Raw genomic sequence first — 107,646 nt, 5'->3', positions numbered from 1 at the left:
TGCTATTGACACCCCCCCTATTTCTCATTTCTGCCACGAATTTATTTATTTATTTATTTACTATTGAAGTTAAATTATTTATTTATTTATTCTTTCTCGAGATCTACTATATCTGTGACGCTCAATCTGTTTGTTAGCTGTCATTCTAGCCACGAATTATTTTATTTACTTTTTAAATTCTTTATAGAGTCAATTCCATTACCAAACACCCACTATCCACCGAGCCGATACCGGTCAACCTTAAAACACTGCTCTAAATTGGTAACGGAATTGCTGTAATTGATCACGATACATATGTATACATACATTTTCATTTTAATTAAATCAAAATTTTTATATTTTAAACAAACAAATATCAAGTGTTGAATTTAATTGTTGTTATTTAATTTTTCACGTAATAAATAAAAAAAATGAAAAGTTCATCAAAGTCAAAATCTTATCCGCCTACTATTTAATTTCAATTATGAACTTTTTCCTCACAATTTGCCACATAAAACTCCTAGGCTTTGTATTTAGAAAGATTTTTTTAAAAAAAAAAAACAATTTATAGTAAAACCTATCTCATTTTTTAGTATAAATTTGTACATACATATACAATAAATAATTTATAAATAAAAAACACACACGATATATAATTTAATTTAAATTCACATGCTCTTATAGTAATTATTTTTAAATTCAACTATAAATCAATCAATTACTTTAAAATTCAAGGATGCTCCTTGAAGATAATTAACCACTTTATGGTCTTTGATTAATCTAAAAAGAACCAACTAATTAAAGTTAAAAGTCATTATGTGCCAGATTAATTAGGCTCAAAATTATTATGTTCCACATGGCATGTTTTATTACCTGATTTTAATTAAATAATTAATTGGTCGTGAGATTTAAGAGTAGTGTTTATTATTATCTTTCAACGGCGGGAAGGACGGAATGGAAGCCATAGAGGAATGTGGGCCCCACGATTTAATTGGACCGTTTGGTTCGCCAACTCCTCACCTTCCCATCCGCTGATTCCGGATTTTGTCAACCGCTCATCACCCTCCCGGACACGTGTTCAAACCTTAAAACACCACTTTCTATTTTTTTTTTTTTTTTTTTTTAAATAACAAAGTGCGATGTTTGATGTTTTAGTTCCCGGTAATAATCCAATTAATTAAACATATTTATTATAGAATATTAAATGAAATTAATTGTGACTATAATTAAACAAAGCGTTTGCTCCTATAAAGTGAATTCTATGGCTAAATTCGACAAGATAGTTGATGTGACGTCGTTTTTGTAAGGCAAGCCAGGCTGGGACCTGTCTGGGGCTTAGCAAATCCGATCCGTTTAATGTCACAAAAATTGTACTATCAACATTAATTGACTGATTTTATTTTGTTTTATTTAAATTTTCCATCTCATTTCTTTTTTTTTTTTTTATATATTCTGTTTCAATTAATATCTTTCTTATGGGTCCCACAGTATAAACTGTTTATATTTATATATATATATATTTTAATTTATTGTAATTTTTTTCGCCACTATACTCTTTATTGAAATATTGTACGATTTGATTATATAATAATATTTGAGATTTTATGAGATCTGAATTTATAGTATAACAATTCACTTAAAATGTGATTATTCTATTAAACATAATAGACATAAGCTTGTAATTATATTTATATATGTAATTAGAAACTTAATATACCAAATTAAATTACGTAATTATGATTAAAGGGGTTGATAAATTGGGTACGTTAGTAAAATCAAATGCGCACGCTTCATATTTTGATATTCATGCTACTATCATGAGTTATTAAAGCGCATGCTTCAATAAGACATGCACCCAACAACCCCATGTCACGTTGTCATCGCTACATATACACCATGCCCACACACCATCATGTTATAACGTTTAATTTACTATTCTTCATATAACATGTAAATATAAATGCAGAGAATATATATGTGACTGAAAAACATATATATTAAAATATGATAAATTATTAAATTAATTCTCAAAGTTTGGTGGTTAAAATATAATTTTTTTATTAGAATTTAATCGCTCGATAGTTTCTATTTATTTAAAAACGTTTAATTTGTTTTAATTTATAAAATTTTTAAAAAATTGGTCATTTAAAATGTTTATAAAATATAAAAAATTAAATTATAATGAAAAGATATTTATTTTTATTAATAATTCTTTATTTTATTGCGACAACAACAAAAAATCATGGGTTTAGTCAAATTGAATTATTATCTAATTTACAATTCAAAAACTAAAAAATATTTGTAAAATATAATATTAAATATAATTTTTTTTTTCCACCAAATAAACGTAAAAACCGTGGTTTAAGGAATAATTTTAATTAATGAATTTTTCTTGAAATTCTCAATTCAACTTTTTTAATTTAATTAATTACTTTAATTAGTTATTTTTTAAAAACATTCTCAATACAATTTTTTAATTTAATCGTGCTTTGATCTTTAAAAGATAATAATTAATATAAAGTGTAAGTTGGATTTAATTTTTAGTTAAGGTCCTACCAATACCAAACATTATTATTATTATTATTATTATTATAAGCATATATATATATATATATTGACATCAAATCAACTATGAAAAAATTAATAAAAGGATCCCTATGTTATGGTCGCACCCCCTTTATTAAAGACACTTAACCACCTTAGTTAGTTGAAGTGTTTAGACTCTATTACCTAACTTTCATATCTAGATTGGATTAATAATTAATAATTAATAATTAATTATATGAGAATATAAAAAATATTAATATTTATAGATGAATCTGTCCGTACACTCTACCATACCGAAAAGAGGTGTCGTCGGGTTTATGCATCGCGGCATGCCCATAGGCCCCATATATATCTTTTACGCCATCAATAATGTAAAGATTCCATACTCGAGGTAGGGTGAAATTACTTTATATATTATAAATTGATTTTTATAAAAATATAAATTATTAAAAATCAAATAATAATAATTTAAAAATTGAATTATAGGATATACTGGTATTTATAAATTAATTTAACGATTTGACATAAATTATATTATCGTTATAAGAAAAAAAAAAAAAAAAAAAAAAAAAGGGGATAATTCTCCACCGTTTTTTTTAAAAAAATTTGGTTGGTCAAAATGGAATATAATATTTTGATTTATGTATGAGATTATAATTAACGGTAAAGATGTAAAGATGAGGAAAACAACGCGAGTCACGCGGGTGATTGATTGGTTGGTGGGCGATGTACACGTGAAAGACGCCTTCCACAAGTGCTTACTGTGGGTTCCACCGATGTACCCGTTATCACAGCCGTCGGTGGTCTTCATTTTTGCCCGTTCCGTCCCCCAACAACACCTTTCTCATTTATACTACCTGACAATTAACGGTAAACCACCGTTAACCCCACTGTCAAGATCTTTCTTTCCTGATTAGCCGAACACTTTCGAAACTACAAGATACTCCTTCCGTTAACGTCGGTGGGACAATTCCGTCAAACAAGATTGTGGGTTGTACGATTCTATACCCCTTTCATTCTTCGAGCAGAATATTCTACCAAGAAATCTCAGCTCACGCGCTCGTCATGCTTCGATTCTAAATACACTCCCATTAAAATTTAATTAAAAAAATTTCAGTACTAAGTTAATTTCCAAGTAATTTTAAAAGGTATTTATCAGTTAAAATAATAAATTTTTAATTAAATGATGTAAATATTAAATATTATTCGAAGTAAATCGGAATTATTTTACCCTTCACGCGCGTGCCTCCGCGACGTGTACTATTTTAACACGCGCCACGTTGTGGACACAGTAATAATCATTAACCTAACGGTAATATCCAATAGAGGGAAGTGACAGGGTGAAAAGAAGTAGTATTAGTCGGTTATGTTTGGCGCCATGTAATTTGATTTCGCGCCTTTGACTCTTTCCGGCCTATTATTCTCCACTTTTACTTTTTGGTCATTGCATACAATCTGACCGTCCACGTGTCCTTACCTCTAATCGATCTGTTAATTTTTTTACATTAATCAAATCTTTTCTTAATCACATTTAACCAATTAAGGCCATATCGCGTCTTTAACATAAATAATCTTAATTAATTACATGTGATTAGTTGATCAAAATATTTTAGCTGTAAGATCGTGGGGCCTACATGTTGTTAATCCAACGGTTGCCTTTGGCATTGTGTCGCATCTCCATACCTAATCTTTTATGCTCCCCTTCGTTGACCGTACTTTTCAAAGTGTGCATGACTTGTTTTTATGTTTTTAATGTTTTGTACCAAAATTACTAAAGTTGTACTGTATTTATATATACATATACACATATAAATATATATATATATATGTGAAAACTAAAGTTGACATATAGTTATATGTATAATTCTTAATGCGTCTGATAATTTACTTGAGCACTAGGGTGTGCGTGTGTATATTGTATATAGGTAGGTAGATAGATATAAGTACCAATGAGGAACTCTTAAGAATATATACTGGAGATCAATAAATTGAGATAAATAATTGGTCCGACTTTAATTAAACTAAATTGGACAAACCAATATTCTCTGACAAACAATCAATAATATGTACATGCATACACAAACATATATATATATATATATATATATGTATTATAATATAGTGAATGTTGAATTAATGATACACCTTCCCACAAACAATAAATATATAATTTGATACAAAACCCAAAACCCAAGCAACAAACAATAAGCCCGTAACATATATGATTTTAGTTTAGTTATGTTGTGCCTAAGGCTAACATTTTTTTTTTTTTTAAATGATTACGATCTACACCCCACAAAATATTAAGTAATTTGATAAATTCCCAAAACCATAAAAAAAAGTTTAGATTATCATTTGTTGTTCCATGCTAACATGGACTGGATCTCTTCTCCAAAATGGGCTAAGACCCATTTCTTATATTTGGGCCTTTAGAGACCAAACAATGGCTTCATTCAATTCTCTCAAATGGGGTTTGGAATTTTTAAATTAAATTTAAACTTGGTAGATAGGATTCAATCAATTGCAAACTTAGCTCTACGAGCTTAAGCAGAGGAAAATTAAGATGGAAATTTATGAAGAAAGAATTGCAAAAGAATATGGAGTTCAATTTGGAGCCTCTATTGGACCTACCAAATTCATTTCTAACTAACCCAAAAAATGAATTTGAACTGTGCCTACGGGTATTCCCTCACTTTCAAACTGGGAGAAGTTTCTCTTAAATGCTTTCGAAATGTGCTTTTGATGCCCTAATAGAAAGTCATTTTACTTCTCTCGGTAACCCTAGTCTCGATCTCTTTCTCCGACACCAACACCCTTCATAAAACCGATTTTTTTTTTTTAAAAAGAGAGAATGTGCGCATTTATCAATTAAATAATATACATACATCAATAATAAAATAACATAAATAATATCAAAATAAGAACGTACGCAAGACTACGGTTCAATTTAGACTTATGACCTCCTAACTATTAAGTCAAATAATATATGAATTGATTACCATTAACAAATTTATGGGGTTTTTACTATCATTCTTGTTGGATGGTTGATATTTTCTTCTATATATATATATTCTTACTAAAGTAGGTGGGCCAATTTTTTTTTTTTTTTTTTTTGTCTAATAAACTATGTATACTTTTTTTGTAATTCGATTTAATTTTAATTTAAAATTGGGTTTTTAAAAGAGATTAAAATTTTATTTTTATTAAACTAAATAATTCGGTGGTCTTTTTAAAATACAATTACTAAGGTAACAAAATTCTATGCTCATTTTAGATTATTATATACAAAAAAGAATTATCATATATATATATATATATATATATATATATATCATTGCTGATTTGCTGGTACCTTTCAATCTATCCTCTAAAGAAAAAAAGAAAAAAAAAGTAGGGCAAGAACTTGAAACCAGTAATCTTGTTTGGCTCCACCAATTCAATAATGTTATTCAAAAGTGGGTGGGAGTAATCGCCATTAATGTCCGATACCAAATTATCCCGATATATATACGTACAATTTTTCATCTCTTAGTTTTATAATTAAACAAAATCATGTGTGCGTATAATATATATATGTATCACGAAGGTATATAGAAAAAACAAGTACAAATTATCAAATTAATTTTCTAATTTTTGACCATTCTTAAATTCCTAATATATTTTTTTTTCCTTACAATTCGGTATATGAACTTATTTAAATGTTGGTTTTTTAACTAAGAAAAGTTAAAAGAATAATTATATTGTATTTAAATACATTTATATAATTAAATATGCTTTTTTTTTATACAAAAAATTATAAATAATCTATATTTATATATTTTAAAAGGCCAGTAGAAAAGAGAATAAGATGTTCCTTTTCAATTAATCTTCAAATTTTATGTTAGTACCGAAATTATTCAATTTGTTTTAATGTTAATTAATAATTAATAAAAATAATTTAAACTGCTACCATTAGATTAACCTCTAATGATTTACCCAAAAAAGAAAAAAATTAAATGCACGTAGGCTAAGATTGTAGGAATTTGATTTAATCATCCCCACATGCATTCAATTTTTATTTTTAGAGGTTTTCGAAAAAAAATAAGAAGTTTGCCACAAAAAAATATATTACCTCCTTATAAGCAAGAGGGATAGTGACCCTAGAACTAACATCATTATATTTGTGTGTGTGTGTGTATATATATATATATACAAATCACCCTTATCTCAGTATATATAAAAACTGGAGTTTGTATATATAGCTGTACACCCTATTGTTATAGCCTTCCAATGGCTCCCCTCTTGCGCAAGGCAAAGAGCCCACTTACAGTTTCATTAGCCACCTGCCTAGCTAACCATATTTATGATGATCCTTTATATATACACATATAGGATCATATTTTGTACATCGTTTGATTTTCTTAGTGGGTTTAAATCAAATGGTGGATTTTTGAGTCTTGACCCATCAGATATTATTCCAGGCATAAGCCCCATGATCAAGTGGCTACTGGAGTCACTCTGATTGGCAGCTTCCTCTTCATCTTCACCGTTGGAAAGTGGATAATATCATCCTTCTCTGCAACCCATCTGTATATACAGAACAAAAATGTACGTAGACATATACATATACACACTACACACACACACACACACAACATATATATGCGCATATGTATTACATATAGCTGCGCTTCATTTACCATGCCTATATGGTCTGATCATAGTTAAAAAAGTCAAAGAATTTTAATACGACGACGTTTGAACCCTATTCGACAATAGGGTTTGGATTCCTAGAATTCTATGATTTGAAAAGATAAAATTTACTTGAGATTACGTACCGTTGACGGAAATGAAACATGCCACACAAATTGTGGAACCCCATTTGACAAGACAAGAGCACAAGCACATGTCACAATTGCCACTGCTCGGTGGGCTAGGTTTTTGACAATGCCTACTTACCTATGCATACATGTGCAGCCAAGAAAAAAGATACATATGCACCCACACACACACATATATATATATATATATACACTACATACATGTATATATATATATCTATCTATGCATGCCTGCCACCACCTTTATGTCGATGACAACTACTCCGATCATTTACCTCCCTAGACGATATTAATAGCAGCCTTTGGCTGATGTATATCCAAAACCAATATAATTTCTTAATAAACATTTATCTTATATATTCATAATTGAATTACAGGACCATATATATATATATGTGTGTGTATGTGAGAGAGAGAGAGAGAGAGAGAGAGAGAGAGAGAGAGAGATTATTAATCACCTGTAAGTAGTGACAAAATGGTGAAGGAAGATTGAGATTTCAAGCTTTGATAGTTCTAAACCAGGGCATAGTCTCTGTCCTCCGCCAAATGGTGTAAACCTACTGTTGTTAACTGCACCTTCAATCTTCTGCACAAAAAGAAATTAAGCAGCTATCTCAATCAGTATATATATATATATATATATTTATATATCTGTGTATATATATGTACACTTACAGATATGATTATAGCATGTACAGAGGTAGCTACTGCTTTTTAGTTTATAAAAACATATAAGATTAGTTCTGATCATAATGAATTCCAAGCAAATTTACATATTTTTCTTTCAATCATTTAGTCTTTTACAGCTGAAAAAGAAAAATTTTTGTAAGTAGAAGATGCAAAGTAAAACTTACTTCCCATCTCCACGGATCAAACTTATATGGGTTCTCGTAGTTCTCTATATCCATGTGAATAGAAATAAAAGAAGCCAATACACACCATCCTCGCGGTATTAAGTACCCTAAAAATATAAAAATTAATTAATTAGAAAACATAATTTTTTATAACAATTGCTTTTTAAAAAACTATTTTTTCTTCAACCAGAACAAATCATCTAAACAGCAGTATTACTATATCACTCCCGATCACCTTTAACCTCAACATCTTTGAGAGCCTTTCTCCAAACCCCATTGATGATATTTGCCCTTCTAAGCGTTTCATTGATCACCTATACCCAAAATCAACAAAAACATGTAACTAAGCAAAACATAAATTGTGTGTGTATGATTGCATGTGTGTGCAGACACACACACACACACACACACACACACAAGCACATATCGATCTCCTACACATTTGAAGCTTACATTTTGAGTAAATGGCAACGACATATAGTCACTCCAACCATAATCATCAGAGGACTCGGCCTTCTGCGTCTTCAACTCCATATTTTCTTCCTGCATGCACATCACTCTGATCAATCAATCATTCATCATTATAAAACAATATTACCATCATAATGACGTCAAAGTCAACTCCTTATCTCTCTTATAAAAATACCCACAAATATTCCAGTGTATCAAACATTAGCTTACGTAAATAAATATCATTATTTTAAATTTAAAAGTTGACTAAAATATTTAACGAAAACTAGTTTAATTATTACCAATAATTTAATTTTATATTTAGTCACAAAAAATGATTTTATAAAAAATAATTAAGTACGGATTAATATGACAAGAAACATAAAAGATTTTTGCAGGAGAAATCTTTGACGCTGACATTGAATTCGCGACAACTTTAGTGACAGGCATCGCAACTTGCACGACCACGCAATTAATAAGTGGTCCTCATCTGACAGCCGTTCAATCCCAAATCGTACGGCTGATAGACGTCCATGCATCAACCACATAAACTGGGTCCCTCCGCGCGTACTTTCTGTCTCGCACGTGTTTCGACCGCGGGGAAGCGCGCGTGTGCCGATTGAAAATAACAAGTCAGACTACAAGTCAAACACTTCACTCGGGCCCCCCACGAAGAGGCGTGGTCCAAAATCAAAACTAAATCCGAATCATGGAAGAAACATCTAATCTTCAACACTAAATCAAGGTACGTACCGTGAGTTGCGCTATCGCGACGGGGCAGTCACTCAGGAATTTGACTGCTAGTGTCATTGCCATTGGCACAGTCTCCTCTCCGGGAATCATCATCTCTATGATGCTATCAGTGATGAAATCCAACGGCAGGGATTGCTTCTCGTTTCCTTCACCGTTTTCGCGCAACAGCAAGTCTAATACATCCTCGACCCGACCTTTTTCTTGTGATTTCTCCATTGCCAACTTTCTCTCCTCAACAATCCTTCTCACCATCTTCAGCAATCTTTCTTTAGCCTGCATGAACTCTTAAAAGTCAATATATATATATATATATATATATACATCCCGTGCCAAACCCTAACAACCCCTTGCATTATCTATATACATATCTACCTTTAAAGATTTATATAGTCTTGTTCCTGGGAACTTGATAGGCAAACAAATCAACCCTTTAATGAATTCTCCAAATTCTCTCATGAGAAAGTCTAAATCTTCACCGGGTCCGATGCTCATCAATACTTTAACCAAGATTTTAAACGTAATCTGATGAGATACCCATGACGCAATATTAGTTTACAAATACAGGAACATTATATGCATGGGTTTATGTAAATGTATTTCATCAGTTGACCTTTCTGGTTTCCTGTTGTACGTAAACCAAAGACATGTCCCGCCAAGAATCCAAAGCGAGCTTGACAGAGTCTTCAATAGCGTCAGTGATCTGGGATTTGAGCTGAGGAGATCTCAAGAATCCACCGATGAGTGCATGGAGTTTCTTCTGAAGATTTCCATTCATTTGCAATATGGAATATTTTCCAAGCAGCTCTGTAATGGATTTTGGGTAAGCTGGTATAAAAGTGCTGCCGTGGTTTTGTAAAATCACCTTGTTCACATCGGGATCTGTGGAAACTATTATTGGGGTTCCCAATATATGCGTCTTGAACACTTTTCCAAACCTGTATACGCCAAAAAAAACTGATAAAATTTTCCATGAAAATAGCAACATATCAAAATTTATGAAATCCTCAAATTTTAAATTACAGAAATGAAATAAAAACTTGAAAAGAAGAAAAGAAAGAAAGAAAGAAAAGAGAGGTTTTGCATTTATTAGTACTTGTGGTCTTTTTAACAGTTTTCATGAATGGAAGAAAGGAAAAGTAGATTGTCGAGAATAGAAAATATGAAATGGTAATTTCACAGGAAAGCTGAAATCTAAGAAGACTAGGCTGTGGTTACTGTCTGTGTAAGAAATAGTAGGAGTTTCAGTCCCTAGAAGGTCTACTTTCTGCAGGCTGTAAGTATAGGTCATTTACTCTAATATATACTGGCTTTTCCAATTCCTTAATTTCTTTCATACTTGTTTTTGTATAGTCACCATCTTGCTTTGGATTATGAGCAAGGTTTTTGTCACAAATGGATGTAACGAATTAAAGAAAATTCCAAAATAACCTAAAGAGTTAACTTTCTCAAATTTACATTTTGATTTAGCGTTTGTAATTCAAGATTATAATAAGTGTTTAGATCAATAATGTAATATTTTCATTGTAAAGTTATAATATCTTTGAGTGTTCAAATTTTATCACCAGTACCGTATAAAATACTCTTATTAGGTTGATATATTTTTCATGGAATGTACAAAAAATTTAATTGTAATATACAAAAAACTAACCTAAAAAATACTCTAATGGCTAATAAAAAATTTAATTACAGTTATAAATTATTTTTTTGGACTTTTTAAGTATTTAATGTAAATCACAATTACAATCACCTACAAATTTAATCTATACTTAAAAATTTAATTTTTATCTAATACACAATAAATACTCTCTTAACTATTCGGGTTACTAATAATAATATTCTCTAAACTATTCGGGTTTAGTCGAGTGATTAGCTATACAAAAATGATTCCGAGTTTGAGTCTCGTCTAAATGCAAAAAAGTTTATAAACCAAAAAATGAATTTTCTTATCAAGAGGGTTCTTCTTTAAAGAATCCTTGCATATAATATGATATGAGATAAATGGCCATTTGCAAATTTATGGGCATATATATCTATGATTAGTTAGGGTAAGGTAAATATAGAAGGAGAAATTATTAGTTTGTACATGATCTTTAGAATTAATTATGGGGGTTAATATATTGATATATAGATAGTATAAAATCAATGAAATCCTTTACATGATTTAATCTTAATTAACATTTATTCAGAATCTTTAATTAATGAAAATAATTAACTTCTGTTAATTATTATTTGGGTAAATCAAATTTTTACTTCTTTTAAGTATTTTTTTTATCCATAAACCCACCCATACAATATAATTAATAATAATAATAATAGAAAATTTTGAAATATTATTTTTAATAACTAAATAAACTATTTGTTTTATATTTTTTATAATTTTACAAATATATATATATAAATCTTTTATCCTTTTTTTTTATATAATAAAACTATGCAAAAATATATAAATTCAGAAAATAAATTTTAGAAATTACTTTTCATGTAGCAATCAAAACCATAAATTTTTTCTGTTGAATGTCAATGATCTCTTTGTCATTTTATATGACATGTACAATTATTAATTAATCCTAATTAATTAATTAATTAAAGGTACTGATAATTCAATTCAATTCAATTAATTAATTCAAAGCTCACCACTTAGTTAGGAGCCAAATTATACAATTAAATATGACAAAATATATAGTAAAGTTTATCCTACTTACAGACTAACTAAATCCCAGTATCATCATATATGTATATGCCATGATCAAACAAAAAAAATTACAGTAAAACTAAAGGACATCAATGTTCATAAAATTTAGGGTTTTCTCCAATCTAGTTTAGAATTAATCTTGATTACGACTTATGGTATTTATATATATATACATAAAATACATATGTCTCTCTGCATACAAAAGGGTGTTGTTTGGGGGGTGTCCTAATTATGTTGAAGAAATGATTACCCGCCCGTGACAGGAAAACATTCAAGAGGCAGGAAATTAATCTATACTTACATACATACATATACATATATATATATATATCAATACACATGAATATGGTTATAAATGTAGAAGAATTAGAATAAGATGTTACCGAGATTTGCGTTTGTCCATGAAGGAGACAGGCTGAGAAGTATAACCAGAAGCAATGAAGTCGAGAGTTTCTCCGACGAAAGGCCAACCAAGGTTCCCTTCTGGAAGTACTCCACTAACACCACTCTTCATTTCCGTCGTCGTGTTCCTCCTCCTCCCATGGCGACGATCTCTGTCGAACCAGATAAACCATACCCCAACAAAAAGCAGAAAAATCCAACACGCAGAAATCCAGAACTTCATTGCTGCACTTGTTCTATCCTCTCTCTCTCTCTCTCTCTCTCTCTGTGTGGGTATCAAACCCTACCTTTTATCTTCAACGGAGAAGGGGGCATGAAGATCTCGATTGAGATTGTGAGGATCTGGGCCTTGCTATCTATCCTAACATATATGTATATATATATATAATCATTAAAATAAGCCGGCCATATCGGGTTCATCAATTGCTCCACGTTTCCTTTTTTTGTCTTCACTTCTATGTAAGATTAGCTTTTCTTACCCATACATCTCCTTGCCCGTTTCTTTTCTTATATACACATATATATATATATATATATTTATTCATTAGTAAATTTATAAAAAAATAATAAATATATCTTACTTAAAAGTGCATACATAAATAAAAAATAAAAGGAAATTACGATATTCGATTAGGGTTATGTTTCAATTTTAATGTTACATTATAAAATAAAGGCTCAATATAAAAATATTTTCATATCAATTTTTTTATACCTCATTTTTTTAACAATCTTAAATTATTATACACCAATTTATCTGGTGATTTGATTTCATTGTAATTTAATTTATATGTATGTATATATATTTTGTGATATAACTCTTAATTAAATTTTTGTAATGTTATCAAATTTACATTTTTAAAGTTTTTATTTACTTATGTATAATATCAGAATACCTTCGTTTTTGTACTCAAAAGCTCGAATGTGTATTTATATATACCTATATATCTACATTATCTAAAAATCTAATAATGTTAGGTTAAAATAACAAGTAAATAACAAAAAAAAAAAAAACAGCCTGCAAGAATGAAATTACAATAAAGTTAAGAGTACGAGATTAATAGTTAAATTGTATTTTAAGCATAATATATATTTAATAAAAAAATTTGTTGAATGATGAATTGATTTGATATATGTATGTAAGTAAAAATAAATAATAAATTTTATGTAGGGCAGTTTGATAGAAAAGAAAGGCGTGCAGAGAGGGGCATGTGATAGAAGCCCAGTGGGCCGCCAAAACACCTGTCAGCCTCCTTTTGCCAACAAAACCACCTCATCGTCTTGTCTTCGTCACTCTCTCTCCTCTGCTTCCCTCACCGTCTTTTGAGGTAACTCACTGCTCTCCCCTCACTTCTTCCCACTCCCTTACTAATCAGTAACTAATACTACTCATTATAATCATCTCTCTGTGCATCATCAAATAGATGCTTGCCATTTTGCTTCTGCTTTTCTCTGCATGTGAACTGTGTTGCCTCTGCAATACATCAATATTTTCTTTTGATCATTTCCACTTTAAAACCACTGTATACATATATGTGTGATTGTGTGTGTGTGTGTGTGTATATACACACTACCCATGATGGTTCAGTGGATTCCAAGGATCATGACTACACACTGCTTGCAGGGTATATATAAATTTGTTTGAAAGGAAATGGAAGGTGCTCTTAGGTTTTAACTTTCAAAAATGTAAATTCCAATGAGAAATAATAAAACGGGAAGGAGACATTATAAATTCAATATAGAAAAAATATACCACAAAAAGTATTTCTACACATGAAGTGAATTGTGGACTACAAGAACTCTACCATTGCAAGAAATGTAATAATGCCTGCACCTTTGGAGACAACTTCAGAGCTCAATGGTACAGTATTTCTCACGGCCAGGCAGGATCAACTTTCATGAAAATTTACAATGAAATTAAGTTAGATGACATGAATAAGAGGCTTCATTCACCAGCAACAACGTTAATCTGATCTGCTGAACTAAGTAATAATTTATCTAAGTTTGAAAAAAGATAAAAGACTTCAATTTCTACTTGCACAAGCAATAGCTTCTTCCTCCACATTGCTATAAAATGAACTTAGTTTTGTTATGGCAAGTGCCTCTCCGAAGAGTGAAGCTCGTGTGGATTTTAGTATCTGGACTTCCACGTAATCACCCACTACAGGATTCCGTTTATTGTTAACATTGTCATTGCGATCTAGCAGTGGAAGATTGACAAATGAAACTCTATGTCCTCGATCACTCTTGCCAATTAGCTCTGTCTGCGGAGCTCTCTTGTTGGGTCCTTCAACCAATACGAGCTGGATGGTTCCTACCTGGGAGTCAAAACACTGACCAGTACTCTCGCGAAAAGCCTCAATGAGTTCTGCCAACCGCCTCTGCTTGACATCATCAGGAACATCATCAACATAGTTTCTATGAGCATGTGTTTTCTCTCTCATGCTGTAAGCAAACATGTATGCCATATCGTAACCAACTGACTTAATGAGGCTTAGAGTGTCTTCATGTTCCTCTTCAGTTTCTCCACAGAAACCTGCAATGAAAAATCTTAAATAATAAGGTACCCTGGCAATCATTGTTCAACATGGATAAGCTCTCTTAACAAACGGAGAAAAGGGTCAAACTCAAGCCAGACATGTTAAAAATCAGTTCTTGAACATGTGATAAGCATCATTTGGCAAAATCTTCCCCCCCATAAAGTATAACTTGTCAAGTTCTTTAAACATCTTACCGCATATAAAATCACTGCTTATGCCCACATCCGGAATAATGCGGCGTATCTTCTGAATAAGATCTAGGTATGCCTCCCTAGTATATCCTCTACGCATTCTTTCAAGTACAGTGCTACTACCAGTTTGAGCAGGCAAATGGATATATTTGCAGATATTGTGTCTGTCTCGCATTAAATATAGCAACTCATCTGGGAAATCTTTAGGGTGAGGGGATGTGTATCTGAATCTCATTTCAGGAAACTCTGTGGAAAGTCTATCCAAGAGATCAGAAAAACGTAAACCCATGTTTTTCACCTTGCACGTGCTGGAAAAGCCATCACTTAATCTCCAATTAGCTCCAGGCTCAATATCTTTTTCAGTTCCAGATGCATCATTATAACTGTTTACATTTTGGCCAAGAAGAGTTACCTCCTTCACACCTTCTTTCCACAACTCCCCAACCTCCTTCACTATTGATTCAACAGGACGTGACCGCTCTCTTCCTCTTGTAAACGGAACAATACAGAACGAACACATATTATTGCAACCCCTCATCACTGAGACAAAAGCAGTAACAGAATTTTTGGAGATTCGAACCGGACTAATATCAGCATAAGTCTCTTCAAATGAAAGAAGTGTATTGATTCCTTTCTGACCATAATCTACCTCTTCCAGCAATCGAGGCAAGTCCCTGTAAGCATCCGGGCCACATACTACATCAACCATCTTATCTGCATCCAGTATCCTCTCCTTCAATCTCTCAGCCATGCATCCCAGCACAACTACTTTTGGAGGGCGAAGGGATTGTGACCTTCCAATTACAACATTGCTCTTCCAGTGCCTCTTTAGAAACCAAAAGTAGTTAAGTCTCTGCCACACTTTTTGTTCTGCATTGTCCCTAATTGCACAAGTATTTATAAAAATGACTTCTGCACTCTCAGGAACATCCACAACTTCATTGTATCCAGCATTCTTCATGATAGCCAAGACAATCTCCATATCATTGATATTCATTTGGCATCCATAAGTCTCATGGTAAATTCGACCTTTTGAAGGAACATCATCAGAAACTGGCACAAGGGTAACGCTAGAAAGGTAGAAAAAAAAATTAGGCATAGTTCTCCCTCACAAAATATAGCAATTCTCCATACATTATCATAGACGCAATATAAACATTGAGTTTGGTTATATTTCAAGTCCATACGATAGGAGACGAAATAAATAGAAATCTAAACGGAAATAAAATTCTAATTCCCACTCAATTCAATATTTAGTTCAAGTTAAGTGTTTCTCTAATTCTTTCCTTGATATGTGAGAATACGAGTACATAAACTGAAAACACGAGTTAAATTAATTTAATTATACATCAAATAGATAAATTATGACTAACTTTTACATACTAAATAACTATGATTTAGGAATTGAATGAGAATAGAGTAGTCTTGGACCAAATACGAGGTAAACTTTCTATGTAAAACTTCCAATCCAGAAGGCAAAGAAAAAATGTAAGAACATACCATCTATTCTTCTACCCACTAACTCCTGTGGTATACTGATGTTATCGCATAACTCCCCATTCAACTAGAATAACTACCTATTTTCCTTATCATAAAACATATAGCTAAATCATGAGTAAAATTATAAAAAAATTTAGGCTAACTTCGAATCAAATCAAGAATTCTTATGGAATTTTATGAAAATAGATCCACAAGAAACTTAAAGTAAATTTGAATGGTGCATTATAAATTCCATTAGTTTAATAATTTTGTGATGCCTAGTCCTAATTTCCCTTAGAATTTAGTATAAATTGAATTTTTATCATTTTCCAAAAAACTTTCATCCTTTCCACCCAAAGATGTAAGTGCGAAATTCCAATAATTCTGTACAAATTCGTTGCAAATGTAGCCTTAAGCTCGAACAGAATTCTAAAATGGGAAGCATAACAAAAGCTCGTTCCCAAAAGCTCTAGTCCAATTATTTATAGTAACTTCTAAGCAGACATACAGTTGCCACAAACAATAAATCGCAAGCTCAAAATACGAAAACTTAACAAGAACATGGCCAATTTGGCTATACCAATACTCCTTCTCCAGAAAATTATCCATTTATGAATCTGTAGAACATACTTACTCGGGCTGTGTTTGAGGGACTGCGAGAGAAGATCGAGGCATGAAGTGATGGAGGCCTGGCCCCTCGTTCTTGTCCGATAAGGGATGCTGAGAGTGAGAGAAGGTTCTAGATTGATCGAGAGAGAATATCTTCTTGAATGGTCTTTGCGCTAATTGATGATGGCAGCTACGAGAATGAGAAGACTGCGGCTGCTTCGAAGAGAGGAATCTAAGACTGAAACAGCATCGTTTAGGGATTCTGATAAGAAGAGCACAGTGAATGGAGGAGAGAGACGTGAGAGAAGAGGACGCCATTGAAAGAGAAATAGCGAGCTTGCTTCCCTTCTGCGTTCTCCGCTCCTGGTTCTGTTCCCTTATGTTGAGCGCTCTGCTTCGCGAGAGCCAGAGATGGGGTTACTGATTAGGCAGAGTTTTCGGAATTTGGGAATTTAGGAGGGGTCGATCTAGAATTCCAAATTCTTAAAACGCATAGTTTTTGGCTCAGTCACTCACTTTTTTGTTTTTTTATATATAAATATACACATCCAGTTTTATATACATTTTATAACATATAATAAATTTGATGTACTGTTAAATAGTTAAATTCAAGATTCATAAAACTCGCCTCTCAGTTGGCTCCCCTTGCTTGCTTGTGCGATCTTCTAACAACCAGCTATCAGAAAATGCAACAGAAAATTGGAAAAACTGTGATGGAGAAATGGAGAGCTTCATCTCATATTCTTAGCTACGCCACAAAACCGCGTTTCCATCTCTGGTTAATGTCTAATTCTGAGAATTCAATTTCTCGATCGGGTTCAGGTGTTTCTTTTTCTCCACCTCTGACTTTTTTGTTTGACTTGTGTGTGTGGATGCGAGTGAATATTGTCGTGCAGGAGGGTTTGATGTGATAAAGTTAAGCAGGCAATGGAGATCATAAATTTGAGTGTTTCTATCTGATAGTTCGATACAATTTCCTGTTTAGTTTGTGAGAAAACGCTATCAATTTTATCTTAGCGCAAGAAGAGAGCTGAAATCGGTTGTAAGATATAAGTTTATGTGCATTCTTAATATCTGATGCTTACTTCACCCAAGAAAATGAGTATCTATATCTCTAACTGCTATCTTTTTGTTTTGTGGATTTCTGCGCTTTTCTGTTCAGTCGTAAAAGTGGTTCTCCTCTTTGATAAAAGGAAACGAATTATAATGAAATTTTGACAGTACTTTCTTATATTTAATCAAAATCTCTGGTTTTAATATCTGGTTTTTGGCATTACTCAGAGCGGGACTGCAAAACTCTCCAACCATGTACTGAACATCAAAATCGAATTCTTCGTACATCTTCTCATCATCGTAAAGATCATACCGGTCATGGTAAAACATTTGCAAAGCAGCAGTACAGATATTTTAGTTCAGTAGCTACGGAAATTCAGCGCAAACCTTCATTTTCTACTTTAAATTCTGATGATATTAGCTATTTTAAGGAAATATTAGGAGAGAAAAACGTAATTCAGGATGAAGATAGGCTTCAGGCTGCAAATACGGATTGGATGCAGAAGTACCGGGGCTCAAGTAAACTTCTACTCCAACCGAGGAGCACTGAGGAGGTCTACTTATTCTTTTCCCGGAATTTCTGCTCTTCTTTTTTTTGTTTATCTATTGCATTCTACGTGAGTTTCAATTTATTCTTGCAAACATGAGATGGATGGGATTCTGAGCTTGATGATGCATGCATGTTTGGTGTCAAAGGTCTACATCCTTAGACTTTGATGATTAAAAACCGAAGCTTGTGCTAGTAGTTGCTCATGTAGATTCACAAGGTTTCACATGTATCTATAAAAGTTGAAACTAATTCCTTTTATTTCACTTGGCAAATCACCTTGAAGGTGTAAAGTCGTGCATGATAAAGTTGACCTTGGTGTTGAGGTTTCTTAGGAAGTTCCAAGTTCAGATAATTTGTTATAGCACCTCTCTTTTTCCCCATAAATCACCTGAACCATCAATGATGTGATTACTTCAACAATCACCAGAGTCTTGGTGACAGAATGCCCACATGGATATTTTCCCTGTCTTCAATATTTGTGCAATGTTAAAAACAAATGAGATGTTTCACCTGAAATTCCTTACCATTTTTTCGATCACAGTTCTTGGGTCTATGATGGACAGCTTGCATATCAAACAATCACAATCATGCTGTTTCATGTTGGTAATATATTACGTCGTCAATTCACTAGGTTAAACTGTTTGCCTTACTGCCTGTCAACTAAATGCGCTTCTTATCTCTGTGACTAGATCATCGTGGTCTCTTTTTCCCCAATAACATTTAACATGCACTGCCTATTACTGAGTCTACTGTTTGCATTCTTGTCCATTTTCTTTTGCAGGTCTCTCAGATTCTTAAATACTGCAACTCTAGATGCTTGGCTGCCGTTCCTCAAGGTGGAAATACTGGTCTTGTAGGTGGAAGTGTTCCTGTTTTTGATGAGGTAAGATGGCTATTATGCCAAAATGACTCAGTTATTATTGACTCAAGGACGAAAAATTTATTGTGGACTTAGGACGGATAAGATATGGGTGAATTTCATTTAAAGTGCTAGAACCAAGAAAATTAGAAAGAAGTTGATGTGTGCTCTACTTGGGGATATGCTTTAGCCTGATTCAAATGGCAGAAGGATATCTATGTTGACTTGTAACTTGGCCGATTTTAATCAATTTATCTCTAGTTACAAACATGTTGGATACGAGCCGATTTAGGTTTACTAATTTTGCTACGATATAGCCATTGGAAGTTAAAACAGATGTTAATTAGAATCTTAGAGGTCAGACCTATTAAATAATGAATTATAACAAGTTTTTCAAAAGTTGAAGCTGATAAAAAAAGGACCAAATCCTGCTTTGACTTGTAATCAGTCTCCTAAAAAACTTAAGCCAATAAAACATGATCTAATCTATTATTTGTAAATACCCTCCAATACCATATTAAATAACCAATTTGCTTAAAAGTTTCAGTTGATAAGAAATGGTTCGATATATTATTTAAGACATGTCTTAGCCTTAGGAGGTTGTGAATGGAATTTCTGTCCAAACTCAACTCTTCTGCACCTCAAATTCTTGGAGCTTTTTTCTAAAGTTGGCCAATTTCATCACTTGTTAATACGTGTTGAATAGTTGAACCATACAGCTCTATGTATGTGTCACTGATGGACACATGACACAATCTCACCTACATGAACAAGCATGAAAAAACCAGGGGAAGTGATAATGCTAACAAACATTTAGTAGTTCAGTCTTAGCTGGATTTTGTTTATGAGAGTTAGAATACAATATCAATAATTGATTAGCCTGCATTTCTCATTAGTGTACTTTAGGACAATTAGTGACCAAGTTATGAGGATCACAAGGTCAAACCATGGAGTTGTCCTCCTTTTATAATTATTACGAACTTTTCCTTTATTCACTGCTAGATCTTCAAATTGTGCAAATCGGCCCATCAAGTCCTCTTCCGTTTTGCATGATCTCATTACTTGTTATTGAGCCTTCGTTCCTTCCTTGAGGTTGAATTCATGTGTTAACCTCACGTACAAGAGGATGAGTTAGAATATAATATGTATAACCTAAGCCTTTTCTATTAGTTAAACTTTTAGAACAATTACTCATCCAGCTCAACTATTTCATACTAATCATGCCTGATTTTCTTCAATTTTGGCTGGAGGTACTTTAATTTAAGCATGATTGTCTCCAACCCTGAATTTAATTGACTGAATTTTTGTTAACTTAATATAATTTGCTTTGCTAGATATGAAAAATGATAAATCTGGTCATAAATGTGCAGGTCATTATTAGCATTGGTTTGATGAATAAAATCATAGCTTTTGATCAGGTGTGTGTTTTCGTATCAATTTGAGCTTTCTTTGTTGGGTATCCTATTTATTTGTTTCTAGATGCTATCGGCTAAAGCATTTAACTGTTGCTTGACCTGTGTTTTTAAAAACTTAAGCTGTTCTCAGAAGAATTAAAAAAGAGATATTTTTCTCTTTTATTGTTAGATCATTGTCATAGCACTCTATTGCTTTTGCTGATAACTGTTGTATTATAAATTTCTTTTAAAGGGCTCCTTCAGTTCGTAACTTTTCTTGAAAGTTCTATATTAGAAATGGCATTCCCTTAAGCTAATATTCCTAATGTGAATATAAAAATATTTGCAACAGCTAACTGGATATACTATTATGTATGTCTTCCAGGTCAGTGGTATCTTAGTATGTGAAGCGGGATGCATATTGGAAAATCTGGTGTCTTTCCTGGACAACCAAGGGTACTTGTCTAGATAAGAAAATATTTTGTCTAATAACCTAGTTTATCTTTTCGACCATGTTCATGTGGTCATTGAAAAATTTAATTGTTGTATATAGAAATAATTGTGCTTTCATTCAGATTTATTATGCCACTGGACTTAGGTGCTAAAGGAAGCTGCCAAATTGGTGGAAATGTTTCAACTAATGCTGGTGGTTTGCGCCTTGTTCGATATGGTTCACTCCATGGCTCTGTACTTGGTAAGGACTGTCTTATCCATACTTCAAACTTTCTCCTTGGTTGTAAATGCCAGTATTATGCAGTCAGTACTGAAGATGCTATTCTTCTTCTTTTTCTTTGGATCATACAGGTATTGAAGCTGTTTTAGCAACCGGTCAAGTGCTGGACATGCTTGGCACTTTACGCAAAGATAATACTGGGTATGACTTGAAGCATTTATTTATAGGTACATGACAAATATTTTACACCATATAGATGTTTCTGTTTCTCATTGTAGTTCTCCAATACAATGTAGTTTCATGCATTTCTACTGTCACCTTTGCAGGAAGTGAAGGATCCTTGGGAATTGTAACCAAAGTTTCAATACTTACCCCTCCTAAGCTATCCTCAGTGAATTTAGCATTCCTTGCATGCAAAGATTATAACAGCTGCCAGGCATGATTTGTTTCCTCACTCTAATGTTCCTTCAGATGGCTTACAATTTATGCTAAATGGATCCTACAATATGATTACCAATATCATTGTTAAGCTGTTTAAGCCATTTACAAGGAGCCGCCTTCATCCCTCTCTCTCTCACTCTCTCTCTCTCTCTCTTTTTCAAACCATGTACGTGGGTAGCAGTATACCTTAGACCTTTTGTATAATTAAAAAAAAAAAGCAGATTATTGCTTCTCTGTGTAGTTGTACATTTACCCAAATTAGTTGTATATAAGTTCCTAGTTGCACTAGTAGATAACTTATGCAGAAGTATATTTATTTCATAGAAATGCGATGCAGTTTCTTGCTCACTTCATATTTCATGCTTCTGATGGGAAGCAAAAGTTTTTCTCCTAACATGTTCTCTTTTCTGTTTAGCAGAAACTTCTATTTGAAGCAAAGAGAAAACTCGGGGAGATTCTATCTGCTTTTGAATTTTTAGATGACATGTCAATGAGTTTGGTAAGTTTAAACAGACCACTTCTTTTCATTTAGGCCAGACATTATTCTCTGGTAATTTTAACATCTCAAACTTTAGTTTTTACTTCTACTGCTGTTCATGAAAACTTAATAGTTCCGGGTAAATGAGTGGCTCAATCATCAGATTGGCTTCTTTCTTAAGTTGGACTTGTCTTTTACTTGGAAACTTTTCGGTCATGGTTAGGATCATTTTTACTACATGCATTCAAGATCATCTCTTTTTGGATAAAGTATTAAAATAATTTCTTCATAATGTTGTCCTGTAAAATGTTCTTATTTGTAAGCTTTATGGATTATGGTATAGTTGCTTCGTCATGTACTTCATACTTGATTGCTTCTCGTAAGTTTAGTATTCATGCATCAGGTTCTCGATCGCTTAGAAGGTGCTCGGAATCCATTACCTTCCTCCACGGACAAGTTTTATGTTCTGATTGAGACAACAGGCAGTAATGAATCTTATGACAGGTATATTCTAGAAATTTATGCTGCAACAGAAATGCTTATCTTTGCTGTTTTAAATCATTGTTCTTATTTTGTATATGGGGAAATTTTAGATTTCAAGATCCCTGGCCTCCCAGATGCTCTTATTGCTGTATATCTTGGCTTGGACTTAACTGATCTTATTCACTTTGACTTTGTAAAGATTCAAAAATACTTTGGATTTCTACAGGGAGAAGCTTGAGGCCTTCCTACTTCGCTCCCTAGAAAGTGGCTTGATTTCAGATGGAGTAATTGCACAAGACTTGAACCAAGCATCCTCATTTTGGCGGATACGTGAGGTTTCCCATTTTGATTTAAGACATTTTAATTATGTATCTGCTGTTGGTCATTTTTCCCAAGGATAACTTGCAATTGATTGAAAGAAAATGTTTATTCATCTTTTCCCCATTTTATGTTGGCGTGAATAAAGTTTAGTGCATCTTTTAACTGGTGCAGGGTGTACCAGAAGCATTACAAAAGGCAGGTGCTGTTTACAAATATGACTTGTCTTTACCAGTCGAAAAAATATACGATCTTGTTGAGGACATGCGAGAAAGACTGGGTAAGCAACGTCTGGCTATTGTAATTTCTTTCTAGCCTCAAGGATAATGTTGAGGGATCCTATATATGGGCATTAGGTGCATATGTTATGAGGGGAAAGCTTTCAAGTATCCCTTCTAGAGCTGACATTGTTGCTTCTTTCTCCAAAATACTAGTTTCATGCTTGCAATCTGAAATTGTTTCATTTTTAGATTCCAAAATATGATTGTGCAATTTGTGACATTGTGTCATTGAAATTCGTAGGTGATTCGGTAAAAGTGGTTGGATACGGGCACCTTGGAGATGGGAATTTACATCTTAATATTTCTGCTCCGCAGTATGATAAAGCGGTAATTTCCAAATATACATTTTGAAGAGTAATTTACAAGTTTATTGACCTCGGTTGGTGTTGCAGCTTTTATCCCAAATTGAACCCTATGTTTATGAATGGACATCCAAGCACCGAGGCAGTATCAGCGCAGAACATGGCATAGGACTGATGAAAGCTAATAAAATCTTCTATAGCAAGTCACCTGACACTGTGAGTGTCTCAGGACTTCAGAATATTGTTTTTATTTGATTTGGTTGGTTTCCTAGAAGGAATTTTTGCGTTTGTATAAAATGTCTAAAATAGGAAAGCTCTCTGGACAGGTGCAAGTAATGGCTTCAATCAAGAAGCTGCTGGACCCCAATGGGATACTCAACCCTTATAAAGTTATTCCACATTCCCTCTGCTAGTGTAAATACAGGTAAGGAATTAGATCCTGAAATTTAATAGCGACTTTTATTACTATTTTGTAATTTCGTATGAAATATTTTTGAAGAAAGATAACTTGTGATTTATTTGAGTTGAGGGACAAAAAAACTAGCCAATCAGTTGTAACGCGGTATTTTTGTAAAGTGGAGCATTATATCTAAATATTATGTGGAGTACTTATTATAATCAATAAATAAGTGTTAATAAGAATTATGTTAATACCACTGTTTTTTGAATTTTACATTTCACAATTTGAACTTATTACTCAATTCAATTCAGTAACGAAATGATTTGGATCTTCTAACTGCATCACAATCAATTTGAATTGTAAGAGAATCTTAAAATCGATATTGAATCATGTGACTTAATTCAACTGTTACAATTCACTTGAATGCAGTTCAAACAATATTTAATCAAATATTTTGATGAGTTATTTGTATTTTCTTTGAAAACTATATATAAATGATAGTAAATTTTGATTAATGGACTATGTTTTGAATCTTACAATTTGATTCCATTTGTTTTGCGATTATCAATTAAAAAAATTATGATTTCAGTATCAATTTGAATCTTGATTCAAATACTATGTCTCCAACTGGTGAGATAATATTTTCCCAAGTACAGATGCTACTTTGCTAATTGCATATTTGAGATGTTATCTGGACAACTTCTCCCTTCCCTCTCAGCCCTCTTTCTAGCTGTCCATGTACTTTGATTTTCTTTTTCGTATGAACTTTTTCAAAAAAATTCTTTTCTATGTAAATTAGCATGTTGTGAAAGTGCTTTCGAGCCTCCGTTCAGGATGAAGGCACACTAGCTACAATTGGAGTAGCGTACCCCGTACAATTGTATTCATGCTTAAACAGATAGATGGTGAAGGATACCCAAGCCTCTCTCTGGTCCTTGTCCTTGTTTGTTGTTTTAACTCTCTTGTCTGTGGTCAACATGCACCTGATAGTTGATTATCATGATTCTCACGAGCATTTATGTGAGAATTGCATAAAATTAGTAAAGAATATTTGCTTTCCGCTATATTAGACTTCACTTTGGACGAAATCACTCGTAAGAGCATCGAATTGAAAAGCACTCTTAGAACAAGTGTTGGTTTTATGCCGTGGACACTTCCCTCATGTGAACTATCTCAGTATCCTTTTAGTGCAGGACATAGTTTATTTTTTAGCAAAAACATAGTGGCAGGGCTTTATTGATTTGCACTAGATAGGAAAATTTCTTCTAAAGCATTTCACTGCAAAAGGGTCGCTCCCCTTTTGTGGAAAGCGATGATGAGGTACTTGATCAAAAGTAATTTCCAACTGTCATTAGCAGTGAAAAGAATGTGATTTTTTTTTTTTTAACAATGATATTGTAATTTCATGTTTTGTTTTGGGAATGGGTTGGAACAAAACTGAGATGCTTCTAAGAGAGAATACCCCTGTTTTGGCAACAAGGATAATATTATTATTGCAATGGGATTGTTCCATTACCCAAAGATTGGAATATGCTAATCCTCATTAGTGAGGATTAGAGGGATTGAATAGCTGTAGGGCATATACCTGCCTAAAGAAGATGGAGAAAGAGAAACTGAAAAGCAAAGGTATTGATTAGTTAGACGGTGGACTGGTCTCCAACAGTGTTGAATTTTGTAGATAAGAAGGAACTTAGCATCAAAAATTAAAATCTTTTTGTATGAAGTGTGGAGCAAGCAGAAAGGTGCCTTCACCTTTCTCCATTATCAATTTTTTTTTTTTTTTAATATTAGTATACATTATCTTCTGATGGATGCCTTCTTTGTCAAAAAATTAACACCAAAATTGACTTAATCCTCATAATTTAATTAGATATTTGATAATTAAAAAGAAAGATAAATCAAATATTACAATTAACTACTATCAATTTATAATGTAATCACAAAAATAGCCTACTCTGCGTTTAGGTGTATGTAATATTTGAGTGGCTTCTTGTTAATAATTGTGAATTAGTGTTACGAAAATCTCACTTTATAATGACAATGGGCGAACTAACTAAAACAATGTAATAAATAGCAAGCTGGATGTTCCATAATCCGCTGTCGAAATTGAAAATCGTAATTATTTTTATATTTATGTGGATTAAAATATAAGATGTTCTAGTGTAATAATAAATTATATTTACTAAAAGTTGATAAAAGCATGATGCTTTTGATTCAACTCGTTGAGGTTTTCTCGGAGGCAAAAGAGTTGTTTTTGTCATTTAAGAAAAATGTGACCTCTTTTTATGTACAGATTTTTTTTTTTTATAAAAAAAATATTCAATTATGATAATTTTAATAGACAATATAAACAATTTTCTCTATTTTATTTCCTATAAAGTTTAGAATTATAATAACTTAAGATTAAAATTTATATATTTTGAAAATAATTATGTTTTATTTAAGTCATATAAATAATTAGGGAGAAAAATAATGAAATAAACACTTTTTGATTCTTAATTCCTAATTATAGGTAAAAGATATATTATTTGTCATTTTTTATGTTTACCCAAACAAACCATGAACAATTTTATTATTTTTTTTCAAATTTTTTTATTAATTTGGAGACTAAATTTGTAATGAAAAAAATTCATAGCTGAATTAACAATATAGCTCATAATTTAATAACTGAACTGATAATTTATCCTTATATTTATGATGTAATTATGAAATAATAATTTAATTTTAATAATATTTCATTGGCATATGTAGTATCTAACGACTATTTTATTAAAAAAAAATAGCACATGATTCATCTTAATTAATAGTTTCTACAAATCTAATTTATTTAAATTAGAATATGAAATTTTAAGCTGGAAATCTGTAGGAAACAAAAATTTAAACGTATTTTGTTCAAAAGAAAACTAGTTTGGGGAATTTATTAACGAGTGCCGCAAGAATACGACGTCGTTAAGGAAGCGGCCTTGTCAGTATAAAAATCCGCCTTGGCAATTGACAAGAAAAATGAGACCCTCCATAACTAATCCCCGATTAAATTACAGTGAAGAAGGATATTACACACATCTATTTACCTCTTAAACCGTCGCTTCCTCTCTTTGTCACTTTCATCAACCTCCTCATTTCACTCCTCTCTCTCTCTCTCTCTCTCTCTCGAAACCTTTCGGCTTCATCTTTTATTGTTTAAAGCGAAAGCATGACCAGCTCCTCCGCTGCCGCTCGCAAGGTTTGCTCTCGATTATCTTCTTTCCGTTACGTAGCCTTGGCTGTTCGTGTTCTGTGCGCGTACAACGCGTGTGTCGTCTGAGTTTTTTACTTTTGTTAATGGATTATCTGTTTCAATAGTATTGAATTTTGGTGTTTTCTAGACACTGAGTAAGATCGCTTGCAATCGGCTCCAGAAAGAGCTTGTAGAGTGGCAGGTCAACCCTCCCGCTGGTTTCAAACACAAGGTCACTGATAATCTCCAGCGGTACCTATTTCTATCTCTCTTTTCTCCTTAGGGTTTTTCTTTACGGTTAATATTGTTGGTCCTTCGTTTGGTTCCCGAGATAACTTAAGGACTGAAACGCCAAAACAAAGACAGATTTCGGGTCGTCTGTTCACGATGCCTAGGATTTAGGGAAAGGAATGTTTATAGAATACTGTCTTTGACTAACTGGAGTACTGCAGCTAGGCGGATTGGTAGTTGGGGCTGTTCTTTGATAAGTTCGAGTCTAGATTTAAGGAATTGAAAATTTATGGCTTCTCCGTTGATTTTTATGTTCGGAGTATGTTTATGTGATCGGATTCTTTCTTACATGCACCAATGTTTTATATCTCAATTGGTTTGGCTAATTGCATGTGTATGCATATATTTATAAAAGGTGGGTGATTGAAGTAAATGGAGCTCCAGGGACACTCTATGCTAATGAAACTTACCAACTTCAGGTCGATTTTCCTGAGCATTACCCTATGGAAGCCCCACAGGTTTATGTAAAATTATTGGACTCTGTATTACAACTTTCCCTTTTATGATTTGATTACTGATACATGTTTTTTGACACTCATGGTGCGGAATAGGTTATATTTCTTCATCCAGCTCCATTGCATCCGCATATTTATAGCAATGGTCATATTTGTTTAGGTAAATCACATGTTATCTTTCGCCCTGTCTATCTAAGCTTATTTGAGGATTGTTATCATAACCCGGTTTTTTGGAACTTTGCCACTAGATACTTGATAATTATGTTTTTGTGTCATGGTATTATCTCTTTATCTTATTGATTGTTGTTCATTCATATTTGGAAGTGGTGACCTTGCCCCTGGATCTTTCTGGCTACCAATCATTGGCTCTAATTTTCCATCTAGTCTCTTAAGAAATTTCTTTTTCAATACGGGAATGGGACACTCTTGGTCTTCACGATTGCATAATTTTTCACCTTGTTCTCTTGTCCTCCTTAATATATCATGTCCATGTCACTTAATCCAGATTTGGAGGACATGGAAATAGATTAAGGTCAAACTTTAACCTTTTAATTTTCTTGGCTGGTAGATAAATAAGAAGTTATGCAAATAACTAGCAAAACAATTTTTCTGTGGCTTTGATCCACTTGTGGAAAAATTCTCTTATTTGGTTTTTCATGATCTTTAATTGATAGGCAAGCTGATTGACTGGATCCTGAAGTGGCCAACAAATCATGGATAACTAAATGCTTAGGAAATTAAATTGCCCAGACGTTGTTCCTCACCAACGTGCTTATGACTTGTTTTTCTTTTGGAGGGGGTGGCAAAACTGCTCCTAAAGAAAGCATGAAGTTTGCTGGCACCCAGCAATCTTTCTAACAACCCATAAATTCTTCATTTTGATGGCAGGATGTCTCTCATGGCATCCCACGTAACTGCACATCCACTCCCTTGCGTGCATGTCCTTTAGAAAAGAAAAAATTGTATGGGCAAGTATTAGCCAAATGAAAATGCTTCTATCTCGCACCAAATAGGCCTGTATTTAATTGGCTCCCTAATTGCATTTAATGGCAGGCTGACTAGAATAAATTCTCTTTTACTTTTGTAGTCGTTCTTTTTGGATCATTACCTTATTTCCTTATTTTCAATTTCTTTATTGTTCTAGTTTGTAGGTTTGTTATTTTTGTTATGCTGTTTTCTCTCTTTATCTATAGTTTCATATATCTCTTTTGTGCTTTTTGTCTAAAATGGTTAGAACTCAGCTATTCTCTTTACTCTTTTTATCTTCTCTTTGATTTCCCTGCTCTATCTAGAATGCTTCTTTGGAAATTGATCTGAATTGTAGACTACGGGATTACATAGCTCCTTCTTCTTCCCTTTGCATTCTCCATTTTATGGTCTCTTTAGATTTTCCTGTATGGCCCCTTTATTTGGTTTGATTATGTAGACATGAGATTATATACCTTGTTGACCTTTACGACTCCGTTCCATTCCTTTGTATGAGATCCCAATTAGGGTGCACCAAGGAACAACTACAGCTAGTTTGGAAGTTCTCTCTTTATGGAATAGAAGTCCCATGTTGCCAATTTCTAACTGTATAGTAGAGACACATTAGGTGGGTGATCATGAAGATTTAGTGGAGGCTCAACAGACATAAGATCGTCAAGATGTGTGTGAACACCAATAGAGTGTAGCAAGGATCTTTGGCTTCACTTTGAAAACTCAAGTCCATGTGATGCAAACTTGTGAAGAAGCATGTCTTTAATTAAAAGATGATGCTGCCAGCTTCTTTTGGGGTGACAGCCACCCCCTATTTGGAGTAAATGAATGGATTTCAGAATGACCTAGTTTAATTTATTTTTTTTCAGTTTCCTCGAAAAGAAAACTATGTAAATAAGTCAAATTTGTTATCAAGTCTGGAACATTTGACATTTGTTGTAGCTTAATATGGTGGTCCATCCAGATTATTCAGCCCATAATATTTTGATAACATGTTAAATTAAATCGTTGCCATATTAACAGTCCTCTAGCTGATAATTGATCACAATTAGTTGAGAATTGGCCAGTTACTTACAGGATATACAAGATACTATCCTTATGGAGTTTGCTATTATGAGCACTGACTTCTCTTGATTAAAAGTAGTTAACTTTGTTAAATTGCTATTGAGGTGACAAGTTCTGCAATAGGTGATTAAGTTGGTGACTTTTTATGACAACTACTTTGTGTTTTATTATTCTATTGAGTAGATGATGAGGCAATTATTCATCGTATCTGAAGTAGAATCTAAAAATTTCAGTTTCCTGACAGTTTGAAGAATATGATGAAGATTCAACATGTGTTATGTCTCTTTGGGGGAGGATTATTAGAAAAATACGTTTGAACTTTCACTACAGAGCTCATGTGTAAAATGTTTGGTCCTGCTTGGTTGGATGTATTGAAGATATGCAACTAAAGTTTAGTGGTGATTTCCGGTTTAGTGAGACTAGTGAACAACAATGACTTTTCAGTTCAGTGAGGTAGGCAGATGATAAGGCTTTGGGAAACAAACATGAAGTTGAGATCCGTGTTTCATTATTTTGTAACTTCATTATTGACATTATTTACATTTAGGCCTGGGAGTCACTATCTGCAAACTTGCATGTGTGTGTGCACACAAATGCACAGAAGTAGGTTTCTGTTTCCTCCTGAAGTAATTTTATTGGGATGGTTTTATGACTAGTGACCCTATGTCTTTATTTTTGATGCTACATATATTATATTTTCTCTTACACGCAGTTTATTTCTTTTCTGCTGGTTTGCTATAAGCCTTCAATTATATATCTTGCATCCAGACTTCCATGAAGTCATCTAATATGTTTATATCCTGTCTAGATATCTTATACGATTCATGGTCCCCTGCAATGACTGTTAGTTCGATCTGTATCAGTATTCTGTCCATGCTATCAAGCTCAACTGCGAAGGTTTCAGTCCATATTTTGATGAATCTTTCAATACCTTTTCTGTTTCAAGCTTTATTTATATACACTTAATCATTGAAAGAATACGTATTTTTCTGTATAAACTATTTTCATGATCACTGTTGATATGACTAAATACTGTTGATGATAAGATTATAAATTAGAGGAAACTGAAACATAGTTTGATGCATCTTGACCCTTGCTTTCAGCAACGACCTGAAGACAATGACCGCTATGTAAAGAACTGTAGAAATGGGAGATCCCCTAAGGAGACCCGATGGTGGTTCCATGATGACAAAGTTTGATAATCCAAGTATCTTCCTGCAAGTAGTTGAAGTAAATTAGAATAGGGGGTTTCCATTTCAGAAGAGATGGAGAGGAAAAAGAAGCATGGTTTATGAGGAGAATTAACTTGCAAATGGCAATGACTGTTATTTGTAAAGGAAGAGATATACTTTATGTAAGAAACAAACTCACTCTGGTCTTGGTGGTTAACCCACGAGACTTAACTTCTGCTGCCTACAAAGAATGAAGTTCTTGAATATTTGTCTCTCCCCTTTTTTTTTTTTTTTTTTTTTTTTTTTCCGTTTTTTCATACAAAACTTCTAAAGACATTCTGGTTTTGATTGGAAGCTCTGAGGATCAGCGAATCAGTGAGTTACTCTTTTTTTATTTGGTTTGGTCCTTGTAATTCTTGTATTATTGAGAAAAAAAAAAAAAAAAAAAAGGGTGTCATATATAATTTGTGCCTGGCGAAGCAGCAGGGCGATGGGACCCAAACTGCGTATCTTTAAGGGGTGGCCGTTAGTCCGGCCATGACTTTCTTTGGCCCAAACTGGGTAATCTGGACCTCTCCATGCTCAACAATGCATCTGCCCAGTGTTACTCTTGTCTGCAATTTTGCATGTTTATGTTTTTCGCTTGTCCGAGCTTAATGTTGTGGAAAATTTGAGCTCAAAATGTTAATGACAGGTCAATCATGGCAACATCAAAGAATTTTTTTAAAATAATTGAGAGCAGGAGAAAAGGATGATTTCTTCATAGATAACAAGTGATTTCGAATTTTAAATGGAAACATTTTGAAAAAAAATGTCCTAATATACGTAATTTAAATTGTATATTTATTGTTTGTTATTCATGTTTAATTATAGTACTTAACTGGAGGACAAAGAGACAACCATTTCCCCTCTTACATAGAAAAAACTCTTGGAAGAAATATATATATATATATTGGAAATATAAATTTAAAAGAGGGAGGAGATATAAAACGGCGTCGTTGAACGTCTTGAGTGGACATCGAACAGTGACCTTGTCAGCACGAAAAATCGGTTAGACAATTGACGAGGATGAGATCCCCATAAATAATGCTGACTAAATAATATTGCACAGTAAAAAAGGATATGGTGGGGAACACAAAGTAGTCATCTCCTCATAAACCGTCGTTGCTTCTCTCTGTCTCCTTCGTCAACCTCCTCCTTTTACTCTCTCCCTCCTTCCGTCCCCCTCTCTCTCAAATTTTCTTCTTCATTTTCTGATTGTTTGTAGCGAAAGCATGACCAGCCCTTCCGCCTCCGCCTCTACTCGCAAGGTATGCTCTCAGTTCGTTTCCCTGCGTTATATAGACCTGCCTCTCTGTGGTGTTCTTTGCGTAACATACGCCTCTGTTATTTCAGTTTCTCCACGTTGATGGATTCTGTGTTTTAAGAGTATTTAAATTGGGTGGTTTTTCAGGCACTGAGTAAGATCGCTTGCAATCGACTCCAGAAAGAGCTCCTTGAGTGGCAAGTCAACCCTCCCGCTGGCTTCAAACAAAAAGTTACCGATAATCTCCAGCGGTACCTCTTCTTCTCGCTTTCGTTCTCTCTGTTTAGGGATTTTCTTTTGTTTTCTTGATTATCGGCCTTACATTGAGAAGACTGACAGAAACGAGAAAACTGTGAAGATTTCGGATCTTCTGCTTACGACTTGGATTTCTTGACCAGCAGTTGTTTTTTTTTTCCCCCCTTTTTTGTTGTCTTTACTAAGCGGTGGAACTGGCGAATTGAGTTGAGACAGCTCCTTGTTATGCTTTGGTTTAGATTTAGGAAACTGATACTCTCCTTTTTTTCATCGTTGCTTTTTTTGTTTCGAATGCGTTTATTTTGATCGGAATCTCACTTAGATGTTTAAGTCTTTTCGCATCAATTGTTTTGGTTAATTTATACTGCGTTGATGGAAGGTGGATTATTGAAGTAAATGGAGCTGCAGGAACACTGTATGCTAATGAAACCTACCAACTTCAAGTTGATTTTCCTGAGCATTATCCTATGGAAGCCCCACAGGTTTGCTATAAAATCATCAGAGACTATAATTATCTTTCTAATCTTCCTTTTAAGATTTGCATACTGATATATGATTTCTGACAATTTTTGGTGGGGGAAACAGGTTATATTTCTTCATCCAGCTCCACTGCATCCTCATATCTATAGCAATGGTCATATTTGTTTAGGTAACCACATTTTATGTTTCATCCTGTATTATCTAATTTTTTATGTACTTACAATTAGCATATTTGAGCATGGCCGAATTAGCATACCTACTTTGCTTGAAAAATTGGTATGAGATATCTGATAACTAAATACATCATAATATTATTGTGGTTGCTAGATTCTATTCACTCGTTTTTGAAAGTGATGGCCTTGGCCTCCAGTATTTCCCCATTACCGTTGTTACCTCAGATTTTTCTCTTTAATGTGAGGTCAGCAGTTGCTGTCTTTCTTTCAGATTTTTCTCCTCTTGTCCTCTTTTTATTAAGCAATATACCACATATTGTCTTTTCTTACTGGATGAAATTTCATCCTTTCGAATTGGCAACTATACAGATCATGGAGTTGTTAACTAGCAATTCGATATCTGAGACTCTATTGCCTGTCAGAAAAATGCTTTTCTTTGTTTCTGATAATATTTTTGAGGCTTGAAATGAAGGCCAGTTGAGTTGATTCTTTTCACTTTTTCTGAAGTGCAAACTATGCAAACATTTTCACCATGAACTTATTACCAAGTCCAGAAAATACTTGTCCCTGTTATCATCATCAGAACTACTTACCATATTAGCAGTTCTCTAACCGTTAAATAAGGTGAGAACTGAACTAGTTATTAATTGGATAAGACACAGGATATTAATTGAAGGTTGTTAAGTTTCCATTGAGATTACAAGGCTTACAGCAATGGTGCATTAAATTTGCAACTGTTTCTGAAAACTTGGTTGTGTTGAATTGTTCTATTAAATGGTCATAGGAAGATTTCAATTTTTTTTATTCCTAGTGAAATTTAGGGCTGAAATATTTTAATATCCCGGAAGTTTGAAGAATATCTTTGCCTGGAAGGTTTAATGGCTATAGTGCCTTTTGGCTAAGAACTATTAGAAAAATGTTTGTTTTTGTACTTTAAATGGTTATTTGTGAATGTTTGGTATGGTTTGGTGCAATGGGTTGAAGACATGTAACTACAGGTTAGTATCGGTTCCAATTTAATGAGCTTACTGAATAACGACAAAATTTTAGTTCAGTGAGATAGTAGAATGAGAAGACTTCAGAAAATGAGCATTGAATTACTAAGCCTGTGTTTTATTGTCTTCTAACTTACTTTTCAAAAGGTTAACCTAGGAAATTATGTTATTTATCTTTTGTTTCGAGAATGGCAAATATATGTGCATGTATGCATAAATATACAGAAAAGTGAAAAAGAAAGAGCACAAGTATACACAGAAGTAAAAAAGAAAGACTGCCAGCTTCTGATTTCCATCATCTGGAGTTCTTGTTATGGTGTTATGACTTTTAACCTATCTAGCTTACCTTTGGAAGCTATTTAATTTATTTATTTATGCAACTGAGGTTACACGACTTATATATTTTTCTGTTATGCACTTTATATGCCTTTGGTTGTTGTAGTATAAGACTTCAATTATATATCTTGCGTCCAGATTTACATCTAATATGCCCCTTATCCCATCTAGATATCTTGTATGATTCATGGTCTCCGGCAATGACTGTTAGTTCTATCTGCATCAGCATTCTCTCCATGCTATCAAGCTCAAGTGCCAAGGTTTGGGTCCACAACTAACTCTATTATGTTGATTATTAATTGTTGCACCTCTAATGTGCCTTTGGATAAATATTGATCATAAGATCGTAAATAAGAGGAGAGAGAACCTGAACCTTTCTGTAACCTCAGGCATAATCTGTTGCATCTGATCTTACTTGCAGAAACGCCCTGAAGACAATGACCGTTATGTGAGGAACTGTAGAAATGGAAGATCTCCTAAGGAGACCCGTTGGTGGTTCCATGACGACAAAGTTTAATAACCCAAGCACCTCATGTCGTCATTAGTTCAAATAATTAGATTAGACAGCGTGATATTTTAGAGGGAATGGAAACAAGAACAAGAAAAAGCATTCTGAAATTCGTGTGTGGAGAATGCTTGGTAACTCAGATGGTAAGAACTGTTAATCGTGAAGGAAGAGAGATTTTCTGTAAGAAACAAAATTCAATTGGTCTTTTGTGGTTTATCCCAAATGAGACTGTCTCCGCCGCACTGTAAGCACAGAGAATGAAGTCTCTGAATCTCTATTTTTCCAGTGTTGTTTTTTACAAACATTTTGAGTTCTGATTTTGATTGTTAGCTGAGTGTCAATTCAGAAACAGTACTGTACTATTGGGGAAAGAAAGGTTGTTCCATGTGCTGGCTGGAACTTAAATTTGATCTGGGGGTAGGGTCCAGAAATTTTAGAGGACCTCTTCTGTCTTGCCTTTTTCTTTTTTTTTTTTTTTCCTCTCTCGGGTTGGGGTTGGGACCGCATAATATATATCTATATATATATATATATACATATATTTGGGTAAAGTGGGGCATTACATATTGACTGGACTACGGAGTTGCCCATGCTCAATAATGCATGTGTCGCAGGAGCCAGGCTAGCCTTGTCTACAAAAAAAAAAACATCCAATATTCTTTTTTCTTTTAAAAGAAATTAAATTTCATCATATTATTTTCATTTCAATTTTCTCAATTCAATTTTAAAAAATAAAAATTGAAAAACAATATCATGCATGGAAACCCATTTGCATTTTTCTTTTCTCTTTTGTTTTTGTATAACGAGGAATTTTTTTTTTTTTCTTTCTTTATTACCCTTTTCTAACTTCTATAAATGAAAAAAATAAAAACTATTACAACTAGAAATATTAAATAGAAACTAGTCGTGGTCGCCTCGTCCCAGTTTTGATCTACCACATATACAATTATATATGTGTACATATAGAAATGTAGAACTATAAAAAAAAAAAAAATAATATAGCAAACGAATAATTCACTTCCTAGTCAAAATAAAAAATGAATATTGTGTAAATCTTCAACCCCCTCCACAAGCCATCCGTGTGAAATTTTGCCACCTGGCCGGACATCTAACTTTCCATCCTTGACTTTCGCATTGCAAACTTTTTGTCTTCATCCATTTGTCCGATACATTGTATCTTCTTATCATCACTGTCCTGGAGTTGAAGCTATCAAGGCCAAGAGACACAATGGCCGAGTTAACTCACCGAAGAATCAAGACCAACGGGATCTACATACACGTAGCAGAGCAAGGGACAGGACCTCAGCTCGTTTTATTGCTCCATGGTTTCCCGGAGCTCTGGTATTCATGGCGCCATCAGATCAGCTTCTTAGCTAACCATGGCTACCATGTCGTTGCTCCTGATATGAGAGGCTATGGCGACTCGGATGCTCCACTCTGTCCCAGCTCTTATACTTCGCTTCACCTTGTTGGTGACCTTATCGGCCTGCTTGACCATTTTGGCCAACAGAAGGTCCTTCTCTAAATCTTTCCTTATATACACAACAGTATATAGATACCCACATACATATGTATATATATATATATAAATCTGGGTATATATTCTGATGTGTGTCGTAGGCTTTTGTGGTTGGACATGACTGGGGAGCAATTGTGGGTTGGCATCTAAGCTTGTTCAGGCCTGACAGAGTGAAGGGAGTCATCTCATTGTCTGTTCCATACTTTGAGAGAAACCCAGATGTTAAATTTGTCGAAAATTTCAGACAAGCTTATGGAGATGGCTTCTATATCTGTCAGTTTCAGGTACATCTCCCTCGCTTGTGAGTCTATACGTGTGTGTGTATATATATATATATATATATATATGCGTGTATATTGTTGCGCAATGTGACCAATTTAACCAGGAAAACGAAGTACGAAAATAAATGATGAATTCCAATTTTATTTAACCTTCATTTATTCTTATCTAAAAGTTAGATGGACTACAATTATCTTCTAAGAACCAACTTTTTAATCACTATAAGAAAAAAATCAGTTACCCATTAAAAATTGTCAGACATTCTAAAAGTAACAAATATATCAGCTATACTGGTACAATTACATACAAAAAGAAAAAGGAAGAGGAAGACCATAGAATTACAATGTGATATCTCGCTTGCTTGGTCATATGTGAAAATGTAATATTTCTTGGTATTTAATTTGAAGTTGGTGTGTTTGAGCAGGAAGCGGGAAGAGCAGAGAAGGCATTTGCAAAGTATGATTGTTTGACAGTGCTGAAGAAGTTCTTGCTGATAAACAAGACAGATCTTCTGATAGCTCCGCCGGGCATGGAGATCATTGATTACTTGGAGATGCCATCTTTACCATCTTGGATCAAAGAGGAAGAAATCCAGTTTTATACTGATAAGTTTAAGGAATCTGGATTTACTGGTCCTCTCAATTACTATCGAGCCTTCGATTTGTAAGTTTAAATTTTAATTTCTTTTTCTAAAAATTTCTCTTTAGTTTTTAACCAATGAGATCGTCCCTCTTTTTTCTTGCCTCATAAATGCATCTATCTGTTCTTGTATGTGCTCAATCTTAGAGATATCAAGTGATTATTCACGTATATGCTCGGCCTCGAGGGTATTTTTCTGTTGTTTTATGTTTGTTGTCTCTATATTTTTACATGTATTACAGGAATTGGGAACTTCTTGCACCATGGCAAGGGTCAAAAATTTCAGTTCCAGCAAAGCTAATACTTGGTGACAAAGACATAAACATTGAAGCTACAAGAAGATATACCACAGGGGATGTATTGAAGAACCTTGTGCCCGAACTGGAAGTGGTTTTTCTAGACGGACACCATTTTATCCAACAAGAGAAACCTCAACAAGTCTCCCATGAAATTCTCTCATTCCTCAACAAAATTCCTTAGAAGGAGAGAGTACTCTTTCCATGTCATTCAAAGTCTCATATTATGTTTGGTTTGGCTTGAGTCCAACCTTTGTATCTTTATTTTTGATTTGGGACAAAATTTAATTCCTAAAAGTACTGAGATCTTTATAGTTTTTAAATATATTTTCTTAAGATTATAATGCATTATCTTCTTAGTTATTAATCATTACTAGTCAATCAGTATAATATTCAAAACTGATAGTAACATATAAAAATAATTACAACATATAATCAAATTTAATAAATGTATTTACTACAAAATTATCAGTATTTGGAATCCTTTCCCAATAAATTTCACCATTTGAAGTGAAAATCTCTTAATAATTAATTAATTAATCAATTTGTTCCATGCAAAAACTTTATCTTTCTATTCTAACCTCATCTTATTTCTAAGGGCAAAAATCCAAAGGAGAAAAGAAAAAGGAGAGAGATAGAGAGAGAGAGAGAGAGAACTTAATCCTTCCTTCTTGTCATTCTTAGCAAGTTCAGGACATTCTCATACACGATAAATGTTATTGAGGCAGCAGGAACATTTTTCAAGAGGCTGGGAGTGACTCCCTTGTAAAACCCTCTAAGACCCTCAAACCTGCAAGCCTCCCAATATAAAATGAATGTAAGAAAAGAAGATAACACAAAGCCACTCGAAAAGAGGAAAAAGAAATTTGTACTAAATCCAGATTATAACTAATCAAATACTCAAGATTACTAGCAAGATTCTTGCATTCGGTTTTAGCAATTTGTTTGCAACTCATGTATTATTAGAAGGCCAAATATATAGTATTTACTGAAGCGCCTGTCAATTTCTTTGTACATCAAAATCATAAAGAAATATCTTATAAGATTGAGTATACAGTGGAGTACTCTATTTTATAATAATTTGATCACACTTTAAAATGACCAATCAAATCCATGGAATGAGCTTTCTATCAAACTATTAAGGGAAATGGAATACTATATGAGCCGTAACCTATTTAACAATTCTGCAAATCCTGTTTGTGATGACCACAACATGCTCACTTAACTTAAATTGCAGGGTATCTGAAATGCCAAAGCATAAATGAAGTAGCAACATGGGGGCTAAAAAATTCTCACCTTGCAGTTTCCTTAATAACATGCCAGCTATCCATATACCTTGGAGTTCCATTCTTATTGGGTCGTTGCTGAGGAGGAAAAAGGATGTATCAGCCAATTCTAGTTGTTAATAAGAAGACAACTGCATTCTGTAGCTAAATTTTCAATTAAGGCTAAAAGTAATAGAGCATCTATACCTGCAATCGTGCTCGTATAACCTGGAGAAAGAAGAGAAGAAAAGAAAAAAGAAAAGCAGATAAGATGCAATTATCAGCTAACAGATAAAATGACATTACATAAGACCCACTTTTACTAGAACCAGCCAAAATGACTTGATAAACGAGACACATGCCTGAACTGGATATGTAAAAAGAATGGCAGCAACTTTAGAAGAACCGCCAAGTATCGCATAATCAATTGAAGTCTGTACAAAATGCTAAAGTATCAGAAATCTTTCACCATCATCTCATCTTAGACAGATCATATCACAAAACAGGTACTGAGAGAGAAGCAGATGATATCTAGCAAGGCCTCTCAGAGAAATGTAAAGAGAAGACAAGTATAAACAGCAGTAGACTAATGGTTAGCACCATTTGTAGCATCACATCTTCCAACTTCCAAGTGCTCGAGAGGAGGCCACTTTTAAAATGTACTATCTTAGTCACTCATTTAGTTCACTGTATACTGTAAGTACTTACCAATAAATCGTGTTGATCCCCAGAATTTCTTTTCATTTCTTTCAAACCAACAAAAACTGTACGAAGTTCCTCATATGCTGTGAACTGAATAGCACCATGAGAAACCTGCTGAAGTAACAAAAATTATTAGGTATGTGTCCTGAAACTGTCTCGAAACATTGACACAAATTTTTCCAGTTAGGGATTTTCATCCTGGCTACAAATTTATTTCACCAAAAAAAAAATTATGCCTGCAGTCATTCAATATGACCCACCAATACAGCACAACTTGTCCGTCCATATTTCATGGTTATGTCAACCAACTAATGTAGGATAAATAAGGTTGATTTTGTGCAATTAAAGATTTTGGAATAAGAAACCTAAACATCACACCTAGGATTTCTTACACATCTTATCTACCAAGTCTTAATAAGGGTTTGATTACATAACACAACTAGGAAATTGAGAAAGTTCTATAAATACTATTTAACTTGAATGTGTCTTCTCAAGATGTTGCAAATCATATTTGTAGTGTTAAATAAGTTTTTCCTATACTAGATTAGGGAATACCAAAACTAAATTAGGAATTTCAACTTTTAATAAAATATGAATACTAATATTAAACAGGTTAAGAGCATTAGTTCTTATATAAATAAGAAATATTAAAACAAATAGGAAATCTAAATACAAAAAGGAATAAAATCCTAAAGTTACCAAAATTATAATAATAGACTCCTAAACAGTATAATGATTTTATATAACTTCTAATCTATCTAGGCAAAATCCATTCTGCATCACCAACACTCTGAATTCTTTCATGGACATGGCTACACACAAAAACACATTATGCAAGCATGAGAGCTAGATCCCAAAGCTCTCCAAACTACGTCGGCAAAAGAAAAATTAGAGCTCTAACTAAACAATTGGCATAGGCAGAACTCCAACAGCATACTACCCTTGTGAATTAACTATGCCATGACATCTTATGTCAAAGACTGAAGTTATAACAAAGTAAAAATGTCTATTTCACAAAGAACAAAAGATAGATGGAAAAAGAATCAAACTAAACAATGAGCTTACATGGCAAAACCCCACTACACAATGATTCAAGAGAATAGAAGAAGAATAGGTTTTCATTTAATAAAAATCTATTTTCATGCAGCGGAGAACAATTGAGAAATACATCTTAGAAGCAACCAGAGAAATTAAGAAAAAGTAAGCAGAAATCAATAACTCTCGTTGCTGCGTGACCCATAAATATGTAAAAAGACTTACCAGCAGAAGACTGGGGACAATCCCCCTATAGAGGGCCCTCCATCCTTCCTCTCTCATTATGGTTCTTAAGGCATCTAATGTTGATGGCATGTGAAACAGATTGCAAAAAAAACAGTTAAAATTTTAGTGTTAAAATTAAGCACCAAAACAAATGGTTATTTGGTAAGAATGCAAAAAAGTAAGGAAAAACTTGAAAAACGAGATTGAATTATTCTAATTCCAAGTTGAAATGCTGAAAATCATATCCTTATTTCATGTGCCTCTGAAGAACAAAAAGTGAAAAATGTTTCACCATGACAAGTGTAAATTCAGTAGCTCTTGACAGGCAAATAATGTGAAAAGGCAACAGCTCCCGACAAGCAACCTACTTAAAGTGACTACACCATCACCAAATTCAAATATCAAGAAAACCATTCAAATAAAGAAGAGACTGCCTAAAAAATTAGAGCGTCATCTTTTCCTAGATCAGCAAGTGAACATAATTTGATTGCTAAAAATTAGTGTCAAAAGTCAATATGACTGCCAAAAAAAAAACCATCTTAAAGGTCTTAATCTCAGGTCATATTATTAGCAAGTTAGTAAAAAGATGAATAGCAGACCATAAAACCCAGAGTACTGTCGAGTTTGGTGAAGAGGATTCTGAAGCTGCAACCTAGTCTTCACAAGCCAAATAGGATTCGTGCACAAACAAACCTGAATTCAACAAGGTTGCAAGTAATAGTGAGATTAAAACATAAACTTACATCCCAAAAAGGCAATAGGGAATCAGGATTACTACTGTTACTGTCCCAAGAATCAAGATTAAACTCGACCAACACATAGCATAACTGCCAATTATTCATTGTCAGGCAAAGACATGGCAGTGACAGTTTGACAGAATTTCCAGACAACGCCCGTGATATTCAGGCAATGACAATGCACAATCTGGAGAGTTGCCGAACATTTTACATTCTGTTTTGTTGTTACAACAGCACTATCTTTGTTTACTTAGTTATCATCACTAATCTTTTCCTATGATCCAATAGTCTTGGAAGTTTAAACCTCTACGTTACTTTATAGGTAATTTGATATCTGTTATGTAAATGTCGCAACCAAAAAAATACCAGCCATGTTACAGGCATAAAAATGATGGTACACACCAAACCTCCAGCTTCTGCTGCAGAAGCAAGATGAAGACCAGCACTCAGCTTATCATCTCTGCCTCTGGCATACCTTTGCTTTGCTCTACCATAACTGCATGTCAAATATGCTTCAATAATTTTGGTTAACAAATTAACATAAGCTGTCAAAGAACAAGCAAACCAAACTGAAAGGTGATGAAGAAAAACAGCATTATGATGAAAAGAATAGTTTTTGAAAAAAGAAAAGGAAAAGGCATCTGATATTGACATAAGTAAATCAAATGGATGACAAACATGGCAGCATATAACTAAATTTGCAGAATTCTTAGATTGCTACTCACAAGAAGAAGTATAAACCCCATGAAACAGTAGAACCAAGAACTGCAGGATAGAAGCCTGCATAAAGTCCTCTCAGGCCCTGCAGGAAGGAAATGGAAAGCTTTCTTTAAAAACAGAAATCTAGCAATCAGCAATTCTTTTCAGCCTCTTTTTTTTCCCTAGAAAAGAGATCTAATGATATCTTAGTCTATTACATGTACCATGGATAACAACTCAGGTGAAATATTGAAAGGAGAGAAGTTTTATCTTTCAAAAGAAAACAAAGCTTCTCAGCCTGAAAATTAGCATGTTCCTTTTTCAATCACAACGTCCACCTTTAGCCATTTCCGATCAATTAAAATTGATTATGAAATGAATCTACTTCCAATTTTTTAGCCGTTAAACCCTCGATCCCCAAAGTTCCACCATTTTACAGTTTGAAGCCTAAACTATCAATACTGCTGTTCTCAATTCCAAAACCTATTAGCCTATGGAGAAGATAATTCGATCTCAAGAAGGAAAAGAAAAAAGAAGAAAAGATATTTAAACTTATGTAGGATCAGTTCCTCCAAAAATAAAAAAAAACATATGGGATCGGCAAAACGTTGAATGCCGCAAAAGCGTCAGGCACATACGCTACTAACAGAAAGGTTTCATAAATTAAAAGAATAATCAGTTGCTGAGACTGACAGTTGAAGTTCTGGAAAAACTTACCTCGAAACGAGCAATGGTTAGAACAGCGTGGACAGTGTTCTTATAAGTTGGAAGATTCGAAGCTCTACCATCATGAACTGCTCAACTGACTAAATCAAATAAGCAAAAGAACGACAGAGAAACTTTGAAAAGTACAAACACACAGATAGGTGAGTGTGTTTGTATACCTTGAAATCTGGTACGGACGACATCGAGAGGGTGCATGGCGGCGACGGTGGCGAAACCCGCGACGGCACCTGCTGCGGCGTTTTCCCATTGCCAATGCGACTGCGACATTTAGAGTTGATGAGCTGAATTTGCAGTGATTTTGAGGAGGAAGGAGCGAGGAGAAATGATTTCTCATTTGTTGAAAAAAATGAAAAACAGTAGCGTAACGATGCAGCTCTGCAAGACAATGGTGGCAAAAAACTGATTAATTTATTTGAAGGTATGAAAGTTCCATGGAACAAGAAATAGCGGCGGCCGAAAGGGAAAGCCTTGGACGACACCTTTGCTAGGGGAAGTTAAAGGCCCATCTTCAGGGCTCAAGGCCCATACCGCGCCTCCATTAGGAATTGGATGGTGCCATGGTGAAAAAATTGGTCAGAACTAGATCGAACCAAATTAAACCAGATCAAAAACAGATGAAGATGAACATTTTTTTATTTACTAATTAAAAAATTAGTAAAATATTAGATTGATATATAATAGAAGGAAGATGTTAAATTTCAGAATTTAGTTATGTATTCTAGCATCCTGTTTGGATCGTGATAAATGATAAAATTTTAATGTATGAAATTTTACGGGTACGAAAAAATTATATATATATATTTATATTTTCAATTGTAGCAAACGGTATTTGATCGATAAATTTGGGATGAATTTTAAAATCATTGAATCGATGGTATGTTACCGACATGTTATTTTTTTTTTACTCTTATATTCCTATATAATTTATTTAATTTCATTTTTATTTTCATAAATTATTATTTATTTTATTAAATATAAAATTTTAATTTAATTATATGTAATAATTATTTATTTAAATACAAATATAATTTTATTAGAAACTAATTTATTTATTTTTTTCATTACATATTTTTTATATTTTATTTACTATTACATATAATAATTAAAAATAAATTAATAATTTAACTAAAAATATAACCATATTATCATATCATTCAAATAAAAATATGTTATTAATATACAATTATTCAAATATAAAAAATTTTTATCACTCTCATTCTTTGTCATTGTTATCTAACAATTGTCATTGTTATTATCATACATTAATTAACTATCATTAAAATTTATACAAATATAATATAAATGTTTATTATCGTATCAATTATAAGTTGTAAACTATATCCTTCATATACCTATTTTGTGTTCATAATTTTCGATCTTCATCAATCTCATATTTTGTTAATTACAGATTTATATTCATCCTAGTCGAAGTGGATGGAGCTAAGATTAGCAAATCACCCACTAGAAAGACCATTACCATACATAAGAAAATAAATCCAGAGACAAGTGCTTTGAATACATTATACAGTTTATATTGGAGAAGAATGAATTCAAGTTAATCATCAATCATTCCTTACAAGCCTTAAAGGCAGCATCTTGGAACTTCACATTCGGTGAGTACAAAAGAATTTTGTGACATTGGGAATCAAGTCTTCTGAGTTGTTAAAGGTACAATTTATAGGATTCTTTATAAAATGAATCCATTGAAATTTAGTTCTACAACATGTGTACGATGCTCGTTGCAGCCATCAAGAAATTAAAGACATAATCCATTAAGAAACAAAAAAGTGAGCTTTTATCTCAAATATGTAAGCAAATCAGTTTTATCAAAGAATGTTCTGCATTATGAAGGGAAAACTACATTGATCTCCAGGACTTGCAGGTAGATCCACATGATACTAATATCGGCTACTGTTGGATCTCATCAGCCATTTAATTGAAGCTTGGAACTTTCTACTTCTTTTTCATTTTCCTGTCTGAGAAAGTCTCAGAAACAAAAGCCAAATGATACTATATCTCGAAAATGCAGAGCAACAGTAAAGGAATACGATATCACATACATTATCGCCCTAATTCCATTTTGTGCACCAAAGATGCTCACTGGAACAAGCATGTATACATACACAAGAGGGTTGGAGGAATGATAAATTATAGAGCATATATAAGCAGTAAGTTGCATCTGGTTACAAGTCCTAGTCATTTTTGTATCAGACGGTATTGCACCCCATGAGTAAAACATACATTATCTTCTTTCTAACTTTTTTTTTATTGCTTGAATGGTATTCTAAATCATATCCTAAATAATATTGCAACCCATAAAAAGAAGTTGGGAAGATTTGGGTTGAAACACAACAATAATCTGCCTAAGAATCATAAAAGACAAGAGATCGTTGCTTTCTGATGGCAGAAAGAACATGATAAGAGACAATTTCAATTCAATGGGGTAGAGAATTATTCATCAAGAACGTTGCAGAAGCCCTAATTCCTATTTCCTCTACTCTAAAAAATACAATATTTTTTCCATCACCAGCCAGTACTTCCTTCTCACCACATCACAGAAATGCTTTCATCTACAAATTGCATTGCTCTGAGGCAGAAACCCAGATTGATTTCCCTTCATTTATAGTCTAATATAGAAGGTTTGCTTATATTTATATGAATTGCAGATTTACAGTCTGCTAAATAGGCATGCTAATTATCAAAATTATCCTTGAATTAACACCAAGACTAAGCGCAATCAAGAAGTAACAAATACGTATGTTGATCAAACTGTTCATTACTCACTTTCTGTTCTTCTCAAATGATTCAAAAACCAGCGCTTGAAACAGGCTTAAGCGACTCAGAGCAATAGAAAATTCACCATCTTTGATGTGAAATTCATTTGGACAGCTATAAAGAAAATCAATGGCGGGGTATATATGCAGATTAAAACTAACTGGGCCGACACCCCACAGACAGAAAAAGTAGAACTTGAACTACCTCACTCCATGGAGACCTTGGCGCCAACCTCCTTCATCTTCGAGATAATTTTCTCTGCCTCCTCCTTGGTGACTCCTTTCTTCAACAGAGTTGGCGCCTTCTCTACTAAATCCTTCGCCTCCTTCAGTCCCAAATCAGTAAACCCTCTCACTTCCTTTATCACCTTAATCTTCGCCGCTGCTTCGAACCCTTCGAGCTTGATATCGAAAACCGTCTTCTCCTCCTTCTTCTCTTCACCCTTTCCGGGGCCACCACCGCCGGCCCCTTTTCCGGAGCTCTTCGCTGGGAACCCCATCCCTGGCATCATCACCGCCATCGTCGGCATCTCCGTGATGTCCAGCTTCTGGCGCAGGATCTCCGTGAGGTCCATGGCTTCGAGCAAAGTGAGCGCCGTCATTTCATCGACGATTGCGGAGACTCTCTCCGAGGGAACTGGTCTTGATTCCTGCGCTGCAGATGACGTGTAATGAGATGATTGGACGGACGCGAGCCGATTAGGAATTCCCGGCGACCCAGGGTTTCGATAACTGGAATTAAAACTCCGTGATAAATGTGAGGAAATGAATCGTAAAAACCTCATTGTCGTGCAGTCAAGAGCTTTGTATTGTTGCTGCTGTGGATGTCATAGGAGCTTTTCGCGAGGTTTCAAATGACTCTGCATCCATGGCTTCGAAGAAGAAAATAGAACCATAAACCCTACGGAGAGAGCAGAATGGGCCAAACCGGGCCAAGATCCGAGCTTTCAACAAACCCACCTAGTACTCCATCAGACCCATTTAACCCACTAAATGGGGAAAATTGGAAAAGTAAAAAGGACATTTACTTCCGTAAATGGTTAAAATATTTAACAAAGCAAATATAATATCAAACCCAAATTTCATGTCTGGAAACTTGTGCAAAGAGGGAAACCAGGCTACTTACTGAAAGAGACAGACTAAGGCCTGGGGAAGAAAAACCAGAAGAAAACTTAAGATGGATCGGAAAGAAAAAGTAGTCAGCCGGAGGGTGACCAGATCACAAACAAAGGTCTACAATACCTTTATTGCCACCATAAACTCCCACCACAAAGAAGTAACCTTCTCTCTGTATACATTCATCATTTCTTTTATTCTTTAAATTTTTTATTTGTGTTACCCTGAGAAAGTGATTGTAGAACAACAGCTTTTGCCTAACTTGACTTATTATTGAGCAGGGTTTCATTTATTTTACTCAGTTTTTACATTGTAGTTTAAAGCAGAGACTTTTGGTCTCTTTTCTTTGGTGGGTAGAAGGAAAAGGAGAGATTTTATTTTTCTTACACACTTTTTACGGTAAAGTACAGATTTTTAGGGTGAGGCGTGCTAAGTATTTTACCTTGTTTTTTTTGTTTGCATAGAAGATAAAAGACCTAAAATGCGCTTTGTCTGAAGGATTTAGTTAGAACACAGGGGGTGTCTCTTAAATTTTTCTTTGGGATAATTGATTACCAGTTTCTATTACTTCAGATTGTAGTAGAACTCATAGTTCCTTTTCTGTTAAAAGATGAGAATGTATTGTTTTTATGATCACTTGGTAGAACATAAATAATAGATGAGATCATAATAATAGTCTTTAAATAATAACTCAAGTATACTTTTTCACTTATTTCTAATAGGAAAAAATATGTTTGAGAGGGAAAATTCTAATATGTCTCCAAGGCATGCTACGACCAAGAATGAATAAGTAACATTTATTAATTGATTATAATATATTTTATTCTTCAATTAAGATCTTCCTTATTTTGATCTAAATGTTGGAAATGATTATGGCTTGGAGGCTTATACTTCAATTTCACTGTATTTTACTTTGATCTTTAATCATTACTTTCAAGAGTAAACATGAAGTTAAACCCAAGATGACTGTTAACTCTATAAGGTTAACATAAAAACTTGTTGAATCTATTCGGCCGTCCTGTTTTAGCTTTTGACACAGAGAGTTTAAGACTCTATTACCAATCTTTAGGGTCAGTTTACAAGTTACCATTTTGATAAAATTCTTAATAGAAGTTCAATAATTAATTAAAATCCTTGCTTAAACTGTGTTCCTTTTCCTATTTTATTTTGCTTTAGCATGCAACATTAACTGTCATACATTCAATTTTCTAGAAGTTTTGAGCAGTTTTTTTTCCCTACCATCTGTTCCATCAATTATTTGAATTTATAATATAGAGTCTGAGCTTTATATTAGTTTTTCATGTATCATGTCTTGAAACTCTGTTGATTGTGCAGGTGGTTTCTGAGGCACCATCTAATTCTCCATTTACTCCGCATACCACGAGCAATCTTACTTGTGCCACTGCCAGCGAGTCAAGGATGTTTGGAGGATCAGAAAAGAATAGTCAGACAAAACTAGTTTACTCTGCTAATATATCTATCCCAACAATCCACAAAATGCATGGTCTTGGAAATTTTTCTTCAGAGCAAACTCATATGCCAGAATCAAGGATTCTTTCAGCTATTGGTTCTTCTGCACAGATAAAAGCTGAAGCTGCTCGTCCCTTGTCATGGGTAAAAAATCTTTTATACATATATATATATATATATATCTCTGGTTATTTGGAGATATAAGTAATTAGCTTCCAATTTTCAACAAAAGGACTTTTAATTAATTTACCATTTTTCTATATATCCTTTAGTATCTCGTAAATTAATGAAAACTTGTGTATATGCTACAACTAGTTCTTGCCTTGGAGTTCCTTTTACAGGTATGCAGATCAACCCCAATGAACTCTCCATCAACTCCTTGTGGACAAGGATATCAGGTTTCAGAAACATATTCATCACGAACAAAGAGGCAGAGGATCAAACATTATGAGAGTTCTAGCACCCCATGGGCAGAGGAGAACAGAATTGTCCCTGCAACAAGGCCTTTTAGTAGCTCGCATTTGAAGTTCCATGAACGAAATCAATCTTCTGAATTACACCCTTCAAATGTGTCAACATTACTGAATGGGGATCTCAAGGATGGTAGCCAAACTGCTCTATTAGTAGGTAGGCTAGTTTCCAGTAAGAAGAGAAATGAAGCTTCTGAACAACCCTCATCAAGTGTCCAACCCACTATACCGAAAGGACACCTCAAGAATGGTGGAAAAACTGCTGGTGTATTAGCTGGCCAAATTTCCAACAATCAGATACTTGTGAAGGACGCAATAGCAGAATCAACTCTCGTTCAGAAACAGTCAGAAGAAAATACCAACAATTTGGATTCAGAGATTAGAGAACTAGGTCCATCTCTTAGTTTAAACCTATCAGAGATGGCAAACATGTGGCATGATGATCATTCGAATCAAGATGAAGCAGAAGTTCTGAGCTCTAATTCTTCTCTGGTTACAGTTCATGGATATAGAGTGAAGGAAACAGCAGCACCTATCCTTCACAAAATTTTCGGTAAGTATGGAGATATTGCTGTGAATTGCTTAATGGAGAGAGTAGAAATTCGATCATATTTTCTGGAGAAGGTCTGCGACGTTGTTCAAATGCTAGAAAATTCAAAACTCGAGGAACTTACACAACTTGAAATAACAGACATGCTTGATCTTGTCGATGATCTTATGAGAGGACGTCTGGATGTTGCGTGGCTTCAACAGAGGTTAAAAAAGATATCTGAGGCCAAACAGATTCTCAAGCATTCCTCCACTTTGAAGGAGACTAAGGCAAAGAATAGTCACTGTGCTGAGGAGAGTAAGAAAAGATTGGAAAATTTTCAAGCTGTGAAACTGAAAATTCAAGAGAAGATCTGCTTGATAGAGGACCATCTGAATGCAACACAAGAAGAGTCTAGAAAGATTGAACGAACAATCTCTGAGGCCATAGCTAAGGTAAAATGCTTCCACAAATCACTAGTGAATGACCTACTTTGATATCTTCTTTCACCAGCAAGTCGGAGAGACAACGACATGCCCAACTAATTTCACTTTCTAATATAACTGGAATGATTGTCCTTTTGTTACTAAAGAAATGCTTTTGTTAAGTATTCTGGATAGTTTGTGCAGTTTATGCCCTCAGACTGGATATCCTGTGTAGAATTTGTGTTCTGTCCTTATCATTATGCGATGAATAGCTTTTGGGGTTTTACCTAACATTTCGAATTGAAATATTTCAATGCCTAGGAGTGTCAGGTCGAAGAATAATTAAATCTCTTTTAACAGCATTTTCTTCTTTTATGTTCAGCAGGGAAAAACGAATATGAAATAAAGTTTATCAACTTGAGTTCCTATCCTGCCTCAAAGACAAGATTCTTTTCTAAGTTTCAAGATTATTTCATGTTACTATCCTGCAACGCGTATTAACATATAATCTGACAATGTTGATTTTGGTGATAGATTAAAAAAGGTTCTATCAGATTTAATGTGAAAAAATCAAGCATGTTCAGATTATTTAAAAACAAAGGTCTGAAAAGTGTTTGACAAGTTGGAGTATAGGATTTTCCTTTTGAAAGGAGACGAGAAAGACAATAAGGAAATAGAACAGGAAACCAGAGACATAACACATAGATTACTGCATATTGGGATTTTAGTAAGAGACAATCCTTCTTAAGAGTTTATCTTCCTGCAGTTCTTTCTGATCTCTCCTCTTGAGCCTGTCAATGGAGAGATATTTCCCATCTTAATCATAGACTTGGCAAATTGCACGAAGAAAAGCTCCTGGTTTTCAGCATATTGCTTCACTAACTCCATAGCTTGCTGGTTCTTTGTCAACAGAACTTGATCAGAGTTCAACAGTCCCTTATAAGCCAGCAAGTTCTTGAAGTAGCTGTTGTCAAACTTTGTTGGGCTAACGAAATCCAAGAAGAACAGGTTCTGGTCACCTCCGGATCTTGGGCAACGCCGACGCAACTGAGCAGCAAATGATTGGTCAATCGTGTAGTCAGGTCTTCCATTGCCTGTTTGGTTGTAGAGCCTCTGCCTGAAGCTGGTGCATCTAGCATTTCCGATTGTGTGACTCCCTAAATTTAGAAATTTTTAGCCATGGCTTTAAGTATAATAGGTTTCCAGACACACTTTAAATCAATTTAATTCATTTGAGTTACCAGAAAGAGCAACAAGATCAACAATGTTAAGTCCTTGACGCTTGAACTTGGTTAGAATGGTTTCAAAGGTGTTGTTTGGAGCAGGAATATCATTGTTGGAGCCACTCAAGCTTGCACCTCTCGAGTCCCTTCTTCCTAATGGGACTTCCCAGCTAGGTCCACCAGTCTGCCGACACAACAAAGATAATCAGCCATGGGAACTTTAGACAAGACCTACATTAATCGACAAAAACAAGAAATCATGCCTACAAGACTGCAAAAAGAAAATCCAACACTTACAAGAACTGTAGAATGTCTAGCAGCTAAAGTCAAAATGTCAGCACAAGATACAGTATGAGGACACTCCTTCTCTAGAGCATCCTTGATCTCGTCAAGAACTTCAAATCCACGAGCAGAATTCCGATTTGGGTTTGAGATTTTCTCAGTGATTATGCTGCCACTACCGTCTAACAACACCGACGCATCACAGCCCTGCAGGATTAACAACATGGTTCAATGAAACTGCAGAAGTAAACTACAAATATCTCACGAGGGATTAGGAAACCGGACCTTAACAAAACAGTCATGGAAATGTAGCCTGAGTAACGAAGCTGCCATGCGAGCTTCTTTCGCGACAGCTTTGGCTACTATGGACTTGACAATCTCCTGAGCTTTTGGGCATGAATGGTCATAAAACTGAGGATAAAGGTAGCCCCCAATGGTCTTACTAGAGAAGCAAAGTGGGAAAAATGCAAGAAGAGAAATGAGTAGAAGAAAGTTCTTAGACTTAGCCATTTTCTTCTTTGCTTTTCAAGACTATCCAAGAACAGTTAGAAATATGAAGAGAGAACTTTTGAAATCCGGGTGAATATGATGGGATGCAAGATGGGGTTATGGGGTATTTATAGAAGGGACTTTCTTGAATGGTCTAAAGAGAAAAGAAAAAGGAGAAAAAATGGAGTAGAGAAAGATGGAGTTGGTAACTAACTAGTTTGCATTTACAGCAAGAGAAGAAAATCAAGGCTGGAGTTGGTAGCAATTGCATGCTTAAGCTGACTTATTCAACATCATATTTTCAGTAGTAAGCTCTAATAAACCTTGTCATATTACTTGGAACAACAATCAAGTTCCTTAAGCTTTGATCATCCTTCCTCAATGGATTTACTTCTACTAGTTACTCATAATATATTAATCCAGTTCAGTACTTTGAAAGCTTAAAAGCAAAATCTTTGCTTGTGATCATTATTCTTTTTTTTCTTTGCACTTTGGAGAATTTGCTTGAGTTCTTAAAAGATTAAATTTAATTTTATCGTATAACAAATCATTACTTAACTGAATGATTGATACAGTTCTTCTTTTATAATAGATTGTGAGTTCTTAGTCAATTTGTACTTTCATGTGTAGTTTCGATTATAAACTATTTTGTTATATTATAATTGATGTATGTATATCATTTAATTAATTAATATATAAATTTAAAAAAAAAAAAAAAAAAAAACTGTTTGAGTAAGTTAATCTAAAAACTCAAGAATACTTAAATTAAAAGAATCTCCTGTTTAAATATTGATGGTGATTAAGAAAAAGAAAATTCATTTCAACTTCCCTAAGAAAAACCTTTTGAAAAGACATAATTTATGATATTACATTGGCGTCAACAAGAGTTACTAACTGAACCAATAATTTATATGCAGAAATTCTCAATTATTGATCTGGTCAACCAGCTAAGATTTTAATTAAAGAGAAAATTACAATTATCCTCTGGTTTTAAATTAATAATTTTGTACATTATTATCTTCTAATTATTTTAATGTTCATCTTCTACATGTTTATGGTTAAAAATTTAGATAATTTGAATTTTAATTAAATAAAAAATCACATGAAAATAAATTATATTTTACCCAAAATAATAAAAGAAGATGAAGACAGAAGGAGCAGATTCACCTGCTCTCTTGAAAAATTTGAAAAGAATCAATTTTATTGACAAAAAATTCCTTCCAAACATAGTGTCTGCGGCTTCGTAAAGTTTATTATACGCACACACATGCAAAAGTGTTTGAAAATTTCATAAACTCACAAAATTAAATAGCTTAAGTAAAATCTAACGGTTGAAACTTCATCTAATGATTTTTAAACTAACGGCTGAGATTTGTTAAATTGTGTTGGTATAGATAATTATAAAACTGTTATAGCTCTCAATTTGATTTTGACGTCGATCAAAGTTATGCCTACAGCTAATATACTATTCTTTCTTTTGTATTTTTTGTAGTCATTTTAATTTCGTAGTAATTAAGTGGTTCCCGTATTGACGTCATATATTTTATTTAAATAATACCAAATTAAAATTTATTTATTTTATGAATATATTATAATTAAAATTGACTATTTTATAAAGTTTAATTCAGCGAGATTAATAATTTAAATTATTATTGAATTGCTGTAACAAGGAATTTTATGTCTGAATTCTGATATGTTAGAATTCAATTCAATACGGTTTCTTTTGTTAAAGTACATATATGAGTCGAATTATATTTTGTTTGGTTGGAAAAGAGGAGGTCGGGTTCAGATTTGACATTCAACAACACGTCCAAATTCAGCTCATGTATATATATATATATATTTTTTATATTTTATTATTATAAACATACGTATATTTATAAAAAAAAACAAATAAAATACATTATACTAATAAACACAATTTATTCAGATTGATAAATATAATTTGATTTATTATTATATATCAATAAATATGTTTTAATTAATAAAATAAAATTATATTTATATAAATATAATAAAATGATTGACTTGAATTTGAGTCGAACTATTTATAAACCGATACATTAATTTTACATGTTGGAAATAGAATTGATTTTTTATAATTTTTCTTAGGGGGTTGGATCCTTGAACGTTTAGGCAATATGATAAAAAAAAAAAAAAAACATAAATTTAATCTCTCAATACACATTAGATTATATTTTTTTTTTAATTTTAATTTTAATTTTTCCTCACAAAATAACATTTTCACAACATTCAAGCAAACACAACTCTGTGCTTGTTGTTTCCTTTTTTTTCGAAATTTCAGTTATCTTAAATCTACCCTTCCTTAGATCCCACTTTTCTTAAACTTTTCAAACTACCTAACACAAAAAGAGTAAAACAAAAAACCAAAAAGTCTTTTCCACATTTTACATGTAAATGGAGATGGACCTAAACTTACTCAAGGTATAATTACATACGTGTGAGTAACTCAACACATATTATATATATATATATATACCACCTTGCTGCCGTATATTTGTCCGGGCATGAATGAGAACTAATCCAAGAAGGGAGGGGGGGGCAAGAGAATATTAGGTTAATAATCTGAACCCTCCAATCATATTTTAGAATTTGCTGGTATGGTTGGAGAACTACTCCCTTTTAGTTCCCTCAATTCCCAATTCTTCAAACTTAATCCTACTTTTGTTTTCCCCCATTTTCGTTTCTGTTTGTTATATTCATTGCTTTTTTTTTTTTTTTTTTACTTGGGTGAGTGAGCATTTTTCTTCAAAAGGTTTCCATAAAAATGAAATTTTAAAAGGCAGTGTGATGTGATCTGATTTGACTTGGACGACCACCTTTCTTTAAAATAAATAATGATTGAAAATTTAAAGAGGTTAATTTGATGGGAAGCAAGTATGATTTGTACCTCCATTCAATTTATTTTAATTTTTTTATGGTTCTATTCTGTAGTTTGAATTTATTTTAAGTCGGTCCCAGAAATTTATTTTTCATTATTTTATATGAATGTTTAGGTTTTAGATTTTTATTTTGTTAATTTTGATTAATTTAGTGTTAAACTTAGAAAAAATTTGTATTTAAAAGCTCAAACGCTTGCATACATCATTTAAAGATCACTAAAAATAAGAGTGTTCAAATATATGTTTAATTTACAAGATAATAAAATATATTCCTGAATTTTGTTGGAGACTAAACGTTTTTCTGAAAACCGTGTTGATGACTCTTGCTCAAACCATTGATCTCGCACAGGTCGCCGCCGAATGCGCTTTTGTTACAAAAGCTTAAAAGGTGCAGATCATTCAGTTCTACAAATATTTCCATCAAAATAAATATGAACACCAACTTGAAAGAGATGACATACCTCATTGTTCATCTTTCTTGCCAATAAATAACAGAACAGTTTATGACTTTCTATTTTACATGAGAGAATATGTCTGTGTGTGTGTGTGTATATAGCAGATTACATAACTTCATACATGCTATATCTCTGATTTAATACCAGTGAAAAGTCCGGTGAAATATCTAGTGTGGCACGGTAAAGAAATAAAATCAAACTGAACCATATTTTCTTTCCCTCAGTCTCCAGGTTCCTTGAGGAGAAACTGGGGGACGACCCCAGGAGGCTTCACTGGCAACAGCACTATTTAGGTCTTCTGGTCGTGAGTAGCCTTGTCCCGTTCCGTTTACCTGTATCAAATCAAACTCAATTCAAGGCCTGTTCATGAGGTGGCAAAATTCAAATGGGTGCAGATTAAGTTCCCATTCAATTTAGGAGGAAAACAGTGCAGATAGCCTGATTTAATCCAAACATGGACTTGGTAACACAAAATTACATCACGGTTGGAAGCAGGGAGCATCTGTAAACTGCTGCCACAGCTACACGAAATTAACCTCTAAGCTGTCATCTTAGGACCCAAAAACCCGAATCCATACGCTAAGTCACCCACCCAGTGTTACCTTACAATCATATGATATTCAACAGTAGAACATTAATGTAACTGCCAAGATCATTCAAAAGCATTTCATATGGTCACAACAAATTTTTCTTTGAGCAGCTATTAACTTCGCAGATGAAAATTTTACCCAGAAAGTAATGAACTTTGACCAGACTGACCTGTCTAGACAGACTCTTATCTTCACATATGCAAATAATATCGATTTGCCAATCATTTACCATGATTTAAAATGTCCAGTAGCATATTTGACATAAAGGTAAAGTAAACTTACTGTCTCCATGCAAGCAGAAAGAATTGACATGCCCGGCAATGCATCAAGCCCTCGCTGTAAACAAATATAATTGAAGATGTATTGTTAGCAAAATGTAGCAACAGTTACTGTATCTCTCCAGGCTGGAACAAGAAGCCAAAAAATCTAAATGGCATACCAGTCCTTCCACCCTCGCCTTGTAAACATAGCCTCCACAACAGAACAATACAGATGAGACAATTAATCTGCTCAACACCAATCACTTCAAATTTCAAAACATGGTGCAATAAGATGAATACAATTTTATTAGTTGCTTACTTTTCAGCAGGGAGAAAAGGGATGATGAGAAAAATAAATTTAAAGCATGGTGCACAATCACCAAATTGAATTAGGTCACTTGTTCACCTACAGAAAATTCATAACCAATAAATGGAGTTCAATCTTGTCTGTATTTGTGTTGGGGTGTGGAATTTGGATAGGAAGACTAGCAGCTTTTCCATGAACCAAAGTTCTACAAGCATAACCAAAACTTTCTTGAAAGCATAAAGATACAATCTACACAATCTATAATCTGGCTCAAATTTTTGGCTATAACCTATAACAAGGATACTCCATACTACACGTGATTTGTGTTTCAATTATTTAGCTTTTAACTTCATTTTTAATTTTGAGTTAGGAAATTGTCATACATGCAAGAGAAAACTCCAAATAAAGCCCATCCTTTCATAGAGTCTCCTCCTTGATTCTGCTTAGACTCTGCAAATTTAAGGAAGCCAGACTAGTATCAGCAAAATAAACAAGAAATTTTAACCAAGGTAGAAGATAGCATGATTCTTTAGTTAATATGTGCAGAACTACTCAAACTAAATGAACTTTATTCCTTCTGAGTTTTCTGAATGTGTTATAGGGAAAAGGGAGGAGAATAGAGAGAAGAGTTTGTTTAGAACAATATGAGCTCACCGCACATTTTGGTGAGCACAAACTGGATGGGCTCATAACCCTTAATTGGTATGCTAATATTGACTTCATATGGAGTATCACGAGCTTTCTCACCTGGCAGCACTTACAAGTAGTTAGAAGATTGCAAATAACAGGTATATCAACATCAGCTGTTAGTAGTAGTACTCATACATCTCCAATCCAGATTCAGTATTGTGGGCGATAAAGTTGTAGGGGGACTTCCAGTTGAAGCTGAGCCTGATACTCTAAGCTCCAGGCCGTCCTCCGGGTAAACCTGAGATGGCACTCAAAACAAGGATCAAAACCAGGAAAATCCATGCAAAAACATAACATTCTCAATCTCGGGCTGATCAAAATGAAATACCTTGACAATAGGTTTCTGGACCAAAGTAGAAAGAGAAGCAATTGCTGTCATATAAAGAGCTACATGAGCCTGTTCAGTGTTGAAGCTGCAAAAAAAAAAAGAAAGTAAAAGGGAAACAAATTTTCGTCGCTACATCAAAGCACTAACACCACGGGTCTCACGTACTAAATAAACATTTGTACCTAAAATCATGATGTGGCTTTTCAAAACCGAACTGTGTCATGCCATTGTAAACCTAGAAGTTAGTGAAAGAAATTCATTTCATTTAGTGTTCCCCTTTTGCGTGTAAAACTTAGCATTATGCAAAAAATCCGAAACACGACCACTAACAATTTCCCATGATCGAGGATGGAAACCAGCAGTGAAGCCCTGGAACACCCGTGGACCTGGTTTCTCACATGGAACTGCTAGGTCAACAATGACTCTGAAACAGTTAGAAATTGAATGATTTAGAGATCGTGGCAAGATGAGATTTAAACCAGTTTACTTGCTTGGTTGGATCAAGACAGCTAGATTTTCCTCTCAAAATAAAGTAACATATATTGAAGGCTTTTTGACAATCAGACTATGACATCCAGCACTTGAGTTTTCTTTTCTTTTCTTTTCTTTTCTTCTTTCTATTTCATCATTTTCTTTCATCTGCTTCTCCTTGAAGCACAAGCATCCTTGCAATGTAGATTGTATAAGACATGTTTTAACACCAAATTGCAAAAACCTGAGTCCTGGGACTAGAGAGAGAGAATCATGCATCAATACCCATATAGAAAGCTAGTAGAAACTTGGAAACCTTTCCTTTAAAGTTCCAGTAATAGCTTAGTGAAAGTTGGGAAATAATTAATCTTTCTAAATAAACAGCCATCAAATGATAATTAATCACTTGAAAATATTACAAAGATCAGAAACCCTCATCTAAGAATAAAGATTAATTGCAATATAATAATATAAAATGAAATAACTAAAATATTGAACACACACTTTATGTCAAGGTATACTTCACTCACCTGCGTTTAAACTACTAAGAAATCTATCTGATTCCTCTTTGCCATACTGGAAAAAAAAAATGATATAGCTGGAACCCCACCGTACACCCAACCCCCCTGGTCCCGCGTGCATACATGTACACTAAGATTTTCAATAAATGTCTTATTATTAGCACAAGCAATCACATGATAATTTGTATCTATCCAACTCCGATACTGAATACAATAGCCTCCACATCTGTCTACCCAACTTTTGTTTTAGTATTTGTGTATTTCCACTTTGTTACTCATCAATTTAATCATCTACCATACCAAATGAAACATATCAATACAGGAGTAGCAAACACAACAAGGCCTCTAGTCCTTCTAGCAATGAGGATTTTAATAATGAGTTCTTCTTGCAAAGAACCCTTGTGTCAATTTACAAGGCCCCCCATGCCCTCAACCCACTGGTTGTCAGTAATTAATCACTTCTAATACAGGCTACAACAATTGTTTATAGCACCAGTATCATACAGACAGCAGTTCCTGAACTATAAAATAGCAATCAACAATCACATAACCTGCAAGGTGATTTGTAAGTAACATTGCAGATGCAGCCAAGCCCACCTGAAATAAGAAGAAAGGGAATGCCTCTTAAGAAGCTTGTTCAACTTTTCGGAATCACAAAGCCATAAAATCAAAGGTAAAGAGGCAATGTATTGAAAACTTCTAAGAAATTTTTCTGCAAGTGCCAAAGAACAGAAGTAAAAAAGAAAACCTACAAGACCATAAAGCTGGCATCATGTTGATGATTACATCACTAGCTCACCCTAATTCAATGCACAAAGTCCTACTATCCTATCACTTAGAATTAGAAAGTCCTATGTCAATCTTAGGGTAATAGTGTCCTTGAAACCTAAAGATACCTTGTAAAACATTAAACCTTGAGCATTCCTAGATCGATGCATTTATGAGAATTTGAGTGCAGAAAATGTGTGCATGTGTGTTGTGTGTGTATCAGCTGTGTTATCTAGTGACTAAATTATGATTAACACTGTGGGAAAGGCAGAGTCTGGTAGCATTTGAGCCATCAAAACAAAAATCACTAAATTTAATGAAGAATAAACAATATTATTGGTAGCACTTCAAACAGCTACATCCCAAATCTTGGACATGAAGAGCATACAGACCTCTACATTCTTCATTTAAACAATTTCCGCATATCATATTTACCTAAAATAACACAAACAAAAAGATTAATTAAATCCGTATCAATTAACTGAGGCAAAAAATTGCAGACTTCATAAAAGGGTATCTTATTAATAACCAACTATACTAATATCACACAAGTCCAAACAATATCCAAGAACAGAAATGCACAGAAGCACAGTAAAACCTGAGCTGTACGGCCCATTTTGTCATAACTCTGCTCACAATTCATCAGATCACCATAGTAATACCCCTGAAAACAAAGTGAAATATGTTAGGTTTTAAAAACCTAAAAATCAGCTTCAAACTAACAACAATAGAACATTAAGCCTACACTTAACAGAGAATAGTGCAAAAACTTCCAAAACTAGTTTAAGAGTATCAAAAACCAAGTTTCAAGTTTTTTGTTGGAAATGGTATGAAGTAAAACTATCTTACAAAAGGAATAGGAGACAACCAAAGGAGGATAGCATTTCCATGCTTTTTTACAAACACGGTGTGCTGAAGGTGGTCTACAGATTGCGCCTTCAAGAAACAGTTTTTTCAGGGGCATTCCATCAGGAATATCTTTCAATAGCAAATGGATTTTTTCATTCCACTGTCCTTGGACACAACATTCTTGTCTTCTTTGAGGAGTTTCTTCCCTTTCCAAAAATATTACTTGAATGTATTTTGAATAAATTTAGTTTAAAAGATTTTCTAAATTTCATCTCTTATGCATAACCTTTCTAGTTTCGAATCTTCTTCATTTCATATTATCCAGCACTAATGTTACCTTTATCTTCCTCTTACCTGAATTTGGATCAGGTTAATTATTCAAAAGAATATAAGAAAACTAAATAAAAACTAAGCTAAAGCTGTCCTAATAGTCTGTCAAGCTTTCTCATTACATGGAATGACCTGCCGTCTTTTGTAAAACAGAATAATACTGCAAAAGGAATGCCAGCTACTTCATTTATAGTTATGACATTCACAAACAAACTTCTTAAAGGAAGCTCACTTGAATAAAGTCAACATGTCCTGAACCAGCAATAAAATAGTTGGATTGATCAAATCTGCCAAAATCTACATATCCCTGCATGAATATGGGAATGTGACTTCAGATAAACATTCTAACACCACCCCTAGAGTGTGAATAATGAAAATATCCACTTCCAGATCAAATAACATTCTTCACATTTTCTCTGCACTTGATGATTGATGAAATCTTGATTTTTCGTGATTAATACACGTAATAACAATATGTAACACGTCTGTTCTGTAGCCACTGTAAGGCATTATAGAAACACTGCACCAATGCAGCAGTAAACTATATACCGTTATAAACAAAAATAAGGACCATAAAACTATAAACCATGACCAAAATGGTTCTAATGGTTCTGCGAAAAACTCCCTTTTCCTTGGGTTGAAGGTTTAGGAGGCCGATAAACGGGAAAGAACTATAGTTGACCATAGAGCTATGCTTGGGTCCAAATGCAAATTCTATTAGAGTATTCTAGTTCCATATCCAATTCAACCTAGTTGAATTTGTAAATTCCTACTTAGCGGAGTTAGAACAAAAATCCTAAGTAAAAAAAATCCATCACTATATAATTTGATATATGAGTAGAATTGATTCAATTGTGAATCAATTATGAAAATTATGATTTACTCCTACATACCAATTATTAGACTAATGAATAGAATGAGAACACAAAGGAATTGAACGAAACCAACTATAAGTCTAAATTTTAACGAATGTCAATTGTTGAAGCCATTAATTTCCGTGAGTTGTATGACAAAAAGCTTCTAACCCAAAATGAGGATGCAAGTGCTTCTAAACATAATATCACTTTTTGAGGAAAAAAAACAGTAGGATAATATTATTCACAACGAAAATAATTCAAATTGTTAATGCATATGTTTATATTATTTACATTTCTAAATTTAGTTCATCACTCGACTGGCCATTAACACCTCATGGGTTAGTACAAAGAGTGCAGGAAGGAGCCTTGTATTATCTGTTACAATTGTTTCAAATGGGAAAAAGAAGCAAAATGATTTATACTTGAGAACATGATGGTATAGACTACCGTTTGGGATCTAGTCTCAACGTCTTTGCAAAATCTAACCACCAAATCAGCTTCCTGCAAGAATAGAAACTTAAGATAATTGCTTGATACACAAAGCAGCATGACCTACACACTTAGCTTATTGCACATTGTAACAGTAAATTTTTTAAGGAAAAAATAAGATATATGGGACTCACCTTCCCTTCATACTCAAATGGATATCCAATCCAGCCACTCTAGAAATCAACTTAAGAAAAACATCCATATGAAATCTATAAAAGAATTTTAATTGAAGATGGCTTGGCATCAAAAACCAAGTCCCCGTATCTCCTCGTGCCATTTTAATATTTCTATCCCTATATTAGCCTTATAAATAATTGTTTGTTTGAAACTTTCAATTAACTTAGAGAGGATACAAAGTCAAGAAGACGACTGGAATTATCAAGAGCATAGCAATTAGTTCTCGGTACCACCACTGAGGCAGCTCCAAGAGCCTTCAAAAGAACAGCTGAAAGAGACAAGTGAATTTATATTACAAACAATAACGCTAACTGTTATCACTTAAAGCAACAAACGAAGCTTAATGAAGAAACGGTGAATTGACGACCTTACCAGTGACTACAACGAGTATGCAGTTAAAGGATACACATTTAAACGGCACATTCTTCCCCCGCAGTGCTTCAAATGAAAGAGCGTGACATGTCGATAAAGTAAAATTAGCTTGCAATGATAAAATACAAAGCGAACATTCAAAAGAAAACGAATTCTAAACCAGTAACTTGAAGGCAATTAATAATCAGTGGAATCTCTATAAATGCAAGTTACACTCCAATGCAAAAGGAGGAAGACGATACTACTACATCCTTGTAAATTAGTCGGAGAGAATCTAAACCAGATGTGTACAATCAATAACCGTTAAAGCATCAAGTTCACTTACGGAATCTGCCGAGATTCGGCTTAATCTCCATTTCAATAATAAAATTTTTATGGACAACAGAGCATGGAAGAGAAAATGCGATCCTTGCAAGAGAAACACCTAAACGTGAATACCGCCGGCGACCAGGGGAAATCAAGAAGAAAATACCAATAACAGGAGAGCTTAAAATGATTCAGGGCAACTTCTTCAAGTGACGAAACTACCCTTGAGCTCTCGAGAAGAAGACAGCTCTGGAGACAAATAAAACGGCACGAGTTTGGTGAGTCATTTAATTTCGTTTTATATTTATTTTTGTTTAGACATTATTTATATTATGTTATATAATATTATCTTTTTAAAAAATTGTTACATATGTTTTACTTGTTTACTTACTTTTAATATTAAAAATTGAAAAAATATTTTTAAAACATCTAAATATGTATAAAAAAAAATTAAATGTACCATAATGGTTTAAAAAATAAAATATATTAAGTACCGAAATTATATGATACATTTTTTATTTCATTTAATATCTAATCATAATCATTCATTAAATTCAATGTTCCAAAATCATTAAAAAAAAAAAAAGAACAAGTCCTTTGCAGTTTGATGATGATACCATTAATCTTATATGTTTCCTTTTTTATCTTCCTCTGTGCCATAGCTATTATGCTAACATTTAAGTTGGAAAACTTGTGACATTTTATTATTATTATTTTTATTTTTATAATCAAATTCATAATTAAGAATTTTAAAAATCAGATGAAAAATAATATTTCCAATTACAAATATTTTATAGAAAAATAAATAAATCAAAATAGACTCCTTGAGTTTTTATATAAAATTTGTTTCTTTAAATTTTTACCCATAAATTTTATTTTTCAGAAACAAAAACCTTAATTAAATCTACATTAAACCTACGACGAAGTGGCTTTAGGAACTAAAAACGGTGGGTTCTAGTACCGTTTCAGACGTGCTCACGCATGTTTTCGCGTGAGGTAGGCCCCACAGGATTTGCGCCTCTTTTCCGTTGTCCAGAACCTCTCTCCCGGTTTCCACTCTCCATCTCAAAGTCTCTCCGACTCCGCCGCCACGACTGACGAATTCTTCTTCCTCCGGCGACAAAAGCCCAGAAGAAACTTACAGCGCGGCCGAGTAGCGGAGGAAACAGCTAAAATGGCTACAGTCACTGCCAAATCCCTAAATCTCCCTCAACCCAGACCACTCTCTTTATCCCCTCATAGACCCCTTAAATCCCCAAATCTCCCTTTTCTTCCCCAAAAATGCCGCTACCCGTCGATCAAAGCTTCCTCCACTCTTTCCCCTCCGGCTACATCCACGGTCGACTCTTTAATCCCCAGCGACTACAGAGTCGAGATCCTCTCTGAATCCCTGCCTTTAATCCAGAGATTCAGGGGCAAAACTATTGTGGTCAAGTATGGCGGCGCCGCCATGACTTCCCCGGAACTCAAGGCCTCCGTTGTGAGCGACCTCGTCCTTCTCGCCTGCGTTGGACTCCGGCCCGTCCTCGTCCACGGCGGGGGACCCGACATCAACCACTACCTTCGGCAACTCAACATCAAAGCCGAGTTCCGCGACGGCCTCCGGGTCACCGATGCCGCCACTATGGAAATCGTGTCCATGGTTTTGGTCGGGAAGGTTAACAAGAACCTTGTCTCCCTCATTAACACAGCGGGTGCCACCGCCGTCGGATTATCGGGCATCGACGGCCGACTCCTCACTGCCCGTCCCGTGCCCAACTCCGCCCAGCTTGGATTCGTCGGGGAGGTTGCCCGTGTTGACTCTAATGTGCTCCGGCCGCTTGTGGACTCCGGTCTTATTCCTGTGATTGCATCCGTGGCCGCGGACGAGTCCGGGCAATCCTACAACATCAACGCGGACACAGTCGCCGGAGAGATAGCCGCTGCATTGGGCGCCGAGAAGTTGATTCTGTTGACCGATGTCGCGGGGATCCTCGAGAACCGGGACGACCCGAGCAGCTTGGTGAAGGAGATAGACATCAAAGGAGTGAAGAAGATGATTCAAGAAGGCAAAGTTGCGGGTGGCATGATTCCTAAAGTCAATTGCTGCATCCGCTCACTCGCGCAAGGAGTGAGAACGGCTAGTATTATTGATGGCAGGAGACAGCATTCGTTGCTTCACGAAATCATGTCCGATGAAGGAGCTGGTACTATGATTACTGGGTAATGCAAATTCAGAGAGTAAACAAAGGCCAAGCAAGCCACTTTTTTCTTCAACCTTAAAATTTTATGTTATTTTTCAGATGGGTGTAAGTTATTTGCAGGGGAAAACAGTGGTCTCTTTAGTTCACATGTTACCCATTTCTGGTTTCATGTGTTGAAAATGCTTTTTCTTTTCCATTATTGGCAATAGAGATAAAGCTTTTTTCCCTGAAACATAAACTGAAACACACTTACAATCATCTGGGAATCTTTAACTAATTATATATAACTCAATAACACGCAATGAACAAGCACTGAAATATGTTGAAAGTGAAGATACAGCCACCCACCCATGACACCCTCCAATCTCAAGGAGATGTTGGTTTGGAAGAATTATTGATGGGTCTTGCAGGTTTTGGTTGATTGAGATTGGGTTTTCCGAACCAAGTCGTGTAGAGAAATTGCTTGTGAGGACCTACATGGTTGCATATAAGCCTCAGCTTTTGCCTCTCCCTCATCCATCTCAACACCACTTTCATGTGATTCTTGCTTGTCAATCCCCTTAATCCAACTTCCTGTAAAAACGTCTCACGTTAATCAAGCGAACAAATCCAGCAACAAATGAATCTAGAAAGAAAAGAATTTGAAGGGAGGGGGTGAGAGGAATTTAGACCTTGACGTGTTCCCAAGTCTCTGCGATAGTGAGAGGACCGTGCTCCTTCAAGATATCGAAGACAACTCTGGTGATTGTTTGGGTTTGCTCTGGTGGAGTCTTAAGTTCAATAGGTTTCATTTTTGGCTTTGGCTTCTTTGAAAAATACCTAACAATACATCCAAACACACCATTGCTACTTCTGTTTTCCAGAATTACACTCCTGAACATCTCTATTTTCCGCTTCTTTCCTGGAGACCAACGCCCAAATTCGCACAAAATGAGTTGTGAATGCAAGGCGTTCGTCGAAATGCCCCAAAGGGATCTCTGTTATACGCAGAGTAAAACAAGAATCTGCCCAATTGGGTTTGGTTGAATTGGGTCTGGGCCTAAAATCGTCTTTATATACAATCTGCCGCACAGAGACTCATATTTCCGGCTTTATTTAAATGATTAATTCTTTATTTTTTTATTTTTATGTTAAAAAAGTTAGACACATTCCAAATTTATAACTTTCAAGCAAAACAAGAAAATCTTAATCATTAGAGCTAATTGTAAATTTTATTTAATTTATTAATAACTCTCGTACACATGTACGTACATACACGAGCAAGCTCATGATCAACAGTAGTACAAACTCGAGACTCTTTAACACTGTTTTCAATACAAACAAAGCATTACTGCCAGACACGATAATTAATTAATGATGCCTGGTAAGCTTCTCCTTGATTTTCTCCATCACTCCTTTCTTTGGCTGGTGAGACGCCACACCTGCATCATACGGCGTCGTAGTGGCCGTCGCAGGAGTCTGCTCATCTTTGGGCCTCATACCCGGCAGCTTCTCCTTCACCTTCTCTTTCAGTCCCTTCTTCTTTCTCCTTCCTCCATGCCCGTCATCCTCAGACTGCAGATACATAGTTATATATATATATATATATAAGAGTAACAGATTACGATGACAGGAAACAGGAAAAAAAAAAAAAAAAAAAAAAAAAAGTAATGTAAAGGACCGAATGGAGTTTTTCTATGTTTATGTACCGAGCTGGAGCTAGAGCTTGAGCTTCCAGAGCGATGAAAGATGCCGGAGAGACCGTGGTGCTCTTTGTGATGGCCAGCGGTTGTTTGCATGTGGGTTCCGCTGGTGCCTCCGATTGGGTTGCCGTACTCGTCGGTTTGGGTCGTTGGGAGATTGGTGGATTCCGCCGTCGGAGTAGGTACGGCGCCGTATTGGTTCTGATACTGTGCCATGTAAACCCGGTGATCATACGATGAGTATTAGTTGCAGAAAACACCCTACGTATATCTTTGTAGACTATCCGGGTGTGTTGATCGGTGGAGAGCGATTTATCAAATGTTGTCAAGACGACACGTTGTTTTTTGCATGACACGTGGTGTAATATATGAGTGACACGTGTAACAGGCTTCTTATTCTAGAAACTATATTATAGCCTCTCAAATCTAAATGTTATTGGGAAATATAATATCATATAATTTAAAATTAAAATCTAATAAATTCGTTCAAATTGGTAAATGTTAATGAATTAAAAAATTAATTACCAGTAAATTAATTACACAGTGGGCATGTATGAGCCCGAAAGAAGTATATTACTAAATGGGCCGTATAAATTGTCTTCCCATTGACCCAAAAACTTTCTAGGAACATTTATACGTACATAATATTATATAATACTTTACTTAAAAAGTCAAAAACAATTTAGAATTATTTATTAATTGAGATTCTATATTGTAATTTTTTAAACAGGTGGCTAGGCGCTCTAAAACTATTTTATTAGTTCATGCATGACGAGATTACCTCATCAATCAATATATGTATATATAGTTATATTTCATTGTTTTTTTAATTAGTGTTAAAACGTCATTTGAGTCTCTATTGTTTTTAAATATATACACACATGGATATGCATATATATATATATACGCAAGCCATATCATCAATTGAGATTAGCTTTTAGGTGCAACGAAATGATGAAGATAATAATTTATTTGAGAACATTAATAAATTTTGATGAGTAATAATAATATATATCTGTCGATTATGTAACATAAATACAGAAATCATAATATATAAATTAAAAAAGAATAAAAAATTATTATAAAAAAGAATGTATTAATTATTAAATTAAACAGTAACTAAATAATAAAAATAAAAAGCTCAGAATCACCATATTTTGTATAAAATTACAAGAAAATAAATATATTAATTAAAAAAACAATTGAAAAAGGTGAACGTCTATTTACATTATTTAGATACAAAATTAGGCAATAAAATGCCGATCACACTTTAGCTTTTAACAGTCAAGTGGTAGATAAATTCAGATTCAGATTTCTCTTTTAAAGTTGTCAAAAAACACATTTGATTTTTTCCCCCTTATAAAACACCAATCAAAAAAGGGTCACATACATATAGTTGATTGGTAGTTGGTTTTTAATGTAAACTTTGTTTTTGGGTTCAACTATTACATTGATATCTTAAACTCTAAGTAAGTGTTAATTTATAGTAAAATTTAGGATTTAATTCTTTTAGAATCAAACCAAGTATACCTTTTATTTGTTATTTTGAAATTAAAAGTGGTGATAACGTGTATACAATATTTATAAGTCTATTAAAATATTTATAAAGTCGTCAAAATTTTTAACTGATTCCATAACAAAAAAAAAATAAAAAATAAAAAAATCATAATATAAAATTAAATATATTTTTTTTAATTTTGTCTAGTTTCAATGTTCTAAAAAATTCTTCTATGATACTCTTTTTTGTATCATTCAAAAAATAGCGAATGGAATAAATTTAAATCTCTTATTTTCCGAATTCAACTTTAAATACACAATTTTTTCTTTCGTAATTCAGTAGTTTTTTAATTTTTACATAAATTATTTATAAAAAAATACAGTGTTTATAAAAAAAATTTATTTGAAAAATGTTCTAACTACTAAATTAAAAAAAAAAAAAGGTTATTTAAGAAATTATCAAAGAGTTTGTCCAATTCTATTAATTTTTCACTTAATTAATTAATTAATTTTAATCGCCTTGGTTTCTTGCCCTAATCATGCAACTCCAACCATTGGAGCTATATGGTGACATGATCATTTCCCTTTCAAGTGCTATCCTTTTTACAAAGTGGTACTAATTAATATTTATTTGACCAATTATCATTAGTTTCTTTTTCATTTCATGTGATTTGATGTCATGCATAGCTAATTAATCATGTTCTTTTCTTTATATAATATACATACACATGTTCCACTCCAAAAAAAAAAAAAATTGTATATATATACATGTATGGTTTCACGAGTTAGTAAATTCACATCAACTCGGGAAACATGATTAATAAATTCTTTATATATATATATATATATATATATTTATATTTTCTTATTTCTCCATAAAAATATTGAATTTAATTATCTCTCAACAATGGATCCAATATGCCCACCATACTGTGAAACTGATAAAATAATTTAGCATATCTTATAAGATTGTCATTTTGGTTACTTATTTTTTATAAAATAAATTCTAAAATTTATATTAAATTATTAATATTTAAATTTAAATTACAAATAAGTCATAATAGAAGAAATAACACATCCTAGCAGTTAGTCTTTTAAATTAAGAAATAATCCTTTAAAATTTTTTTACTCATTTTATTTTTTATAATATAATATCAGAATAAAATTAACTAATTATTTATAATTCGGGGACTGTAACCATATTTATAAGTTAATTATTTATTAATTTTTATTATTTTTAATTTAACCTATCATAAAATTAAAAATAATAATTTACCTTCTACTTATAAAAATTCACATTTAATTTGATGCATTAAAATTCAAAATTCTCATAATAGAAAAAAATATATACATCCACAAATTTAGTCAATTATTATATAATTCATGTACACTCCCATATCATATCATATCATATATGTATGTATATGTGTGAGATGGCCTTTGTGACTTTATCTCATGAATTTAAATGTAATGCAGAATGAGCACTCAATTTGTGACTTAAGCAAGGAAGTTTATTGCTTACCCAAAATTTACAGGGTGTACCCACTTGCTTCCACTACTAATCCTATTGGCATTTGGCTAATAACAAATATAAATTAATTAGCACGTAAAAGAAAATACAATTAAATAAATTCAACATCTGACAGACCAAAATTTGGCCTAATTTGTCTCACATACCTTACTCGCATTTAGCCTCTAAAAGAGAATATATATATTATACAAGATTAAGTGAGGAATCTTTTGGTTAATTAATTTATTAATATTTAGATTAAAGTGCTAATCACTAATTGTTAGACATTACCATATGCCATGCGTTGCCTTGTTCATGCATTAAAAGCAGTGCTTTTTTTTTTTCATTTATTATTTCTTTTATTGTCCATGCAACATAAATATTATTTTTATACCACATGAATCAGTCTTCTGTTGACCAAAATATTATGTTTATTAACTTGCTTAATTTTCTTTGAATTCTTATATATATAATAATAATAATATTCTAGCGAAAATATTGGATGCAATAAATAAATATGAGAATATAATTGATAAAAAAAAATAGTTTTAATACATAAAAATAATCCGAAAATATATTATTTGTTAATAAAAATAAAAAATTGCATATAATTAAAATGCGAATCACTGTACAATAAATTATCAAAATATATATATATCACAATGAATCAAATTGAAATTATTTATTATTATTATTACAAGATACTGTATTGATATTTTTGTGGGTGTAAGTTATTATTGGAATAAATTTTAAGACAATGTTGATTCATACATAGTGTTAAGAAAATGAAATTGATAATTGACAAAAACATGAGCCCCAATCTATGGTATTGGACTTTCAATAATTATCATATAATATATAACAGAGAAGGGGGGGTATTCCTTGATATCGGAAATAATTATAATTCACAAAAAAAAAAAAAAAGAAAAGGAAAGATTTAGTTGTATCATGGTGATTCAAAATTTGTACTTACACTTAAATCAATAATACATTTTTTTTTTTTACAAAAAATTATGAATTTAAATTAAATTAAATTATTTTGAGTATATATTTAATTGAATATCATTTTTTTTTATATAGAATTTGATTTTCGTCCCACTTCTAATTCTATTACATCAATGAAAAAATAAATAAATAAAAGAAATTAATAAAATAAATACAATTCTATCGTGACCTCAAAATATTCTCATCACAATCATATTTCAGCACCCACTTGATATTTTATTTGTCCAGCCGTATAAATCCAAACACACCCCAATAATGCCTTACTATATACTTCTCATTCTTTTAAACCATTACTTCTTTTTCTCTCTCTCTCTATAGATATATATATATATATATTTCCATATATACATAAATATATATAATACAATTCTCACTATTCAATTTTTTCTTGAACTGGGCACAACACAACAAATATATTCTGTAGAAATACAATGGGATTCGAATTTATGATGTATTTTAAATAAATTAAATAATAATTTATTTATTTTTTAATCTTAATACTCATTTAATAATTATAATAATGTCAACTTTTTTAAGAATATAATTTTAATATTATGTCATCTTCCGATTAACCACACCCACTATATATGTATATATATATTTGATAAAATAATGTCCAAATTAATTTAATGGCACTTGATTGATCATACCCATTAGTTAAATAAAACATCTCCAATGATATAATAATTTAAGTTTAAGACAATCAGCCCAATTAATAAAGAGTTAGTCCCACTCCTAAAACAAAATCAACTAGACCGGTATATCTAATATATATATATATATATATATATATTATATAACTAAGAATAAGAAAAAATTTAAATTTATTGTGCAATTAACCAGTACTGTACTTAATTATTAATAATCTTTTTCTCTATGTAAATGTTGAATAATTGATACCCTTCTTCTCTTGAAAAATTGTAAAAGCGTGAATTTTTTTTTTTTTATCTACAAAGAATTACATAAATTATGTTATAATTACTGTATATATCATCTAATTAATAAATTTATGAATCAACTAAAAAAATTAAAAAAGATAATTATTTAAAATTTATTAATAATTACAATCGCCAAATTCAGAGACCAATAACCCAATAGAGAAAACCTAGACACCATTTTTTTCCGTAAAAAACCTCTATAATATTAATCTTCTAGAAATATAATATATATATATAAACTATTATATATAAAAATAGACAAGAACCTCCGGCAGGAAATGGCGAAAAACCAGATTAACTCGGTACATAATCCGTGGCAGCCATTATTGGCTGATTGACAAACAGGGAATCCTCCCATGGATTCATCATCATCGCCATGAATCCATCATCACCGGAAATCTGATCAAACAATTCATGGCCGCCCACAACTCCGGCAGATTCAGCACCATTGCAGCCGGAACTGACAAGGTCAACGATCTCGTTGAGAGACTGGAGACGGTGACTCAGCTCGGTTACCTGCGCCCTGAGCACCGAGTTCTCCGCCTCGATGGTCGAGTACAGCTGCGAGGTGATTGTCATGCTGGTAAGGATCTGGTTGTTTTCTTTACTGAGTTGACTCACTTGCGCCATCAGATCATCAAGGTGCTTCTGCTTCCGCATCCTGGATCTTCGCGCCGACTCCCGATTCGACTGCATTCTTTTGCGCTTCCTCTGGTCCATCATCTGCTGCAGATCCTCCTCGGAGCTCGAGCTTCTAAGCGCGCTTGAACCTGAACTTGCTCCAGTACTGGAACACGCCATGAATATGAAGCTCAACAGAAAACAGAAGCAATAAAACTACTAGTATATGATATTATTGTTATTATATAATAAAAAAAAAAAAACCCTAAACAGAGAGATGAAGAACTGGATTATGCTTGGATAAAAGGAGAAGCACAGGACCCAGATGTCATTTGTTGTGATATTTGTTATACGATGATTTTAGGCTAATAGTTATTAGGTTAATAGAGATGGAGAAGAGAGAGTTCATGAAAAGACATAGAACCAGTAGAGGAAGACGACTGAGAAGGACTGAACAAGATGGGTCCTGCGCCGGAGACTGGAGTTTATCATAAACCCAGAAAGAAGAACTTCACTGAGTACTGGAGACATGAGTCTCAAAGATCAAAAACAAGATATTAAGCATCAAAAACTTTTAAAAAAAGAAATTTTTGGGAAAAAGATTGGCAAGGAAATTGGAGAGTTGAGAAAGAGAGGAAATGTGAAGAGAGTTATCAGAAGCTCAGATCTAGATAAGAACGGGAAGAGGAAGAAGATGATAGAAGCAGAGAGACTATAAATTTGAGAGGTGAGATGAGATGTAAAGAGGAAGAGGTTTTTGGTGAGCATTCATGTGCGAATTTATAGACCAGGAAATGCCCATTGGATATCAAATAAACAATTGGTGGAAAAATTAGGTAGCTGTACGCCGTCGAGTTGTGATAAGGAAAAGGAAAACGTTGAATGGTGTTCTAGAAAAGTGATATTGACGAGGTGAAAAAACAATCATTTGAACCTAAACGTCGTCGTTTTGATATTTTAAAACTGCCTCCGCCTATTTTAGCGTCAACAGTTTGCAGGCCGCAACTGAAAGCGAGGAAGATAATAATGTCCGTGACGATTTTTCTCGTCAAAATTTAGTGGGGTCCACACATTTAGCGCTTTAAAGGTTCGCACACTTTCACTTTGTTTTACCCCAAAAAGGATTACTGATTGTGCCAAAAAAATACAACCAGTAATTTTTAAATTTACTGCTATGGTTTTTAAATAAATATACTTCTACAATTTAATAAGATATTAAAATAAATTAATTATTTTTATAAAATTTACCAATTCATAATTAATTTTTATGAAATATAAAAATAAAAGAAATAATTTAATTAAATTTTTTTTTTTTTTTTTCCCGACCAATCTAGACTTAAAAGTTATTGTGTTCAAGTGGACTGCACAGTGTCCACTTGGTCATCTCATATTACATTATCTAATAAGATCTGGGCCGTACAAAGCACATGCATTTGTGTCAGTGTTTGCATCTGGAATGTGGTGCCCAGCTAATTTTCCCAACAAAATAAAATTAAAATATAAAAAAACAGAGTTGGAAAGGTCTCTAAAATCACACAAGGAGACACCCTGCCTCTTAATGAATATTTTACAACCCACCCCAAAAAAAAAAATAAATAAATAAAACAATGGACCGTGATGTTTGATTTAATATGATCAATACGATAATATGTAAGTGAAGTTATCTTAACTAAATTGAATTTCTATCTTAATAAATTATGGTGTATTGAAACAAAAATTTTTTTTTTTTTTGTAATGATTAAATTAGGTTAGTTGAAATACACATAATGAATTAAAAAAAAATTGATCTAACTTTTTCATGATTTAGATGAATTAGTTATTGTCAAGTAAGTGTCAATTTATTAATTTATATAGAATTGAATTCATTATTTTGTATTTAAATAAAATTAAAAATCCCAAATTAAATTTTACAAAATAATTGTTTATTACAAGAATAAATCTAATTTAGTTCACACAAAAACAGCAATATGACTTTTTTTTTTTTTTCATCCTTTATTCCTTTTTTAATTTTCCAATTTCACCATTAGTCTTAGTGGAGTTAGGTTTGGAAATTGACCGTCATCAACAACATATATATAGAATATAACCTAATCAAAATTAATTATTAAATTCATGAAACCCTAAATCTAGAAATGTATGTTTTATTTTTTTCTTTTTTTACTTTCTTCTTTCTGTTGAGAAAAGAAGAATCTTTATTTTCTTCGTATAGCATTTTTTATTGAGTTTAAAACTATATTTTACTTTTTTTTTTAATTGGTTATAATTGTTTTATTTTTTATTTTTTTAAAAGTATAACATAGTATATAATAATTTTTCATTAGATAAAAATCAAAATTTAAACCTCAATTATAAACTAAAATTTAAATCTACTGATACCATTAAATTATTTATGAAATAATATTATTATATATGATATATTTTTTTAGATGAAAAATTAATACTTCAAAATTCAATTGTTGGAACTCAATTTAACTTTTTAGGTACCACAATACCCCAGCCCCACAATTTGTTTCTAATTGTGGGAGACAATTGTCTTTTAATTTTTTGGGTTCAAAATATTTTTGTGTGGATGGGTTAATGAGTCATAAATGTATAATGGGTCCTGCCCAACTGGAAATAAGAAGGAAAGAGCGAAAAAGTGCATGGCAAGAGGGAAAAAAAAGAGAAAAGAGAAAAGAGAAAAGTTCAAGACACACACACACACATATATATATATATATATGGTCCCAATAAACTGTCTCAAGATCATGCTATAAGAGATTGGTCCCCCTTTTCTTTATTTCCATTTCATATTTCATATTCTTTTTTTTACAAAAAGTAATAATAAAAGTATATTCGAAATACTTATTGGTAAAATACGTGAATCCTAACTTAATCTCACGAATTATACACTTTGATTAGTTAATTGTATATTTTTCCCTTTTAACAACTAAGAGTATCAGATTTGTTCATTGAGTTTGAGTTTGGGTATCGAAGGAGAAAATGATTACTAACTCCTAATTGATCTCAACGGAGGAAATGTATTCCCACGTTGAAAAACCTTTGTTGGCTGCCAATGGACTCCTATGGCCCATCACAATCCCATATACTATTCTTTGAACTTTTAATTTATTATGAATATTTTAAATACTAAAATTTATTCGTTATAAAATATTATTTTTGTTTAAAAATATATTAATTTGAATTAATATTTATTTCAATTTAATCATTATATATGTAATAATTAAGTTAAATATATATATATATATATATAATAAATAAATGATGAAATAGACGGTTGTGATGTTTAACAGTGTAAGTATAAATAAGAGGGAAAAAAAAAAGAAAAGGAGAAAAAGAAAGGAAAAAGGAAAATAAGGGAAAAGGGAAAGAAAAGGGGAGACAGTCGATAGAAATTGGAGAGGGAGTCGGAGAAGGAAGAAACGAGAAGAGAGGGGAGGAGGCAGTCGGTCGAGGATTGAGAGAGAACCGGAGAAGAAGGAGACGATTAAGGTGAGTGAGCGAGCTGTAGCTGTGGAGGACGATGGAGACATGAAGTATTATAAACTTAAACTTCAAACATTGAAAATAGCAGAATATGATTAAATGTTTATCTGAAAATACATATTGATGAATTATATTCCAGTCAAGAGGGAGTGGATTAACGGAGAGGCTAGGGCACTGTTGCAAGAAGAACGACTTGTAGGGAGTCGATAGGGAAGGAGAAATCTGGTAGGTAAGCATGTGATGAAACCGTGCAGGAAATAGGAACAGGAGTGTGAAGGAAGACTGTATGACTCCATATTAGTATCTACGTTTATCGTCACCACCAAGAGAGGAAGTCCGATTAAGTAGAGTTTGGGCTAGGAAAGGGGCGGTTTAAGAGGAATCATTGGAAAAATCATGAGAGGGAGATATCCGTGAGAATGAGTAGTAGGGAGAGAGATGGCAATGTGAGTGAGAGGGAAATACACTAGTGTTAGGGATTAGTCCGGGAGGGAATATTGAAAGGAGTGGAAAAAGAGAGATGACAGTGAGAGTGAGAGGGAGTTATACTAATGTGAGGGAGTAGCCGAGAGGGACATTTAAAGGGGATAAGAGAGAGATATATAAATGAGAGAGAGTGTATGTGTGGATGGTCTCGGAGGGGCAATTGAGAGGGATAAGAGGGAGTGATACAATGAGATGAGATAAGTATATAATTAAGTGATAAGATGGGGATAATGAATGTATATGTGAATACTGTTCAACGAATATGTGTGTGGATGTTAGTATGAGTTAGTTAATATTCTTTTTGAACATGTATATTTGTATGAACTATTCTTTATGTTTGCTGATTATGCGTGCATGTGTGTTGTTGAACTATTGTTGTGGATATTATAAAACTCTACTGGTGGTATTGTTGGTGATTGAATAAGCTGATGTTGGTTATTGCTGGTTGTTGGTACTGGAGGGGGGGGGTGAGTGAGGTCGCCGATATTAATGACGGATTTAGTGGTTGCCGGAAAGGTAACGGTGTAAGTGTGTGGCCATTTTATGGTCGCGGATTAATGAGATTGGGGATGAGTTGAGTCGCCGATATTGGTGATGGAAGATATAGATAAGGTTACGAGTGAGTGGCCAGTTGGGAGTCGAGTAGTGACAAGTAGGGGTCGCCGATATTGGTGACCGCTGTGGGGGACGTTTACCTCGGAGTGAATGTGTGGGTGAGTGGCCGAACCAGGGTCAAGTGGACAGATACATGGGAAATGTTGGGATGGTTTAATAAGGTGACCGCACCTGGTAATAAGTGGGAGGGTTAATGATTCTTTTTGTGGAGATGATGTGGTTACACTAGGGGTAGGTGAACAAAGGGAGAAGGGTGTGGGTATGAATGACGTGACCAATGGAAGTGGAGATCTAAGGGGAGGGTAGGCATTTAACTGATTTGCAAGACCTTGTTTATGATTTGAGCTTACTTTACTGAGTTTCTGTATTCTCATTACTTATCATTTATAGTTGATGTAGTACCGGAAGCTGGACCAGAGCTACATGTTTCCGAACTAAGCGGGTAAAGACGACGGAGCAACGAGTATGGATAGGGAAACGAAATACTTAGATAATTAGTAGCAAATAACTCATTTGAAACTAGAAATTGTAAAACTATAAGCTACCATATTGATAGATATATAATGGATTCAGTAATTTGAATGATTTGCATTGAATCCTTTTCTATATGGATAGTCGACGTTATTTATGGGATGATGTATATTATGCCACATATGCTGATAGGATAATCGTGACGCTGCAAAAAGAAAAAAAAAAATCAGGGCGTTACAATATATCTATTAGTGCACTAGTAAACTAAATTTTTTAGTCTCACTAAATATATGTTAAATTATCTTTACTAGTCCTATTAGTTGCGAAAAAATTATATGGAACCAAATCATGATATATTTTTATTATTTTTAAACCCGAAATGTATTTATATACAAATATATACAATTTATAAAATTAAACTGAAAATAATTTTTCATAGTTAAAGGAAAACTAAGGTTTAATTCACTACATAAAAAATTCAATTTCTTAGCTTCTATTTAGTGTATTTATATAAAGCGTTATGAATTAATATAATTAACATATAATTTACAACGGAACACAATATTTCAAGATTAATATGTATAGAAACACATACAATCACATTAACACATATTATGTAAGGTCCTGAAACTTAAAAGAAAATAAAGTTACGAATTAAATGCGGAAGTGAATAAATAGAATTTAGGGTTTACATTCCTTAAACAATAATTTAGAATACCCAATAGGGATATGAGAATGTCATTTCTAAAAGAAATTACGAAAATTAAGAAAATAAATAAAAAGTCCATAACTAAATATTTTAGAACGACCTTCCCTAGCTTTTGAAGAAAGTTCGAGTGGTGAACTATTCACAATTCTCTTATTGATCGGGATCTTCGTCTTGGTCATCTTGATCTGAAATAGTTAATGAACAGGTGAACTATACTAGCTTAGTAAGAATATCATACTACTCACATATACAGAAACTGAAGATTGGTAAAAATCATAAAAACAACCAATGGAGCTATTAACTTAAGTAAATTTATTTATCATAAGAAAAACTATTTATTGCATATATTTATCATTATAAGATTTCTAAAATCGACCTATAGAGATAATAACTTAAATAACATTCTAACTTCATATTCAACTGAGTAAGAACCATAACTTTTTCTTTTTAGTTGTTTACTAGTATCTTTAGGGGCCCATAGGGATGTCTCACTACGCGTGAACCTATATCCAACATTATTAACAAACCGACCATTCCCATACCACGTCTGATATGAGTGCAAAAAAATATTATCCCTCAATACCCCGTCCGATATGAGGGTGAATCGGGTTGTCCCCATACCCCATTTGGTATGAGTGCTAAAAATACCACTCATTGATACCATGTCCGGTATGAGGTAATGTTCACGGTAGGGTTTTCTATGTACCCGATCCGTTTATCATTTCTCAGGATATCTAGTAAGGCTATCATTCATTAATTCACATGACCAAACAATTTTTCATTTGCATATTAATTACCAATTTCACAAATCAATCGTAAGTAACGTAAGACAAGTAATATATATATCAATGAAGCACAATTGAATCATTTAACTATTTCAGTATATCATCATGTATTTAAAGCTATAAATTCAAACAATCAGTTAAACAAGATAACAGATAAATGACTAACCGGTTTCCGGCTCCATTGGTAACCTGTAATTATTCTAAAAATTTTCTAAACTATACAAAATACCATATTAATGATTATTAAGCTTCAATTTTATAACAAATAATAAGGTGAGAGATTCTTACCTGAATCGGTGTCTGAAACATCGAATTTTCTATTGTACTTATTGACAGTCCCCAGATTTTTTGAATTTTCATGCAAAGATTAAAACACGCTTCATGTACCTAAAAATACTATAAAAAATTCAAAATCGGTGTTAAAAAATTTTTTTAGCCAACTTTGAATTTTCGGCACGATAGCACCACTGTGCTGCGACGACGACACCGCCGCCCACGTCAGTAGTTTGTATCGGCCTGACTATTTTTGATCAGTTTTGACCGGTTTCGGGCGATTTTATACCTATCTCTGTGAGAAAACACGTTAGGGGGTCTTGGTTGGCCCAAAAAAATTAAAAAAAATATACCAGCGGCTAGTACGGCGGCTCCGCTAGCTCACTTTCGCGACTATGCATTTTTTCTTCGGTTAACCTGTGAAAAATAGAACGGTGAATACAATTGTAAAAAAATCGCATGAAACGAGAAACAGAAAGGGGTTAATCGGAGGTGATTTCGAGTTTTATCCGCGATTTTTGACTTATCCACTGTTTTTTTTAATTCGATTTGGCCATAGGAGTGCTCGGAATCAAATTTCGAGCGGATAAAAGGATTTTTACCTTCTCTAGCGGTCTGAGGTGGCTCCGGCGCGGTAACGGGCGGCTCCTTTTTCCGGTGACTAGTTCTTCTTCTCCGGCGGAAGGCTGGCAGCTAAGGTTTGAGTTCGGTATCATGCGAGATATTTATACCCGTCTCGCTTAAATATAATTCGTTCATCGTGTTTGATCTCGATCGTCTGATCACATTTAAAGAGAAAATAAATATGAACCATTCATCGCGATTTGATCTCGATCGTCCGATCGCGTTTAAATAGGGAATGATTTTGGACCGTTCATCACATTTAAATACGAACGTCCGATCGTGCCTGAGGAGGAAACAGATCCAGACCATCTAGACGCGCAGGAACACTTCCAGGTTGTCTGATCGCTGGCGCGCGGATTACCAGTGTGGCCTCTCGCGTGGTACCGAGTCAGTCGCTCTGATTCGTCGGGGCTGCTGACTAGGCAATCCTACGTAACACAATTTTTTTAATTACGTTTTGACCCTCAGTTTCTTATTTTTCTTTCAAAAACACTATATGAACCCAAATTTTCACATCTTTTTTTTAAAAATTATTTTCAATTTCATTATCAACACATTTTTTTTTTCTAATTTCACATTAAATAAAAATTTATTAATTTTAAAATTATATTTTTTAAATTTTAAAATTAATATCGGATCAAATTTCATGTCCGATTATTACATAATAAACTGTATGTAAATGTTTATGACATAAATATCTTTTGTGCAAATTCAAATTTTTGAAAAAAAATTAACCAAAAAATCTCTTCTTCTTCTTCATAAAAGCAAAACTTTTTGAGAGAGAGAGAGAGAGAGAGTTGTATGTATTTTTTATCTGTTTCATTTTTCTTTTCACATATTACTAAATAGGTAATTTTTGTCAAATATAGTAACTAATCATAATTTTGGTTTTGAATTTTAATTAAGTGAGTAATTCTAATCAGATTAGATCTCATCATGGATAAGCCACTCGACTAAATTCAATGCAAAGAATGTGAATTATATTCTAAATTAAACGTACATATAGTTCTAACTTTTTAATCATTTTTTTTAAGACATTGACTCGAAACTCATTTTTAATTATATAAGGTAGTTGCAAACTAAATAATGAGAGTTATTATTGTATCAATAAATAATTGGACTATTATTTTTTAAATAATAAATGCATATATTAATCGATTAAATGATATGCATACGCAAATCATAATATAATAAAAATAATTTCAAATAGTAATAGTATAAAAATATAATCAAATTTGAACATACAACTTATTGTAAAAGAATAAACATACTTAATATTCAGTCAAATTTATACTTTAGTTTGAATGAATATTTTCTAAAAAAGTGTAATAATAATAATAATAATAAATGGTGCAATAAAAACATGTGCATATTTTAAATTAAAATTGAAGGGAGGCTACGAGCTCCCATTAAATATTATCGCATTGTGATATTTTGACTCCTTCAAGGCCTCCACTTTGACTGCTTTCACTGCATTAGAGGACTGTGAAATCAATCAGTTAATGCCATGAAAGTCAAGACAGAGTAAAGTGAAGAGAAAGCTTCAACATGAATTTAGAAATTGGAAACGCAACATAACACTGTTTGTTTTAATTATTAATATTTTATAAAATAATTTATTTATTTTTTATTTTTTTTAAAAAAGCTGACGTAATACCTAAATTAAAATATTAAACTACTTTTGCATCAATTATCTTAAATTTATTTATAAAAAAAAAAATAGTCAGTGTTGTATGGCGAAAGGTGGTTACTTTTCATGCGGTCATGACGGTGTTACCTTTTGGGCTAAGCATCAACCCACCCACTGAGTTGAGATTCATGTACTTTAAACATGTAGCTAGTGGACATGGCCATGGCCGAACAAATATTATAATTTTCTATTAAAAAATAAATAAATAAATATTCAGTACAAACAATCATAAAATATAATTTTTTTCAATTAAAAATTTATACATTCATATATATATATATATATATCAATTATAACATACAAAATACAACATTTGAATAATAATATACGAAATCGTAGTTCAATTTGAATAAACAACAAAGAAAATAAGAGTCATTCAATTTAATAATATTTAATATAAAATTTATGTTCTTAATAATATGTTTACGCCACAATCATATAAATAATTAACTTAAAACTATTTATTTTTTGCTTAATGTAGTGAATTTATAGTACTCAACTACTAAGTTATCTGTGGGCAAAGAAAGACAAACTAAAGTGGTGAACAAGCAGACAAAGGTGAACCTCAACAGAGTCGAAGCAGCTCCTGCTAAAAAAGTTAGAGCAATAACAGCAGCAGATACATATGATTATATATAATACAAGCATAGATGGCAGATGGGTGTCTGTCTCTCCTGTCCCACCGATGCTCCAAAAGCCAAATTGTTCTCGGCTTGTTTTCTTCTCTTGTTGCGGGGGTAGGAGAATTGAGAGGGTTGGCCATTGATTAGCGCATACTAACCCACAAGCCCAAATTATGAGCAAGAACTGATTCAAGTCTGCAAATAGAAAACCCATTAATATTTTATGAGAAACAAATCCTAGATTAGATTAAACAAATCATTAGCCCTAATCTAATTTAGGACAAGAGTCCAAATGAAACACCTTAATCTCAAGTCATCCAAAAAGTTCTGAGAGACTGATCAAATCTACAACCCATCTGAATCCTTTATTCAGTTCCTCTGACCTTCAAAGGAAGACTACTACATTCATCATAAATAGTACAGGACTGATACATTTATAGACTACTAAAAATTCCCATGCCTATTTACAGGAATTGAAGCAGTTCACGGAACTTTGAAGAGCTAACAAACAAGATCTGACAACAAAATCTTGGTCACAATCACCAAAGTTTTACCAGCATGTTTCTTGGTGCATGATTCTTCTACATATAACGGGATACGACAATGACATGATGCATGAAACAACAAAACCTGAAAACCCTTCAGAGCATTACTGAAACATTGGCAGATGCAGCTTCTGGATGATAGTAAAGCATCTCGTTCCACATCATCTCCCGGATCATTTGTTCTCCCATGTTCTCGTCTATGTCCAGATCGATTGGGACTTGAGCGGGAGGATTGCACCGTGGATCATACAGTCCGGACATGTAAGGGTGTGTAAGTGCTTCGGTCACAGTGATTCTCTTGGATGGATCAAACACAAGCATCCTTCTCAACAAATCTAAGGCTAGGGGGTCAGCATGGGGGTATAGATGGGAAAAGTGTGTTCCCCTCGAGTACGGGAGTGATTTGATGAACTTCCTGGCTTTTTGATTGTCAATGAACTGAAGATCAGCTTCTTGCTGGCTTCCAAGCACATTTACGATCAGCTTAAGCTGGTTCAGGCACTCTGTTCCAGGGAAGATTGGTTTGCGGCCAAGAATCTCAGCGAAGATGCATCCTACAGACCAGACATCAATGGAGGTCCCATAATTGTCACAACATAGGAGGAGCTCAGGTGCACGATACCAACGCGTAACAACATACTCGGTCATGAACTGCTCATTTCCTCTGCTTGTCCTCGCCAGTCCAAAATCACATATCTTCAGGTCACAGTTGGCATTGACAAGAAGGTTCCCTGGCTTCAAGTCCCGGTGAAGGATGTTTGCCGAGTGAAGATATTTCAGTCCTCGTAAGAGCTAGAACATGTAACATGTTTTAGTCCAAAGCATGTGATGAAATAGAAAAAGAAAAGTGTCAGAAACACAACTAGAGCTAGTTTTATTAACACCGTATTTAGTTGGCACAGAAATATACGCACAGATAAAACCTGCTGTCTCACACTCACGGCTTTCACACATCAGAGACGCAGGCATTATCATTGGAAACACGCTCTTCAGAGTTCCAATATTTTCGTATCCCACGGTAAATTATTTTAAACTCAATTCTGACATATATTAAAATCAGTTTTGACGGCAACCAAGAAAGGTATTACTGGAGGCACAAGGCCAATTTATATAGCTCATACAGAAAGCAAAAGAATTATTGATAAAATTCCCATCCTTCGAAGTAACAGAAGGAATGATCTACATCCTGTCTAACACTCCTATGGCATAAAACAGGATTGTGAAGGAGATATATATCAACTTCAACTAAACTGTGGTCTCATAATTAATCTAGTAATGTTACAGATCCACAGAAACTTTATGACTTCCCCTACTACTAACAGTTGCAAGTCACTAATAAATGCTTATCTTTTTCAGCTGAGTTAAATGTAAAATGGGACCAGGTAAGTATCAAACTACAAATTGAATCCACCCACCTATACTGGTGGATCTAAAATGCAAGTAAAATAAAGAAACCAACCACTACCAGCAACTCAATTGATTTTTGGTTAGTCCTTAAGGCTATAAAGCTAACTCAAGATCATTGTTTTTCAAGTTCGAAGCCCCAGGAATTTACATTCAGGCGTTTAAATGACCTTTTTTTTTCCGAGACAAAGGCGCTTGACGCTGATTTTGATAAAATGCAAAGCTCAAAATTGTTTAAATATATCAACTAAAAGCTATCTAGAGCAGTTTTTTACTTTTAAAACTTTTAAAAACTAAAAACTCCTTCAGTCAACATTTTCAACAAAAACATCCCTAATAAAAGCAAACCATTACACCTTTAGATAACTTTTTAATTGAATGAATAAGTAATTATCTTTTCTGATAATTTTACCAATTTTTTAACTTTAAAATCTGATTTTATCAAAACTTTGATAACTAACTAGAGTGTAAAAGGCAGGAAAAAGAATTGATATATACAAACATTTCTTTAGCTTTAAGTATTATAAACCAAAAAGCTCATTGAAACTAAAAACTTTGTGGATTTAGAACACCCCCAAAAAAAAATTCAATCCAGGCATACTCATAGCCAACAAACTTGTATGAATAGACAGCAAAGATAAGCAGCACAGGAAAGAGCAGGTAGAAACTACCAATTATTCAAACCCAAGGTAGTGTACTTACAAGGTAATCCAAGAATTTTCCATAGGTAGCACATAGATTAGAATGCTAACAGTAAGGACTGAACTCTACTTACCAGGAAAGTTAAGCTCGGATGGTTCAAAATTCTAATATGTTTCTGGCTTTTATATGGGCATAGAATCCCAAATAATCAACTTGGACATACTGTGCTCATAATTGAAGTTCTTTACAGTCATAATTTTCAGGACTCAGCGCCAAAACTATAAATCTCTTCCAAGTGGGAATGGGGATCCTAATGCAACTATATTAGCATAAGCTAATGGATGTTAAACCTTACAAGGTAATCCCACATCATTTGCTTGACTTTCCCCGTTAAACAGAGTTCCTTACTCTTAGGAATATCATAGTAGGTGCTACTTGCGGAGAAATCTACAATATCTCTACGATATCTAGGATCTTTAGTCTTAAAAGGTAATCCACATCACTTTCCCTCTCAAGCAGAGTCCAGTCCTTACTCTTAGCAATCTATAGTAAGTGCTATTTAAGGAAAATTCCACGTTATGTCTATGTGGTATTTATGAATCTTTCAATCTTACAACATAATCCCACATCATTTGCTTAACTTTCCCTGTCAAGCAGAGTCCAGTCCTTACTCTTGGCAATCTAATAGCACATGCTACTAACAGAACATTCTATGATATGTCTCTACAATATTGAAGTATGTCCAACCTTTTAGATAATTCCACACCATTTACTTAACTTTCCCCGTCAAGCAGAGTCCAATCCTTACTCTTAACAATCTAATAATGCCATGCTACTAACAGAAAATTCTACACTATGTATCTCTGATGTTGAAGGATCTTCAACCTTACAAGATGACTCCGCATCATTTGTTTAACTTTCCCTGTTAAGCAGAGTTCAGTCCTTACCCACAGCAATCTTATCGTCAACAAAAATTACTAACATCTCGACCAAATTGTCTCCAAGGAATCTCTTTGTCAACTAGAATTATTAAAATCTCAATCCTTAATCTCAAAGAAAGAATCATTTATGTTTGATCTAATGTGTTGGATCATTGAGTCAGTATAGTAGCACCCGCTATTTATTAATAGTCACGGCATTAATATGGAATTAATACCTGCTGAAACATGGAGCAAATCAGCAGTGAAATGTATAGCTGTAAAGTAAAGCATTAAATTCTCCATATCACATAGCAAGAAAAACATAGGATAGACATTATTAACCAATGAAAACCCATCTTCAAACAAAATTAAATCATGCATAATTTTCAGCAGCAGATTTCCCAGATTGTGAATTTGAGTAACTTTATATACCTGAAATATGAAATACTTGCAATGATCATTGGATAGTGGCTGTGAGGACTTGATGATCTGATGCAAATCAGTATCCATGAGCTCATAAACCAAGTAGACATCTCTGAAACCAGCCCTGTCAGTGGGCATCATCACGTCCTTGAGCGCAATCACATTCTCATGCCGGATGTTCCTCAACAGTTTCAACTCCCTCAGCGTCCGCAGCGCATCAATCCGATTCTCGAACACGTTGTTGATCTTCTTTATAGCCACTTTCTCGTTGGTCTCCCTGTTGATGGAGGAGCAAACGACGCCGTACGCCCCTCGACCTATCGGCTTGATGGGCACGTATTTGGTGTCAATCTCGAACAAAGTCTGCCACATGGAGTAGTAATGCTTCCCCTGTGGCCTTACCCCATTTGGCGGCTCCACCATCGTCGCCATTTCTCTACAAATTAACATCGCATTACGGGGTTTTGAAATCATGAATGTGTGATAATTTTGCAGAGTCACACCCCAAAAGGAGGATAACTATAGAGTATATGTATATATGAACAGTACCACATACGAAACTTTTATTTTAAAAGAGATAAAAGAAGGAATCAGAATCGATATTTACTTGCCGCTTCTACTTCTCTGGTCGGATCTTCTGCGATCAACTTCAAATTAAAAATTCCTCCTTTTCTTCTTCTTCCTCCCAGTTCACTACTTATTGCACACGATTAAAGCGTTACTTTCGGCACCTTTTTCACGCTGAATTCTTCGAATTGGAGCAATTAACGAGAAGTCAAAAACCCCTAATTGACCCGAAAAGAAAGCAGGAGAATTTTCTTCAATCTGCACTCCAACAACAACGATATCTCTGTCATGCTTTTGACTCCTGTGGATCTAGAGAAAGCTATCATCATCATCCACATCCACCCATGTGGATTTTAGGTATAAATCATCTCGTTAAAGATGCTGATGTGATCGCTTAGAACACTCAACAGTGCGATTCGTTGTCTCGTCGAGATCAAAGTTCAGAGAGCGAGAGAGAGAGAGAGAGAGTAAGAGAAATTAATATAAACGACGGATGAGAGTGGGAGAACATGGGCAATTTCTTGTTCGGGCAAGGAGAAACGACAGCTATGTTTGTTGTACTATTTGGATTGCTTTGAAAATCAATTATTTGGGAAATTTTAAGAAATATCAGTTGGGTTTTTACTGCTCAAGAACACATACAAAGAGTATATATATATATTATATATAGATTTTTACAGAGTTTATAGCGCCGCCAACTGGAGCATGGCTTTACTCTTTGCCGCGCCAAGCTCCTCCAATATATCAGGATAAGATCGGGAGTCTATTAATGGAAATTTCCTATATCTTTAAAGGATTATTATTTTAAAGACTACGCTAAAAATATTGTTGCGAATAATCTTTATATATTTGTATGCCTTTATTATCCTCTCTTTCTCTCTCTAATTTACTTATCTAATTATTGCTTGCAGACTCTATTTTATCACTATTTATGTGTACATATGCATATTCTTCTTTTATAAGCACATGTATATATTTATATAAATATAATAAAATATTTGATTATCGAGCTTATATCTTGTTTATTTTACTATTAAATATCAAATATATCATAACAACTCACACTCCCACCTAAGATAAAATGATCCGTTTATATTTTCTTAAATGAGATAAAGAGATTTATCTCTTAAATCGATTAATAATTAATATTAAATTTTTTTAAAAATATATAAAAAAAGTAATAACAGTTTCTTTTATTGAGAATTATAAAAATAATTGAGTTCTTAGTTTTATATATAATATCGACATTCATTTTTAAATATATACTAAAGTTTATATAGTTATAAAAAATTTTAAGTTTATTTAGATAAAAGGATAAAAAAATTTATAATTAAAATTAATTATCTATATGTCAAATATTTACTACATAATCGATAAAAGAATTACTTATAGAATCTACATATTCAAGAGTTTAAGTTAAAATTATTTTTTATATTAAATTATAATATTCAAATCTTATACGTACAAAGATAAAGACAATATTTATATCAATTACTCAGTATATTATATTTATCATATTTTTGATAAGTCTCACAAATTTTATAGAACATATGCATTTTTCCTTTACCTTGGTTACTATAATATAATTTATGTTGATAATAGACTTTCTTTTACTAATATTTTTTTTTGTTATATAAAAAAGAATAATAAATATTTATTAAAATAATACTAAAATATAATAAAAATTACTACCTTGGATACAGTTTAAATTATTACTAAATCTCACATCTCAGAGTTATATCCGCTATCTTAATTAATATACCAACTCCGGACACTAACAAATTTATAAAATAAAATTTATAAATTATTGATGACACAAAAATTATATATAATAATATAAATTTATGTACGGCAGTCAGCTTGAGGCTTGGACAACGTGGGAACCGGCTTGAAAAAGTAAAAAGTAAAAAGTGAAAAATAAGTTATAAATTATAATATAAATAAGTATTTATTTATACAAAAAGTAAAGGTAAAATTATTACAGAGAAGAAGGGGCTTGAAAACGTGAAAGTAAAAAAAAAAAAAAAAAAAAAAAGGGTAATATAAAATAATTGACAGACACGGCAGGCTTGTTCGTAGCAAAGTGCCTTTGCTTCACCATGAATGCATTTCAGCCTACGGAACGTCTTTTAGCCACTAAAAGCTAACGGCAACGGCGTCATCTGCCACGTGGAAGGCTCGGAGGAGAGGAGAGCCGGCTGGCAGGTGGCTTGCACTGATCATGTGGGACCCAATTTTTATCAATCAAAACCAACGGTCATAATGGTAGGATTCAAATTTATGGGGCGTCAAAAGTCAACTTTCTTTTTTGTATTTTCATCTGATTTCTCACTTCGGTGGTTACTAGTTAAGGCCTAATTTTATGGTGGCAAAATTAATTTTTATTATTTTATATAATTAATGGTACTAGAATTCTATTTAACAATTTAATGAAAAATATGAACTAATCAATAAAATTTATAAAGTTATATTTTTTATAAAATAAAAATGGGATTCCATATTGGCCTTTTTCTATTTTACCATATAAATTTGTTTGAAATTATAATGTCAATATTTAACGGTCCTCGAAATTAAAAGAAAACGCATATATGAAATTCTAAGTGCAGAAACGAAATAAAATATTATGATTAACATCTTTTACACAATAACTAAAACGTATTAAACGTATGAAAGAATAAGCTAACTAAAGTGAATATTAGAAATGAATACTATAAGGAAAACTATAAAATTTTTAGGCATCTACTCGCCGTCTTCCTGCAGAACGGGCTCGGAAACCAAGTCCTCCTAATCTGAAATAGTTAAGTAAGGAATGAGCTACACTAGCCCAGTAAAGAATGTCACATTATTTCACTGTCACAAAAGTAAAGATTCGTAGAAAACAAAAACGACTAATTGAGCATAATTTATAACAAATTCATTTATCAATAATAAAACCCTTTACTGTCCACTTAACTCGGTGAGATTCATGAAAATAACTTATGAAAATAATAACATTATAACATCATGAAATCATACGCACTCTATAATATAACACATGTCATATTTTTAGTATTTCAATCATCAAGTAATAAATTTCCTCTTCCACCAGCCTACCAGTATCCATGGGGATCCATAGGGGTTCCCGCTACATGTGAACTATTCATTTTAACAACTTAATTCCATGACCGTCCCCATACCCCGTCCGGTATGGGCGCCAAAAAATAAACCTCAATACCCCATCTGGTATGAGGGTGAAGCGGGCCGTCCCCATACCCCGTCTGGTATGAGGGTGAAGCGGGCCGTCCCCATACCCCGTCCGGTATGAGCGCCAAAATATTTAAAGTCTCCATACCCCGTCCGGTATGAGAGACAACGTTCTTGGTAGGGTCCCCTATGGACCCGGTCCGTCCACCATCTCATAGGATATCTAGTGAGGCTATTAATCTATCCATTTATCAACTCAATCCCATTCCTATTTGTTCTTAGTCTCAATTACCCAATCAAACATGAATACGTAAACCAGTAACGAATACCAAACCAGGCAAACATAACATCGGGTTCACAATAATCAAAACATAATAAATTAAACAGTGAATCATGCATACGAAGCCACATAATAAACAAATCAGATACTACACTGCATTTAGACTGTAAAATAAATGAAACAGGAACTGACCGAAAAATATATCAGATTCGGACTCCATTAACAACCTTAATTAATTATACATATCCATGAATTCATAAAATACTGTTTTATCATTTTTTAGACTTCAATACCGTGGTAGGAAATAGGGTAAGATATCATTACTTGATTCGAAGTCTAAAATTGATTTTTTTCACTGTGCCTACGGGCAATCCCTAGATTCCCTGAATTTTTTCTCGGGAACTAAAACATACTTCCAGTACTTGCACATGTCCCCAAAAAACTCGAAATCAGACCCAGGGCCTCATTGGCCAATTTTGAAATTCTGACACGGCAGTTCCGCCATGCTCCGACGACGGCGATCTGCTTCGAGTTGGCCGTTTTCGATCGTTTTCGGTCGAATTTGGCCAAACTTGCATTGATTCCTGTGATAAAACACACGTAAGGCCATCGGTGGGCCGAAAAAACTCAAAAAATCGAGACTTACCGGCGGCGGAGCTTTCGAGTGCGGCGGCTCCTCCGGCGCGAGTCGTGATTTGGTGTTTTGCTCCGGTCAACCTGTAGAGGAAAGGATGGTGGTCACAGTGGTATAAAAATTACATTGAACGAGAATCGAAAAGGGCCCCATCGGAGGCAAAAACTGAAAAAACCTGCGACGGTGCTGCTGGGCTTCGGCGGCATTTTCTGGCCAATTGGCCAGGGGATTGGCTCTGATTTGGTCACAGGGGGGTTTAGCATCAAAATCTGAGCCAAGGAGAGAAATTTTACCTCGTTTGGTGGCCAGAAAGTGCTCCGATGCGTCGACGGTTGGCGGCAATCGGTTCCTCCGGTGGCTGGGCTGTCTTCTCCTGCGAGGACTGTGGCAGCTAGGGTTTGGGGTTGGGTGTGGATGAGATTATTTATAACATTCCCCTTTTAATCTAAGCCGTCCATCACGATTTAATCTGGACCGTCCGATCGCGATTAAATTATAAATGAATATGGATCGTCCATCGCGATGCGATCTGGGTCGTTCGTGCATGATTTAATCTGAGCCGTCTGCACGCTTGCAATCTGGGCCGTCCGTGCGCACATTTGATTTAGGCCGTCTGTGCACGCGGGAACGGATCTCAGCCGTCCGATCGCGCGCAAGCGGATCGCCCACGTGGCCCGTTCCGCGTGGCCTTCCTGCGTCATCGTCTCTGCCACGCGGCGTGTCCTGGTTAGCAGGAGCCGCTGACCGGGCTGCTGACGTGGCTGTTGACATGGCACAATTTTTTTAAATTGTATTTTAACCTCCGGTTTCTGATTTTTCTTTTTCAGAAACACCCCCAGAATCCAAATTTTCACCCATTTTTTTCAAAATTGTTTTCAATTAAACCCTAAAAATAATTTTACCCATTTTTATCATTATTATTATTTTTATTTCTATTAAATTAAATTAAACTAAATTAAAACAATTATATTATTACTTAAATAAATCAATTAAAAAAAGTAAAAAAAATCAAAACTATAATAATTATAATAATAATAATAATAATTAAAATTAGGGTGTTACACAATATTATTGAATTTTTAATGACATAACATAAAGTAGACAATTCTATTTGTTATGTGATTTTATCATAAGTTTATATTTTTATTAAATAAATAAATTTTTATCTGTTAAGTATATAATGTTAAAAAATTCAAACTCATTAAGTTTAATGATAAAAGAGAAAAAGAATACTCGAATTCACGAATGAGAAATAAGCAGGTTACACTGTTTTGATAGGAACATGTATGTAACCGTCAAGTAAGGGAGGGTAGGACGGATGGCTAGGATGGGTCGGGCTTGATCAACAGATAGGGCGCGAGTTTGGGTTGGGTATAAAAGGGCATCGAGTAGAGAAAGGAAAAGGAAAAAAAATAAAAGAAAGAAAATAAAAGAAAAAAGAGAGGGATGAAGGGGAGGAAGAACGAGAGGAGTGGGCGAGGTGACTGAATTGGCTAAGGAAGGCAAGATTAAAGAGAAAGGTTCCTGAATTAGAGAAAGATGGAAATTAGAGGTAATTAAATTCTAAACTTAAAGTTTTGCGTGAGTGGTGAGTGATTTAATTTGTGTCTTTTTATAGAAAATAAGATATACGAATTCGGCGTGCGTGTGTGGTCACTTGGTGGCCGAAGATAATATGTACAGGCTGTATTCCAAGAATTGGAAGGCTGAAATCAAATGTTATGAACATGTGTGGCCAAAGCTGGGCCGAGGTCGCATTAGACAAAGGCACTAGGTGCCGACTAGAATACTCAAATTAATTTAATTATAATTTAAATTAATTTATAAATATAATTTCTAAATTTTTTAAATTTTAATTTAATGTAAAAATAAAGAAAAATGGGAGGAGGATGAAATTGAAAACAATTTTGGAAAAAAAGATGAAAATTTAGATTCTGGAGGTAATTTTGAAAGAAAAATTAGAAATTAGGGTCAAAACACAAATTAGAAAAGTTGTGCCGTGTAGGACGCCCAGTCAGCAGCCTCGATGAACTAGAACGCGCCGCGTGGCAAGGGATGCTGACGTGGTGCTACGCGGGAGGCCACGCGAGCGATCCACGTGCCCGCGATCGGACGGCCCAAATTCGCTCCCGCGCGCACGGACAGTCCGGATGCGTTCCTTCCCCAAATGCGATCAGACGGTCAGATTTAAATGCGATCAATGGTCTAGATCTACTTCTTATTTAAACACGATCGGATGACCCAAATCAGATCGTGATGAACGGTCCAAATTCACTCCCTATTTAATCGTGATCGAACAGTCCAGATCAAACACGATGGATGGTCCAGATTAAAAGAGTACGGATATAAATAACCCTCTTCACACTAAATCATAACCCTAGCCGCCAAACACCCTCGTCGGAGAAGAAGACCCAGCCGCCGGAAAGGAGAGCCACCGCCACCCGCCGAAGCGCCAGAGCCACTTCCGACTACCAAAAGAGGTAAAAAAAATTCCCTTTGCTCGGAATTCAATTTTAAACACTTTTATAGCCGAATGGGAGTAAAAAAACCAGTGGATTGGGTGAAAACTGTGGGCAAAATCCGGCGGCGCCGCCACAGCAAATTCTAAAAAACACCTCCGATGAGGCCCTTTCCGATTCATGTTCTGCATAATTTTTTCACAATTCTAACCACTAGTTCCTTCTCTACAGGTTGACCGAAGCAAAACACTCAATCACAAAGGTTAGCTGACGGAGCCGTCGCACCAGAGAACCCCATCGCTGGTGAGTTTCGATTATTTTTTTTTGGCCAATTGAGACCCCTTAACATGTTTTTAGCATGGATTGATGCAAAACCGGTCAAATTCGACCGAAAACGGTTAGAAATAGCCAACTTAAGGCAAACCACTCCCGTGGGCGCCGGAGCCGTCGCTGGAGCACAGCAGAGCTGCTGTGCCAGAATTTTAAAATTGGCCAAAAGAGGGTTCTGACATTGATTTTAGATTTTTTGGGATATTTGTAGGTACTTGTAGCACGTTTTAATACTCGAAAAAAATTCAGAGAATCCGGGGACCGCTAGTAAACGCAGTTAATAAGTTTAGCTTTTCGAGTATCAAATTGTGTAAGAATCTCTCACCTTATTCTCTGTTATGGAATTGAAGTCTAATTAATAATAATACAGTATTTTGTGCAATTTAAAAAATATTTATAATTAATTATGGGTTACTAATGGAGCCAGAACTGAAAATTATTCTTTGTTGATTTCTATTGATTTATTTTACAGTTTGAATGCATGATAATATCTGATTGATCGATTTTAGAATTTTGAATGCATGTATTGCTGCCTTATGTGATTACTGTTAAATTGAGAAACTAATATGTGATTGTATTCCCTGATGCATGTTTTATTTGTTTTATGTGATTACGGTTGAATTGAAAAATTGAAGATTAAAGGTAAATGAAAAATTGTGTGATTAAGTGAATGGATGAAACAACAGCCTTACTGGATATCTTGAGAGATAGTGGACGGACCGGATACATAAGAAACCCTATCATGAACGTTGCTTTATACCGGACGGGGTATCGAGGTTTAGTAATTTGGCATTCATACCGGATGGGGTATGGAGATGACCCATTTCACCTTCATACCTAACGAGATATTGAGATTTTACAATTTGGAGCTCATACCGGACGGGGTATGGGGACGGCCTGTTAATTGAAACTGTTAAAGGAAAGAGTTCATGCGTTGTGAGGACATCCCTATGAACCCTTATGGATATCAGTAGGCTAATAAAAGAGAAAACGTTGTTTCAACCGATTGTATATAAAATCATGATGTGTTATGTTATTGACTCTACAAGTTGTTTCTGTGAATCTCGCTAGGGTAAATAGACGGAGATTTTGTTATGATAAATGAATTTGTTTAATTAAGAGTTTCATTAGTTGTTTTGATTTTTCTACCAACTTTCATTTCTGTTTCGGTGAGTAGTGTGATATTCTTACTTGGTTAGTATAGTTCATTCATTTATTAACTATTTCAGATCAAGAGAAGCAGGATTCAGAATCCGATCCATAAGAAGGTTGCGAGTAGGATGTCAGTTTTATTTATTTTTCGTTTATTTCTTTAATTTTTTTGTATTTCCTTCAAAAGGGTAATTCTCGTAGTATCATTTGATATTTTAAGTTATTGTGTAAGGAATTTAAACTCTAACTAATTATTTCGTTTTTGCACTTAATTTATGATTTATTTTCTTTTGAATTTTTGGGGTTGTTACATCGACAAGGTAGAATAGGCAATGAAAATCGGTATGACCAACGGGTGACTGATGTATTGTGCAGTGGCTGTTGCTATTTTCAGAATAAATTAATTAAATATTGTTGTGTGCGTGTGTGGCCACAGAGTTGTCGAAATGGTGGAATGCATGTTTGTTGTTAATTTTAAAAATTAGCTTTCACAGTGGTGTGTGTGTTGTGTATGGCAGTGAGTGGTTAGTGTAGCTGAAGGTGTTGTGAATTAACTTAGACAACTATGTGTCGGTTGTGAGGGACTAAGAGGAGTCTAACTTACTATTAGTGTATTGATATATTAATATTGAGGGTTGTGAGGCTGGAGATGATTAGTGGATCATCTTGAAGGGGGAGTTCGATGGTTGTGTGGACACAGTGGTGGTTGCAGTTAGGTTGCTGAGTAAGTGGGAGTTTTAAGGGCCTGTGGCAAGGGAAAGGAAGAATACAGTGTGGTAATGTGAAAGGAGTCTTTTGTATAAGTGATAAGTGAGCGTAGGGAAAGGATGAACAAGTGTAATGTAGGAGAGAGCTCGTAGCAGGGGGATTATAGGAGACAATGAGACTAGTATGGATTAAATTGGGCACTTGAATAATTGCAACGTTTCATTTTTAGTTCAAAATTTATTTTACTGGGTATATATATGCTCATTATAGTTTCTTTTCAAATTGTACGAAGAAAAAATATGACAAGAGAGTACCGTCAACGTGACATACCATGTAAGCGATACAATTGAATAAATGAAATGTTGATTCTAATTTTTTTTACCCTATGCATATTTGGACCACTGTAATATCATTTATCATATTCTAGTGATTGTAAATGATATTGAAGCTGTGATGAAGATATTTTTTTAGAACTCTTAGTAGATAAGAGTTGGCATAAAGAGAATTCTTATTGTGAATGAAGATTGATTGGCTTGGTAAAGCACCATTAGGTGTTAATGTTTCTGCTTGAGTTTTGGGGCGTCACAATGTAGTTCTCAAGTATGTGTATATATGTATATATATAGTATTAGGTTAAAATAAATTTTAGTAAAGTTTTACAAGAGATGTATATCAATCTCATTTACTCAACACATAAATATATATATACTTTTTATTAAAAACATGAAATAAAAAATTATTAAAATCTAATCAAAGTTTTTCTTATCGAGTTGTCGTCTATTATTTATTGCGATCTGATTTTTTTTCTATATTTTATATATTTATTATTTATTTTTTTTACAGATTGTATTCAATAATAACATTATAATATTTTCTTTCACAAATGATATATAAAGTCAAATGTATAAATATAAATAGCCAATAAATGCAAATTAATAATATTAAAAAAAATAAATTCAAAAAAAGTTAAGATATAACATAAAACACTTGTTTTTCTCAAAATAATATAAACATATAATAAAATAGATATATCAAGAAAAATGTCAATTACACAATGTGGCTGCTGGGATTCGAGCCCAGGTCTCCACGGCCACAACGTGGAATTCTTACCACTAAACTACAGCCACATTTGTGGCTTGTGATCTCCACATTAAAAATATAGTTCTATATATTATTGATTTGAACCAATGAGAATTTTCAGGATAAATAAATTATGCGAAATTCATTTTAATTTTTAATACAATTACAAAATTATTAGTAATTAAATTACAGTATGCGCCAAACATACAAAATTAATTAAATAGCTTTTAATAAAATTAATTTAATAACTTACCCTACAGTTTATTAATAGGAAAAATATGTCTATTTCGCAGGTTTGTTTTAATTCAGCCATTTTTTTTTCATTATTATTTTAAAAAATTAAATAAATAAAAGTAAGATATAAGTTTTCATAATAAATAATAACTCAACTAAAGTTGACACGGTATATATAAGTGTAATGATCCGAAACTTGAAAGAAAATAAATTGTAAATTATAAATTAAGTGCGGAAACGAAATAATAGTGTTAGAGTTTGCATTTTTTACACAATAATTCAGAATACCTAATAAAACTACTGGAATGACCTTTCTAAAGGAATAACGAACAATCAAATAAATAAATAGAAAGTAAATAACTGAACATCCTATTCGCAATCCTCTTACGAATTGGGATCTGGATCTTGGTCCTCTTTATTTGAAATGATTAATGAAAGAGTAAGGTACACTAGCTCAGTAAGAATATGACACTACTCACCGATACATAAATGAAGATTGGTAAAAATTGTGAAAACAACTAATGAAGTTTTTAATTCAAGTGAATTCATTTATCATAAATAAAATCATTTATTGTACACTTATTGTAACGAAATTTCCAAAACTAACCTATGGAGGCGATAACACAATAATATCATCATCTCATATTCAATTAATCAAAATAACAACTTTTCATTTTAACCAGCCTACTGGTATCCATGGGGGTCCATAGGGATGTCCCTACTACGCGTAAACCCTTATTCAATATTTTCAATTAATCGGCCGTCCCCATACCCCGTCCGATATGAGTGCCAAAAATACCATCTTTCAATACTCCGTCCGACATGAGGGTGAAACGGGTAGTCCCCATACCCCGTTTGGTATGAGTGCCAAAACATCAATTTTCGATACCCCATCCAGTATGAGGCAACGTTCACGGTAGAGTTTCCTATGTACCCGGTCCGTCCACCATCTCCCAAGATATCAAGTAAGGCTATCATTCATCCATTCAGTTAATTAAGCAATTTTTCAATTACATTTAATTTTTCACTTTTCCAATTTAACTGTGAACCATGCAAAACAAGCAATACATGCATCAAGGAACACAAACGAATCTGTAAAATTAACCAATCAATTAAAACACGATAAGTAGTAATAAATAACCAGTTTAGGCTCCATTAGTAACCTTTAATTATCGATATTTTTAAATCATGCAAAATACTGTATTATTTATCATTAGACTTCAATTCCATAACATGGAATAAAGTGAGAGATTTTTATTCGAATCGATATCTGAAACGCTAAGCTTTCAACTGTGCTTACTGGTGGTCCTCAAGTTCCTTAAATTTTTTTTCGGGGATTAAAATATGCTCCAAGTACCTAGAAGTACCATAAAAAATCTAAAATCGGTGTTAGAAACCCTTTTCGACCAATTTTGGGATTCCGGCACAGCGACGACACTGTTCTCTAGCGATAGTGCGACGGTGGTTTGGTTCGTGCTAGCTGTTTCCAGCTAGTTTCGACCGATTTTGTGCTCATTCCTGCGAGAAAATGTATTAAGAGGCCTCGATTGGCTGAAAAAAACAAAAAATAGAGGCTTACCTGTAACGCCCCTGTAGCAGCCCCGGTAATTCAAAAAAAAATGGAAATTATATTATAAATATTAAATGCGGAAGCGAGATCAAAATTTCAGTTAACATCCCTTACACGAAAACCAAAAACGTACTTAAAGTATAAAAGATTAAACTAACTAAGAGAGAAACTCGAAAATAAAACTATGAGTATGACTACAGAGTCTCTAGGCATCCCCTTCGTCGTCCTCCTGCGGAACGGGCTCGGGAACCATGTCTTTCTGATATGAAATGGTTAAATAAGGAGTGAGCTACACTAGCCCAGTAAGAACATCACGATATCTCACCGTCACGGAGGTAAAGGTGGGTAGAAAAACACAAAAGACCAATGGAGCATGATTTACAACAAATCCTTTTTATTTATGATAAAACCTTTACCATCCACTTACCTCGGTGGAATTCATGAAGCAATATAAGAAAACAATAACATTATCATAAACATGGAATAATATAAGCTGTAAAACATAGCACTTATCACGCCTTTTGTAATTCAATCATTATACAACATATCCTTTTCTCATTTACCAGCCTACTAGTATCCATGGGGTTCCATAGGGGTCCCGCTACCCGTTAACCTTTAACATTCATAATCAGTTTCCAGGGCCGTCCCCATACCCCGTCCGGTATGGGCGCCAAAACCATAAACCTCAATACCCCGTCCGGTATGAGGGTGAAACGGGCCGTCCCCATACCCCGTTCGGTATGGGCGCCAAAACCATAAGATCTCCATACCCCGTCCGGCATGTGAGACCACAATCCCGGTAGGGTTCCCTACGGACCCGGTCCGTCCACCATCTCCCAGGATATCTAGTCAGGCTGACCCCATCATACAATTATCAGTCTACACAATCTTTCATTTTCATTTTCCACAATAAGCATCATCAATTCACATTTAAGAAAGCAAATCGTAATTCATGCCAAACAGACAACATACAGTATCAGTTCTTCAGTCTTTCAACCCATAATTAATAAAGCAGTAATATATGCACTCGAAACTATAAAATGAACACATCAAACCTCATAATGCATTTAAAGCTGTAAAACAGGCCAAATAGCAGTAAATCATCAATCACACTATACTCGGGCTCCATTAGCAACCTTAAGCAATTTCACACATGCGTTAATTCAAGAAATACCGTTTTATCATTTTGAACTTTAATACCGTGATAGGAAATAGGGTGAGGGGTCCTTACTCGTTTCCGGGATCCGAATACGATTCACAGTGCGCCTACAGGCCGTCCCTAATTTTCCCTGAATTTTTCCTGGGGAACTGAAACACACCAACGGTACCGGCGGCGGTGCTCTCGGGTGCGACGGCTCTCCGGTGAGGTTCGTGCTTTGGTGATTTGGCTCCGATCAATTGTGCAATGAAGGTTGGGTCTCGGTGATGATAAGCTGCAATGTATATGATTGCCGCTCGGAAATTAAGGACAGCAGAGAGAGAGCTTCTTCCGTGACAGAGATGGCCTGAGTTGCTTGGAGTCGCGCTGAAGAAAATACAGAGATGGGTGATATTTGTGTTTATGTCAATAAGTAGAGGCCAGTAATTGGTTCTGCGAGTAGAAGGGAAATAAAGAATGAGAAGAACAATTTGAGGGGATTTTTTTCTAAGTATTTTGAGAAGAGTCCATGGAGAAGATGAGCTCTCTCTCTCTTCTCGGCCTTCTCTCTCTCTCTACGCCCCTTTTGCCTCAAGGATTCCTCCTTTCTCTGTTTTCGAGTTTCGTTCTTTATAGTGGAGCGAAGCTATTTAGATCAGCATCCCCGCACTGAAGATTCTCCAAAAATCACGAAAACCCATCTCTTCCCGCTCGCGACGTGCACGTCATTCCTTCCTTCTTCTTCTCCCGTTTTCTGCGCCACTACGCTGCTTATAGTGGAGCGAAACTGTTTAGATCAGCATCCCCGCACTGAAGATTCTCCAAAAATCACGAAAACCCATCTCTTCCCGCTCGCGACGTGCACGTCTTTGCTTCCTTCTTCTTCTTCCGTTCTCTGCGCCACCATGCTCTTTTCCTTTTTTTTTTGGCTGGATAAAAAAATTAATGAGGTAATTACAAAAATGCCCACGTTCTGGGCGTTACAGCCCCAATTTTTTTTACGGCGTTACGATTATCTTGTCGGCACACATGACATAATATACATCATCCCATAAACAACATTGATTATCCATATAGAAAAAGGTTCAACGCAAATCATTCAAATTACTGAATCCATTGTATATCTATCAATATGGTAGCTTACAATTTTACAACTTATCGTTTCAAATGAGTTATTTGCTTTCCCTATCTACTCCTTGCTCCGTTGTCTCTACCCGCTTTGTTCGGAAGCATGTGGCTCTGGTCCAGCTTCCAGTACTACATCATCTGTAAATGATAGGTAATGAACATACAGAAACTCAGTAAAGTAAACTCAAATCATATACAAGGTCTGTCAAACTAGTTAAATGCCTACCCCCCTAGATCTCCACTTTCATTGGTCACGCCATATTTTTTACCCACACCCTTCTCCCCTTGTTCACCTACCCCTACTGTAACTACATCACCTCCTCAAAGAGAATAATCAACCCTCCCACTTATTACCAGGTGCCATTTCCCATGTACTTGTCCACTCGACCTTGGCTCGGCCACTCACCCACACATTCATTCCCAAGTAAACAACCCCCACAACGGTCACCACTCGACCCCCAACCGACCATTCACTCATAACTTTATCCATTTCTTCCATCACTAATATCGGTGACCCGACTCATCCCCAATCTCATCAATCCGCAACCATAAACTGGCCACATACTCACACCGTTACCTTCCTAGCAACCCTTAAATTCGTCACCAATATTCCCTCCCAGACTATTCCATAACACTACTGTATTTCCCTCTCACTCACACTATCATCTCTCTCCCTCAACTCCTTCCAGTGTTCATCTCGTATTACTCCCTCTCACTGATATCTCTCTCTCACGATTTTCCCAATGATTTCTTTTAAACCACCTTTACATTCATAATCACTAGTGTTAGTCTACTTCCAGCCTTACCTCAAAGGTCTATAAATCTCCTCCCTCCTTGGTGATAAAATATTCACCTACGCATTTATTCTTTACATTTTCTAGTCCAAACTCTACTTAATCGGACTTTCTCTCCTGGTGGTGATGATAAATGCAGATACTAATATGGAGTTATACAGTCTTCCTTCGCACTCCCGTTCTTAATTCCTGCACGGTTTCATCACACGCTCGCCTACCAGATTTCCCCCTCCCTATTCATTTTCCTCCCGACTCCCTACGAGTTGTTCTTCCTGCTACGGTGCCCTAGCCTCTCTGTTAATCCACTCCCTCTCGACTGGAGTTTAATTCATCAATATGTATTTTCAAAAAAACATTTAACCATATTATTACATTTTCAATGTTTGAAGTTTAAATTTACAATACCTTCTGTCTCCATCGTCCTCCGTAGCCATGGCTCGCTCACTCATCTTAATCATCTCCTCTTTCTCCGGTTCTCTCTCAATCGTCGACCGACTGCCTCTTTCTCTCTCTTCTCATTTCTTCCTTCTCCGACTCCCTCTCCAATTTCTATCGACTGTCTCCTCTTTTCTTTCCCCTTTCTCTTCTTTTCCATTTTCCTTTCTTTTTCTCCTTTTTTTTCTTTTTTCCCCCTCTTATTTATACTTGTTAAACATCACAACCGTCCATTCCATTCCCCAATCCTTTCATCTAAACCGTTTATTCTCACCCCTCCCCCTCTTGCATACATATATATATATCCTTATTAATATTATTACTTATTATTCATTTATTTATTATATATATATATTTAACTCAGTTATACATTACCGGTGGTGGGGTTTTCTGGTGCAACGGTTCCACCGGCTCACTTTTACGGTTGGACGTTTTTCTTTAATCAACCTGTTGAAAATAAAAAAAAAGAATATAATGGTGAAAAAATTGCACGAAATGAGAATCGGGAAGGGTCTCATCGGAGGTGATTTTTTATTTTTCTTGCGGCGGCGTCGTCGGGCTTTACCTGCAGTTTCTGTCCCATCGGCCAGTTCTTTTGCTCCGACTTGGCCGTGGGGGAGTTCAAAATCAAATTTTGAGCAATTGGAAGAATTTTTACATTTTTTAGCGGTCAGAGGTGGCTCCGGCACTGCGGTCGACTCCTTTCCCGGCGACTGGTTCTTCTTCTCCGATAGGGGGGGGAGGCTGGGGACTAGGGTTCGGGTTTGGTGTGAAGTGAAGTATTTATATCTGTCTTCTTTTAGTCTAGATCATCCATCGTATTTGATCTGAATCGTCCGATCCCATTTAAATGAAAAGTGAATTTTGACTGTTCATCGCGATTTGATCTGGACAGTACAATTGCGTTTAAAGAAAAAATAAATTTGGGCCATTAATCACGTTTTATTGTGACCATTCGATTGTACTTGAGGGAACGGATCCGGACTGTCCATGCACGTAGGAACAAATCTGGACCGTCCGATTGCGGACACACAGATTGCCAGCGTGGCCTCCCGTGTGGCAACAATCAGTGTGCCTTACCACGCAGCGTGCTCTGGTTCGTCCGAATTGCTGACTGTGCGGTCCTACGTGGTACATCTTTTTTAAATTGTATTTTGACGTACAGTTTATGTTTTTCTTTCAAAAATACCATAGAACCTAAATTTTCACCATTTTTTCCTAAAATTATTTTCAATTTCATCCTCCAACTATTTTTTCCTAATTTTTACATCAAATAAAAATTTATAAATTAAAAAATAAAATTTTATACATTAATTTTATATTTTGTTAAAAATTAATTAAGGGTATTACAACTCTCCCTCCTCAAAAGAAATTTGATCCTTCAAATTTGTCTATCTTACACTCAATCAAATTGTTGGGGATACTGGGCACTGAAATCTGATTCTAGCTCTCATGTGGCCTCTCCCTATGTATGATTTTGTCATAGCACCTTAACGAAGAAAATTTTCTGGTTGCGGAGTACTATGCTCTTTCGGTCCACAATACTGACCAGTATCTCCTTGTATGACAGATCCTCCGGGAGTGAAAGGGGCTCCTGGGCCAAGACGTGAGAGGGTTCCAAGTTGTACTTGTGTAGCATTGACACATGGAACACATTATGGATCCTGGATAATTCTGGAGGTAGCGCCAATCTGTAGGCAGCGCTGTCAATTCTGTCTAAGATTTTAAATACCCTAATAAACCAGAGATTTTTTTTTCCTCTCCTGCCAAACCTACTGATTCTCTTGAAAGGAGTGATCTTAAGGAACACCTGATCACATTTCTTAAATTCTAAATCCCTCATTCGGGTATCCGAATAACTCTTCTGCCTGCTCTGAGCTGTCTGAGTGTTCTTCTTGATCTTAATTATTTTGGCTGTAGTCTCATCTACAAGATATGGGTCAAACAGTTTTCTATCACCCACTTCTTCTCAACAGATTGGTGATCTGCATGGACGGTCATACAACGCCTCGTACAAAGCCATGTCAATACTTTTTTGGTAGCTATTATTGTAGATAAACTCTATTTGGGGTAAATGATCATCCTAATGGTCCCTAAAGTCAAGAATACAAGCTCGAAGAATATCTTCTAGTGTGCGAATCGTCTTTTGTGATTATCCATCAGTCTGAGGGTGGAATGCAGTACTAAGGGACAGTTTTGTTGCCATAGCTTGCTGAAAACTAGACAAGAACTGAGAAGTGAACCTGGGGTCGTTATCTGACACTATTGTCACTGGTACTCCATGTAATCTAACTATCTCCCGAATATATATTTTTTCTAACTTGTCAAAGGGGTCGGTCGTTTTGATGGCCAAGAAGTGGGAAGACTTGGTAAGCTGGTCAACAATTACTCAAATGACATCATATCCTGAGTGTGCCCTAGGGAATCCTGTCACGAAATTCATTGTGATATATTCCCACTTCCACTATGGAATTGGTAATTACTAAAATAGCCGCCTGGGCGTTGATGTTCTTCATTGACTTGTTGACATACCAAACACTTGGAAACAAAGTCGGCCACATCTCTTTTCATCCCGTTGCACCAAAATTGGGGTCGCATGCTTTGATATATCTTAGTGCTTCTGGGATTCATGATAAATTTTGTGCTATGGGACTCTGTCATGATATCATTTTTTAGTTTACTATCACCTGAAATACATATCTTGTCCTGAAATCTAAGCAGTCCATCGGTAGATACTCGAAATTCTGAATTAACTCCCTATTCTGCATCCTTTTTGAGAGCTGCTAGGATGCAATCGGCAGATTGGACTTCCTTTATTCTCTGAATCAACTCAGGTTGAATAGTCAGGTGGGCTAAACATGTGACTCTCTTCAAGTCCTGAAGTTGTACCTGTTGTGCGACCCCTATTGCCTTGCATTATGAAATAATTATTTGAGCTACTATATCTGCACTTTTCCTACTGAGTGCGTCAGCTACCACGTTTCCCTCATTCGAGTGATACAAGATATCGCAATCGTAGTCCTTGAGGAGTTTTATCCATCTTCTTAACACATGTTGAGATCCTTTTGAGTGAATATGTGTTTCATGCTCTTTTGGTCGGTACAGATATAAAAGGTCTCCTCATATAAGTAATGGCGCCAAGTCTTCAAAGCATGGATAATCGCAGCAAGTTCTAAGTCATAGGTGGGGTAGTTTTTCTTATAATCTTCAACTGTCTGGACCCAGAGTCTATGACTAATCCAACCCCAGATAGGAGGCATCACTATAAACTGTATATCCACATGTCCGGCTCGGCAAGACCAACACAAGTGCGGTAGTCAACCGCTTCTTTAGCTCTGAAAAACTTATTCCATAGTCCTTGTTCCACTCGAACTTGACGTTCTTCTTTGTGAGCCGAGTCAAAGGAGTAGTTAGACTAGAAAATCATTCCACAAACCTGCGGTAATAACTTGCCATTCCTAGAAAGTTACGAATCTCCTTGATCGAGGTTAATTTTTTCCCAGCTGAGCATTGCCTCAATTTTTTTAGGGTTCACTGACACTCCATCCCTTTATATGATGTGCCCTAAGAAGGTAGTCTGCTCGAGTCAGAACCCACATTTATTTAGTTTTGCATACAACTTATTTTTTTTGAGAACCTGCAAAACCTGAGTAAGATGGTGAGCGTGTTCTTCTCTGCTTTTTGAATAGACCAGGATATCATCGATGAATACAATGACGAACTGATCTAAAAATTATTTAAAAATCCTGCTCATTAAATCTATGAAGATGGTTGGTGCGTTGGTTAGTCCAAATGGCATTACCAGAAACTCATAGTGTCCGTATCTGGTTCGAAAGGCTGTTTTGGGAATGTCTTATGCCTTGATCTTTACCTGATGGTAACCTGAACGTAGATCTATTTTGGAGAAGACTTGAGCACCCTGCAACTAATAAAAAAAGTTATCGATCTTGGGGAGGAAGTACTTGTTCTTGATCGTGACCCTGTTCAGTCCTTTGTAGTCAATACATAACTTTAACGTCCCATCCCCCTTCCTTGCAAATGTGACTCCAGCATTTCAAGGGGACACAATATGTTAGATGAATCCACTATCCTGTAATTTATTGATCTATTTTCTCAACTCCTCCATCTCAATACGACTTATGCGGTAAGGGGCAATCGAAGTAGGCTGGGTGCATGACTGAAGGTCCATGGTGAATTTAATTTCTCTGTTCACTAGCAGTTCAGGTAGTTCATCTGAAAACACATTCGGGAAGTCTCAGACTACTAGAATCTCTTGAATACAAATTTTTTTCTTGAATTTGCCTACTTAGAGAAAACAATTGGGTTAAAGCACTTGATAATAGGAAAATTTTCCATGAGAGAACAAATGTTAAAGAATTTTATTAATTTATAAATGACTCCTCATTAGGAGGGTTGAATACAAACTTCTTATAAAAATAATCTACGTTGGCTTGATACACCGCTAGCCATTTTATTTCTAGGATTACATTAAAGTCCCCCGTGTCAATCTCTATTAGGTTCACACTCAATTTTCTATATGGTATATCTATGACACAGGCTCTGTATATAACCTCACTTAGTAGTGTCCTACTCCTAAGAATAGATACAACAACACATAATCAAGTCTTTCAGGTAATACATTCAAGTTTGATGTAAATGTATGTGAAACAAATGAATGTGAGGTACCAATATTAATCAAAACATGTATAAGATGATTACAGATAATGTACGTACCCTGTATCACGTATGGGTTGACTTCTGCACCATGCTGCGTGAGGTTATAAGCTCTGCCCTAGATAGGAGGTCTGACCTGGTTCTGATTCCTCGGGCACTCCCTCGTGTATTGCTGGGCACTCCCACATATGCGGCAAGTATTGTTGAGATGATAGTAAGGTCGGTCCCCATAATCCTTGCCACAATGTTGGCAAGTCCTACTGCGTCCTATTGTTAGAATCTGAGGAGGAGCCTGAGTCATCGGCCTAGCTCTCTTGTTTTGTTGAGCAGGTGTAATAAGTGCTGGTCTGCAGTGTGAATCAGAGAGGTTGAGATTCCCTACTGCTGGAAAAAAAATGCGAAGGTTCATTTCTACTAGCTGTGCTTTAGCCAGAACAGTTGAGTAAGTATTAAGCTCGAACACATACAACTGTTGTCTGATCTCAGGATGGAGACGCCGCTCGAACTTTTATGCCTTTCTGTCTTCATCCATTATGCTCTCAGGGGAATACCGGCCGAATTCTAGGAATTTTTGCACATATTCTGATACAGTCATGTCACCTTGGACCAAGTATGCAAATTCTATTTCTTTCAGATGTCGAAGATGCTCTGGGAGGTACTCTACATTAAAGGCTACTAAGAATTGTTCTCAAGTGACTAGAACGAATAGGGTGGCCTGCTTGAGTTGCCACCAGTGACTTACCTCTCCCACCTATATGTTGGTAGTAAGTATGATTCTCTCTTCGAAAATCATCCCAAG

General features: G+C 34.3%; 16 protein-coding genes and 1 non-coding gene across 25 annotated transcripts; 6 read left to right on the top strand and 11 right to left on the bottom strand.

Annotated features, from left to right (window-relative positions):
• Positions 1-6,740: 6,740 nt before the first annotated feature.
• ROT3 (Cytochrome P450 superfamily protein) lies at positions 6,741-12,981 on the bottom strand. The gene is made up of 9 exons (XM_088217381.1): positions 12,479-12,981; positions 10,014-10,338; positions 9,776-9,925; positions 9,404-9,676; positions 8,654-8,743; positions 8,436-8,514; positions 8,201-8,307; positions 7,805-7,932; positions 6,741-7,092 (listed from the first exon to the last, which is right to left on the bottom strand). The coding sequence occupies exons 1-9, from the start codon at positions 12,718-12,720 to the stop codon at positions 7,002-7,004; spliced, it is 1,485 nt and encodes a 494-aa protein (XP_088073507.1). The 5' UTR covers positions 12,721-12,981; the 3' UTR covers positions 6,741-7,001.
• Positions 12,982-14,201: 1,220 nt separating this feature from the next.
• Positions 14,202-17,764, bottom strand: LOC110822475 (Methylthiotransferase). Its single transcript, XM_088217378.1, has 3 exons — positions 17,339-17,764; positions 15,229-16,295; positions 14,202-15,030 (listed from the first exon to the last, which is right to left on the bottom strand). The coding sequence occupies exons 1-3, from the start codon at positions 17,629-17,631 to the stop codon at positions 14,519-14,521; spliced, it is 1,872 nt and encodes a 623-aa protein (XP_088073504.1). The 5' UTR covers positions 17,632-17,764; the 3' UTR covers positions 14,202-14,518.
• Positions 17,765-17,891: 127 nt separating this feature from the next.
• D2HGDH (FAD-linked oxidases family protein) lies at positions 17,892-24,796 on the top strand. 2 transcript variants are annotated; one of them, XM_022052420.2, is made up of 15 exons: positions 17,892-18,135; positions 18,595-18,920; positions 19,698-19,799; positions 21,146-21,193; positions 21,555-21,625; positions 21,745-21,863; positions 21,974-22,069; positions 22,169-22,278; positions 22,702-22,782; positions 23,165-23,265; positions 23,471-23,579; positions 23,737-23,842; positions 24,085-24,170; positions 24,236-24,361; positions 24,472-24,796. In XM_022052420.2, the coding sequence occupies exons 1-15, from the start codon at positions 18,000-18,002 to the stop codon at positions 24,556-24,558; spliced, it is 1,704 nt and encodes a 567-aa protein (XP_021908112.1). In that variant the 5' UTR covers positions 17,892-17,999; the 3' UTR covers positions 24,559-24,796. The 2 variants fall into 2 exon arrangements, with proteins under 2 accessions (XP_021908112.1, XP_088073505.1); XM_088217379.1 differs by lacking the exon at positions 17,892-18,135 and adding an exon at positions 19,458-19,519 and having other exon boundaries at positions 18,782-18,920.
• A 2,766-nt stretch (positions 24,797-27,562) lies between these two features.
• LOC110822179 (putative ubiquitin-conjugating enzyme E2 16) lies at positions 27,563-31,997 on the top strand. Its single transcript, XM_088217376.1, has 6 exons — positions 27,563-27,768; positions 27,911-28,014; positions 28,409-28,511; positions 28,605-28,668; positions 31,360-31,448; positions 31,655-31,997. The coding sequence occupies exons 1-6, from the start codon at positions 27,739-27,741 to the stop codon at positions 31,748-31,750; spliced, it is 486 nt and encodes a 161-aa protein (XP_088073502.1). The 5' UTR covers positions 27,563-27,738; the 3' UTR covers positions 31,751-31,997.
• Positions 31,998-32,819: 822 nt separating this feature from the next.
• Positions 32,820-36,217, top strand: LOC110822177 (putative ubiquitin-conjugating enzyme E2 16). Of its 2 annotated transcripts, XR_015818282.1 has the most exons (7): positions 32,820-33,033; positions 33,177-33,280; positions 33,664-33,766; positions 33,870-33,933; positions 34,092-34,182; positions 35,440-35,528; positions 35,690-36,217. XR_015818282.1 is itself a non-coding variant. In XM_022052195.2 (6 exons), the coding sequence occupies exons 1-6, from the start codon at positions 32,998-33,000 to the stop codon at positions 35,783-35,785; spliced, it is 492 nt and encodes a 163-aa protein (XP_021907887.1). In that variant the 5' UTR covers positions 32,825-32,997; the 3' UTR covers positions 35,786-36,217. The 2 variants fall into 2 exon arrangements, 1 of the variants encoding a protein (XP_021907887.1); XM_022052195.2 differs by lacking the exon at positions 34,092-34,182 and having other exon boundaries at positions 32,825-33,033.
• Positions 36,218-36,886: 669 nt separating this feature from the next.
• Positions 36,887-38,857, top strand: LOC110822142 (alpha/beta-Hydrolases superfamily protein). The gene is made up of 4 exons (XM_022052155.2): positions 36,887-37,289; positions 37,397-37,579; positions 37,999-38,237; positions 38,456-38,857. Exons 1-4 carry the CDS (start codon positions 37,005-37,007, stop codon positions 38,691-38,693), a joined length of 945 nt encoding a protein of 314 aa, XP_021907847.1. The 5' UTR covers positions 36,887-37,004; the 3' UTR covers positions 38,694-38,857.
• Positions 38,858-38,915: 58 nt separating this feature from the next.
• FOLT1 (folate transporter 1) lies at positions 38,916-44,338 on the bottom strand. Of its 3 annotated transcripts, none has more exons than XM_022052533.2 (11): positions 44,057-44,338; positions 43,890-43,966; positions 43,199-43,275; positions 42,876-42,969; positions 42,336-42,429; positions 41,737-41,810; positions 40,483-40,590; positions 40,137-40,208; positions 39,982-40,002; positions 39,806-39,873; positions 38,916-39,299 (listed from the first exon to the last, which is right to left on the bottom strand). In XM_022052533.2, exons 1-11 carry the CDS (start codon positions 44,163-44,165, stop codon positions 39,167-39,169), a joined length of 927 nt encoding a protein of 308 aa, XP_021908225.1. In that variant the 5' UTR covers positions 44,166-44,338; the 3' UTR covers positions 38,916-39,166. The 3 variants fall into 3 exon arrangements, with proteins under 3 accessions (XP_021908225.1, XP_021908226.1, XP_021908227.1); XM_022052534.2 differs by having other exon boundaries at positions 40,483-40,587; positions 44,057-44,337; XM_022052535.2 differs by having other exon boundaries at positions 42,876-42,985; positions 44,057-44,120.
• Positions 44,339-45,512: 1,174 nt separating this feature from the next.
• LOC110822497 (Ribosomal protein L12 family protein) lies at positions 45,513-47,590 on the bottom strand. Its single transcript, XM_022052629.2, has 2 exons — positions 46,878-47,590; positions 45,513-45,874 (listed from the first exon to the last, which is right to left on the bottom strand). The coding sequence occupies exon 1, from the start codon at positions 47,455-47,457 to the stop codon at positions 46,879-46,881; it is 579 nt and encodes a 192-aa protein (XP_021908321.1). The 5' UTR covers positions 47,458-47,590; the 3' UTR covers positions 45,513-45,874; position 46,878.
• Positions 47,591-47,756: 166 nt separating this feature from the next.
• Positions 47,757-51,606, top strand: LOC110822299 (uncharacterized). Of its 3 annotated transcripts, none has more exons than XM_022052382.2 (4): positions 47,757-47,948; positions 49,124-49,402; positions 49,600-50,712; positions 51,068-51,606. In XM_022052382.2, the coding sequence occupies exons 1-4, from the start codon at positions 47,850-47,852 to the stop codon at positions 51,086-51,088; spliced, it is 1,512 nt and encodes a 503-aa protein (XP_021908074.1). In that variant the 5' UTR covers positions 47,757-47,849; the 3' UTR covers positions 51,089-51,606. The 3 variants fall into 3 exon arrangements, with proteins under 3 accessions (XP_021908074.1, XP_021908073.1, XP_021908072.1); XM_022052381.2 differs by having other exon boundaries at positions 51,065-51,606; XM_022052380.2 differs by lacking the exon at positions 51,068-51,606 and having other exon boundaries at positions 49,600-50,968.
• Positions 51,287-52,802, bottom strand: LOC110822300 (Peroxidase superfamily protein). Its single transcript, XM_022052383.2, has 4 exons — positions 52,473-52,802; positions 52,203-52,394; positions 51,924-52,089; positions 51,287-51,839 (listed from the first exon to the last, which is right to left on the bottom strand). Exons 1-4 carry the CDS (start codon positions 52,695-52,697, stop codon positions 51,427-51,429), a joined length of 996 nt encoding a protein of 331 aa, XP_021908075.1. The 5' UTR covers positions 52,698-52,802; the 3' UTR covers positions 51,287-51,426.
• A 3,220-nt stretch (positions 52,803-56,022) lies between these two features.
• On the bottom strand, positions 56,023-64,450 carry LOC110822474 (G-protein coupled receptor). Of its 2 annotated transcripts, XM_088217373.1 has the most exons (19): positions 64,311-64,450; positions 63,369-63,598; positions 63,044-63,109; positions 62,848-62,939; positions 62,629-62,667; positions 62,453-62,506; positions 61,381-61,455; positions 60,568-60,633; positions 60,362-60,404; positions 59,753-59,798; positions 58,540-58,633; positions 58,392-58,444; positions 58,210-58,294; positions 58,017-58,119; positions 57,846-57,938; positions 57,575-57,641; positions 57,064-57,130; positions 56,907-56,960; positions 56,023-56,366 (listed from the first exon to the last, which is right to left on the bottom strand). In XM_088217373.1, exons 2-19 carry the CDS (start codon positions 63,397-63,399, stop codon positions 56,229-56,231), a joined length of 1,266 nt encoding a protein of 421 aa, XP_088073499.1. In that variant the 5' UTR covers positions 63,400-63,598; positions 64,311-64,450; the 3' UTR covers positions 56,023-56,228. The 2 variants fall into 2 exon arrangements, with proteins under 2 accessions (XP_088073499.1, XP_088073500.1); XM_088217374.1 differs by lacking the exons at positions 61,381-61,455; positions 64,311-64,450 and having other exon boundaries at positions 63,369-63,626.
• Positions 64,451-64,523: 73 nt separating this feature from the next.
• Positions 64,524-65,731, top strand: NAGK (N-acetyl-l-glutamate kinase). The gene has a single exon (XM_022052216.2). It carries the CDS (start codon positions 64,524-64,526, stop codon positions 65,553-65,555), a length of 1,032 nt encoding a protein of 343 aa, XP_021907908.1. The 3' UTR covers positions 65,556-65,731.
• A 56-nt stretch (positions 65,732-65,787) lies between these two features.
• Positions 65,788-66,588, bottom strand: LOC110822193 (thiamine-phosphate synthase). The gene is made up of 2 exons (XM_022052217.2): positions 66,204-66,588; positions 65,788-66,105 (listed from the first exon to the last, which is right to left on the bottom strand). The coding sequence occupies exons 1-2, from the start codon at positions 66,411-66,413 to the stop codon at positions 65,899-65,901; spliced, it is 417 nt and encodes a 138-aa protein (XP_021907909.1). The 5' UTR covers positions 66,414-66,588; the 3' UTR covers positions 65,788-65,898.
• Positions 66,589-66,724: 136 nt separating this feature from the next.
• On the bottom strand, positions 66,725-67,515 carry LOC110822473 (dehydrin Xero 1-like). The gene is made up of 2 exons (XM_022052604.2): positions 67,221-67,515; positions 66,725-67,086 (listed from the first exon to the last, which is right to left on the bottom strand). The coding sequence occupies exons 1-2, from the start codon at positions 67,428-67,430 to the stop codon at positions 66,883-66,885; spliced, it is 414 nt and encodes a 137-aa protein (XP_021908296.1). The 5' UTR covers positions 67,431-67,515; the 3' UTR covers positions 66,725-66,882.
• A 4,738-nt stretch (positions 67,516-72,253) lies between these two features.
• On the bottom strand, positions 72,254-73,663 carry LOC110822133 (bZIP transcription factor 2-like). The gene has a single exon (XM_022052144.2). It carries the CDS (start codon positions 72,963-72,965, stop codon positions 72,459-72,461), a length of 507 nt encoding a protein of 168 aa, XP_021907836.2. The 5' UTR covers positions 72,966-73,663; the 3' UTR covers positions 72,254-72,458.
• A 9,226-nt stretch (positions 73,664-82,889) lies between these two features.
• Positions 82,890-87,701, bottom strand: LOC110822200 (mitogen-activated protein kinase 7). 2 transcript variants are annotated; one of them, XM_022052223.2, is made up of 3 exons: positions 87,093-87,701; positions 86,491-86,917; positions 82,890-83,884 (listed from the first exon to the last, which is right to left on the bottom strand). In XM_022052223.2, exons 2-3 carry the CDS (start codon positions 86,911-86,913, stop codon positions 83,189-83,191), a joined length of 1,119 nt encoding a protein of 372 aa, XP_021907915.1. In that variant the 5' UTR covers positions 86,914-86,917; positions 87,093-87,701; the 3' UTR covers positions 82,890-83,188. The 2 variants fall into 2 exon arrangements, with proteins under 2 accessions (XP_021907915.1, XP_021907914.1); XM_022052222.2 differs by having other exon boundaries at positions 87,089-87,696.
• A 9,148-nt stretch (positions 87,702-96,849) lies between these two features.
• On the bottom strand, positions 96,850-96,921 carry TRNAH-GUG (transfer RNA histidin (anticodon GUG)). The gene has a single exon. It is a non-coding gene; the product is annotated as a tRNA-His (tRNA).
• Positions 96,922-107,646: the final 10,725 nt, after the last annotated feature.

Source organism: Carica papaya, chromosome 4 (genome assembly GCF_054855325.1).
Source record: "Carica papaya isolate Zhongbai chromosome 4, ASM5485532v1, whole genome shotgun sequence".
Lineage (NCBI taxonomy): Eukaryota > Viridiplantae > Streptophyta > Magnoliopsida > Brassicales > Caricaceae > Carica > Carica papaya.
This window is presented reverse-complemented; position numbering and strand designations above follow the sequence as displayed.

Excerpts from the sequence above, each read along its gene's own strand:
- ROT3 (XM_088217381.1), bottom strand. The coding sequence starts at position 12,720 with ATGAAGTTCTGGATTTCTGCGTGTTGGATTTTTCTGCTTTTTGTTGGG. Across the intron at positions 8,744-9,403 it reads TCGCGATAGCGCAACTCACG|GAAGAAAATATGGAGTTGAA; the intron begins GTACGTACCTTG and ends ATGTGCATGCAG. Across the intron at positions 7,093-7,804 it reads CATTTTGTCACTACTTACAG|ATGGGTTGCAGAGAAGGATG; the intron begins GTGATTAATAAT and ends CTGTATATACAG.
- LOC110822475 (XM_088217378.1), bottom strand. The coding sequence starts at position 17,631 with ATGGCGTCCTCTTCTCTCACGTCTCTCTCCTCCATTCACTGTGCTCTT. Across the intron at positions 16,296-17,338 it reads GTCCCTCAAACACAGCCCGA|CGTTACCCTTGTGCCAGTTT; the intron begins GTAAGTATGTTC and ends CTACCTTTCTAG. Across the intron at positions 15,031-15,228 it reads AAGCAGTGATTTTATATGCG|GTTTCTGTGGAGAAACTGAA; the intron begins GTAAGATGTTTA and ends TTTTCATTGCAG.
- D2HGDH (XM_022052420.2), top strand. The coding sequence starts at position 18,000 with ATGCAACAGAAAATTGGAAAAACTGTGATGGAGAAATGGAGAGCTTCA. Across the intron at positions 18,921-19,697 it reads AACCGAGGAGCACTGAGGAG|GTCTCTCAGATTCTTAAATA; the intron begins GTCTACTTATTC and ends TTTCTTTTGCAG. Across the intron at positions 23,580-23,736 it reads CATTTTGGCGGATACGTGAG|GGTGTACCAGAAGCATTACA; the intron begins GTTTCCCATTTT and ends TAACTGGTGCAG.
- LOC110822179 (XM_088217376.1), top strand. The coding sequence starts at position 27,739 with ATGACCAGCTCCTCCGCTGCCGCTCGCAAG. Across the intron at positions 27,769-27,910 it reads CCTCCGCTGCCGCTCGCAAG|ACACTGAGTAAGATCGCTTG; the intron begins GTTTGCTCTCGA and ends GGTGTTTTCTAG. Across the intron at positions 28,669-31,359 it reads CAATGGTCATATTTGTTTAG|ATATCTTATACGATTCATGG; the intron begins GTAAATCACATG and ends TATCCTGTCTAG.
- LOC110822177 (XM_022052195.2), top strand. The coding sequence starts at position 32,998 with ATGACCAGCCCTTCCGCCTCCGCCTCTACTCGCAAG. Across the intron at positions 33,281-33,663 it reads GTTACCGATAATCTCCAGCG|GTGGATTATTGAAGTAAATG; the intron begins GTACCTCTTCTT and ends CGTTGATGGAAG. Across the intron at positions 33,934-35,439 it reads CAATGGTCATATTTGTTTAG|ATATCTTGTATGATTCATGG; the intron begins GTAACCACATTT and ends TATCCCATCTAG.
- LOC110822142 (XM_022052155.2), top strand. The coding sequence starts at position 37,005 with ATGGCCGAGTTAACTCACCGAAGAATCAAGACCAACGGGATCTACATA. Across the intron at positions 37,290-37,396 it reads ACCATTTTGGCCAACAGAAG|GCTTTTGTGGTTGGACATGA; the intron begins GTCCTTCTCTAA and ends TGTGTGTCGTAG. Across the intron at positions 37,580-37,998 it reads TCTATATCTGTCAGTTTCAG|GAAGCGGGAAGAGCAGAGAA; the intron begins GTACATCTCCCT and ends GTGTTTGAGCAG.
- FOLT1 (XM_022052533.2), bottom strand. The coding sequence starts at position 44,165 with ATGTCGCAGTCGCATTGGCAATGGGAAAACGCCGCAGCAGGTGCCGTC. Across the intron at positions 43,967-44,056 it reads CGTCCGTACCAGATTTCAAG|TTCATGATGGTAGAGCTTCG; the intron begins GTATACAAACAC and ends TCAGTTGAGCAG. Across the intron at positions 41,811-42,335 it reads ACAGTACTCTGGGTTTTATG|ATGCCTTAAGAACCATAATG; the intron begins GTCTGCTATTCA and ends CATCAACATTAG.
- LOC110822497 (XM_022052629.2), bottom strand. The coding sequence starts at position 47,457 with ATGAGGTTTTTACGATTCATTTCCTCACATTTATCACGGAGTTTTAAT.
- LOC110822299 (XM_022052380.2), top strand. The coding sequence starts at position 47,850 with ATGGATCGGAAAGAAAAAGTAGTCAGCCGGAGGGTGACCAGATCACAA. Across the intron at positions 47,949-49,123 it reads TAAACTCCCACCACAAAGAA|GTGGTTTCTGAGGCACCATC; the intron begins GTAACCTTCTCT and ends TTGATTGTGCAG. Across the intron at positions 49,403-49,599 it reads CTGCTCGTCCCTTGTCATGG|GTATGCAGATCAACCCCAAT; the intron begins GTAAAAAATCTT and ends TTCCTTTTACAG.
- LOC110822300 (XM_022052383.2), bottom strand. The coding sequence starts at position 52,697 with ATGGCTAAGTCTAAGAACTTTCTTCTACTCATTTCTCTTCTTGCATTT. Across the intron at positions 52,395-52,472 it reads TCCATGACTGTTTTGTTAAG|GGCTGTGATGCGTCGGTGTT; the intron begins GTCCGGTTTCCT and ends TTAATCCTGCAG. Across the intron at positions 51,840-51,923 it reads TGATCTTGTTGCTCTTTCTG|GGAGTCACACAATCGGAAAT; the intron begins GTAACTCAAATG and ends TTCTAAATTTAG.
- LOC110822474 (XM_088217373.1), bottom strand. The coding sequence starts at position 63,399 with ATGGAGATTAAGCCGAATCTCGGCAGATTCC. Across the intron at positions 62,940-63,043 it reads CATACTCGTTGTAGTCACTG|CTGTTCTTTTGAAGGCTCTT; the intron begins GTAAGGTCGTCA and ends TGTCTCTTTCAG. Across the intron at positions 62,668-62,847 it reads CCAGTCGTCTTCTTGACTTT|AGTGGCTGGATTGGATATCC; the intron begins GTATCCTCTCTA and ends GTTGATTTCTAG.
- NAGK (XM_022052216.2), top strand. The coding sequence starts at position 64,524 with ATGGCTACAGTCACTGCCAAATCCCTAAATCTCCCTCAACCCAGACCA.
- LOC110822193 (XM_022052217.2), bottom strand. The coding sequence starts at position 66,413 with ATGTTCAGGAGTGTAATTCTGGAAAACAGAAGTAGCAATGGTGTGTTT. Across the intron at positions 66,106-66,203 it reads AGACTTGGGAACACGTCAAG|GAAGTTGGATTAAGGGGATT; the intron begins GTCTAAATTCCT and ends ACGTTTTTACAG.
- LOC110822473 (XM_022052604.2), bottom strand. The coding sequence starts at position 67,430 with ATGGCACAGTATCAGAACCAATACGGCGCCGTACCTACTCCGACGGCG. Across the intron at positions 67,087-67,220 it reads CAAGCTCTAGCTCCAGCTCG|TCTGAGGATGACGGGCATGG; the intron begins GTACATAAACAT and ends ATGTATCTGCAG.
- LOC110822133 (XM_022052144.2), bottom strand. The coding sequence starts at position 72,965 with ATGGCGTGTTCCAGTACTGGAGCAAGTTCAGGTTCAAGCGCGCTTAGA.
- LOC110822200 (XM_022052223.2), bottom strand. The coding sequence starts at position 86,913 with ATGGCGACGATGGTGGAGCCGCCAAATGGGGTAAGGCCACAGGGGAAG. Across the intron at positions 83,885-86,490 it reads GCAAGTATTTCATATTTCAG|CTCTTACGAGGACTGAAATA; the intron begins GTATATAAAGTT and ends TACATGTTCTAG.